This window comes from Taudactylus pleione, unplaced genomic scaffold (genome assembly GCF_031769625.1).
Source record: "Taudactylus pleione unplaced genomic scaffold, aTauple2 ptg000114l, whole genome shotgun sequence".
Classification (NCBI taxonomy): Eukaryota; Metazoa; Chordata; class Amphibia; order Anura; family Myobatrachidae; genus Taudactylus; species Taudactylus pleione.
Window position 1 is genome coordinate 21,975,360 of NW_028284516.1, and position 144,179 is coordinate 22,119,538.

A 144,179-nucleotide genomic window follows, 5' to 3' on the forward strand; every position below is an offset into this window, starting at 1 on the left:
ATATAATCCTGTTTTTTACTCAGAGCAGGCATCTGCCTAAAGCTGGGTACACACTATACAATATAATGACCATCATATTGTATACCCTAAAAAAACACCCAATTTATCGTACAATGAATTGGCCGCATCCTCATATCGGATGTGCTGCACATCAGATGGGACTATGCCACGTACGATGCGGTATAGCTTACATTAGACATACATCTAACGATATATCACACTGTTGTACGGCAGATCGTGCAGTGTGTACGACAAAGTGATATATTGATACATCGTATCGCCAGGTCGTCCAGGTGTGCACCTAGCTTTACAGATTTGTGGAATCTATCCACTAAAAAATGTCAGTAATCCTTTACTGGATACAACTTTTGGAAGTAAGAAAACATTTCCCCAGAGATGATCCTCTGATATTCCTCTCATGCATGTAAGCTCTCACCTCTACCCTCTTGTGCTTCTCCCTACTTTTCATCTACTTCTTACTCACCACTAGGGCACCTAACACTTGGTTGCTTATGCTCTGTAGCTTATCTGGGTGCTATGGTCGCTAATGTAGTTATGTATATTATCCATGTCCTGTATTGTATTGTTCTGTAAGTCGCTTGTCCACAATTTATGTACTTTGTAAGGTGCTGCGGAACACTTGTGGCGCCATATAAATGATAATAATGCACAGTGTATTTCTGGAGATCTATTTTCCAGGCCTCCTTGGGATTCTTAGATTCTGGAGCTGCTGTTGTAAATCTTGTATTTGGAAAGCCATGCTCTATGACACTGTCAAGTGGATTTAAATGAGACAATCTACAGTATTTCCTGGAGTCTGTTTGTTGAAATATAAATTAGTGGTTTATGAGCCACTGGTAGCCTTGGCAGGGGTCACACAGTAGGAGTTCTGCAATCAAGCAGCCATCAATATAACCATCAGGACTTGGCAGACACATTTTTTTTTAAATATAATTGTAGTAATCTAAACATGTATTCTTTCACCTCAGTTGTTGCTCCAGTGGAGCGTCCAGTCTATATTCCCTACACACAGAAACCCACACAGGATAATTTGGTCAGGCCAATTAACTTACCATTGTTGTTTTATTTTTTTGGATTGTGGGGGGAAACTGGAGGACTTAGAGGAAGCCTACGATTGTAAGCTCCACTGGGGCAGGGATTGATGTGAATGGCCAAATACTCTCTGTAAAGCGCGGCGGAATATGTATGCGCTATATAAATAACTGGTAAATAAATAAAACTGGTCAATAAATTACATCCAAACCAAGCACACACTACACTAGAGCATATACACAATGTAAGTTAAAAGCCTAGTTGTGGTGTCTGTGCTTTACCAGCACATCAGAAAGCTACCCTGCAGCATAGAGTATGATGTAGTTAATGAGCTCCCATAAATGTCCACTGTATTTTACGGAACACTTACATTTCTGTATGTTGCAGGCAATAGTAAAATTGATGCAAAGTAAAGGAAATCAAAGTAAACCTTTGTATGTGCGCCCAGGTGAATGCTGAACCAGCAGTGAGAAAGCATGTTAATAAGCTTTAAGAACACGTATTACATGTTTAGTCATTTGTGTGTATGAGGCCAAACTGTGTGATATGGAGCAGTTCTGCTGTGGAAAAGAATCGTGTAATCATAATCTAGATCCGAGGTGCGCAACCTTTAATTCTCACCCCCAGCAAAACTAACTTTTTTAACAAGTAAAGCTAGCTAAAACTATACAATTATTGGGCTGATTTGCCAATAATCATGTAATCGGCCTAATTTATTGCATAGTGTGTGTATGAATGATCGTTTTAGCGTCTCGCCAATAAAAGGGTTAAAAAACATCCACAAACGCATTCTTTCGATTATCCGATCGATCGGCCAAGAAAGGAAACCTCGGCCTCAATTTCCCACTATCGTGCGGTGTGTCTGCATTTTTGATATATCCTGTTCTCCAGTCACTATGTCATCCTCCTTGTGGGCGTATATATGCAAAATGAGTGTGGTATGGTGGAAAATCGGTAGCTTCTAATAAAAAATTGAATAATGTGTAGCACAGATATTAGGGCTGGCAATTTGCTGAAAAATTGCCCCGTTTCTCATCCCCATCAAAAAATTCTGAGTGTGTAGCTAGTTTTACTGTATGAGAAATACAAAGAAATGACAACAATTCTTAAACTACCTCTACCAGGTTATAAAGTAACAACAAAAAAAGTCATACCTGGAAAATACTCTCAATTTCTCCAGTCCACTCCTTGGATTTGCCAGCGTTGTGCTCTTTCATTACACCCATGGTTTCTTTACAAATTAAGCATGTTGATTTATCATTATAAAATATAACTTTAACGCCATTTTCCCTCAAATACGCGTCACTCACCACTCAACTTTTTTTTTTTTTTTTTTTTTTACAGACATAATCATACAATGTTATCACTTCTAACAACTTTTTTTCTTATCCCTCTCCCAGGCCGCAGATAATGAGGTCACGGGTCGCATGTGTCCTGCGGGACGTGCATGATGGATCTAGATGTTCTGCCTGTAAGCAGAAAGATACTTTACAGAGCAGAGCAGTTTTAGTATAAACTGGTGTTGGACATTTCTAAAAAGGTTTTTTTTTTTTTAAGTTGCCTTTACGTATGTGCAATTTTCCTAGTGTAGTTTAGACTATGTAGCTAATGTCTGAGTGATTGCTATGGGTAAAACAATTTCTTGCACCTGAGTCTCATCATCACTACGGTATCTTGATGGTGATGCACTTCATTAAGTCTGAATACACACAGATGTGTCTCCATTCATCTTTGCTGCAGTCGCACCAAACAGCCCCACTTGGCACGCTTAGTCCTGGCAGCAAAGCCGGCTCCAGGGTCTGAGCACCCTGTGCCGGCCCGGTACACTGCGCCCTGCTATCGCCACACGCGACCGAAATTGAGGGCGTGGCCTCATTACCGTAGGCAATGCCCCTACATGGCGTTATTTGGAGGCATGCCCGCATGGCACGCCTCCAAATAACGTCAGGCTGGGGGTAAAGCCCAGTACTCAGTCTCTGGCTGGGCTTCCCCCAGCCCTCTCCCGTGCGCGCCATCCATTCACACTCCGAGGGTCCGGCGCCGCTGCAGCGGTGGGGGTCCCCATCCTCCCGATTTCACCACCCGCGGGCCACAGTACTGTCCCGCTGAAATCGGGATGTTGGGGAGGGGAGCGCCCTCTATGGGTGGCGCTCCTGTTTGACCGCACTGGTCAAACACCCCTAGAGGCGGCCCTGCCTGGCAGACCCTTCTGGTGTCAGGCGTATTTTTTTTGCAGAAAATCCATCAAAGTCGCAAATCGTTGAGACTAGGACGCACCAGGAGATTGAGGCGATTAATTTGATAAGCGACACTTGTATATCTGTGCGCGACTGAGTCTCAGTCTGCAGGCGAAGTACAATACAACGGCCAAAGTTTTTTTCTACATCATGTTCGTTTACAGTCACACAGATATACAAGGGTCACATCAAAGTAATCAGCAGAGTCTGATTTTTTTGGAGAAAAAAAAGAGACGCCCGACACCAGCAGAGTTGCACAGGACCTGGCGGCACACTCACTCCAGGCATATCATGCTGCATGGCGTACTGAGGTTAGATGATCAAAGACAAATCTGTATATCATGTGTGTTTAATTTCATTGTCTGTGTCATGCAATCTGAACCTCTGCTGAATTTTTTGGAATGCCCACTTCATGGAGGATTGGCAGCTGTCTTATAGTCCTGCATTTGTAAATAATCTTTCACGCTGTAGAATAGAGGTCTTCAAATTGATTGGAAATATCCTTATAATCTCTCCCAGAATGACCAGCAGCACCAATTCCTTCTCCGAGATCACTGCAGATGTGTTATCTCCTTGGAAAACATGAATGTTCCAGACTGATCTGCCAAAGGCTGTTTTCATATAAAGGTGGGAGCACTTTAAGGTGATCAGATTGATGTACACTTAATTAGCAGAACACGCGGCTCATGACTTATTGACTCATGACATGTTGACTTATCTTTTTTTATTTTAAAAAATTACAAATGAAAAAATGTATGCATTTATCCGATTTTAGGACTTGGAGAGGACTAGGAGAGTGTTAAATATATCCTAAAAGATAGTACATATATGTACGAGGGTTGATTGAAAAGTAATGAGACTGCCTCTGTTTTACTGTGTCTGAACCTGCGATTGGACTGCTGCAGTCTTCTTTGTTTGGTCACAGCGAGTGGAAGATCTTTGTACGTTTCGTCCTGGCGGATGAGGAAGACGTGTCTGTGAGATTGTGTCAGAGATGTGTGATTGAATTTTGTGTTAAACTTGGAAAAGTGTCTCATTACTTTCCAATCAGCCCTCGTAAAGAATAAAAAGAATGGAATAACCAATATAAAGTCACTTAATAGGCGTTTGTGCCAGGGTGGCATTAAAGTCTGGCAATAGTCCAGGATATATGTATCACCATTCTTTCACTAGAAAGTCATTCTGGTAGACGCGGTCTCAGATGTCATTCTAGTATATCCCATGAATGCTCAGTTGGGTTCAGGACAAATGACTGAGGAGACCATGACATATCGCTAACTTTGTAGCATTCTCGTCAAATCATTGGGTGCTTGCACAAGCGTGGCGGCACTGTTATTCTGGCAGACACTTTTCCCATCATGGCTGCAACATGGCATAAAGATGCTCACTTAGAACCACCAAGTAGTGCCAAAAATTAACCTTGCCTTCTAATGAAATGCCTGCACCCAAACCAGGCTAAAACGCATTACAGAACCACTTATTATTAGAGATGAGCGGTTCGGTTCTGCTCAGTTCTTTTCGCCAAATTAGAGCAAGTGCAGATTTATCCTATTGGCTATCCAAAACACGTGAGAGCCAGTAAGATTTGTTTTTCAGATCTGAACATAACCAAACCAAAAATGAACCGCTCATCTCTTTCTAGAAAGAAAGTTCTGTAGTTTGGCATTACATGTGCACTCCTGTTTGTGACATATGGTTCATGTGTGCGCATCACCAGGTGTATATGGCAGGTGTGATTGGCGTACAGCAACCCCACTATGATATTCTGCACTGTGGAGTTCAAATCAAACAGATTTGCTAAAATTAGCTGGTCATACCGCAGACTTTAAACTCTCACAACCGCTGTCCCTGCGTGATATGCTTAGTACATAGCGGGATACTTTAATTTACAATTAAATATGCAGTTCAGATAGAGTGATAATAATCGTCACACCAATTATTAGTATATAGACCTCTATATATGTACTGCACTTTGTATATCTTTACTTTGATTTATGGTGCTTTACAGAACCTAAACAATGGTGTTTTTCTTAGAGGTTAATGACGTTTGCAGTAAAGTCTCCTCCTGCCTCCGAGAGCACTTACATGACACTTTTTTGCTATATAGATAAGTCCTATTCACTAACACACAACTAGCTGAGAAAATGAAGGATGACCATAAGGATCGTTGAAAGTCGTTAATAGGCACCTCAAAAATATCATGGCATAACTACGGAACTCAATGGTCGAGAAAAGTGAGGAAAAATATTGTGTCTATAAATCTCCGCCGGCATTTATAAAGCAATGAAATAGTAGGGTCTATGAAACGCCGACTACAGATATTTTTACCCTCATTGCACCTGGAAAGAATAAAAAGCTGTTGCTTTCACTGACTATGGATTGTGTACATGCATTCATATATTTTCTGCTCCGTCGCCGGCCGGCCTGCGAGTGGCTTCTGACACACCAGTGGCATACAGACTTTCATCCTTCAAGGCAGGTCTAATATCCCCAATTAAGGCGGCTGACAAGCAATATGACATGTGCCTAGGAGGGAAATCTTTCCTTCGCATATTATCAACATTTCTCATGACTAGCGCGGCCTTTCTATAACTTACAGCTGAGCAGTGCACTTTCCCATGCCGTCAGGGGTGAGGAGGTTAGGACTTAAGCATTGTGCCAGTTGTTTTTCACACAAGAATTCCTGCACACTGCAGTTCAGCTGAAAGAATCCAGCCTGTTGAAAGAGAAGGAGCCCCCCTCCCTGCTCCCACCACCTCTCTAATAAATGCAACGCCCACCACTTGAGTAGGCAGCTCAGTTTAACCCGACATTGATCTGTACAAGTTGCAACACTAATTGGGGAAGGGGACATCCCCCCTTCTATTAACCAAAGCCAGCGAATCGGTAAATGAAACTTCTCCTCTCCTGCCTAAGTGAGTGTTCTGGGTAGCTGCGGCTTAGAGCGGGTTTATCGCTGGCTGCCCCCTTATAGTGCTGGAGGGGACACGAGTAGCTAACTTCAAGCTGCTATTTACGCTTCTCACACCCAAACACAGACGTTCACCTGCTCTCACAATTCATTTAAACTCATCCTAACATCTTCATGTTATACCACTTACGCCATTAAGTGCTAATTATTTCTATATCGCTTTTTGTACTTGTATTACATTATAGCTTAGTTTTCAGATGCTAATATTTAAAGCACTATTATTGCAGTTTTTTACAAATCAGCAGTCATGATAAAGACAAAACTCCATTATAATTAAGTAAAATTCCAGAGGGAACAAATCAATGCAATTATTCATCCTATCTATATAATAAACAGAGCAGGTCCTGCAGCACTTTATCAGGGAGACGAACATAACTTCCTATGTCAGTATAAAATAAAGGCCAGTTCTCCAGCGCTTAATTGGCTGTAACAACTTTTATGAATGAATACATTACAGAACTTCTGTATTTAAGTATATATTAACATAAACAACTCATTAATGTGCTCATTTAATTAGCCATGTATTGCTATTTTTTGCCTAACTGGAAACTGTACAGACAGACACACTGTGCCGGATTATAACAGGAAGACAAGGTGATCTCTCGGGACCCAAAGCAACAGTAGGTGCCACGGCTGTGGCTGACTATACTCAGCCGAGTGCAATCCTCCCCTCCAGCAGCTCTTATGAGGTACACAGAAGCGTTCATGCGGTCATCAGCTGGATCATCAGAGTGCTGCACAGGTCGTTTCCCAAATGGAGCAGCAGCGCTGTGAACGGGTATGAAGAAGACCTACCCCACGTTAGGTTGGCACATACACAGCATAGTTCAATGCCTGGGGTGCAAATCTCGTGTATCCCCAGTTAGAAATAGAGTGCACTCACCAGGGTCTTTATCAGGATGCGTTTATTACAGAAATCACAGTCTAGTCAACACTTCAGTTAAGGACTGACCTTCCTCAGGACATTAGGCACACCCAAAGAGGAGGATAAGAGAAACTTACACCCTAGTGTGACTTACCTCCTAATATACCAGTGTCAATCAATCAAGGAACCCACCTGGGACGCCACCAGAACTGATGTCATCAATGTCATCACATGCTCTATTGTGTAACGCTTAAGTCTAGACTATACAGGGCTGATGGCCCTGTGACGTCACACCCACGTGACTAGGTCTGAAAGGGGGAGGGGCGGGGATGGTAACGGGAGACCAAAACTGTCCCCTCGCGGGCTCGCTACGCTTCGGGCACGGTGGCTCGCTGCGCTCGCCACAAATATATATTCCCCCTCTATGCCCTAGTGGATGGTAACGCAGGAGCGGTCCAGCCTCCTGCAGCGGTCACGTGGTGTCTACGTCACAGAGGTCCTTTCTCCAACTTGGAAATAGCAGCAACCATTGTGTAACTGTAACTTCTATATTGTACACTTTACAAATGTACAATTGGTCCAGATATAATGAAATATAAAGAGGGATTCATTTCTGTGTTAGAATGTTAAATCTCATGGCCACCACGGAGTGGGATCTATGTTGGGTTTGTAGTCCATTGTGTAAAGCAAATCCGGAAGTACCTGCTAATCTGCGACGGGACCCGACAACAGGACAAACTGTTGGCAATATTAAGGGCCAACACCCTTCTATAGTCGCGGCTCACTTATGGTTTGCGTTCCACTGAAACAAAAAACAAGAAGTGCCGCTACTCAACACCAGGGCCTGTCCGCAACATAAACTATTTACAGTATCGAGGGACAACCCCTTTCTTATATTGGGACAACATAATCTGCAGAACAAGCAGCATAAGAGTAAATAACGTGGCCATGAAGAGCACGAATGAAAGTGTATGTTCTGAGGCTCGGAAGCATGAGACCAACAGTTAATTAATCACATCATGCAATCCAAGGGGCGCCAATGGTGTAGGTGATGTCCTGGGGAAGATCTGTCCTTGTCCAAAACATCGACAATACTGTCATGTGATATCGACGTGAGTAATAAGATGAAACCGACCCCCTGGTGAGTGCAGTCTGGAATATTAAACATATAAGAGACATTTTTAGTTAACCCAACTTTCAAAACAGCAGGCAGGGCTTAATGACATCACCATGTCTCCAGCAAATGCATCACCAAACCCTGCTCCCACAGCATTCAATTAGAGGAAGGGTATCATTGAAGGTGTTAAATATTTGTATATTGTAGTTAAAACTTTCCCTTTAGATTCAGAAGAACTACTTAAAGGGCAGATAAGAATTATCTGAATTACTACTAGCTCCCTACACTTATCATCTTCTACAATGAGTTAATAAGAATTGTAATTTCCCAAACTTACTTTGTTTTAACACTATACATATTACATGTTTGACAACTATCTGCCATTTCAGACATGAGAAGGCTTTAAAATAAAACACACAAAAAACGTCATTCCTCCCTTGATTTCTTACCTAATATTTGGTTTTCCGTCACTTTGGTTTGCAATAAGGTTCTTCCTGTGTCATTCAATACTATGCTTGATGTTACATTGATTTTTTTTCCATATTGACAGATACTATACCTTCCCAATGACTGAATTCCCAAGGACATTGGAGCATAGTAATTCCTAGCTTACATTGATCTGGCTATCAGATACCTAGTCATTTTCTTAACAACACAATTAGCTAGAGATGGGTTTATTACACACTGAAAAAACCCAAAGGCGGTCTATGGTTGCAGGCGTCATGAGGTTTACCATAACCTAACTAAGACTGTCCACCTGGAATTTCCTCCTCCAATTGCATTTACACACAATTCCAGACCTTTAATAACGTGTATATAGTATGGTTTGTCTAGATTGGCAATTAGCTACAATATATTAGGTATGAACTAGGCATTTGAGTAAAAAAAGAAATCAGTTTATGATTAAATAACATGGAATGTAAGAAGCTTCACATATCAGATACGTTGGTATTAAATTCTAATAAATTGTTACGCTCACTAAAGGACTGTGCACTAAAGGAGCCTTGCAGACGATGAAGTCAATTTTTATCTACACTGAAAGTCAATGTAGGAAGTAACTATAAAAGACTGGGTACACACTGTATGATGTATCGCACAAAAATTCGGAATGATATATTGTTTACATCATATAGTGTGTACGCCCGATCCTGCACGCTCCCGATGGACGTTCATCGCATCTGCCATCCGGTGTTCTGCACGGCAATAGGCCGATGCAAACAACAACGCAGTGCAGGCATGCAGCATGTAATGATACATCACGCCATCGTAGGCTGGATCGTACAGTTTGCATGAGATGTACCGCTACATTGCATCGCATCGTCGCACAACGTATAGAGGTTGAGTCTCAGATATCCAAAATGCTTGGGACCAGCGGTATTTTGGATATCGGATTATTCCGTATTTTGGAATATTTGCATACCATAATGAGATATCTTGGGAATGGGACCCAAATATACACACAGAATGCATTTATGTGTTATATACACCTTATACACACAGCCTGCAGGTCATTTTATACAATATTTTCAATAATTTTGTGGCTAAAACAAAGTTTGTGTACATACATGAAATTAATTTATGCTTCATATACACCTTATACACACAGCCTGAAAGTAATTGTATACCACATTTGTAATAATTTGTGCCTTAGACAAAGTTTGTGTACAGTGAACCATCAAAAATCAAAGGTTGCATTATCTCAGTCATGCCAAAAATATTCCGTATTTCGGAATATTTGGATATGGGAGACTCAACCTGTACTGTGTACCCACCTTAAGGTGCATACCGCTCTTAATTCCACAACTTTGGAAAAAGCTATAACAAGTAGTGATGTAGTATAATCTGGTTTAATATAGAATACTAATATACTAATATTTTGTTTTGTAATGGAAAGTACAAAACAAAGGTGCATCTGACCACTCTTCCATTTATACAATTACAGCTAGAACTAATGCTACTAAAAAATGAATACAAAATTGTTCTATCATATGTATTTTTTTTTGTTTCTGCCGAAAATGCATCTAAGTGGCAATGCGATGTGACTAGGACGCACCAGGAGACACTGTGGATTAATTCGATATGTGACACTTGTATATCTGTGTGCGATTGAAACTGTAAAAAGAACTTGGCGTGAAAAAAAGCTGCACTTCAGATTGAGATGTACATCTTTGTGACACTAGTACAAGTGTCACATATTAAATTAATTAGCGCAGTCTCCTGGGACGACCTAATCACGTCGCATTGCCGGCAAAAAAAAAAAAAAAAAAAAGACGCAAAAAGGTCGCCCAACGCCGAGCGGGGCTTTTGGCATTAATGCAGCAAAGATGTGTAAGGAAACATCTGTAGATTTAATTTATCTACAACATACTGCTGCTGGAGAGGAAATGTAGTTTTCGTTGAGTCTACAATACACCACAGCTATTTTGCTCATATTTGTAGCTACTCTGGTGGAAAATATATCAAACCTTCTATAGAGTGGACACGTGACCATAGCAACCAATCAGCGCCTAACCTATCATTTCATAGAATGTACTTGATAAATGCTAGCTTGAAGCTGATTGGTTGCTAACTTGCTATGGACAACCTCTTTAGGTTTGATATATTTGCCCCTCAGTCTGAACCAAAGTCTAGTGTCAGATTAGCTTAATGTACCCTCTAGGTTTTCTAGCCAAATAAAGCACACTCTGTAGCTCATTTCATCGCACACCAATGACTAGATAACGCTGTTTCCTGGTTCCATAACTTCGGTGTTCTCACAGCAATCGCTCGTGTGTGACAGAGCAGCAGCATTCCCCAGCTGAGTGCTGCGTGACCCTAAATGCCTGCGACTGCTGCTGAATGCCAAACATACACAGATTTCCAAGAAAAAGATCATTAAAAAAAAAAGACACTGGGTATAAAGAGGAAAATAAATGATAATCCACGTAGTACCAAAATCATACGTCCGGAGTAAAACGCTCCGCAAAACCCACCAAGTGTCCAGGATGTCTGGGACATTAAACTTGAAGTAAAACATATTTAAATAGTTGAAGTCTATCAGGGAAAGAGAAAGGAAGAAATGGACGGCACATGTAGAACAGAACATGGATGGGATATGCTCGGAAACTGGGCTGTTGCGCTTGCCTGACCAAACAACATGCATAGTATCACATAACAAGTGATGCTTGCTAGAGGTTTGTTCTCCACAAAAATTACTTTAATAACCATAAAAGACAAGTACAATGGCAGACATTTTCCATACTTTTATGCATTTTATTCAAATGTGGTACTTTGTGTTACAGCAGTCCTAGGAGAACAGCATCTGCCTCCAGCAAGGTTGTATCTGTGTAAGCTCCTAGGAACCTCGACGTCATCTCCAGATCATTCAGTCGCAAACGTACTTTTGTGCCTTTTTGGTATTTTCTGGAAAGACAGTAAAGGAAATTCATATTTAGGACATGGTGACTCACTAAAGAGAAAAAGCTGCCCTGAAAGTAGATATTAAAAAAAGTGTGAAAAATTAGCCAAAATGAATAAAGTACTTCCCCATTTATACTCATTCCAGGAAACACAGGATATCACAGCACGCCAGCCATTAATATTCATACACGTTAACATTTCTAGTGGAGAACATTATATCCCAACTTGGTAACAAAGCTGTATACAGGTGCATTATTGCAAAGTATTATTATATTAATTATTATTTATACAAATTTTCTTTAGTTACATTTCGCCTGCATTATATTTAAAACCACTAAATCCAGCTGGTGTCCGCACAATTCTTGTCCGGGAGCTACTGGATTACTGTACTTCCCCGACGGCCACTATTTGCCGCGAGAATGCCTGGTGTCAGCCATGCTATGCTGCAGCTCCCGAGCTAAGTGCCGGGCGCGATGCAGCTGTCGGGTGGCGACTAGCCTCAAAGCCCTATTTCACACAGATTTCAGATCTTACCTTAAGTGTTTGTGCACTGAAATCCACGATAAGTGTAGCCTCGGGGCTAGTTGCAGGCAGTAATTGAACAGCACACACCCCTCCAAAGGTGCGAAAAGAAAACCGCATTAAGTAGAGCTTTAAGATTAGTTATGATCTGACAGCTGCATCGTGCCCGGAAGCTGCAGCATAACATGGCTAACACTGGGCATTACCGTTTGAAATTGCGCCCGTTGTGGAGAGGCCGGGAGCTCAATTCCAGAGTGAGAATTAAATTGCCCCATCTGTGTCAAGTAGCTGCTGTGCTTTGAGGATGTCTAACTGTTAAGGCTTTATGCAGCTAGGCCTCAAAACAAATTAAAAGGATAGAGATCATGTTCCAATTCTGGATTTCTAGCATAGAACTGACCACATGGGGAAGTTGACTTGGGCCCGATTCAGGTTGGATCGCAGCTGCGATTATGCACGCAGTCTCACTGCGATGATATGCTAATCCACTGCGATCACTGTGCCGTTGCACCACAACATAAGGACGCTCACCTTACTTTGAAATGTCTCAGACATCATTCATAAAAATATATTATATATACAAAGAAGCATCAACATTGATAATACAACAGTTTGGGTTTGCTATAGTTCATACACATTTTACTTTTACCCTGATGTGGAAGCAAACATGCAGAACTGTAGCAGAACATTAATTTTAAAGTTCTATTGACTTTTTGGAGATGTCACATGCACATAGATGTACCAGTGAACAATTATTATTTATTATCAGCTAAACTTTGCCTAGGGCAGTGTTTTACTATATATATATCCACTCCTATATTTGGGATCTGTTGTAACAGGCTTCTCATTTTTCTACATTGGTTCATTGGCTTGCACCTAATTATACTCCTTGAACACCTCTCCTCCGCTAGACTCCCTTCAACACTTTATTGTGGGAAGAGATCATTTCCCATGCAATTATTTATTTTTAACTCCCTCCTACCATGAGGTTCATTTAAGAGGATCTGTTTTTTCCATATTAGACCCACAATTTTAATACTACACAACTTCATTTTCCATCAGGAGGGAACCAATAGGAACGGTCTGGGCTCATACAAAAAGTACCAAAACTGCAACGGTTACTAAAAAATAAAAACATAATATGTACGCAGTCCAGACTGACCCTGACGCCCAAATGTAATAGCTTGCGAGTTGCAGGCGCCAGCGTGATTTCTGCGATGTAGCCTGTAGATTTGAAGCACTGATCATAAAAAAAGGCAAAACCAGCGGATTTGTGTGATTTGATTTCAAGTGGCAATAATTTCAAAAGGCGAAAACCAATTATTGCAGCATTAAATAATCGAAAATTGTACCGATGCCTGCAACTCGCAGGCTATAATATTTGGACTGAATTGTAATTGACCTAAATTATTTAAAAGTACACCGATATTTCTGCTGGCTCAAGAGTGACAGACAGGCAGGAATGAAACCTTTATGGCAATATATCAAAAAGCACCAAAGTGTACGGAGTAAAATGCAACAGCAATAGGATAACCACAAGTGTATCACCCAACTTAGTACTATAGGGCCGTATTCAATTGCAGGCGAAAAGTTCTCGCCGATTACCTCATTTTGCCTGTCGGAAACTTTCCGCCCAATTCAATTGCATTGACTTTTCATCTCAGCGGAAAGTCAATGCATTCAGATAGGCGGAAAAGATTTGCCTCTGAAAGGAGGCGGAAAAAAGTGCAGTTTTGGGGTTTTGTGGTGCAAAGTGCAGTGTTAGGACAGTCCACCAAAGGTAAACGGTGTCAAAAAAAAGTTTTAAAAAATCCATTAGAACACCCCCAAAAAGTACTTTAGTTTTGGGGGCAAAAAAGTGCAAAGTTGGGGGACAAGCATAAAAACTAGCGAAATAGACTCCAGGGTGGTCCCCAAGTATGCCCCAGGTGTTTTTTTTTCTTTGCAGGTGTTTGCGGCCAGTGGTTTTTCCATGATTTTTAAAACTTCACTTTAGCAACTTTTAAATATGCTAGCCCCCATTTTCAGGTACCCCAAATTTACTGGGACTAGTTACTTTGAGGAAAAAATATTGTTAAATGTTATTCTTCACACCCCTTATGCAAATACACTAAATAGCACCTATAGAGACCAATTAAGTACCCCAAATACCTTCAGCAGGGCCATTCGGGGGTATCCATAGTGATCCCCCATGTCAGTGCATCTTTTGGGGGGTGTCAGGCTGATTTCCCCAAATCTGACAGAACTTTTCGCCGGGATGCACTCTTGCGTCCTTTGCAATTGATTAGGGCGAATGGTGGGGTCAAGTGCGATACTTTTCCGGAGGCAAAAACTGGCGATGATGGCGAAAAGTCCAGGCATGCAAAAAGTTCGGGACTTTTCAGTGGAAATTGAATACGGTGTAAACATCAGAATTTTTAAAGTTGCCTTAATGCTGAGTTTTAAATGAAAATCAGAGACATCAGTTTGACATGTCTAGGTCAGTTTGTAAAAGGTCTATTTGCATAGAGTCTAAGCACCTTATTGCATTCAGTGTATCACTTCTTGCTCCGGGAGTGCTTCTATTTATTAACCAATCAGATCATCAGCATGGTCACAGTAGCAGGAGGGGAGTCGGATCTTGTGGGAGGTAGTGTTCTGTCCATGCATGCCACCTTGTGCATAACTTGCAGTGTGCCCATTCCCCATTTATACATTTGGTTTCCTATTCCTCATCATCAGTGCACCTATACAGATGCAAAGGGTTGGGTACGGGATCCCTGACAGGAATGCAGACACCTGTTGGTAAGTATCCTAACCTTACCCCTAACCTTCCCTCCCCTGCCCCCTAAACCTAACCTGCCCCCCAGTGCCTAACCCTCTCCCTAACCCCAATACTTACCGCCGGGATTCTGACTGGTTTCGGGATTCTGGCACCGGCATTGTGAGCGCCTTCATCCCAGCTGTCGAGATTTCAACTACCTCCTGATGCAAGTTACATCTGGAAATAGGCATAGCTACAATTACATCCATCTGATATACAAGCCCTCACCGAGCTGTGCCTATATGCCAGTTACACCTCATTGGTTGCAATGTGTACGACTCTACTCTATCCATACTTCCGTGCGCACACTTCCGGGGTACACAAAGTGGGCATTCATGAAAGATACCATCCGCAAACAGCCGTATACTCAACTCTGCACCAGGCTAAATGCCAGAATAAGAATACAGCCTGAAACTAGCCATTACAATATAGCGTTTTAAAACTATAACAGCGTCTCTATTCAAGGACAGAACAGTATAAGATCAGGCCCCATAGCAAAATGTGGTGCCCTCCACTCAGCTCTCAACTGATAATCGCAGCACACAGGAAGCTTTCTCTCACTAGCCACCATACTTGCAGCTACTGTAGTTGGCAAAAAAACCCCAAAACCAGTAGCTGTTAAGGGGCCTATCCATTAGCAGATCTTTCTGAAAGACAAACGATTTATCTTTTGAACATTCCTGGGGCTGCTGTGACAGATATCGGTCATGTACATGACAGATTTTTGCAAACGACGACCGATTTTGCATGACATCATTCTGGGAGTGGATTTTTTTGTATGTTTCTGTTCATTTTCATAAAAAAAATCAGATCTATTTCTAATAAACGATAATTGACCAACATGTTGGAGAGACAAAAGACCCAATTTGTCGGCCGCGGTAGTGCGCATTTTTATCGTTCAGAGCCTACCCATTAGCAGATAAATTTGAACGATGAACGATTCAGTCGTTCAATCTATCTACTAATGGATTTGGCCCCTTTAGACCTGGGTTACTTCGTACAAGCAATACTTTTACTTTTGAATTAAGTATTAGGTATACTGTCCCTTTGATAAACTGTTTAGCACTTTGAAGCAATCTGATAATCGTGATTTTCCCTGCCAACTACCCTATGACATGTTGAGGGTTGATAAAACCACACAAATGTGGGCCTAAAACAACTGGGAATGGGAGAAAGGTTTTAGCAGATACATTCAGAAAAGGATTTTGTTTTCTTTCATCTACTTACTCAACTGTAAAATATTTGCCTCCAAAATCCAATGATCAAAACAGGGCTGTTTTGCTGCAAAACGCAATTCAGGAACATGAATGTCAATTATGCTCACATCTCCCATCAGAATGTACATTTCACCGGGAGCTGATCAAAGTGATGCTTAGCGCGCTCCTTTTGATCCACAAACAAGGAATAACATGCAACAGAGTGTACATTAAGGGATTATTCAACACCCTGGAGTCTTACTGCACTTATACGTTGATCTTACAGAAAGCATGCATATTGCTTTGAAAACATAAATATTAACTTTTGATCTCTTTGCCCCTCTTGTCAAAGTGGTGCATGGAGCAGACCACTATGTATTTGCTATCCCACACTGCAATTCCCACCATAGTATGTCTGGCTACAGTATATATCCTGACACCTCACAGTATTTTCTAACATTGTCTGCTAAAATTTCCCGTGCAGAAACACATCCTATTTGTTAAACACCTTTATATATACTTAAATACCCATTTATATCTAGGATATACCATATGAAAACAAAAAATAACCACAGCCAGAGAACAGAGCGAGTGTGAGCATCTAGAACTGCCATTCATTCACCAGACAGCCAGTGACTGAGGGAGAGCATGCGTGCACCAGATAGTCAGCGACAGAGGAACAGCATGCGCGCACCAGACAGCCAGTGACTGAAGAACAGCATGCGCGCACCAGATAGTCAGCGACTGAGGAACAGCATGCGCGCACCAGACAGCCAGTGACTGAAGAACAGCATGCGCACCAGATAGTCAGTGACTGAAGAACAGCATGCGCACCAGATAGTCAGTGACTGAGGGAGAGCATGCGCGCACCAGACAGCCAGTGACTGAGGAACAGCATGCGCGCACCAGACAGCCAGTGACTGAGGAACAGCATGCGCGCACCAGACAGCCAGTGACTGAAGAACAGCATGCGCGCACCAGATAGTCAGCGACTGAGGAACAGCATGCGCGCACCAGACAGCCAGTGACTGAAGAACAGCATGCGCGCACCAGATAGCCAGCAATTGAGGAACAGCATGCGCACAGCAGATAGCCAGTGACTGAGGGAGAGCATGCGCGCCCCAGACAGCCAGCAACAGAGGGAGAGCATGCAAGTACCAGACAGCCAGTGACTGAGGAACAGCATGCATGCACTAGGCAGCCAGCAACTGAGGGAGAGCATGCATGCACCAGATAGTCAGCGACTGAGGAATAGCATGCGTGCGCCAGGCAGCCAGCCAGCGACTGAGGGAGAGCATGTGTGCACCAGGCAGCCAGCATGCACCAGACAGCCAGCGACTGAGGGACAGCATACGCGCACCAGACAGCTAGCGACTGAGGGAGAGCATCTGCGCACCAAACAGCCAGCAAACACCAGGCAGCCAGCGACTGAGGGAGAGCATGCGCGCACCAGACAGCTAGCGACTGAGGGAGAGCATGCGCGCACCAGACAGCCAGCGACTGAGGGAGAGCATGCGCGCACCAGACAGCCAGCAACAGAGGAACAGCATGCGCGCACCAGACAGCTAGCGACTGAGGGAGAGCATGCGCGCACCAGACAGCCAGCGACTGAGGGAGAGCATGCGCGCACCAGACAGCCAGCAACAGAGGAACAGCATGCGCGCACCAGACAGCCAGTGACTGAAGAACAGCATGCGCGCACCAGATACTCAGCAATTGAGGAACAGCATGCGCGCACCAGATAGCCAGTGACTGAGGGAGAGCATGCGCGCACCAGACAGCCAGTGACTGAGGAACAGCATGCGCGCACCAGACAGCCAGTGACTGAGGAACAGCATGCGCGCACCAGACAGCCAGTGACTGAGGAACAGCATGCGCGCACCAGACAGCCAGTGACTGAGGAACAGCATGCGCGCACCAGACAGCCAGTGACTGAGGAACAGCATGCGCGCACCAGACAGCCAGTGACTGAAAAACAGCATGCACGCACCAGATAGTCAGCAATTGAGGAACAGCATGCGCACACCAGATAGCCAGTGACTGAGGGAGAGCATGCGCGCACCAGACAGCCAGTGACTGAGGGAGAGCATGCGCGCACCAGACAGCCAGTGACTGAGGAACAGCATGCGCGCACCAGATAGTCAGCAACAGAGAGCATGCAAGTACCAGACAGCCAGTGACTGAGGAACAGCATGCGTGCACTAGGCAGCCAGCAACTGAGGGAGAGCATGCATGCACCAGATAGTCAGCGACTGAGGAATAGCATGCGTGTGCCAGGCAGCCAGCCAGCGACTGAGGGAGAGCATGTGTGCACCAGGCAGGCAGCCAGCGACTGAGGGAGAGCATGTGTGCACCAAGCAGCCAGCATGCACCAGACAGCCAGCGACTGAGGGACAGCATACGCGCACCAGACAGCTAGCGACTGAGGGAGAGCATCTGCGCACCAAACAGCCAGCAAACACCAGGCAACCAACGACTGAGGGAGAGCATGCGCGCACCAGACAGCCAGCGACTGAGGGAGAGCATGCGCGCACCAGACAGCCAGTGACTGAGGAACAGCATGCGTGCACTAGGCAGCCAGTAACTGAGGGAGAGCATGCGTGCACCAGATAGTCAGCGACTGAGGAACAGCATGCGTGTGCCAGGCAGCCAGCCACTGAGGAATAGCATGCACGCACCAGACAGCCAGCAACTGAGGGAGAGCATGCGTGCACCAGATAGTCAGCGACTGAGGAATAGTATGCGTTCGCCAGGCAGACAGCCAGCGACTGAGAAAAAGCATGCGTGCGCCAGGCAGCCAGCGACTGAGGGAGAGCATGCTTGCACTAGGCAGCCAGCGACTGAGGGAGAGCATGCGTGCACTAGGCAGCCAGCGACTGAGGGAGAGCATGCGTGCACTAGGCAGCCAGCGACTGAGGGAGAGCATGCGTGCACTAGGCAGCCAGCGACTGAGGGAGAGCATGCGTGCACTAGGCAGCCAGCGACTGAGGGAGAGCATGCGTGCACTAGGCAGCCAGCGACTGAGGGAGAGCATGCGTGCACTAGGCAGCCAGCGACTGAGGGAGAGCATGCGTGCACTAGGCAGCCAGCGACTGAGGGAGAGCATGCGTGCGCCAGGCAGCCAGCGACTGAGGGAGAGCATGCGTGCGCCAGGCAGCCAGCGACTGAGGGAGAGCATGTGTGCGCCAGGTAGCCAACGACTGAGGGAGAGCATGCGTGCACTAGGCAGCCAGCGACTGAGGGAGAGCATGCGTGCACTAGGCAGCCAGCGACTGAGGGAGAGCATGCGTGCACTAGGCAGCCAGCGACTGAGGGAGAGCATGCGTGCACTAGGCAGCCAGCGACTGAGGGAGAGCATGCGTGCACTAGGCAGCCAGCGACTGAGGGAGAGCATGCGTGCACTAGGCAGCCAGCGACTGAGGGAGAGCATGCGTGCACTAGGCAGCCAGTCAGCGACTGAGGAATAGCATGAGTGCACTAGGCAGCCAGCGACTGAGGGAGAGCATGCGTGCACTAGGCAGCCAGCGACTGAGGGAGAGCATGCGTGCGCCAGGCAGCCAGCGACTGAGGGAGAGCATGTGTGCGCCAGGTAGCCAACGACTGAGGGAGAGCATGCGTGCACTAGGCAGTCAGCGACTGAGGGAGAGCATGCGTGCACTAGGCAGCCAGCGACTGAGAAACAGCATGCGTGCGCCAGGCAGCCAGCGACTGAGGGAGAGCATGCGTGCGCCAGGTAGCCAACGACTGAGGGAGAGCATGCGTGCGCCAGGTAGCCAACGACTGAGGGAGAGCATGCGTGCGCCAGGCAGCCAACGACTGAGGGAGAGCATGCGTGCGCTAGGCAGCCAACGACTGAGGGAGAGCATGCGTGCCCTAGGCAGCCAGCGACTGAGGGAGAGCATGAGTGCACTAGGCAGCCAGCGACTGAGGAATAGCATGCGTGCGCCAGGTAGCCAGCAACTGAGGGAGAGCATGAGTGCACTAGGCAGCCAGCAATAGAGGGACAGCTCTTGCACCAGGCAGCCAGCAATAGAGGGACAGCTCCCGCACCAGGTAGCCAGCAACAAGTAAAGCGTGCGTGTGCCAGACAGAGAGAGAGTGCACGTGCCAGGCTGACAGCAACAGAGAAAGGGGGCGCGCCAAGTGGTGAGCAACAGAGAGAGCATGTACCAGAGAAAAGCTCATACTAGGACACAGAAAAAAAGTGTGTGCGTTTGTGTGTGCGCAAGCAGTCAGGATGTCTTGCAGCAAGATGGTACAGACGGAGTCACCTGCATATCACATTACAAATGTTTTGATCAGCAATTTAAGTGCGTAAATAATGACCCCTTGCTGGTAAAAGGTGTGAAATGTACACTGTACACTGAGAAAGATGTGCAGGTGTTCTAAGCTCTGTGAGGACAGGTTTTATGGTCTAAACCAACCTTTACAACACAACCGAATCAAGATTTTTCAGTTCATACATCTTAAGGGGCCTATCCATTACCCGACTTTGTGAACAATGCGACCAAAACCAGAAGGTTTTGGTCGCATTGTTCACAAAGTCGGGTAATGGACAGCCGACAAGGACCAGCAATGCGCGTGCACGCTAGGGGAATCGGTATGAAATACCGCCGGCCGCATGGTTCGATTCCCGGCAGCCCGACAGATGAACAGATCCCGACAGCGCTGGAAATCCCGATCGTTCCTAGGAAAGTATAAACTAACCTAACCTACCCCTTGACCCTAACCCTCCCTTAGGGGTGCCTAACCCTAACCTCCCCAAGTGCCTAAACCTAATCCCCTCTCTAAGTGCCTAAACCTAATCCCCTCTCTAAGTGCCTAAGCCTAACCCCCCCTTCCCCACTGCCTAAACCTAAGTCCCCCGAAGGGGGATACCTAACCCTAACCTCCCCCCGGGGTGCCTAACCCTAACCTCCCCCCGGGGTGCCTAACCCTAACCCTCCCCCTAGCCTAACCCTAACCTCCCGGGAGGGTGCCTAATCCTAAGTCCCCCCCCCCGGGAGCCCTAAACCTAACCCTCCCCCTCCCCGCGGCTGACCCCACGCGGCGCCCGGCACCCCTTCGATTGGGATGCCGGGCGACGGTCTCCCGGCGTTGGTGAAATGAGCGGCGTTACATCTAGACGCCGGGCATTTCACCCTCGCCGGGCTATGACAGTCGGGAAGCTGGGTCCTTGCCGTACCTGACTCTCTACTGAACATGCCCGTCAGTGAACGCCGTTGAGTGCGGTGCCCGCACCTTGGCGACCTGAAGGTCTGAACGCTAGACGTTCAGACTTTCAGGTCACCTAATGGATAGGCCCCTTATGTACAAGACAGTTAAAAATAGATCGGTGCTGATTAAAAAAAAAAAGTGGAAGATTAAAGAAAAACATCTCTCTTATTATTTCTGCAAAACTCCGCTCCAAATACCAAGTCACTAACTGCTATTATTCGATAATTAATGTGTGCCCAGTGTTGCAATTCCATTGTTTGGGGCACTCGTTAATCATCTCTCTCTTCGTCCGGGTTTAGTCGTCCTGTCTAAAGTTCTGGATAGGGCGCGCTAACTGTGGTTAGCGCGCCCTAACCAAGGGGTTTCTCACACATTTCTGCTCGCACCCTCCTCGGAGTGCGAGCAGAAATGCCGACGCCAGCGGCTATCGTGCCCTGACGGAGCAACAACTGAATTGCTCCGTCGGGCGTCTTAAAAAAAAAAAAAAAGCCGCCGGTAAAACATTTGAATCAGCCCCCTCATGTCAAATAAATATTTTTGGGTTTATTAGTTCCACTTGCATCACACAGTTTTCTGCAGATTATTGCAGTGAAACACTTTTGCATAACAAATAATCAGCCAGAAATTTCCTAAAACTCAGATTGTAACAAAATAAGAAGGGTGCCCGGCTGCGAAATGGCAGTGACACTTAAATGTTCAACAAGCACTGAAAGTATTTTCCAAATATTGTTGTAACGCCAGCAAAGCGTGACACTCTATGGGTGAAAGTTGCTCTGCCGCCTCCCGGTACCTGCAGGGGAGCTTACGTTCAATGAAAAGAACAGGCAATTACATTGTGATACCAATGCCACAGGCTCTACCTGCTGCTCCTTGTAATTTGAACACAAACTCTCAGATACTTTAATCACCTCTAATCCAATTTATTAAAAGAAATTCTTAAACAGCCCCGTCGCACCTGCATATAAACATATCCTGAAAATCATCATCTTGAAAGGCATTTGACGTCTCTGTCAGGTAATGTGGGATATAAACACTGCCCTGTGTGACAGATGTTCCCTGCAGCTAAAACATTTACGGACAGGAGATCAATCGAGAAAGGTAGCGGGAAGCGGAAATGAGGATACTGCTCACACAGACTCCCATCACACGTTCAGAAGGAAACAGAAATGATAGGTTGCTGTAGGCATGGTAATCATACATAAACCCATCATTATACCCTGGCACCAAAGAACTAATCCTTAGCACAACTCAGCCTGTCCTGCATTTAGAAGGTGGAAGCTTTAAAGCAGGAGATGTTTTGGTTAATAACCCCATGCTGCTTAACAACCAATAAATGTGTTGTGCAGCTTCGGTGATTTATTACACTTGTAGATAACCACTAGGGTGGACTACAGTGATCAGCGGTAAATAACAGAAGACGGAAAGAGCTACAGAGGGACTGAACCTACAGACTAAAGTTCAAACTAGAGCAAGACAAAATTAATTAGGTTTTTTTTTAAGCAACTTTTTTCCTTTTTTTTTGGACATGCTTCTATAGTTAGGGAAAATTGTAGTACAACCTCTTTATAATCTGCGTATACAGGATGTAGTGAGCATCCCGGCAGGCGGGATGCCGCTAGTCTAAATACCGGCTTCGGAATCCCGAAGGTAAGGATCGGGGTTAGGTTTAGGCACTAGGAGTTAGAGTTAGGTAAAAAGGGGGTAGGGTTAGGTTTAGGGTTCGGGTAGGGGGTGGTTAGGTTTAGGGACTAAGCAGGGGGGGGAGTAAGTTCAGGCACCGAGGAGGGTTAGGGTAGGAGTAAGGGTTGGGTGTAGGGAACTTGCCTCCCAGTGCAGGGACTGTGACTGTTGGGATGCTGCTCTCGGTATTCTGACAGCCGGCATCCTAATCTCCAGACCCACTGGATGGATTTTGATGCAGTTTTCACTATTCTATAGAGCATTTGTCGGGGAAGGTTTAGGTGAATGAAACATTAATGTATGACAAAAGGGAGCCAAGTAGTGACGATTTTAGTGACGCAACTCAATGAAAAAAAAAGGACATCTGAGCGCTGTCTTGGCTCACGCTGCCTACACCGTTAAATATATATAACAACGATGGACTTTATTTTATGCTGTGTAGAGATTGATAAGTATGCTAGTCCTTTTTACCGATACAACATTTCAGTTTTTCCCTTTTTTTAATGAAAAAAAATGGTGAGCAACAGAGAGAGGGGGCGCGCCAAGTGGTGAGCAACAGAGAGCGCGTGCCAGAGAACAGCTCCTACCAGGAGACACAGAAAACAAAGTGTGTGTGTTCTTATGCACGGCCAGAGTTTTGCACCTAGCTTTATCAAGCTTGGCATGGTAATGTAGTTTGAGCAGGATTAGGCTTTTGGCTATGTTTGATGCTTGCCATGGAGGTCAACATGGTGCTCACCAAGTAGGCTGATGGGGTCTCTGATTTGAAATTTTTGTTTAAGGAAGTTCACTCAGGTTGTCTTCTATTACCTAAAACTGCACTGATCTGAAGGCACAGGCTAATATCTACCAGTGGGGACAGGCATAGCTCCAATAGAAGAGCAGTGAGTCAGAACAACTGTCACACTGCACCTGCACTAACAAGTTACTAAATTACTCCAAGCACATATGCATATATTCATATGCTATGGTCTCGAATGTTGGTCTGCAATGTAAAATATTAAGGCTGCAGATGTACTTCAAGGTCCATTCTTCAACCCAAGCAATGCAGGTATCCCAGCAAGCATAAAACACATACTAGCCTTAGCAAATTGTACTGAAACAGCAGCGTGGAATAATTCAGCTCAGCCAACTGCGAGCGGTCATCAAGTATGGCGACTGAGAACCCTGCCAGTACTTTGCCACTTTCAGTTTAACTTCGAGCCCAGGCAGTGCTGGGCTCTTCCAGGTAGCTCAGATACTGCCCGGGCCATGACCTACGCCGCCAGCACTTGCTGTTCTGCACTCAGTGATGCCAGAGCCATGCGTGGCTGAGGGACAGGGATGACTGGGAGGTCCCATCTCTGCTACCATATGGTCAGGTAAGTTTTGCGGCGAACTAGGGCAATAATTGAGTTATTTTTGTTTCCTGTGAGGCCAATGTCTTTCATTTTTTTTTTTTTTCGTGGGGGGAGGGGGGTTAATGTCAATGTCTTTTGGTCTAGCCAATCCAATCATCTAAATGTTAACAGTAAAAACAAAATAAAGTTGTGATGAGAAGCTTCTACCAAACGCACTTCTATATCCAACATATCTTTTAAATTGTGATTCTTGGCCTGAAACTTTCTAAAAAAAAAAAAAAAAAGTGATAATAAAATTTATTTAAGGAAACCTTGAGCAAAAATCTCACTAACTAGCCAGTGGAATAAATATGCATTAGAGTTGGGTGCAGATGTGGCCGTCTTTTACTGCAGTCGTGTCTGTGTCTTAAGCAAATACCGCGGCCGAGTTTTACAAAACGGAGATGCCAACTTGCAGCACTTGAATTATAATGCATTGGACGCACCATCAAAACTTGAACCAGCCCTATGGCAGGTGCAGTTCCTCCGTTTGGCCTCCTGTATGAGAGATACAGCATCTTTGCAAGCAGTCGCTTTTAGCACCACACAGTGCCAACTTTACCACCTCCCTGTTATCTCCCAGAGACGCCCACTAACATTCACGGACTTTACCCTACCTCTGAGCGCCGACTATCAGGACGCATGCGCAGTGCGACTCAGAAGTATACGCAGACTTAAAACATCGGCCATTGTCTGCGTATGCTTATTGCGCATTGACTGCGTGCGGTATTGACACTGCGTCCGACACAATGCTTGAGCACAGGTGACTTACTTAGTACCTCAGTCAGTTTGATTTAACCATCTGGCCTAAAGCATGGATATCCTTAAAACCTGGTCTGTAATGCTGGAGCGTGGATTAGATAAATATATTGTGTATTTTTCCAAGAAAAGCCAGATATCCGCAGATTCAGATCTCCAGTGCCAGTTTCCGGTCCACTGATGTCTTAATGAACAACCCAGACAAGAACTTACTAAACCATTGCTATGGGGATCAAATACTACCCCAAGCTTCCTTTTATGCCAAGTCAGAACTGCTATAGGAATCCATTAATTCATATGGGTGCATCAGATGTCTTGTCACCTACACACAGTGGTGGAAGCCATTTTAGGTATTTAACCAAAATGCACCTTGTGGACTCACTAGAAACAATTGCTGTAGATTTAGCTTCAGCTCAAAACATGGCTACCTCCAGCAAATATGATCATCATGGCTCATGTGACTCAAGGTCTATGGGCCATATTCAATTAGGGAGCGAAAAGTCTATGCTGGACTTTTCGCTTCACATCGGAGCTTTTCTGGGGATAAAGTATTGGGCGCGTTCCCGCTTTATCCCCGTATTCAATTTAAAGGGAGCGAAAACGGGACCCAGTGATTTGGATCTACAAAAAAAAAAAAACTGGTATTTTCGTGAAATATGCCTGGGACCCCCCTAAAGATGTCCAGACATGGGGGATCACTATGGGTACCCCCATTTTTGCCTGCTGAAGGAAGTCGGGGTTTGCAATAGCCGCGGCAGGTGCACATTTGCGGCTATAAAGAAGTGGTGAAGAATAGCACTTAGATTTCTTTTGTGGAAAAAAAACTATTCCTATCAAATTTGGGGTACATGAAAATGGGGGTAAGCATATTTTTAAGTGCCTAAAGTGCATTTTGAAAGTTCTTCAAAAATGCACCTGCCGCTAGCACCCACATACTTTTAAACACGTACTGCATACTTGGGAACCCCCCTGAATTAATTTCGTAATTTAAAAATGTGTTTCCCAGATTTTTTTTATTTTTTTTTTAACCCCAAAATTAAAATTATTTTTTTCGGGGTCTCCCTATTTTTTTTGACACAGTCCATTTTTAGGGGCTATTCCCAGGGGTGGAGGCTATTTTTTTTCAAGCCTGCACCCCTAAATCCCAAATCTGCACTTTTTTTCACCATGTTAAACATGGTTAAAAGTTATCCTCGTTTTTTTACAAAGACTTTTTGCACCGGCGAAAAGTCTTTGTAATTGAATACGGGGATAATTAAAACATGCGAAAATGATGTCATCGCTCCCTAATTGAATACGGCCCTAAGTGTAATTAATTGGTTAATGTAAGGGGATGTAGAGAGATTGGTACAGTGTGTTCCTTTCCTAAACAGTTTCTATACAGCAACTTTAAAAATAATTCTCCCATTATTAAAATGTTATGTTACTGTTCATTTATAACAAAATTCCACCTTTTCCTAGCCAATACGCAGCCTGAATAAAGCCAAGACGTTGACCAGATCTATTATTTCTTCCAGTTTAGACTGGAGTGTAATAGTTGAGGCACTACGACCTCATGGGACCGAGCAGTTGCCAAAACAGGCATCTTACTGCATTTATAATGGTCATGATCTAGTGGGCTAAAATAGCCAAGGTGACCCATTAAAAAGCAATCCAAAGAGCATAACCCATTGTATGTATGAGCATGACTCCCTTTCTCACCATCTCCCAAGGTGGCTACAGACTTTCCCACAGTATCGTGTTGCTGGCACAAACACACGCACACAGCCAGCCTAGGTGATAATTCACTCTAAACTTAAACCACTTTTTTTTTTTCAGAACTTCTCCAAACAAGGTATTATCTGCATTTGAAATAGTGGCTGAAATTCTACCGCCTCTCCTGAGAAAAGAACAGGGTGGTTTATTTTATCCCACAAAGGATTCTTGAGATGTATTGACAGTGCAAGCAATCCACAGCCCTCTCGAGGGTGGAAGGGATTGTTAGTGAAGTTTTCTCACAGAAAAATAAAACGGAGGGAAAGTAGTGCATATGAAACTTAGCTTGGCGACATGCATACTTATCCAAACAGACTGACACCCGACAACAACAACGAACTACAGTGCCCAGGACAAAGATGGACTTTCATGGGTAATCAGAACGTAAAACACAAACAAAACATGTTGTATTGTGAGGCGATACATTCTCTACTGCACACTGGGCTCCCATAGGTCCCAGATAGTGGAGCACTGTCTAGACATGAAGCAGCATCCGCACTTGGATTAGAGAGATTGGGGGAGAGAGGGCGGGGGGGGGGGGGGGTTAGTAGTAGTGCACACATCTATTAATCTGCACAACAAAGTAATCAACATTTAAGTGAAGGATATTTAGTTTTCAATCACTATGATAAATCCAAACGGAATGAAGGTTTGACAAAAGGAAAGGGAAGGATGTAGGAGGAAGGAAATGGGGTGGTGAGAGAGTGTTGGGGGTTCAGTATCAAGATATCTTCATGCATACTAAAGTACAAATACAGGGCAATGCCACTTGGTACTGTACAAGATCAATACTCACTTTCTCACTTATCCAGGATAAGAAACAAAAATCAATTTTCCAGTGTTGCAACACAGTGTAGGTACCACCCATGGCCAACACAGCAAGTGCAACTTATATTCATTGCAGGTTACTTTCCTGGGCGACAATTTGGTGTGCAGTATATTAGCTACCTATACGCTGTTGAATACATCAGCAGCACAGATGTTCACGTGGACTAATACTGAAAGCACACCATCTTATTCAATAGGTAGTCAATAGGACTGACAACAAGCACCCAAAAACAAAAAAGACAGGCTACCTACACATTGCATAAACAGCAGTGGCACTTTAACCTGTAACAAGGCCAGAACAGGCATATAATTGGACTAATTTTAGTTTACTTATAATAGTTACAGGATAAAGACGGAAGTAATTAAGAAGAACATAACAAAAACAAGTGTAACCTAGGCCACAAGACATAAAATGGACGGAAAGGGGGAGCAATGACTCCATTCTCCACATTCCCACCCAAGCTGTCCGGTCCACATCAAAGTATTGCAGCCAATGCTAAGAAAAGCTGTGTGTTTTGGGTGCCAAGAAAGCTTAGGACTGTTAGGTCTGAAGTGGGATCATGGAGTAAAACACTTTCATCAACTGCCTTTGATCCTATTTGTTCCACGGATAACTCTCTTCCCATTAGAGAAGTGTGTATCTCACCAGGAGCCGAGTTGTCAGATTTAGGTAAAAAAACCATTATTAAACAGGCGCGAACTTTATTCTTGGCACCAGCATCAAAAGCATAACCATTTGCCACCTACTATATCAAACTCCCTCCCTTTAAAAGAAAAATAATAGAATTATGAAATGTCCAATATTCTACAGAGTACTTCTCCATGTAAAGATGATCTTTACCCACATAACAGAACGGTGATGATCTCCTAGGCTGCTTCACTGCATCTGATGGAGAGCTCAAGATAGAATACAACATGGTACTGGGGGAGAGCAACAAGTGGTTTTGATGGATGTCAGTTTTCTCATTTATGTTCTCCCCCTAAATATCCCTCCATTATAATTCCCTTCACCTGAACTGGTCAACCTTTATACCGTTACTAATTTCTGACTACTGTCCTCTATAATTGATATCTTCCCACACAGCCATTTCTTACAATTCATGCCTCCCTTAATTCATTCTCTCCCCTCTCATGCAGACAGAGGTGGGAATCTCACTATACTGCTCTGGCTCATTAATAAGCTGGGCAAACACAGCACAGAGATACCCCTTGCTCAAAGTCAGTCTTATACCAAAGAGATATATATATATATATATATATATATATATATATATATCTCTCTCTCTCTCTCTCTATACTGTATTATATATATCAAATAACAATTGTGGGCACTCACCATTAGGTGCAGCTATGGGTATACTTTATTCCATGCTTACATTATTAGCAGCAATAGTTAGCAGCCTTCAACAAGCCATACAGCATAACTATGGATTGTTAGTAATGCAGCTCAATCATAAATCCAGCTCACAAATTAATATATATATACATATATATACACACACACACACACACACACACACACACATAATATGAGATATGGTAAGAACTTACCCTTGTTATCTCTATTTCTACGAAGTCCATAGGGTATCCACAGGATACCTTGGGGTATAGGTGTGACGTCAGTCGCAGGACACCAAAGAGTTAAGCTTTCAGCCTCCCAGGATGCACTAGGTCCCCCTCCTATACACCACCCCCGGGCCAAGGCACCTCAGTTAGTTACCAAGCCATAGGCCGGAGGAGGAGAAGGAAGAGAGAGAACAAAGATCTGGAGACATACAAGAATCACATTCTCACCAGAGGGAGACGGAAAACCGATGACCAGAGCAAAGCCCATCTGCAGCACAGGTGCGACAGGGCGGGAGTCCTGTGGAACCCTATGGACTTCGTAGAAATAGAGATAACAAGGGTAAGTTCTTACCATATCTCATATTTTCTACTTCAGGGTCCATAGGGTATCCACAGGATACCTTGGGGATGTCCCAAAGCAGTATCCTTTAAGGGTGGGGACGCTCCTGTGCAGAAAGGAGAATCCGCCGCCCGAAGGAAGCATCCTGAGAGGCGAAGGTGTCAAACCTGTAATACCTCACGAAGGTATGGACAGAAGACCACGTAGCAGCCTTGCAGATCTGAACTGCCGAGGCACCACGTCGAGCTGCCCACGAAGGACCCACAGACCTAGTGGAATGAGCCTTCAGAGAAGGAGGGACCGGTAGGCCTTCATGAAGATAAGCTTCAGAAATAGCCATACGGATCCAGGCTGCCAAAGTTTGCTTTGAAGCAGGCCAACCCTTTTTACAGAAGCCATAGAGGACAACAAAGCGTCCGACTTCCTAAACGAAGAAGTGCGGTCAACATAAGTCCTTAAGGCCCGCACAACATCCAAAGAGGCCTCACCCACGGAAAGACCCGGTGAGTTAAAGGCCGGAACAACTATTTTCTCGTTAACATGAAACTGGGAAACAACTTTGGGAAGAAACTCAGGCCGAGTGCGGAGCACTGCCCTGTTCCCATGAAAAACCAAGAAAGGGGGTCTACAAGAAAGAGCCCCTAACTCAGAAACACGTCTGGCCGAAGCAACGGCCAGAAGGAAAACAGTCTTAGCTGTTAGCCATTTAATATCCACTGAGCCCAGTGGTTCAAACGGCGGTCCTTGGAGAGCCCTCAGGACCACAGCCAAATCCCAAGGCGCCACAGGTGGAACAAAGGGCGGCTGAATACGGAGAACACCTTGCATAAAGGTGCGCACATCCGGGATTGTAGCAATCCTACGGTGAAACCAGACAGATAGGGCCGAAACCTGTACCTTCAAAGAAGCAAGGCGAAGCCCATGATCTAGTCCCGCTTGCAGGAAGGCGAGAATCCGAGACAGACGAAACTCCCGCGGTGCATAACCTCTCGGTCGACACCACTGGAAGAACGTATGCCACACGCGATGGTATATCCTCGCGGAAGACGGTTTCCGAGCTCATAACATGGTACGCACCACAGAGCTGGAAAACCCCCGGGACCTCAGCATGGCCGTCTCAACAGCCACGCCGCCAAAGACAGCCGAGTCAGGTCCGGGTGAAGACAAGGACCCTGAGACAGAAGGTCCGGTCGTAGCGGCAACCGCAGAGGACTGTCCACGGACAGACCCTGAAGGTCTGAGAACCAGTGCCGTCTGGGCCACGCGGGAGCTATCAACAGGAGCGTCCCTCCTTCCTGTTTGAATTTCCGGATTACCCGTGGAAGAAGGGAGACCGGAGGGAACAGGTATGCGAACCTGAACGTCCACCGGACGGACAGAGCATCCACCAGAGACGCCCCTTCGTCTCTTGTGCGAGACCCGTACACCGGCAACTTGTTGTTGTGCCGGGACGCCATGAGGTCGATTTCTGGAAGACCCCACCTGTCCACCAGTAGTTGAAAAACGTCCGGGTGCAGGGACCATTCCCCTGGATGAACGTCCTGGCGACTTAGAAAGTCCGCCTCCCAATTTAGCACTCCCGGGATGAAGACCGCTGATATGGCCGGAAGATTGCGCTCCGCCCAAACCAGGATCCGAGAGACCTCTACGAGAGCCGCCCGACTGCGAGTTCCTCCTTGCCTGTTTATGTAGGCCACGGTGGTAGCATTGTCCGACTGGACCTGCACCGGGTGACCCTGGAGAAACCGCTGTGCCTGCAGGAGAGCATTGAAGACCGCACGGAGTTCCAAGATATTTATTGGAAGCTCTGCTTCTGTTGGCGTCCACCTGCCCTGGAACAAGTGTGGACCCGAAACTGCTCCCCAGCCCCGAAGACTGGCGTCCGTTGTCAACAGGACCCAATTTGGAACCCAGAACGGACGTCCCTTGTTGAGGTGGGTCGTCTTTAACCACCACGCAAGGGACAGGCGAACCTCCGGGGTGAGCACAATCGTCTGGGACTTCAGAGACTGAGGCAGCCCGTTCCACTTGGACAGGATCAGGTGCTGCAGCGGTCTGGAGTGAAACTGGGCGTATTCCACCATGTCGAACACCGACACCATGGAGCCCAGTAACCTCATCGCCGAGTGTAAGGACACCCGGCGGCTGTGCAGACAACTGCGCACCCTTGACTGTAAAGCAGAGATCTTGTCCTCCGTCACGAAGATCCTTTGCTGTCCCGAGTCCAATAAGGCTCCAAGATGCAGAATCCTCCGAGACGGGATTAGAGTGGACTTCTGCCAGTTGATTAGCCAGCCGTGCCGTTGCAGCAGTGCAATGGTCAGGTCCAAGTGGCGTAACAGGAGCTCTGGAGATCCTGCCACCAATAACAGGTCGTCCAAGTACGGCAACATGCGGACTCCTTGCAGCCGCAGAGAAGCCGCCATGACCGCCATCACCTTGGTGAAAACACGTGGTGCTGTCGCCAGGCCAAAAGGTAACGCCCGAAACTGGAAGTGGTCGCTGCGGATTGCAAACCGAAGGAACTCTTGATGGCGCAAAAGAATAGGGACATGCAGGTAAGCGTCCTGTATGTCCAATGACACCATGTAGTCCCCAGGTTCCAGCGCCAGAATGATGGACCGTAGGGTCTCCATCCGAAACTTCGGGACCCGCAAAGACTTGTTGAGTGCTTTGAGGTTGAGAATCGGACGATATGACCCATTGGGTTTCTGTACCAAAAATAGATTTGAATAGAAACCCTGGCCCCTCTGGGAGAATGGAACAGGCACTATAACTCCAGCCTGGAGCATAGTGTGCAATACCTTCCGCAGCTCCGTAGCCTTGTTCCGGTCTGATGGTAGACCCGTGGTGAAGAATCGAGCCGGGGGTCTGTGCCGGAAGGAGAGAGCGTACCCGTGGGAGACCACCTCCAGAACCCAAGTGTCTGTCGTAGTGAACGACCAACACCGGGAGAACTGCAGCAGGCGGCCTCCCACCCTGGGATCCCCCAAGGGGAGACCCGGACCGTCAGGCCGCAGGCTTGTCATCTGGCTTGGGGGCCGGACGTCTGGTACTCCATGCCTGTTTCCGGGGCTTGACCGATTTCTTAGGGCCAGCCTGTCGAGGAAACGACTGTGGTTTGGGCCTGCCCTGGGCCCTAGATGACCGAAAGGACGATGGTCCAGAACCAGAAGGAGCAGCGGCCGACAGGAGACAAGCAGATTTGGCTGCCGCCAGCGTGGCCACAATCTTATCCAGATCCGGACCGAAGAGAACTTCTCCGGTAAACGGCAACGCTTCCAGACCTTTCTTGGAATCTGCGTCCGCCTTCCAGGATCGCAGCCACAAGGTGCGACGAGCAGCTACCGCTGCTGAAGAAATTCTAGACACCAGAGTACTAATGTCTAGAGCCGCCTCGTTGATGTAGGTGGCCGAATCACGGAGATTGCCAATCAACTCCGCCTGTTCGGCCGGACAGTCAGATTCAAAAGAAGCCTCTAATGAATCCGCCCAGCGCTCCATCGCTCTGGCAACCCAGCAAATGGCCATAGCCGGCCGTGCTGCCCCCCCTGCAAGGGAATAAGCGGACTTCAGGCAGATTTCTACCTTGCGGTCCGTAGCATCCTTAAGTGAGGACATGGATGGCATCGGCAATGTGGCACTACGGACAAGACGGGTCACGTGAGAATCCACCTGTGGAGGGGATTCCCACTTAGCAAAATAATTATCCGCGAACGGATAAGCCACCGCCAGGCGTCTCTGCGGCTGGTATCTTTTGCCAGGTTGTTTCCACGCCTCCTCTAAATGGTCCACCAACTGACCCGAAAGAGGAAAGACTGTGGCATCACCCTTCACATCTTTGAAAAAGGCATACTTAGATTTAGCCGCTGGGGGAACTTCGTCCTCAATCACCAAGGCTGTGCGGACCGCCCGAATAAGTCCAGGAATATATACTTTGGACTTAGCATCAGCGTCCTTAGTATGGAGAGGTTCCTGATCGTAAGGATCCAGAATCTCCCCATCATCAGACGTCCCTTCGTCATCCTCATAAGGAGCGGACAGAGACGCCACCGGCCTTTTATGAGGCTGCATCACAGACTCCCCTTGCAACACATCCGACAAGTGCTGTACAGAACTCGTCAGGGAGTTAACCCACGCTGGCTCCTGAGAACCCGGGAGCGGGGAAATAGGGAGACTGTGGGGTACCACTAATTGTCGTGGGAACCCCTGCATGGGTGACGACACCACAGACTGCTGGGACAAACCCATCGGAGTAAACGCGGGCTGCGGAGCTAACTGGCCCACTAAAGCTGTTAACGCCTGAGCGAAACAAGCCCAGGGCGGCTCCTGTACCGGTGCTGTAACCGTAATAGGCCGCGCCATGGACAAACACTGCCGGCAAAGGCCCTCCGCCCTACCCTCCCCCTCCGCTAACGGTACTTTGCACGTTGTACACTGTAGCCGGAGGGGAAAATCACTTTCAGACATGATGGCACCACGTATGTGACCTCTCTCACCAATTAAGTATTAAATAGGCGAGAGACCACCCTGCAGCACCGCACCGCAAGGGCTTTAGCAGAAAGAACAGGGACAGTAATAAAGCTGACAGTTTAGAGAAGAAAAGTTACAGGCAGCGCTAGCACAGTCACATACAATGCAGAGAAATAACAATTCCTGCACTAACAGCGCTGATCACTCAACTACACAGACACAGGGCCTGGTAGGACACAGCGCTGCATACACAGACCTGAGCCACAGCGGAGGAGAGGTATGCGGGGGGACCCAGACCACGATGCTTCCTTCCAGACTTCCAGCAGCGTTCACCATGCGTTGCAGAGAAGATGGCCGCCGAGGAGCAGAGAGAAGCTGGCCTGGGGGAGGAGCGCTGACACAGGACCAGTCAGCACAGTGCAGAGAGGGCTGTGTGCAGCGGGGGAGGCGCCGGCTGTGAGACAGGGAAGGCGCGCTCCCCTGGCATGCATTTAACCCCTGGGACGCCGCAGCGCTACCGCTCTGCTGCGGTCCGCTGTCCCAGGGGGTAGTGGAAGCGCAGGTTGGTCGCCTGGCTCCACGCTGCAGCCAGTCCCCAGGGAGCCCCCTGCCTGGGGACTTAGGACCATGTGATCAGCGGGGACCCACCGCGGGACCCCGCTGCTTACCTCTGTCCCCCTTGAATCCGGCCATGGTCCGGAGCATCTGGGGTCACCGCTAGCAGTGACCCCAGACGCCCACCAGCATCCCCGGATCAGTACCGGCGTTCTGGTACCGGCGGGGTGTAGGGAAGACAGCATGGACGTCAGGACTGACTGTCCATGCTGTTCATCCAGATGTGCAGCCACAGCTGCATGAAGAAAAAGCTTCAGGGGCTCTTCTAGCCCCCACTCCAACAGGTGCACCCGACTCCGGCCGGGCACCAAACTAAACTGAGGTGCCTTGGCCCGGGGGCGGGGTATAGGAGGGGGACCTAGTGCATCCTGGGAGGCTGAAAGCTTAACCCTTTGGTGCCCTGCGACTGACGTCACACCTATACCCCAAGGTATCCTGTGGATACCCTATGGACCCTGAAGTAGAAATATATATATATATATATATACACACACACACACCTCAAAAAAATACAGGGAACACTTAAGCAACACAATGTAACTCCAAGTCATTCACACTTCTGTGAAATCAAACTGTCCACTTAGGAAGCAACATTGATTGACAATCAGTCTCACATGCTGTTGTGCAAATGGAATAGACAATAGGTGGAAATTATAGGCAATTAGCAAGACACCCCCCAATAAAGGAGTGGTTCTGCAGGTGGTCACCATAGACCACTTCTCAGTTCCTATGCTTTTTGGCTGATGGTTTGGTCACTTTTGAATGCTGGCGGTGCTTTCACTCTAGTGGTAGCATGAGACGGAGTCTACAACCCACACAAGTGGCTCAGGTAGTGCAACTCATCCAGGATGGCACACCAATGGGAGCTGTGGCAAGAAGGTTTGCTGTGTCTGTCAGCGTAGTGTCCAGAGCATAGAGGCGCTACCAAGAGATAGGCCAGTACATCAGGAGACGTGGAGGAGGCCGTAGAAGGGCAACAACCCAGCAGCAGGACCGCTACCTCCGCCTTTGCGCAAGGAGGAACAGGAGGAGCACTGCCAGAGCCCTGCCAAATGACCTCCAACAGGCCACAAATGTGCATGTGTCTGCTCAAACAGTCAGAAACAGACTCCATGAGGGTGGTATGAGGGCCCGACATCCACAGGTGGGGGTTGTGCTTACAGCCTAACACCGTGCAGGACGTTTGGCATTTGCCAGAGAACCCCAAGATTGGCAAATTCGCCACTGGCGCCCTGTGCTCTTCACAGCTGAAAGCAGGTTCACACTGAGCACATGTGACAGACGTGACAGAGTCTGGAGACGTCAAGGAGAACGTTCTGCTGCCTGCAACATCCTCCAGCATGACCGGTTTGGCAGTGGGTCAGTAATGGTGTGGGGTGGCATTTCTTTGGGGGGGCCGCACAGCTCTCCATGTGCTCGCTAGAGGTAGCCTGACTGCCATTAGGTACCGAGATGAGATCCTCAGACCCCTTGTGAGACCATATGCTGGTGCGGTTGGCCCTGGGTTCCTCCTAATGCAAGACAATGCTAGACCTCATGTGGCTCGAGTGTGTGAGCAGTTCCTGCAAGACGAAGGCATTGATGCTATGGACTGGCCCGCCCGTTCCCCAGACCTGAATCCAATTGAGCACATCTGGGACGTCATGTCTCGCTCCATCCACCAACGCCACGTTGCACCACAGACTGTCCAGGAGTTGGCAGATGCTTTAGTCCAGGTCTGGGAGGAGATCCCTCAGGAGTCCATCCGCCACCTCATTAGGAGCATGCCCAGGCGTTGTAGGGAGGTCATACAGGCACGTGGAGGCCACACACACTACTGAGCCTCAGTTTGACTTGTTTTAAGGACATTACATCAAAGTTGGAGCAGCCTGTAGTGAGTTTTTCCACTTTAATTTTGAGTGTGGCTCCAAAACCATGGGTTAATAAATTTGATTTCCAATCATAATTTTTGTGTGATTTTGGTGTCAGCACATTCAACTATGTAAAGAACAAAAGTATTTAATAAGAATATTTAATTCTCTCTGATGGGTTTGTTTTGATTTTTCAGCCTAATGATGGCTTGCTTCACTGATAGTGACAGCTCTTTGGATCTCATATTGAGAGTCGACAGCAACTGATTCCAAATGCAAATGTCACACCTAGAATCAACTCCAGACCTTTTACCTGCTTAATTGATAATGAAATAACGAGGGAATAGCCCACACCTGTCCATGAAATAGCTTTTGAGTTGAGAGTCCCATTACTTTTGACCCCTTAAAAAGTGGGAGGCACATATAGAAACCGTTGTAATTCCTACACCGTGCACCTGATTTGGATGTAATTACCCTCCAAATTAAATCTGAAAGTCTGCAGTTAAATCACATCTTGTTTGTTTCATTTCAAAGCCATTGTGGTGGTGAATAGAGGCCAAAATATGAAAATTCTGTCAATGTCCCAATATTTATGCACCTGACTGTATGTGCTTATCAGCACATAATAAGGAAAATACTATCATACAATAGACCCTGCAGTATAAGTACACATTACTAAACAAGGGTTTGTGACTATCCCTTATTCACCAGATACATAATTTCCCACAAAGGTCAAGAAAACATTTACAATGCTTTTTGCCATATGTCCCCCATGTGAGCCCACACAGATCACCATCTTGTCAGGAAGTATGGTGGTACTTAAGGTGCATACACACGGTCAGATTTGTCAGATGAATGATTGAACGATTTGACCAACGATTTGAACTATGAACGATTTTTTACTGCATTAAAATGACTGAAATCGTCCAAAACTTACTGCAAACACATCAGATGTCAGATATCGTTATCTGTCCATCGGGAACGCGCATCGTTCAAACATGTCAGATTTTCCTTCAGATATGAACGATTTTTAAAATAGTTATCGTTCAGATCTGAAGAAAAATCTGACCGTGTGTATGCACCATTACACTTTTCTGCTGGTACACAATGGTCCAAAATAATTTTTTAATCACAAACTAAACTTTCTAATAAACACAGTTTACTTTTGCTTATTTTCTATATTCTTATAAAATATTTTGCCTTATTTGAGAATCCCTAAATCAGGGCTTGAAAAATTTTGGTATAATCTAGGAGCCATCTTACAAGTTTAGGAGCGAGACCATCGTCCATTACCAAAATATATAAAAGCTTGTATAGACCACCATACATGCCCTTTCAGTGCCCCTTAACCTCCCCACATGCCATCAAATCACCACACATGCCTCTTTAATGGTCATCAGATTCTGCAACATGTCCATACCAGGCCCTGTTATACTGCCCCCAAAAGTAATGCTTCCTGTATTAGTGCCCCCAAAAGTAATGCCCCTGTAAAAGTGCCCTCAGTAGAGCCCCCAGTAGTAAGCCCACTGTAAAATTGCCCTTTATAAAAGTGCCCCCAGTAGTAAGCCCCTTGTTAATGTGCTCACAGTAGTAAGCCCCTGTAAAAGTGCCCCCAGTAGTAAGCCCCTGTAAAAGTGCCCCCAGTAGTAAGTCCCCTGTAAAAGTGCCCCCAGTAGTAAGTCCCCTGTAAAAGTGCCCCCAGTAGTAAGTCCCCTGTAAAAGTGCCCCCAGTAGTAAGTCCCCTGTAAAAGTGCCCCCAGTAGTAAGCCGGCTGTAAAAGTGCCCCTTGTAAAAGTGCCCCCAGCAGTAAGCACTTTGTAAATGTGCTCCCAGTAGTAAGCTCCCTGTAAAAGTGCCCCCAGTATTAAGCCCCCTGTAACAGTGCCCCCACTAGTAAGCCCCCTGTAATAGTGCCGTGAGAACACACAAAACCCCCCCCAAAAAAAACAGAATACTTACCTTAAGCCCCGATCCTGCGTCTGCTGCCGTCCGCCGCTCCTCGTAACTATGGGTGAAACGTCATGACATCTGTCCCATAATGCCCGTGGGGGGAGCCAGACGCCGGAGCTCAGTAGTGCGCTGCGGGGAGTTGGGCGCCCGCTGGTAAAATTTCAGCGGGCGCCCGGCAAATGGAGCCTCCCTGCGGTGGGCGGGGAAGGAGTGTGGCGTGGGGAGGGGTGGACCCTTGAAAAACTTGGTCGCCAGGACTAAGCTCTTAGTCGCCATGGCGACCGGAATTTGTCGAGCCCTATCCTAAATACTATTTTTTTTCAATTGAAATGAATAAAGATAAAAAAAATGTTAAGATACAAGCAGACTATAACATTAAAACCACACAGAGTGATTTTGAATGCTCATGCTCTTCGGTTTGTGTATAGATTGCATAACAGAGCTTGTAGCAGCACCCCAATATACGGTTAGTACTATTTGTGAAATATATTATTGGAGAGAATAATTATATATAATACAATACAGGTGTAGGATGACCATAGTCTTTTGTGGTGCACAATGATACCCAGAACTAGGACCGGTACCTTTTGAGGAGAGCTCCGTTCGTGTTCTATAGTAATCTACGGTCATCACTTGACTATTTCAACACAACACTAATAATGGAACTAGAGACAAAAGATCTGGGTAACTTGAAGATATGGAGGCAGGACTGGCTGGGGGCTTTGACTCCCAAAAGACTGTTGAGTTATCAGTGGTGGAGAAGGAGGACTTCCTAAATCTCTGAACTCTGAAGCTTGCCAAAGCTTAGGACACACCAGCAGACTGTGCGGATTCATTTGATATGCAACACCTATATATTTGTGTGCACTTGAGTGTGTATATAAAGCACAACAGAACTTGGAATGAAAAAAGCTGCAGCCGCTACATTGTAGCACTTCGCATACAGATTCAGTTGCACAAATTGTGACTTAGATGCATTTTTAGCAAAAAAGACGCCCCGGCACTAGCAGTGTCTCACTGGATCCGGAGCGTGGAGAGCGGCTTTTTAGTGTGACTGCAACAAAGATGTGTAAGGACACATATTGTTCCTAAAAGTACTTATACACTTTGTTGGTTAACATAGTAATTAGTACTGATGTAACAGTACCAGAAAAAGGAATGGAATAAGCTCGGAGGTCCTCACCTTGCATTTTAGTAGTGATGCTCCCGCTTAAGTGCGGCAGCCATGGGAGGAAGAGCCAGCAGGAAACAAGGTACTGTTACAATATGACATCAAACGCCTGCCATTTATGAAGACTACATATAAGTATGTTGTTCTGAGCAGAAGGGAGCACATAGATACTGCGTACCTGTGTATTACACAGGCAAGGAAAAATGCTAAACTTTAAAAAGTCTCCATTAATAGCGTTACCTAGGTTCACATTTCCACTAAAATGCATAAAAGTACGGTAATGGCAAAGGAATCCTCGTTCTATCACACTCTAAAAACAACAAGCGGCAGCGAGCCGTCTCCGTGCCGTGAATAGGGCAGAATGTCCCAGCCGGCTTTACCCCCCTTTAGATCTAATTTCAGCAGATTATCTTGTTCTTGCACAAGAGACAGCAACTGTAGGCAAGATGTTGTTAAGTGTACACAGAAGTAGCCATGATTGCCGGCACATCATCACTATTGATCAGAGGACGCATGGAATTCAGTCCTTTGAAATCCCAACAAAAGCACTGGGTCACTTAGGAAAAAGCCAAGTGGCAGCAACAGATGAGCGCAGCTTGGCCCGTGCTATTTATGCAAGTGATACCAGGGAAAACCTTAGTGATGGATGCACTACCTGATGTAAATATACAATCATCCCTAATGATGTGCATGACATATCTGCAGCAGATTCTAATAACTTTTTTCTTTGTATTTCACACAGTCATTTGTCATTGAGACATGTGATAGTGATTAGGCAGCAGAACTAGAGATATACACATGACTATCTGTAATAAAACTTACTCCATGGACCACTTTAAATGGCCTTTCCTAAAACAATGGAACCAATATTACTGAGACCACAGCCTATCAATCAAGTAAAGAGCCAGTATCATCACTGCGGCATTAGGATGAAATATAGAAATAGGCACTGTGTGCCTCTGACCTCAGTGAGGTTACTGGTTCTTAGTGAATGGTTAGGCTGCAGGCCCGTGCATACAGGTTCAGCTCACCACAAGGCTGACTACAAACGTTCCACTTTTCTAGGCGACACACTGAGGCAGAAGTACTAAAACAAAAACAAAGTTAAATACGATAAAACCAGACTATGACAAAACGGATTACACATCATACAATCACTTCCCGATTATATGGTCCCCCTCGTGCACTACTAAAAGATAAAATCACAGATGGACAAAATCCAAATACATTCCAGAGCGCCTCAAAATGTACCTATAATCAGATTAATCATTTCTACTGGATATTCTCCACAAGAATTATTTATAATGAGTTTAATTTCCAGCTGAACTTTTAAATTCTCACAATTTAGCTGCAGGCTGCAATGTTGACATTGCAGAGCTTCACAGACAATGCAATTGTAGTGTTTAATGCATTCTTTACATTAAATGATTAACCCTAACCAATAGGATTGAGATACAATTTATACCGTACGTATAGGGTATACAAATCGCATCTCCCCTAGACATTATCTCATTTTGCAGTCCATCTGTTTCTGAACTTCATCTGTCCTGTACATCCAGGTGACTGGTAAATCACAAATATACTTGAGGAGGAGGCAGGATAACCTACACAAAGAGACAGATATTTCTGCAAAAGCGATAAACAAACCTGTCATGTAGACATTTTCCTGCAGACTTTATATATAATCATTGTTTATACTTTGTTTTTCCCAAACAAGGTGTAAACCTCATTCACTCACCACAGGCTCCACTTCTGCCATGCACTGACTGAATTAATGATATTTGTTGACTGGCACTTGAGCTGATACTGATGCTTCTTCACACTTCATTTAGCTTTCAAATGGTTAAAAATTAAAATGTACCTTTCTCACACACAATAAGCTCTCTTTCTTTTATTCTAGCACCCTGCACCTATTAAAACTCGTGCAATTCCTCTTTCCTGCCTGGGGTGTCACTATCTGCTCTGGAGCTTCTAGCACACACACTGCTGAATCTCAGCAGTTTGCTGTATCAACTGAGTGTGCTAGAACCACCAGAGCAGAGAGAAAACACCCCAGGCAAGATAGAGGAACTGCACAAGTTGTGACAGGTGCAGGGTGCTACAATGAAGACTAGATAGGCTCTGCATTAATTCCGCCCACAAAATGGCCGACTTCACTTGATGGTGCACATCAAGGCATGACTAGCATCTTTTTTATAAACTGGCTTTAATGTTCACTATTTTGTATGTTTTTGCAAATATTGAAGAAAAAAAAAAAAAAAAACACATGAGGAATTATTTTGCACGTAGATTTCATCTTCAACCTTTATAGCCAAGATAAAATTATACATACAGGTTGAGTCTCCCATATCCAAAATGCTTGGGACCAAGGGTATTTTGGATATCGGAATATTCCATATTTTGGAATATTTGCATATCATAATGAAATATCTTGGGAATGGGACCCAAATCTAAACACAGAATGATTTTGTGTTTTATATACACCTTATACGCATAGCCTGCAGGTAATTTTACACAATATTTTTGTGAATCAAAAAGTTTGTGTACATACATGAAATTCATTTATGTTTCATATATACCTTATACACACAGCCTGGAGGTTATTCTATACTATACTATTTTTAATAATTTTGTGCCTTAAACAAACTTTGTGTACTTTGAATCATCAGAATGCAAAAGGCTTCACTATCTCAGTCATGCTAAAAATATTCCGTATTTCGGAATATTTGGATATGGGAGACTCAACCTGTATGTCCATATACTCTGCGGGCTTTAAGGATCCATATCCTGGAAAGCCGCCTTTTGGAGGCAAAAATAGGACCTGAAGATTCCACTTCTCATAGGAAGCTATGTCGTATCTCTGGGAAAAGAGGCTAAAACCGTAGCTGTGCCTCATATGGCTCCAGGGGGCAGGAAATAAAAGTGGCTCCGACAGGCTTCCCCTTCTGGAGAGGGCCCGAAGAACAAAGCTCCCGCATGCACTGTGTGCTACACATACACTGAGTGATTTGGAGCAAAATAAATCTGATCCTCGTTTAATCGAAATAATGAACTGTATAATAGGACTGATTTGCCATACTGCTTGCTGTAAAGTAAAATATCCATATTCTCCAATGGAACAGTGCTCCTAGCGGACAACTGATACTGTATGGCAAAGCTAAAATAATTTGCTGTTTACATGATCTTTAAAAAAATATAAACTTGCATCAATGGGAGTAATAGTCCCAGCAATAACAGCTCTTTAAAAATAAAATATATATTCAAACCTGTGAGAAAATAGTTTGCGATACGGTGTGTGTACATATAGGGGAGACACGCAGCTTCCTATAGACCCTGCACTCAAGGGAACTGAGACCATTCTTTCAAACACTTTAATGTACTGGTGGGAAAATACTGTTGGCAGCGAGCGGATATCTCAAGGGGACTGGAGCTATTGGAAGCAAAGATAACATCTTAAAAAGTAACCAGGAAATCAGACAAGAGTTACCACATTGTGTTCATACTACACATCGTACTGCAGGGACAATGAGACACAACAGCCCTGCACTCTATCACCTTGCACTTCTCCTTACTTGTAATCTGTTCAATGCAATATCAAATTGGATGGCTTCCGGGTGTTTGGTGCAGTTCTCTTTGACTAATGTACCCTATTTGTTCTAGTACTCCCTTAAACATACCCTTTCTGCATCTATCAACAGCATAAAATGACATTGCCATGTCAGATAAGGAAGCAGTGCAAAAGAAAATTACATATATAAATTTTATTAAAAAGTTTTATATCACATACATTAAACAGCCGTGTACGGACATATGCACGAAAAGTCGTATCTGCCTAAATCATATACAGTAAGTGGTTAATTTATAAAACAATCCACGTGCCTGAAATACAAAGTAAGCCGTAAACTTCAGCTTTTTATTCCCATTTTTTTGGGGAACAAAGGAAATCAGTGAGGCGGACTATCAGTTACTCATACAGTAGGGTTTGTTTCCTACGGAGCCTTCTCAAGTTACCACAAACAATGGCTTCACTGTTCATTCAACCTCTTACTGTACAGGTGCAGTCCATAGTGAACCCAGAGAACGTGTCAATGTGGTTCCCAAAGAAACGAGGACACCAAAAACACCAAATATGAGGCCCAATCAGTAATATGACTGGCCGGGTGACAGGTGATTACCACAGCAGAACGATAAAGGGGATTTTCAGGCCAATGGTCTCTGTACACTGGGAAGAGACCCTGCCTCCACTTGTCAACAGCTGGGGAAACCAGGGTGCACAAATGAGCTTGGATGCTAATCCCAGACTTAAGAAGTTTCCTTTACTTCATCATCTGCCAGTCACAGTCTCATATGACTTCGCTGCTTGTCTTTTAAATCCAATTTTCATAGCACAACCAGGACTGTGTCATACTAACCAAACAAGTGGTGGGGATCATAGAAAGTCACTAATCTGCGAAACAAGGAACCCAGGCCCAAATGCCCAGTGTTTCCCGTTGATACCAACTTCTGTACTCATCACTTGTCACATTTCAATAAACCAAATAACATTAATGAGAAGAATACAATGGACGCGACCTGTCGTTCCAGTACAGCACATTGCGCCCATCTACACCGTACATTTTCCTTCGCACTCCATACAGGTGCCCAGGAAAGCTGATTTTACTACTAGAGCATATGGCTGATGTTTGGATTTATTAGAATTAAGGAGAGGGGTGCATTAATGGCAGCAATTTAATGTTTTATGCACATTATGACAGGTTCACGCCAAATTATCTGTATGCAAGTCAATATGGCCTAAAGAGGGCATCTAGAGCACTGCTCAAAAGAGATCTGTACTAATTTGGATGTCTTATGGTTGAAAAACAGCACTTCTCAGGTTTTCTGTAGTAGTAAATATAATATATTTGGCAGGATATGGGTACGGGATGCCGGCAGTCAAAATCCTGATGCCAGCATCCCGAACAGGGTTAGGATACAGACACCTGTCGGTAGGCATCCTAACCCCCCTTGTGCCTGAACCTAACCTCCCCCTAAAGTGCCTAAACATAACCTTCTCGTCCCCGCACCCTAAACATAACCCTCCCCCGCTAGGATCTAACCCTACCCCCAACCTCGCTACTTACCTTTAGTATGCCGGTGGTCGGGATGCTGGCATCCCCTGTCCCAGGATACTAAACATATCCCGTTTGCCAGGTATCTGCTATGTGGTTTTAGCAATGTATAAAAGCAGTGAGCAGCCCGTCACTGTAGAGAACAAATTTAGGGAACATGATTTTTATTTTTTTTTAAATCGCACTGACATGCATTAGGTGAAATGCCCAGCAAAAACTACAATTTGTAAATAACATTGCTATATCAATCACAGGTTAAAAATAAGAGAATTAAGGATTTTCATTTAGTAGGTTCAGTTACTAACAGCCATCACATTTTAAATTGTTAAAAGGGACGAACAAAAAAATGGGAACACAGATATACAGATACCAAAATATATGATGAAAGAACAAGACAGTGTACATGGTGTCTGATTCAGAGCTGTACGCTAATACTGCCGCAGCTGTGATTGTGTCCGCAGCTGCTATGCAAAATTAGACAAATGGCGTAGCCGGCAGGAGATGAATTGGGACTCTCACCTGTAGCTTTACAAATCCCAGCATCTGTGTAAAATGTCGCAGCATCGGTCGCAGATCATTTGATTGTTTCAGTCCTGAGTAAGCCTATGGTCCCGCAGACTGGCCGTGGGAACACGCTACGACGCGCCCTCGGAACGGTCATGGTCGTCTGCATTCTTTGCCGCCACTCTCCGTTACCTCTTCCAAACGCTCCAATGGTCAATCACACAGTATGTAGTCTTCCAAGTGACTACAGTGATGTACCTGGACGCATGCGCAGATTATCGCTCAACTGCGAAACTATCGGCATAGCGTACAGCTCTGCATCAGGCCTATCAATGTTGCCCGTACTTATCTTGTGAAAATCATCTCTTCAAAGAACAGTTACTGATACAATTCCTCCTCAAAAGGCGCAAGCACCACGAGAAAGCTGGTTACACGGTCATAACCACAAGCCAAAAGAGGTGACCACAGCATAATGTGTTTAACTTTATTAAAAAGGACTATATTTATATATTCTACTCACAATATAAAAATATAAAGAGGTTTGACTGATGGCTGTAGATCTGCTAGAGCCGGGGTATTCAACAGGTGGCCCTGCTGTGGAACTACACCTCCCAAGCATGCATGCCGGGGTATTCAACACGTGGCTCTGCTATGGAACTACACCTCCCAAGCATGCATGCTAAAACTGTGGCAGGTCATGCTGGGATGTGTAGTTCTACAGCAGCTGGAGGGCACATGTTGAATATCCCTCTGCTAGAGATTTGCCGAAATGACTTCACACAGGATCCAAAATTCATCATGGGTATTATAATATGTATAGAGACTATTAGTGCAATTCCAGAACATTATCTGAAAAAGTGAAAGCTACCCAAAAAAAATAGTTTAGCAGCAAAGGCAGACTCTACAGATGTGTCCTCACTCGTCTTTGCTGCAGTCGCGCCAGCAGCTGTTCCAGTCTCTCAATTGTCCATGGAGCTCCTGCTGCTGTCCAGAAGGTAATTCTAAGGTGAAGCGTGGAGTCCCAGGGACATGACCCTCATCGGATTGATATTTGTTTATAGGTCACCGGTTTAGGTATCTAGTCAGTGGGGGAGTTTCAACTGTTTTATGGGCGGCAATAATTAATGGGAGCCCGAATCAGCCATTTAAATTGTCTTGGGCACCCATTAATTCTCACACTTCTCGCACTCCAAAGCACCGGTTTTAGTCGCGTAAAAAGAATAAACCGGTCTAAAAACCTGGTTCGGGAGTCCAGTACCCGGATTTTTCGCACATTTCTGTTTGCCACTGTATTTTTGATTTAGAAGAAAACCCCTCCTCCCCCAAGAGGGAAGATTTTGTCGTTCTCAGCAGCAAATGACCTGGCACAGTTAGACCCACTACTACGCATGATGTGATCATATTAACCATCATATTAACCTTGTTTGCTCGTTAACCCACTGAAATGAGAATCCAGGCTACTCCACGTAACAGGTGACTTGCTAAAGACAACTGCCTGCTAAACTGACTTGGCGTAATTCTCCTTTTTCCCCAGTAAGGAGATTCCGGACAGCTCTAAATGAGGAATGGGTAGGACATGCAAATTTAACACTGCACACCAGTCGGAACATGTCCCCTTTGATAACATTGCTGAGAGGCTCTGCGGTCGCAGTTCCTGAGTAGTGCAGCTGTCAGTATGGGTAAAGTGGGCTCCCTGTCCTAATCCTCTGCTGACCTAAGAGCTGAGCCTGAGAACTTGTCAGTAAGGTGCTCTCACACTCCTAGACAGCATGCGGCAGCTGTTCGGGCTTAGCAAGCTGCGGCCGCTGATGTTTAAAGGATTCTCCAACATTGTTATTACCCCGATGCCAACTGCGTGTTGCATGCAAACTGGTGTTAAGACAGCAAAAAAGGGCATGCCACAAGTGTAAGGCCCCTTGCCCCGGCGTCTTCCATACTTGACAGGCGGCAGTCTCAGCAATAAACAAAACACTGGGTCAGAGTGGACAGCAGCTCTGTTTACAGTCCATGAAAGTGCAATTCAGTAGTTAACTAGATGTGCACACTGGTCAATACTGAGGGGATAGCGCTGCACTGGCCAGCAGTTTTGTTTTCTTGTAGCACGTAATGGGCGTGATTCTGAGTATGGAGTAAAGCAAGAAAGAGCAAGTAACTGTGCACCTTGGTAAAGCCATGTTGCACTGCAGGTGGGGCAGATTTATAATGTGCAAAGAGATTTAGATGCAAGAGAGTTTTAGATATGAGAGAGATTTAGAAGTGAAAGAGCAGTGTCCAAGCTCTAATCTAAACTGCAGTGTAAAAATAAAGCTGTCCAGCATTTGTGGGCTACATGCAGAAGCAGTCAGTATTTACTCTGCATGCAAAAACAATAAATGTGTGTGTACCCCTTGCATTGCGCATGGTTTGTCCAGGTGCAAAGTTACTTACTTTTATTTCCTGGGAGCCACATGGGAGGTGGCTTATGCTGGGTACACACTATAGACTATGGGCCTGATTCAGAGCCGAACGCTCTGACCAGAGCGCTCGCTCTGAATCAGGGCCCTCCTCCATGAAAATGGAGCGTCCTCCTGGACGCTCGCATAGCTGTGGGTGACCACCCACAGCTATAGCGAGCATCCATGATGATGGTCGTGATGGTCAAGACCATCGCGACCATCGGGCTTGCGACAGAGACCCTGCGGTAGGGTCTCGCTGCCGCAAGCCCAGGAGTGATTTTGGCTCTGTCAGAGCCAAAATCACTCCCACTGACATCACTAGTGATGTCAATGGTGCCGGCTTCAGACGGAAGGAGTTCCAATGGGAACGCCTCCGTCTGGCAGCCACGCCCCCAGCACGCCCACCAAAGGGGGCGTGCTGTCAATCAACATCGACAGCACGCCCCCTTTGGTGCGAGACCCGGAGCGACGGAGAGCCCGTCGCTATCAGGGTCTCGCGCATGCGCACGACGGAGCTCCCTCTGTCGTGCGCATGCGCAGTGGGGCAACATCGACCCGCTTGAGAACGTCCTGCGTTCACGAGCGGGTCTGAATGACTCCCTGTGTGTACCCAGCGATGGCACGATATATCGGGTGGTCCGTAGACACTGCACGATCTGGTGTACGACTGCCCGATATATCGTTTCCCGGCCGTGTCCAGAAGCATGGTGTCGGCTGCCGGATCTTCAGATCTGCCTGCACTTCCGGCAGCTCTGAAGATGTAACTAACGAGGCACGGGATTGTGCATTAGTGTGTACACACTGGACGATGTGGACAACTTGCCGTTCCGATTCGCCCTAAAACGACACATCTGATATATCGTCAAGTGTGTGCCCAGGTTTAGCGCACACATGGAGTAGGTCTGTTTTATGGGCATGTCAACTGGTCACATAGGAGGCCATATTCTGAGAAACTGCACCTTCCATAAGGCTGGTGCAGGTTTCGATGGTGTGTCTACAGAGATCTGTTAAAATGTAAATCTTATTTGAGTATTATCTCCCACGTGCCATTAAGATGGCAGAATCCACATCCCATATGTTTAGGGCACTGCAATAGCTAGAACGTTGAGATTTCAGAAGTATAGCATATCACATACACTGATATAAGATCACTAACTAGATCACTCCCTGTATGAAGCCACCAATCCACAAAGTACATTTCTGAAGAACAGGGCAACAAGCCTGTCACTCACACTTTGCCTGTTCAGTAATGCTGGGCATACACGGCCAGATAAAATGTCTGTCAGGCCGACAGACATTTTATCTGTCAGCCTGCCAGCCGCAGATGTCGCCGGCATACTCTGTGAGATTTCTCTCTCAGTGTATCAGCCCGACATCCGCGCTCCGCCCCCGGGGGAGGAGACATTTCCCTGTCTGTCTGTCGGCCGCAGCTGAGCATACACTGCCCGATGTGGCCGACAGTTTACCGGTAAATATCGCATCGGACGGGCATGCTGGACAACCCAGCATGCCCGACCGAGCAATATTTAACCCTCGGTCGCCCCTCCACACGCTACAATTATCGGGGTGATCCGCCGATATCAGGCGGATCGCCCCGATAATTGTAGCGTGTATGGCCAGCTTTAGAAAAAGAAACTACCTCCTAACAAACCAGCTGTAAAGAGATGTGGACATAGACATATTTATTTATTTCAACTAGAGTATATTACATAGCTCAGTAACGCACAGTCTTTAATATATGGTAATGTGATAAATAGAGGCTTGCCTTGGTTGTTAAAATGTTTCATTCTGCTCTAGGCTGTCATAAGGTAGAAACAATGGCGATACTTAATGAAGATGGAGACTTTCCAGCCATTTGTTAGACTGCACATTCCAGCACGCTGCCAGGAATTGGCAGGGCAAGTTAGTTCACAAAATACTCATCTAAACAGAACTGCACACTTTTATAAAACATACTGATTACAATCCAGCTGCTAGATAAGGTGCACAGAGTTGAATACATTTATACTGGACGTGCTACAAGTGTCTTTGTATATTGGCACTGCAGTATTTATTAATCCAGCAATAAACCTCTCATGGGAAGAAATCATCTCTGCGCTTTAACTGCCTTTAATGAAGGGAGGTACTGATCCAGCCAATCAATGAGATAATAGGGGAGCTAAGGGAGACCCTTACCATCACAGATCACTGCATTGCTGCACTTGTCCTCCTTCGTACGCTGCAGCCGTGGCCAAATGTTTTGAGAATGACACAAGTATTGGTTTTCACCAAGTTTGCTGCTTCAGTGTTTTTAGACCTTTTTGTCAGATGTTACTATGGTATACTGAAGTAAAACTGAAAACATTTCATAAGTGTCAAAGGCTTTTATTAACAATTACATTAAGTTTATGCAAAGAGTAAATATTTGCAGTGTTGATCCTTCTTTTTCAAGACCTCTGCAATTCGCCCTGGCATGCTGTCAATCAACTTCTGGGCCACATACTGACTGATGGCCGCCCATTCTTGCCTAATCAATGCTTGGAGTTTGTCAGAATTTGTGGGTTTTTGTTTGTCCACCCGCCTCTTGAGGATCGACCACAAGTTCTCAATGGGATTAAGGTCCGGGGAGTTTTCTGGCCATGGACCCAAAATGTCAATGTTTTGTTCCCCGAGCCATTTAGTTATCACTTTTGCCTTATGGCAAGGTGCTCCATCATGCTGGGAAAGGCATTGTTCGTCACCAAACTGTTCTTGGATGGTTGGGAGAAGTTGATCTTGGAGGATGTTTTGGTACCATTCTTTATTCATGGCTGTGTTCTTAGGCAAAATTGTGAGTGATCTCACTCCCTTGGCTGAGAAGCAACCCCACACATGAATGGTCTCAGGATGCTTTACTGTTGGCATGACACAAGACGAAGATGATTAGGTAAGAATGGGCGGCCATCAGTCAGTATGTGGCCCAGAAGTTGAGTGACAGCATGCCGGGGCAAATTGCAGAGGTCTTGAAAAGGAAGGTTCAACACTGTAAATATTGACTCTCTGCATAGACTTAATGTAATTGTCAATAAAAGCCTTTGACATTTATGAAATGCTTGTAATTTTACTTCAGTATACCATAGTAACATCTGACAAGGTCTAAAAACACTGAAGCAGCAAACTTTGTGAAACCAATACTTGTGTCATTCTCAAAACTTACGGCCATGGCTGTACACTGAGTTTTTAAAAATGCCAAGATCCCCATTTCATAGTTTAAAGGATTTACCTGACAAAGCACTGAACAGTGGTATACAAGTATGCTGCAATCCAGGGTGTCACGTACAGACTACAAATTCCAGCTCACGGACTAAGAGGGAACACAATGCCAATAAGTAGGATTAACACAGGTATGCTTTCATGTGACTGCTCTTATGTATAATAATTTACACAGTATAAAACATGTTTAGCCTATACTGGAAATATAATACCAATTTTTTTTTTCATTTTAAAAGAGCAAAATTATTTTTATAACTGCTATTTTTAGATCGAATGTGCTCAACGTACCCGCCTCTTCATAAACCAATGCAGTTTTCTGATTAGGCTGTTTTGTTTTGTTATTTATCTTCACACCTGGCTTAATTGTGGTCTTGTAATACGTGGATTTATACGACTGTATGAACCAAGCCACTAGACATGTGGATGACACAGCTTTCTGCAGTCGTTTCTGTTACACAACCATAATTCAGATTACTTACAATTTATTTTTGGGGGGGGGGGGGGGGGGGTGGAGCTGACCGGCTTTAAACATCATGTTACACGTTCCCGGTCATACAAGTTATTGCACACATCGGCTGTCAAATCCACTTTTGTGAAGTGGTTTATAAACCTGTACACAAATCACAGCTGAGTAGAGGTCCTGTAATGGTCTTACGAAAGTACATTGTTTGCAAGCTGTATAATGCAGTCACCTGGGAAGAGAGAAGACCCTACAGATGTCAATGAGAATAAAAGTACTGTGCTGTAGTTTCTGTAAGGAAATGAGAAGCAATAGCTAACTGAGGACTATGGCAACGTCATTGGTCATCTTGTGAGGCAGAAAGACCAGTTGTTCCCAGGAATATAATTTATTTGTCAGTTTATTGCTGACAAGAGCCTATTCGAGACCCTGCTAAAACCAAAGTGCGCCCAACAGCTGTAATCTCACATCTACAAATCTGTTTCCACAGCAGGCAGCTACTGAGGCAGACATCCACCAACTATTAATAACAAAAAATAGACATCTTTTAATATCTCCATGCGGGCAAGGAAGTCATTGTTTAAATTCCATATGTCGTTATTTTCCTTAAAGGACAATTTAAGTTCAGGGCTGAAGAAAATTCTCCAAAACAAACAAGATATTGCTGCAGCTCAGAAAAGCAGCTGAAGGGTCGGCTGAAGCAAACGGGTGCATAAGGCGCTCTACTCACAGAACACTATCAGGGACAACTATGATAACTGCTGCACAAGAAAACGGTTCTGCACTGTATATAAAGCAGATGCCTGCTGCATTCTCTAATCTGTACCAGCGACAGAGCCTAATCAGCTGTGATGAGCACCAAATATTGTTCCTGCACACAAGTGTTTATACATGTATACATAGGGAAATACTGGGAAACATAGAAAGGTACATGATACAATAAAGGCTAAGAGATTAATATAGCCATTATTATATATATTTTTTTATATATATATATATATATATAAATATAATTATGAACTATAACGTGAATTAATTAGGGGACCAAGTTACAATAATTACGCCTAAAAGTGTAGAGGCATGTGAACAAGATGCTTAACTAACGCAAAGAAACATTTGAATAACTTTTAATACTTTAAAAAGAAAAAAAAAAAAAAAGGTTAGCCTTGACATAATTCCTTTACAAGTTCATAATATGAAAGGGTCATTATAGTTTAACACTGATTCAACATCCAATTTATATAGCACTGCCCTCTAGTGTTGGGAGTAGGGTGTTGAACCCTACAAAACACGTTTTTTGATATTGTACAAACACTGGGAAGAGTTGCTGTTCATACAAGTACATGACGGCTAATCTGACATTATTCATTGTGCTTATTTTAAAATTATATTTAATGTTCTATTGCCGCTCAGTCAGATTCCAAAAAGAAGCCGTGACGTAGCAATGGGATCCCCAGTAACAGAGAGGTGAAACCCTTTGGCGTGACCAGGTCTGCCAAGTACAGGCTCATAGAGGATTCCTGTGAACAATATGGCTCAGACACTTTTCCCTCCCTTGTTATACATAATTACAACATGTGAAATGTGTCCTTTGAAATGATAATTAAGAGGGATGTCCTACTAATTTCCCAGGTTGCCTGTTCAGACATCTGCTTCTGCACCAAAGCCTGTCATTTTGTCTAGTGGTTTATTTCAAATGGTGGAATAAGGGAAATATGTGCAGTAACCCATCGCATTCCTAGAAGGGGGGGGGACAAGAATATTTATGTTTATATAAACAGTTCTCAGTTAAAACATCCATATACATTAGACAAGGTAAAGCAATGGCAGGTACAATTATGAATGTCCAGTAAAACATATTATCAAATTACAGATGTTCTTCTTCACAGATGGCAGTGCTGAATGTAGCATGGGTGTAGTATTGTGATTCTGCAAATGTGAATATGCAGCATTGTGACTTATATATTGATGACCCAACAATTGCAGCACCAAAGCTTTCTGCTTAGAATTCCTTTTAGACGTCGGCAGAGAGAAGAGTCACCAAGATGCATTACCAGGTGAGATTGTCGCAGTGACTATATTTCTGCCACATTCACAACCAGTATGCTGAAAAACGTGCGGTTACAACAGAGAAATAAATATTAATTAAAGTAATGGTTTCAATAAAAAATAAATAACAAAAAAGTCTTATTGAAGGCACTTTTTAAGCACATTTGCTCCATAATGGTAAGTAAAGCTGCTTAGGGTTTGTTTGTTTTTTGTTTTTTTACGTCAACTTTGTATAAAATTAATATCATCATCTCTGGCTTTTAACATAAAAGATGTATTTGCAAATTCACAAAATTAGACTGCAGCAATTATAACTCAAGCTGTGTAACAGTAATTGTAATATAATGCTAACAGCACAAGTGAGGTGTAATCAGCCCGATATAGACAGGATCTGTATAGCTATACAAGGGATAAATACTGCCAGTGGCAGAAAGTCATGCTATTGACATCTATGGGCAGCTTAACCACAGTTCAACAAAACTAAATGGTTTGATTTGATTCTATATGAAACCAAGCAGACTAATCAGTTCAGAATTATGTGAATATTTTATGCGGGTACAGTAAGTGCTTGTCCTCAATGCCAGGAGCAGAGTAGGTTCCATATTTGTTGCATGACGCTGTTACAGTAAAGGACTCTGGATGGATCGAGCTCCTCCAGAATAGGAAACTGCTGCTCATTCACCATTCAAGCTTCAGGTAAGGGGGACGGTCTAAAAGTGAGCAGCTCCTTTAAGACAGAGAGGTGCTGACTACAATAGAGCTTTCCAGATGATCTTGGAGTAAATGAGTTATCAACTCTGTTAAATATCGTGCATAGTAAAGTTGATAACACAAAGCTGTTTATCACTTCATAGCCCACACGTAACCACTAACTGTAGCTTTAAGCAATATTAGGGTTACTGCAACGTGCAGCAGCTTGGGAATTTGCACTGTACGACATTTCTCCACAGACACCGTTCCCAGGGACCAGATTCTGTATATACCCATCACTGAAGGTTAAATAAAAGTATGATAGAACAGTTTATCAATAATCCAGGAAGAAAAAGCTGGTTAAATAAATGAATCAAAAAGGTCAGTAAACAAATTGTTTAACATTTAATATTCACAAACATATGACAGCTCCTGGGAGGGCTTCATTAAAGAAAAAAATCCATAAAATATTTAATGCTAAATACTAGTTGGTAAACATATATAATACCATATAATAATTTTCAACAGTAACCGACACTGTGGGTAAATGGTGACAACGCCTCAAACCCGTATCGAATATAACATATCAATATAGATAGCTTTCAGCCCGACATATTTTTCCATATATTTAAGCCGCATACACACTAGACGATTTTTATGAACGATATGGACAATGACGAAATTCTTCAAGGATATATCGTTCAGTGTGTATGAAGTGAACGACCAACGACCCGCGGGAGCGCGCATCAACAATGGCCCTGATTCAGAGCCGGACGCTCTGACCAGAGCGCTCGCTCTGAATCAGGGCCCACCTCCATAATTATGGAGCGTCCTCCTGGACGCTCGTATAGCTGTGGGTCACCACCCACAGCCTATACGAGCGTGCAGGTTGATGGTCGCGATGGTCTTGACCATCGCCACTGCAAGCCGGAGCCTGCGGTTGAGTTTCTCAACCGCAATGCCCAGAGTGATTTTGGCTCTATCAGAGCCAAAATCACTCCCACTGACATCACTAGTGATGTCAGTGGGCCGGCTTCTGACGGTAGGCGTTCCCTTGGGAACGCCCCCGTCTGGGAGGCACGCCCCCGGCACGCCCACCAAAGGGGGCGTGCTGTCAATCAACATCGACAGCACGCCCCCTTTGATCAGACACAACGAGCGAAGGAAAGTCCTTCGCTCGTCACGTCTCGCGCATGCGCACCATCGACCCACTTGCGAGCGGACCGCCGCTCGCGAGTGGGTCTGAATCAGGCCCAATGTCTTTTGTTGTTCGTACATGCAGGCCAATCTGACGATATCGTCAAGAGTTGCTTGCTCAGAGATGTGGCAGGATGACTTCACTGAAAGATATCTGTTAGTGTGTACACCCAATATCGTTTGTCCTGCACTACAGAAAGTTCAAGGGAACTCTTTAGCCAATATCGTTCATACTACACATCGTCTAGTGCAGCGGTCGCCAACCTGTCGCTCGCGAGCCACCGGTAGCTCGCGGAAGTGAGGACGGCGGCTCGAGTCCTCTGTTCTCCCCAGGCTGTTTTCTGTGGGCGCATCCCCGACAGAAACAGACTACCGCCCGGCACTTTCCCCCACCGCATTCCCGGTAACCCTCGCCTCCAACCCCTGCTGTGGAATGCTGGCCTCTGAAGCAACCGGAGGCTAAAGAAGCCTCCGATCGCTTCAGAGGCAAGCATTCCCAGTGATGCACTGCGCAGGTGACGTCATGACGTCACCCGCGACGTGAGGAGCCTGCCCTGCGCACCTGCTGGATCTAGGTAGATCCAGTCAGAGCGAGGCAGCGGGAGTGGGAGCACCAAGCATGTTCAGATAAGTTCTTGGTTCGGACCAGTCTGGGGTCACAGCATAAAGGGCCAGTCTGGGGGTACTGCATAAGGGGCACTATTTAAGCCTGGAGGCACTACATAAGGGCACTATTTCAGCCTGGGGGCACTGAATAAAGGCAAAGCAAAACTACAGGAGGCAATGCATAAAGGAGAAAACTACAGGGGGCGCTGTATAAAGGGCACAAATACAGGGGGCACTGCATATGGGAATAACTACAGGGGGCACTGCATAATGGGCACTTTTGACGGAGAGCCAGTGGGGCAGCAGTCGTGCTGGAATGGTAAGGGAGATACCCCTTTTACCGGCGTGCGCATAATTTCGAAGGCCCTAACTCGGCTGGTATAAATTTCTGGGGAGAACAATGCATAATCCTTGTTGTCACAGGCCCTGGGCCCGCTCCTACCCCCCACGGCTGCACAATAAAAGTGACAGAGCACTCTGAAAGGGGGTGTGGGGCCTGTTAATCCACTGTTCTGCCTGCACAATCCATCCAGCAGCCCCCTGCTCCCCGTTGCCAGCTCTCCACATTTTATTTTTGAATACTAAAAACTGGCTAATAACCAAATTTTTCATAGAAAAACAACAATGCTTTTATTAATACAGTGATATTTATCACTGTATTAATACATGCATTGTTGTTCTATGAAAAATGTGGTTATTAGCCAGCTTTTAGTTTTCAAAAATAAAATGTGGCTCTTCCAGATGTCATTTTTCTGAAGTAGCTCCCACCCCAGTTAAGGTTGGAGACCACTGGTCTAGTGAGTATGAGCCTTTATTTGCTCCACAGCACAATGAGTTTCTCTGATGTGTTGATAGCCCATGTGTAATGCATATGAAAAAGATAATCTATTACGGGAATTTTTCCTTGCGGTGATAGCGAGGTATATATTAAAGCCCGATACAGTCTCACAAAATTAGAGATTGTTTGTGCAAGTATCTTTCCTTCCCATCTTCCCCTTCTGTGTCATGCCTGTCTATCTGCCCCTCCCCTTCTGTGTCACGCCTGTCTGTCTGCCCACCCCTTCTGTGTCACGCCTGTCTGTCTGCCCCTCCCCTTAGAATGTAAGCTCTCACGAGCAGGGACCTCTTCCTTCATGTGCTTCTCTTTACATTTTCTTCTACTCTCTACTCCCCATTAGGGCACCTAACACGGGACCGCCAATTCCCGGCAGCTTATTGTGAGTGCTTTAATCACTATTTCAGCAATGTATATAAGTTGTGTCCTTGTCCTGTACTGTAATGTACTGTATGTTACTTGTTTCTTGTTCACCTATTAGTTCTATGTTCTATGTACTATGTAAGGCGCTGCGGAACGCTTGTGGCGCCATATAAATAAAGGATAATAATAATAATAATAATTCAAGCATACGTGCTCCTTTACATGTTAGTCCAGAGTGTGTCAGCCAGATGTTCGGTTGATGGGTATGTATGCAAGTCCTGTTATTGGAGTTAGGTGTCATATAAGGAAGCAAATTCAGGCCTGATATCCTCCAAAATAAACATCCTCCAATATTAAACACTGTATGGAACCGCTGAACACCAAAAAAAAGAAAGCAAAAAGAACAGCTGGCTGGGCAGAATAAAGGTCTATCAATGGCTATAGACTTCTTAATGTGTTTCTCCAATATACATGTTGTTTTCCTCAGAAGTTAAACACAATATCAATAGTACTGTATATTAATACAAAACAAATGTCATAACATAAAACCACATGTATAATATTGTGTAGGACCCCTCATGCCACCTAAACAGCTCTGACCTGTTGAGGCATGGACTCTACAAGACCTCTGAAGGTGTCCTGTGGTATCTGGCACCAAGACGTTACCAGTGGATCCTTTAAGTCCTGTAAGATGAGAGGTGGGGCCTCTATTGCTCGGACTTGTTTTTCCAGCACATCCCACAGATGCTCGATTGGATTGAGATCTGGGAAATTTGGAGTCAACATCTTCAAGTTTTTGTCACGTTCCTCAACACATTCCTGAACAGTTTTTACAGTGTGGCAGGTTGCATTAACCTGCTGAAAGAGGTCACTGCCATAAGGGAATATCATTGGCATGATGGGGTGTACTTGGTCTGCAATAATGTTTAGGTAGTTGGTACGTGTCACAATAACAGCCACATGAATGCCAGGACCCAAGGTTTCCCAGTAGAACATAGCCCATTGCATCACAATGCCTCCGTCGGCTTGCCTTCTTCCCACATGGCATCCTGGTGGCATCTCTTCCCCAGAAAAAAAATGACACACACACACACACACACACACACACACACACACACACACACAAACAGATTTAAAAGAAAACGTGATTCATCAGACCAGACCACCTTCTTACATTGCTCCATGATCTTGTTCTGAAATTCATGTGCCCAGTTCTGCCACTCACATGCCCACTGTAGGCATTTTTGTTGGTGGACAGGGGTTAGCATGGGCCCTCTGACCGGTCTGCAGCTACAAAGCCAATGCACAGCAAGCTGCAAAGCACTGTGTTTTGACACCTTACTCTTATAGCCAATGTTAATTTTATAGCAACAATTTTATACACACTCAAACAGAGTGCTCAATCCCAAAGCCACAGACAGATACCATTCTTAGGTTTCCAATGTTTCAGAAGTTGTAATACATATTTCGTCAAGGATACAAATATAATCATCAGCTTACCTTATAAAGCATTCACCCCATGTGATACATACATATACACACACACACACATTGCAAAAACAAATTAAGCAAAAGTAAAAGAATTAAACACATAAGGATTCATTAACTGGTTATAGAGACAAACCTGCTCTTTGGCCTAATTGTAAAGAAGCCTAACTGGGAGAATGAGTGGCTGCTTTGGGTCAGGTCCAGACAGCATCCTACAACAGGTAGATATAAGAATGGTGGACTGAACAGAGAATGTGGAACTATAACATGAATTGATCTTGGCAACACGCCAGGGCTCAAGTAGGAGACTGAAACTGGCAGCTAATTACACTTAACCAATTATTTTTCTATCTAAGTTTTCACTGATTAGATCTAGATCCTGAATGGTCACCATACACAATTTATGGTCACTCATTTTTTTATTTATTTTTTTATTGTTCATATACCAGTATGATGTTAGCCATACAATGTATGAGAGTTAATATCTTATCTGGGGCATTTTCTGGTTTATTACTTCAATATTTGTTCTGGCTGTGAACCATGTACATTACTTTCTATATAATGCCAGTAAACTAGTTCCAATATAGAAGTGCTGATGATCACTTCATAATTAAACGGGATCAGTATGAATGACCGCCGGACCCATGTCCACCGGTTCAAATCCCGACGCCGGTAGACCGGCAGCAGGGAAGATCCTGACAGGTAAGTTAACTAACTACAGCTAACCCTCTCGCCCCCCTAACCCTCCCTTAGGGATGGCCTAACCCTAATCTCGCTCACTAGTGCCTAACCCTAACCCCCCCGTAAGTACATAAACCTAACCCCATCATCACAGCCGGAACCTAACCCTCCAGGGTGTGCCTAATCCTCCCGGGGGGATGCCTAACCCCGAAGCCCCCCCCCCGCAAGTGTCTGCGCTCGCCGCCGGGGTTACCTTCGTTCTGTATGCCGGGCGTCATGCTCCCAGCGTAGGGATAATGATAGGCGTCGGGATTTTGACGCCTATCATCAGTCCCCTGTCGGGATTGCACAGTCGGGAAGCCGCCGGTCGGCATTTCGACCATCGGCTTCCTCACTGCATGCCCTAATTAAACAATAATATATGATCATGACTTCCCTAATAAAGTTACTTGTCAAACACTATGCATTAGTATTCTAGGACAGGGTCTTAAATTAAACTTCACCCTGATACAATAGAAGACTGAGGCCCTGATTCAGAGCCAGACGCTCTGACCAGAGCGCTCGCGCTGAATCAGGGCCGTCCTATTTAAATGTGGAGCGGCCTTTTGGACGCTCGCATAGCTGTGGCTTACCACCCACAGCTTATGCGAGCGTCCATGATGATGGTCGCGATGGTCCATCGGGCTTGCGATGAGACCCTGCGGTAGGGTCTCGTGGCCGCAAGCCCTGGAGTGATTTTGGCTCTTATCAGAGCCAAAATCACTCCCACTGACATCACTAGTTATGTCAGTGGGGCCGGACCCAGACGGTAGGCATTCCCATGGGAACGCCTCCGTCTGGCAGCCACGCCCCCGGCACGCCCACCAAAGGGGGCGTGCTGTCAGTCACCATCGACAGCACGCCCCCTTTGGTGCGAGACCCGGAGCGACAGCTTGGCTGTTGCTGTCCGGGTCTCGCACGACGGAGCTCCCTCCGTCGTGCGCATGCGCATTGGGGTAACATCGACCCGCATGCGTGCGTCCTGCGCTCGCGAGCGGGTCTGAATGAGACCCTGAATTTAGTGCAGTACTTTAGTTTTCAGTAAAATGTACAATATAGAGAGATAGTCAGTTTTTAACTCCAAGCATACACAAAACAACAAAAATATTCTCTCAGCCAGTTGCAGAGCACAGAATGTGTTACAATAGGAAGGATGTTTCAGTGCATGAACTTTGATAAAGACAGAAGACTTCATACCCAATAGTGTTTCCCTTTCTCATGTCAGCCGCATATACTCTACTTCTGGATGCACAGTAATCTCCTCGTCTGCCCTGTTGGGTGCACCTTAAATGTTATCCTCATTTTTATAGCGCACACATATTCTGCAGTGCTTTACAGAGCATATTTGTCTATTCACATCAGTCCCTGCCCCAGTGGAAGTTGCAATCTATATTCCCTACCACATGTACACACACTTCCACATTAGGGGTAATTTTTGTCAGGAGCCAATTAGCCTACCAGTATATTTTTGGATTGTGGGAGGAAACCGGAGTGCCCCCACGCAAGCACGTAGAGAATATACAAACTCCACACAGTTAGGGAAGTGGTGGGAATCGGACCAGAGACCTCAGTGCGGTGAGGCAGTAATGCTAACCATTACACGATCATAATCTCCTTCCCCTCCCTCTAGTGCCTAACCCTAATGTCAACATTCTGACAATGTCGACAGATCATAGGTGAATATCGACCCATTGACTGCATCCCGTTACTACTAGACGCTGGCAATATTTTGTGTCTTTCTACAATAGCATCAAATCCTTATTTTCTAATTGTATCTACAGGTGTATAGGAAATAATCCCCACCACCTCCATAGTACAATACAAATAAGTTTATTCAGATGTGCTGTTCAAAGAGTTTGGTTGTTCTGTCACTTTTTAATTTTTTTGCTCACCTTCCTGCACTTTCTGTGTTTTTGTTGACCAGTGTAAGTTACATTCTACCGTATATAAATTTGAGGAAGGAGGGAGTTTCCCCAGCACTCTGTGTAAAAAGAAAGCTTGGCAAGAAGTTTATAAAGTGGATCAAATTATAACATTTTTATTCTGGATTTCACAGTCAGAAGGAACAGTCCTTACTATTATTTTATATTACAGAAAAACATATAGAGAAGTTATGGGAATGTCCACTTCATAACGATTCTAAAGTCACAAGGTGGGCACAGAGCACCGACGCAGATTGTGGTTTGAAAAGTCAATTTAGGTGTTGTCCACAAAAGTGGTTTCTGAAGTTGCGTTCCAAAACAGAACCGCAACTGAAGAAAGCTGCCTGACGAACAGGACAGGAATCCACTAAACCATGCGCACTGGGTCTGCTGTCTACAGAAGTTGAGGTTGCCACGTGAAAAATGGCAGCATTTTCTTGCAGTCTCACGAGCGGTGTGGCCGTATGTCAGAGATAAATTAACCTGTACGTCATGCTATATGTCCAGTAGTTTTCTTGAAATGCAGTTCGAGAATCAAGCAATCCCCTGCTGATTTGGGCTGGGTGCATGCTTTATAGTCTCATGTGATTTGATGTTTGATGCTTTTTTTTGCAAAAGTACTGTACAAACTACTTTAAAGACCAAGAACCACTTATGAGGGGACACACGCAAAACAAAGTCACTTTCTAGGGCTCTTAAAAACCGAATTAAGAGGGACATTTAGGAAGTATTTCTATATTTCATCTGCCACCCAAAGTGTACAGGGTAACTGCTAAGTTTCAACAAGTTTTTGGCTACATATAAATAAAAAAATAAATAAATAAAATAAAGTCACTGTGAAAGATATATTTACACTGCACTACAAGTACTCTACTATATTTACACTACGAGTACATGTGGCAACCCACCAGTAATAATCCATGCTTCTGCACGTAAACACAATGATAAACCTGTACAGGAGTCCCGGAGACCTGGACTGCACTCACAAGGAAAACAAATATCTGTTAATAATACGCACACAGCTTAAACTGTATTCATCCAACTAAACGCACAGGCTCAGAAATAAACCAGCTACACCTCACACTGACAATCCTGCACCATTTTACATTCCACACTGCTCCCAAAGTTACTCCTTCCGACCCCACCTGCTCACCCCATTGGATGTCAGTGATCGCAGCAATTTGCTGCAACGTGGATAAGTTTATATTTAATAGGATGACAATACGTATATAAAGTATTATAATGATTCCAGCAAGCCTTCCATCGTCTCTCCCCCTGCAAACATTCCCTTGCTCCAAACTTCGACCCTGGGAACATTGCAGGCACAGACTTAGGTCAATAAGAAACACTGGCCGGCACAATAGACCTCGCCTCAAACAGTGCTGTTGACAGACACCAGCACAAAGGAAGTGAATAGAGTCCCCCTCAGTTCTCACACAGGGCGAAGAATGAGTCAGTGTACTGCCGCTTTGCTGCCCTGTTTGTACAGTGTATACTGCTTTTGTCCTCCGTCACTGTTTCCAGCTCAATGGGGGCAAGTGAGCCCTGGAAGTGAGGGAGGAAGAATGACTCCTCTTCACTCCTGTCCTCCGTGTCATGCCCACCGGCTGAAAAGAACAGCTCAGCCCAAAGCTTAAAGTCAATGTTAAAAGTTTTTTTTGCCTGTAGTCTAAACAAATAAATCTTGGAAAGAAAGATCAAGGATATAGGGCACATCACTTGCACAAAAGGCTCCGCACAAATCCTTCAGTCGTCCTGTTATATAGATCTAAATTCCTTCATGATTTCCCAGGTAAGGGAAATCTATGTACAAAGACGAAGAAGAAAAACCATTGCCAAGGATCACTGGAACTCAACAGGTTGAAAAGAATTACAAGGAACCTGCTGAATAAAAGCATCTGGCAGCTGAACTGCTCAGTGAATAAAGTAGAACATTTGAGCCTTTAAAAATGTCCGAAATAGATGTGTTTAGATTAGGGATGTCCAAAAGGCCGTCATTATCATCTTTTACTTTGAAAATTTCAACGTCCTCCGCAGCGGGTACAGAGAAAGGGGGCAGAAAAATACACAAAACCCCATAGGTGGTGAATGGATATGTATTCAGAGTGTCAACAGCATAATGTCATCATGGTCTGAATGTCAACATGCAACATGTCAACATTGTCAGAATGTCTACACGTGATCTTAGAGTTAGGCTATAATTAGAGTTAGAAAGATATATACCCAGCGCTAGATGAGCAGGAGGATCAAGTATTAATGCAGCAGTGAAGGGAAGAGGTAATGGTCAATCTCACTTACAAAAACAAAACAGGTGTATACTGCGCTCTAATACTTATGTTGGGACATTAGTATCACACAAATCAATTCATATACATAAAATGTATTCAGTGAAAAATAATGAAACCGAAAATAAACAAATAAATCAAGTAAATAATTAGACTAAAGCAGGATTAAATGGACATCTAATAATGACACAAAATGTATCTACTCAGGTTGGCAATAGATATCCGCTGCATAGGAAAATTACACATTATATCAACAAGATAAAAAGGAGCTGATCAGACTCCTAAAGAAAAACGTTGAATAGAAATAGGAAAAAAGAACTATGGCCCTCATTCAGACCCACTCGCGAGCGGCTGTCCGCTCGCAAGTGGGTCGATGGTCTGCACTGCGCATGCGCACAACGGAGGAAGCTCCGTCGTGTGCATGCGTGAGACGCGACGAGCGAAGGACTTTCCTTCGCTAGGAGTGTCTCATCAAAGGGGGCGTGCTGTCGATGTTGACTGACAGCACGCCCCCTTTGGTGGGCGTGCCGGGTGCGCGCCTACCGTCTGAAGCCGGCCCCACTGACATCACTAGTGATGTCAGTGGGAGTGATTTTGGCTCTGATAGAGCTAAAATCACTCCTGGCCTTGCGGTTGAAAACCTCAACCGCAGGCTCCGGCTCGCAGTTTCGATGGTCGCGATGGTCAAGACCATCGCGGCCATCAAACTGCACGCTCGTATAGGCTGTGGGTGGTGACCCACAGCTATACGAGCGTCCAGGAGGACGCTCCATAGTTATGGAGGCCGGCCCTCATTCAGAGCGTGCGCTCTGCTCAGAGCGTACGGCTCTGAATGAGGGCCAAAGTCAAACGTTACTGTTGCCACTAACTATTCCAGATAGCAGTTAGTTGTATCTAAAAAACTGATACTGTTAAAACATAGTGGGCAGGATGTACTAAAGGGAAAAATGCGGTAAAATCACCAAAAATTCAGTTTTCGGGGGTCTTACCACATTCCCCGTATGTACTAAGCAGCTTCGCGTCCCTAGGTAGCGCCACATTCAGGTGGCGTTGCCCAATAGAAGCCTATAGGCTTCTTAACACGACGCTACTGACTGGGAGGGATCTGATCGGATCCCTCCCATGAGCCCCCGCGGCCTTCTGCGCATGCGCAGAAGGACTTTTGGGTGTACAATTTGGAAGTCCCTCAGCCCGGCAGCATCGCAAAGGACAGCTCTTATCGGGAGAGCTGTCCTTTGCGAATCCTTGGTACATACTGCGGTAATGAACCTCGATTTGTAACCAAAGTCAGGGGGGGATGTACCGCACTGCGGAAGCGATGTTTAGTACATCCTGCCCAGTATCTCAATATTATTTTCCCGGAGATTCTCTCTAACAAGGAAAGTATACCCACAAGAGAGTAGAGGGCCCTGCTTGTAAGAGCTTACATTCTAAAAGTATCCAAATAGTTTGCCAATAACCAGATAAAAAAAAGTAATAAAAGCGCCTCGCCTAACTTCCAAAACGCAAAAAACACACAGCATGCATTTTGTGCAAACGTTTGGTATCTCTGCGAGCATTATATATATGCGTAATATGAGTAAATGTTACATTCAGTGACAGGCACACCAAAGTGGCCCCCAACGTCCTTTTTCAAAGCATATAAATTAAGCACAAATACACTGTACCCACATGCGGACATATCACAAATATCTGACACTTTGAAAACAAACACGTCCTCGTGGTTCCAATGACTATGTCAAACCTTATATAAATGCTGTTATTTGGTACTGAAACAAATATTACAAAGTGCAATAAATGGGGGGAAAGATCATGTTAAGTACATTTTCATTCCACATTTTGTCCTCATTACCTGCAAATATAAATGTGTCCTAGTGAACATGAGAAGCTTTCCAAAAAAATTCAAAAGAACCACCAATCAAAGGCTGGTCAAATGGGAGCACAAGTAGGTGTACTTAGGTACAAGTGGGAGTAGTCAGGTACTAGAATCACTGATATCGGGTATAAAGCAGAAAGTTACATAAAATGTTTTTAGATGCAGGTTAAAGACGTATCAAAGGGACGGAACGAGATCTGGACGCTGAACCAAAGACAGTCTTTCATGCTCTATTTTTTAATGTTGAAAGCATGTGTTTTCCACAAAGCAATTCTGTATGTACAGGTTGTGAATGACTTGCTCGTAAGGGGGAGCAGAGGGGTGCTGCAAGTTACAACAAGCTACATTGCGTAGATGAGCATGCCCTCTGAGAAATGCCATGCTTTGGAAGAAAACATTAGTAACTAGTGTGCATACAGGAGCATCAGTTTGCAAATTAGACATAAAAGCATCTTAAAACCAATTTCAATTTGTAATCCAATGATGTTTTAGATTACACAATTAGCGCTGTGCGCAGTACAAGGATTATAAAAAATGATGTATTCTAATCCTGAAGAACATTTGCAAATGTCCAAGTTGAGAAGACTGATTCTCAACTTTTACCTAAAACAAATACTGTATATCACCGAGTTTGTGTGCGCGAAAAGTGAACAAACATAACATTCCCGCAAGTGCTTAAGTAATCCTATTAACAAAAGAGTTGTGCTGAAATATAGATAAAACATCTAAATTGTTCTGTGAATACAAATCTTTCAATGGCAAGATTGTTCACTTATCATAAAAACCACTGTATGAGTGTCAATGTGTGTAGTCGCGCCAAAAAGCCCTTCTCGGCACCCCAGGTCCCATGCGGCTGTGTTATTGGGACTTTTTCGCTCGAATGTGTGTCTTCGTTGCAATGGGATGCAACAAAATCGTTTAACGAAATAACATGGATTAATTTGATATGCAGAACTTGTACATCTATGTGCAAATACGGCAATCTGTACACGAAGTGCTACGGATGCAGCGGCTTTTTCACGCCAAGTTTTGTTGCGCTTCATCTGTGACTTTGTATGTATTTAAAACTAATTCCTGCGAGGTTAAAGTCGTAGCCCAGTATCTCTGGCACAGATTGGCCCGTGTTTCGGTGCGTCTGTGTTGGGAATGAGATGAAAATTGAAAGAAAAAATAGCTTCACCGCTCGGCCTGTTTCTCTCACGCCGAATATTGTATTGGAGGGTGGGGGGGGGTAAATTTACTAATATGGGAGTTCTATTTAAGAAATGATGTTGCCCACAGCAACCAGATTCCACTTATTTATTTAGCACCTAATACAAGATAATACCTGGAATCTGATTGGTTGCTAGGGGCAACATCACTTCTTAAACAGAACTCCCATCTTAGTAAATTTACCCCTAGGTGTATGAGGACAGATTTATATTACACTAATGCCAGCACAATGCTCAGAACACTTTTGCATATCTAGTATTTGAACCATGTCATCCAGCAAAATGTATTGTCTGTGTTGTCCATCCTCAGGTATGCCTGACAGCATTTCAGTAAAAAAAATAAAATAAAGAGACATTCTAGCGTGATCAGTAACCCAACATGCGGATTAAATAGTAACTCCTTGGGAAGGGACGTTCTTCTGGTTGTAATTTGATTTGCAAAGCCAAAACTCCAAATCCTAGCTTGTCATCATTTTTACATATTATTAGTAACAGTGCTCCCTCTAGAGGCAAGACACTGCTATTAATACATGTCCAGAGTTTATGTACCAATAGGTGTATTTTCCAGGAATTTACTGAAGTGCTCATGTACATTGAGTTTTACATACTTTCCATGAAGTATATTCACATTGCGCTTAACAAACAACCCAATGCCAGACAACTATCCAAAAGATGTTACACAATTATCTTTTTGCCACTAAGGGCCATATTCAATTTGAGGCGAAAAGTCAGAGGTTGGACTTTTCGCCATCATCACAGGTTTTCCTGGGGATAAAGTATCAGTTGCGTGCCCGCGTTTCCCCATATTCAATTAGGAATCGGTGAAAATGGGACCCGGCGAAAAGGTATCGAAAAGTCCTGTCACTTTTGTGGAAATCAGGCTGACACCCCCCAAAAGATGGTCTGACGGGCGTGATGTGTTACCGCCGGGCGCATGGCCGGCGGTTCAATTCCCGAAAGCGGCTACCCAACAGCGCTGGAAATCCCAATCATCCTAAAGGTAAGTATCAACTAACCTAACCCAACCGCCCTAACCCTAACCTCCCCTCCTGTGCCGAACCCTAACCCCCCCTCTAAGTGCCTAACCTTAACCTCCCCCCGGGGGTGCCTAACCCTAACCCTCCCTCCCCCTAGCCTAACCCTAACCTCCCGGGGGGTGCCTAACCCTAAGTCCCCCCCGGGAGCCCTAACCCTCCCCTCCCCCCCCCCCGAAGCTGTCCGCTGCGGCGCCTGCTTGATCGGGATGCCGGGCGCCGGTTTCCCGACGTCGGGCAAATTACAGGCGTCTACATTTAGACGCCTGTCATTCGTCCCTAGTCGGGATAAAGCAGTCTGGAAGCCAGCGGTCGGCATTTAGACCGTCTGGTTCTAGTCTACATCCCGTCTGACATGGGTGATCACTCTATGGGTACCCCAGAATTGGCCTGCAAAAGGTATTTGGGGTTTTTAAACGGCCACGGCAGGTGCTTTTATGCGTTTTTAAAGAAGTGGTGAAGAATAGCATTTAGCTTAATTTTTTTTGGAAAACAACTTGTCCCATTAAATTTGCTGTACATGAAAATGGGTGCAAGCATATTTGAAGTCCCTCAAGTGAAAATTCTTCAAAAATCCACTTGCCGCAATCACCCACATTCTAGAAAACACCTGCCGCATACTTGGGAAGCCGCCCACCGTCCGTCCCCCCCCCCCCCCCCACCGAGTCGATTTTGCTAGTTTAGAAGTGTGTTCCCACAAATTTTTTTTCCGCCCCCAAAAACTAAACCAGTGTTTTTGGGGTGTCCTATCGACTATTGAGCTTTTTAAAAAAATTTGACACGGATTACTTTTAGGGGACATTCCAAGGGGTGCAGGGTACTTTTTTTTTTTTTTAAGTTTGCACTCCAAAACAACAATTCTGCATTTTTTCGCCACCTATTCAGTGATGACAACTTGGTTTTTGACAAAGACTTTTTTGTACCTGTGAAAAGTCTTGGATATTGAATATGGGGATAAGTGAAAATGGCGAAAATGACATCATCAGCGATAAATTATCACCGATAACCTGTTCTCGCAGCCTAACTGAATACGGCCCTAAGCCTTGCACAGATGTATTGTGTCCTCTGATAACTACCATGCTCTGTAAGAATGCCCGGAATACACTGGGAAGGAAGATGGGTTATGGTTAAAAAAAAAAAGTACACACATTGCATCATTACAGGATGGTGAACTGCGCAATCCAACTTGCCATCACTGAGATAATTATCCGATAGTCCATAACAAGTAGATTTTTATCCATTCAACCCTTAAATTTTTTTTTTGTTTAAAAGGAAATTTCTATTATGGATTGTGGAAAACTGAATAAGAAAGCGCAGATACAAAGACTCAACCTTAAGGCCCTACACACTAGATGATTTTTCGAACGATATGTCCAATTCCGATACATTGGAACTTCAAATAGTCAATTTTGTACGCACTATGCACGATTCCGCAGCATCGTTCATCGCATCTTCAGATCTTCCCTACAAGCAGCTCAATCTGTTAATCTCGTTAACGATTCCCCGCAGATCGTGCAGCATGTACGCTCTACCGAACGACTAGGCGATATGTTAACATTATATAGTTAACAATCTAACCACCAAACGATGCACAATACATCGTTTGGTCGTTTCTTTGATTGCACAGTGTGTATGCACTAGATAGTTTGTCCGGGAGTTCAAGGGAAATCGTTGACGACATCGCATTGTGTGCAAGTCATCTTGTGTGCACCTAGCTTTAGCGAGTTGCAGAAATGAGCAAGGCCATTAAGCTATGAGTTACCCTTCCCCTCATTTAGGAGGACACAAGAATCTCATCACTGTGCAGGAATCCATGTGACGCTCATTGGTAATGTAAAAACAGCAAGGCCGGGGTCCATACAAGTGTTAGCAGAGAGGCTGTGAGTGCCTCCCAGCAGGAGGCAGGACAGATCACAAAGAACAGAGAGACTCCCTGCCAGCAAACCCTTGAGAGCAATGCAATTCCATTGTCAACAGCCATTACATGACTGGAATATCTTTATCCTTTCACTGTGTCTCTGAGTCAGGTGTACTAAACCTATTAGAAAACAAAGGCACACATTTAGTTTTTTAGGGTGGGTGACGTGTAAAGACACAGGTGTCTGTGTGCACCTGGGGTGACCCCGTCAACTGCTCCCAATGACATCCACACAAATCCTTTAATCCAGGCACAAACAGTCATATGGAGTTCAGGACAGCTAACACCAGCAATGATTGATTTAGCCCCTAACATACACCTTGCTTAACAGCTGCATCAAATTGACTGATCTTACTGTAAAAGGACATATACATACATATATATATATATATATATATATATATATATATAAAAATTGGGTATATCACTAGTGCGCAAGAACAGCTGCCTGTGTAAGATCTTAACACAAAATGGGGTATCACCTATACCCCACAAAGTAAACAATAATCACAGAAACAAGTATTAGTAAAGATGATGCACGGGCGCTAATAAAGAGAAAAAATATTACTTCCCTTGATGATTGATATTTTCTCTGTCCCTTCCAACAACATGCCAGTGGTGATGTATATATGGAAAGGAAGCACAAAACACGGGAAAATATCCTTGGGTATTATTTGAGAGGTATAAATAAGAGTGTTTTTCTGTTTAGTACAGAATACATTTCCGGGGGTGTCCCCTTAACCAGACACTCACACTTTATGTGAATAATATAGGCTCATCGACAAATATATCAATTCCACCAGATGAAAAATATTTTCGGGGAATAATTCCCCCTAAATGTGTACTCACACACAATATACATAAAACATGCACATCAAATAGTTCTTTTGGCAATCCGTCTCCCTTTCTCAATAGATGTGTCAATTCCACCCGGTGTAAAGAATAATCTCGGGGGGTATCTCCCCCTAAACGTGTACTCACACACAATATAAGTATAACAGGCACATCGAATGGTACTTTTTGGCAGTCCGTCTCTCTCCCTCCTCTTTCCAAGTGGGATCCCCTGCTCTTGGTTTCCCCACCGGAAATATATGTCAGTTGGAGGAGAGATTCAAAACACATTTTTTATTGTATTGCACAGTTTCTTACAAAGAAATTATAAAAGTAATTTGGAGGGATACCTAACCAGGTGTTTTTAAGGAGATTCAATGATGTCAATTGGATAGTGAGAAAAAACGGGGCCCAGTTATTCAAACCTACTCCTAACTCCTCAGGTAAAGTTCCTCTCCTGTTGTCATACACTTGACCGCCCTCATCAACGCGTTTCGATCTTAACGATCTTTTTCAAGGTGTGGGGCTATGTCAAGCGTCTCTCCCTTAAATACTCTCTTAATCATACCAATACACTCCAGATGTGTCCACAATAAGATCCCATAGCCTCCAAGATGTATAATACATACATTCCTCCCTGAACTTCATACAGCGGTATACACAATCCATGTTCCCCATAACCGCGTCATTCACGGTCCGTCCGTGACATCATAAGTCAGTTCTCAGTGTTTATTCCCCCTTCTCCAAAATCCGTCTCTTCATGTTCCGCTTATCTATATACATATATATAATCCTTACCATAAACAAGAAAGAGTGTGTGTCTGTCCTTTATGCATGGCCTGAATTTTGTACCTGGCTCCACCAAATTCAGCATGGTGGTGTAGTTTGACCAGGATTAGTTTTTTACCTAGGTTTGAACTTCGTCAGTGCCACACAAAGTCACACAATCCCATAAAACCGGGACACTCTTAAATTACAGAGGTTCTAGGGCTGAGGAGCTGGCTTCATACACACACTGGGGCAGATGTATTAACCGCCGAAGTGGCATCAGAGCACGTTATGTGCGCTGATACTGCTTCTCCCCCAAGTATGATTTGGGGGCTGGGCGGTAAATGACAGGGGCTCTATGCGAACGATTAGGATTAAACTGCACCGGGATCTTGTCCGTCAGCAGATCTATTTGCCACTTTGGAAATCGTGCCTCCGTCTTGGTCCACTCAGCCGTTTGCCCCAGGACAGCAGTCACTGACGAAACCCTCTTTGGAATCCCATGAGGGCTATCAGTATTATGGGGAATCATAAAAGGATAGAGCCAGCATCTAGGAGTGCCATGTGGCTGTGTATGTGCTGCTCACAAGACATAATATATTGCATACACCAGATTTTGATCTTTGGATTTACAGTTTACATTTCAAAGTGACTGCTTCATTCCGGCGTGTCAATCACTATCACATTAACATCTGAACTTTCACTTGTTGCTTATCTACATAGGAACCGGCTACCGAAGCTAAAACGGATAATTCTTCCATTCCATCACTAGGGTATTTGTTTGCAAACATTATATACATTGTATCAGTGTGTTTATGCTACAATTGAGAGAATACATTGTTGCAATATACCGGACTCAGGGCCTGATTCAGAGATGAACGCAACTGCAATTTGCACGCAGACCAATCAATTATTTGCCATTGCGCATGCATCGCAGTGCGGGTGTGCAAAGGAAGCAGTGCGTCGGCTGTGCATTCACGCACACAATGGAGGCCCACAGATTGATTGACAGGAAGTGATCGTTTGGGGGTGGAGACGGGGTGGTTAGCGAAACGCGGGCATGCCTGGTCGTTTAAACGCCATTACGTGGGCGTGCATAAATTAGCCACTACAATTGCATATGCAGCTCTGCGTGGCAGAAGATCTCCCTGGCCTGGGTCAGGTCAGACCTACCGCAAGGGTAAAATGGCCACCGATGTACTTCGATGGTACCGATGTTTAAGTAGGTATGCGTAGTTGTACACAGGTGAGTAGGCAGCAGTGGGCGTCTTTATGCTCGGGTGATATTTGCAAACATTAGCATATTTTTGCAACTGCATTGTGTACGGAGACGCAGTGGCGGTGGCATTAGTGTACATCTCTGAATCAGGCCCTCAGTGCAATGTTTATCTGAATTCATTTTAATACTCAGACTTTTTTTTACATATAAGGTTTCTCTGTTGTATTGTACAGTGTACACCTATACATGTTTTCTGCACTATATGCGATATTGTGCATTTGATAATAAGCATTATTGAGACCTTAAATAAATATTTTAATTAAACCACTGTTTAACTGATTCATCAACTAAATCTAGGATAAGCGCTTCACATTTTCCTTTTTGCTCCTGATATCCCCCTTCCCAAACGGTATGAGCAGGGGCGTATCTATAATGGGTGCAGGGTGTGCAGGGAACACGGGCCTCTGGGTCCAGGGGGGCCCCGCACCGCACACCCTGCACCCATTTTACTACTGACCTCTCCGGAGTCCCACGTCGGCGCTGTAAAACGACGGGAAAATGGCCGCGGCGGACATTTTACCGTCATTTGTGCATGTGCAGTACAGGGAAAATGGCCGCCGCGGCCATTTTCCCGGTGACCTGTGCATACAGTATAGACTCTGGGCACACTATTGCCCAGAGTCTATAAGTCTGGCGCTGGCCGCACACAGCTCAGTGCGCAGCCGGCCACCGGGCAGAGAGGGCCCCCTCCTCTCTAGAAACGCCCCTGGGTATGAGAATATGCCTGCCTACACTGTCATTTACTCCTAATTGGCATATTACTGCTAATTTGCATAGTTCTTTAGGTTATAGGTGAGGACAACATAAAAAAAAAAAATGAAGGCTGCAGGTGTACTTTAGAGTCCAGTCGGATCACATTATGATGATCACCAGCTAACAGCCAGAGTAACCGCCATGTGCAGCACAGACAGCAGCTAGACAGGCAGCTAGACAGGCTGGGAGTGACTCAATAGGGTGCTGGACAAAAGTCCAGGAATGATGATGTTCGTCCATGTAAGATGACGTTTTGCCTCGTTCGGAGTTTCGTTTTTTTGGAGGGAAAAATCCGAACTCCACGTGCAAACTCGAACCTATCCGAGCCTGCACATCCCTAATATTAATATATATATATATATACATACACACACACAAAACACACACACACATATATATATATATATATATATATATGTACACACACACACACCTCCAGGAGTTGTCCATAAGTGTGGAAACACCCTTCTAAAAAGGAAATGAGTAAGGAAATATTAATCCAGTGCCTACACACGTGATATAGTAGTATGGCGGCCATCTTGAAGTCAGCCTTCCTGGATGCAACTCAAATTTTTTAATTGGAAACAGCACAAAGATGCAGAATTTCATAAGAAAAACACTGCTGTTCTTTCTTTTATTTATCTTAATTCTGCTGTTTTACTATAAAGCTTATAGGATATGTTCAAAGTGATGTTCACCATGTTGCAGTGATAAGGCTATTCTCTTTTCCCATTCCTGATGAACTTTGACCAACCTGTCTGGCTGAATCGGAGCACAAGCATCAACAATTTGTTGTTGCAGAGGATAACAATCTTGTATCTTCACAGCATAAATATGTTCCTTCAGGTAGCCCACAGAAAGAAATCCAATGGAGTTAAATCTGGGGATCTTGGTGGCCACAGGACTGGATTCTCCTGGGGGGATTGACCATCATCGTTGTAGTGATGGCTGGCCAGTGTATGCTGAACAGTGGAGATGTTGGACAAGGCTCCATTGGACTAGTCGACCATTGTTGCCAGCCACCAGATGGGACAAAGGAGGAGGACCGGTTATTCAAAGCAGTGGTTTTCAATCTCCATAGGTAGGGCTGCTGCTTCTTCAATATCCGATCTACAGCAAGGCATTAATTTCCCACTTACCACTGCTCTGAAGTTATAGGTGGAGAGGTCTGTTTGGATAGTCTGGGATAATTTGTATTCATCCACAGAGCATATTTAGTTGCCAAAAGTTTGCTGAGCATGACACAGATGGCACCAGATCTCAACCCAATAAAGCATTTAGGAGCTATTTTTGTAAGCTGCCTAAAGCCATATTTTCCACCACCAAGACACCTGTGTGATTTTCATATGGAAGGACGTGGCTGCATCTCTCCTGACATTGGTAGGCTTAATGCCACCACCCAAACAGTGCGCTATAGCCACATATGGTGGCCCAACAAGCTCTTAAGCGACTTTATAATTTGGTTTAAAAAAAATGTTGCCCACTGCCTGTATATCATGTGTGCACAAATGCTTAGGGAGGGATTACGAGAGGATCAGCCTGGGAGTGACCAGAAACATTTTAGGCGATTGCACTTTTTGGAAGGTATGAGAACACATGTATGTTATATAGCAATTATAAATGTGTGACTCTTGGAAAATAAATCAGTGTAAAAAAGAATTGGGATCGGAAAGGGACCTACTGATCTATTTTTCATTTTCAACGTCATTATTTTATATGGGTTAAAAAGAGCATTTTAGGGTCGGCAGGTCATGGGCCATATCAACAAACATCAACAAAGAGGACTCTTCAGTCACTGTGGCTTCCAGACTTCAGGTTTTTGCCCAGCCCTGCAGCACATTTACTATCCACAAGGTTATTGACAGAAACAGCAAAGAGCCTTTTAGAGTGCTTACAATTACACACAGCTACAAATTTACCCATCACCGGTGTCCAGTGAATATAGACATTGTGTAGGCGGGAGATAATGTCCTGGAAAAAGCAGCAAAGCAATTCCGTAGGAACAAGAGACATCACTGGAGCGTGAACCATATTTCGTAAGTAGCACAAAGGGCTTCCTCATACGACAGGGAAGTAATTTGTCCCTGTGGTCCTTGCATTGGCTGGGTCATCTTACATCTCATTCTCCCCTTGGTGCTATACCTGTCTCTTTAGCAACTGAGCTCGCACTTACTTTGGGTGCATAGTCATTGGGTGTATCTACCGCCTGCAACTTACCACCGCTAAAATAATAACAACAACAACGGAAACATTATATACTCATGAAAACTCTGCACAGACTATGCTTTACGTTCTGTAACGGTATAGACATTTTTAACATATTCATCTATTTGTATATTTTCTGCATTCACTATGTGTGGGGGGAAAAACACCCACACCCCATAGGTTTCACTAAGCATTTAAAGCAAAAAAAAAAGTGAAAATAAGCATAACTGATTAATATCAGGCTCAGCCTTCAACGGAGCGAAACACAAACATCACTGGGTGAATTAGCAGTGTGGACTTTTGCAAAGTAAATTAAACAGGCAGATTTAAAAGTACATACTTTACTGTAGATAAACTATTACTTTCACTTTGTAACCAACGTTATGGGATCCTCCACAGGGAGCATGGATTTCTCTGTCCAAATCCAGCACAGTGTGAGGTTAGAAAGAGCAACGTTAAGCAGTCAACCATCAGTGTGAGTAAGTGTTATCCCAGTCTATGAAGGGGCTGTGACAGAGAGTCTAAGGAAAAGCGGTGTGGCAGACATCGAGGCACCATCCACATTGTTTGGATGAGAGCAGCAGGAAAGTGAATTATAAAGTACTGTAGACTGTGAAAGGCGACAAAGCCACTTTCTATAACCTCTACTCTCTATATAAAGATTCAGCAAACAAACACAAGGCAGACACAGAGATGGACTCATCAAGATCATCGAGTCTAATTTCCTGTAGCACAATGAACCAATAAACTGCAAGCAGTGTTCATTTCATTCAACATGTGCAACCCACAAGTTTAAATATCAGCTAGCATCTTAAAACCCATTTTGCAGGCGCAGTGAAAAAATATTTAATCTCTTGAAGGAGCTAAAACTGAGGCCAACGATTCACATACACGGACATTGTCCCTAACCAGAATCTGAACGGACTGGGCTGGGAGCTGTGGTTTTCCATTACATGAAAGTCATACCTAGACTAGCCAGCGCTGGTGCTAGTATTAGACTTTGCAAGGAAGAGGCCATAGTGTTCTGACCAGTTCATCACGCCAAGGGGCTACAGATTACCTAATCCAGAAATCGGCATTTTAATCCTAATTGTAAATCCTAATTCAGACTAGATGTACACTGAACTACCAGGGACAAAAAAATATATTTATTCCAAACAGGGATGTGGAGTCAGTACGCAAATACTTTTGACTCCTTCATGGATGGCAAATGTATATTATTAATCAGTAATAAGAAATCTGCAGCTATTATTGTTTTAAACAAAACTGTATTGATTTCAGAACAAAGAACAAATAGTGCTGTGCTGGTCTGTTTCTATTTTTTGTCTTGGTCAACAACACTTTATTGGCTTGCTCCTCCTGCCGATTAGTGTTTCCTTTACTGCAAGAGAATGATCACTTTCAAGCATTAAGAGACACAAGACTGATCTAGAGGAGAGCTTGGAAAATGAGGAATGATGGTGCAGATGTCTGTACAGGAGTTAATGAGGTCACTGATTTAGATCCCCCCCCCAGTCTCATACAGTATATATCCCTTTTTTCCTAAATTCTCCTCTTTTGTCCCATTTTCATCCTGTTACTGTAGCCTGTGCATAGCACAATAACCATGCTGAGATGCTACTGTATGTGGTAAATTGGTAGCCGGAAATACTTTTTACATGTTTTAAACATCTTATGGGGCGTACACACGTAGCGATAAAAATGAACGATTTGAACGAGAACGATATCGTTCATATCGCTATAGTTCAAATCGTTCATTTTTTGGTCCCTACCAACGATCAGCGATGCGCGGCCACGTATGGATGATATCGATATAGTCCATCGGCCATGCATGCATGCCAAGTTGCTCAATTACTATATAGGTTACTATAGGGATCGCGGGTCGCTATAGTCGGTGGTGTGCTGGATGATCGATATCGATCATCCAGCACACCAGGGAGGGTGCAGGACGATCAGCCAACGATATTGTTGGCAAATTAAAAAAAATAACGCTCTGAAATAGTCTATTTTATGATTGAATTAGGTCAAGAACATCTATTTACTTTTTCAACATGATTTTATAGAAAAAACTTTTACTAAATTGGTCATAGATATATCGCACACTATCGATGTTTGGAACATTACATCCATCGCAACTTTGATCTGAGCAGCTGCCAGATACACACTAGGGTGGCTGAGGGGTGTTAATTTACATTTCCCTGGCGGCTGCTCCTCTCGGCAGCCGCCCGGTGGTGGGTCCTGCCGAGCAGACAGATCAGCAGTGGGGCCAGGATGTCCTTCTGCTATTGGAGGCTGCTGGAAAATCATCTTCCGGCAGCCGTCAACTGTGCATTTCTGACAAGTCGCATTATTTGCGACCATGTCGGTTAACGAACAACCTGGCGCGGTCGCAAGCGATGTGACCAGGACTGCCAAGTGGTTAAGAATTACAGATGAAAATGAAAATGTTGCCAGGGTTAATACCATCTTATCTAGAATGCTTTTTCCCTCCTTTTCCAAGCAGTCAGTTTCAGTCATCCAGTATAATCTCACACAGTAATCCATGCACAATGTATTAAATGATATGCTCACAGCTCAGTGACACCCCTTAAGTGGCGGCGTATACCTGCACATCATCGTGACCATATACCTCAGGATGGTGGTTACAACTTGTCATTTACCTGTCACTGCAGCTCCCCCTTAATTCTGTCCCCCGCTGTGTGGGAGCCATTGGGGGGGGGCGCACACCTCATTTCTACAGCCTTGACTACACTCAGAATGGTCTCCAACTCCCCTTGCAAGGAGCTGATAATGTGTTTTAAGCAACTAAATACCATTTATTTATACAGCCACCATAAAGAAATTCACATTAGTGTACATGTTCTGGAAATGTATGTATTTGGTGCAAGGCAGCCAGGGTTGACATCTCAGAGCAAAGACTCATCAGGTGACAGAGGATCTAGAATGACCAGAAACATGTTTGTTTTTGTGAATTAAACATAAAGGTGACTTTGGAAAAGTTTGGAATGGGACTCGGCATGTTGTGAAGTGAAATTCATTTTAAGAATCAGTGTCCAATGTTTCACAGTAAACAAACCTCTTGAGGATTACAGTCCTGCTCGTTGCTTAATGACTGCTTCTTTGCTCTGGATTTATGTTGGCAGGCGACACAAAGGGTGAGAAGGAAAAGTGTCAGAGCACTTGTGGAGAACGTGCAGCAGCTGCAGTATAGGTAGTGACTATGGCATACGGACTCCATTGCTGAGCATCTATTGCCAAGCTCTCCTTATCCACTTGTCAATACCTCTTCTGTCCTAAGCTGTACTCAGCCGGCGGTGACAGATCTTGTGTGCCATTGGTTTACCGTATAAAGAGAAACGCTGCGCAGTGTGAAAATATGTCTGTGCCCCATTACTAACGTACCGCACATATTGAACTTTAACAGAGCAAGTTGTTGGTAACAGATGTTGGCTTGGGAATGTATTTGCGTTCTCTTTGGAACCCCGCCATTGGAATTCAGGAGAACTCATCCTACATCTCTGGCCACAATCTGAATTTGACTATAAGTCTCAATACATGTAGCAAATCGGGTGGCAGGCCATACGGGGACTTGTAGATCTACAACAGCTGGAGAGTGATTTGTAGACTACCTGTGCATCAATGAGTAAAACAACTCAGCAAGTCTCATCAATAGAAAAAAGCAGATGAGATTGTCTTTGGTCAATACAGCGTCCATGTGTTCTGACGATTATTTAATGCAAAACAAGTATATGCTAATTAGCAGCAAAGCAAGTTTTTCTTTTTACATTTTAATGATGCCATTTAAGAACAAGACATAACCCTATTAGCACTCGCTAAATGGGTTATGACATCTGTTCTGTATTTAACAAACAGCTGTAAGCTTAGCTTGCCGCTTTCTAATTAACGTACTACTTGCCTTACGCCATTTATAGATGGCATAAGCACTACGGTCCCCATTGCGGACAATGTGTCCCCTTTGCCAACAATGGGGACCCAGCGAAGTCTGCCAGGCTTTGCCGAGAGCCCTGCGCACAATTGGCTTGCGTGCATGTACATTATTCAGCAGCCCATCACTGGCCGCTGTAGTCTGCAGGCTGCTTAGCAGAGGATGTCATAGAGGAAATGGACACCACTGGACCTTGCAGGTCAGGTAAGTTAAGTTGAACACAGGCAGCATATTCATAAGTATTACTGTGATACTAAATGAAATATGGATCCCTATAAATGTTTCCATACCTCCCAACATTTAAACATGTGAAATCAGGTGGCTGACAATTATGTACACACAAATTGAAACTCGGACTAATACCCCTTTTCCACTGGCCAAAATACCCTGGTTATTGCAATGTCAACCAGGGTAACGTCTCAGTGGAAAAGGGTCCTAGGAAAAAAACGATTGATCCGGCCTTTCTTCCCAGGTCTCGAGCAGGGTTTTAAGCAGATAAAACCCAGGTCAGGCTCAGTGGAAACCGACCCAGGACCCGTTTCCCGTAAGGCGATTGGCCGTCATTCGGCAGGCTGTCTGTGTGACAGCTGTCTCAGTATGGTCCGGACTGTTCCGGTTTTTACCACATCCCCACTTCATACGGGGAGGCAGTAATCTCTCCCTGCCCGGTGACAGCTGTCATAGACACCCTCCCAAATGACAGCCCCACCCCCGGGAAGGACCCCCTCCCCGGGAAGGACAACCACCCCTGGTAGCCGGCCCGCTCCGTTACGGCGTTCAAGGGAGAGCTGGATATCCCGGCGCTTGTGTTCCAAATCCCGGGTCAGACCTGGGATTTTAGGTGAAAAAGGAGTATATGATAAAAAAACTATTTTTTATTTTTTTTACAATTAAACAGACACACTGAGCACAGTATCAGGGCATAGGCAATTGTACATCTGTCTGTAGGGTATTAAACCTGTAGTTTTGCAGCATGAAAGTACCTGAGTATTGTGAATAATACATAATAATCAGGTTTCTACTAGTGTCTCTTGCACTAGTGTTTCAGAACCACTGAATAGGCCATAAATACACTAAGCTTCGAACAAGAGTCCGTCCAGTGCTCAAACCCTGTACTGGAACTGCTGACAGCCATCATTCTGAGGTCTGTAAACGCTGCATTTGCCTGACTAGAAAGAACAGCTGGAAAAATTGGACTTGTTGGCTGAAGTTGGATGAATTGCTGGGTCCATCCCTTGCTGCGTTACCCAGATATAACATCTAAGAGTCCAATACATATGGTGCTGTGACTTTCACATATTATCTTACTGAAAAGAAACACAGGGACATCCTTCCTGGCAAACCCAGATTTCGCCCCTCAGGTTGGGATGTGTCACAATTTAGGTTGTGGGCAGAGACCGGATCTTCAGGCTTGGGGAGCTGGTGTTCTCACTGCGGGTCCATCAGCTCTCATATTTGTGAAAAATGGGCTGTTCCTCACTCTGACTATATTTACACATCAGGCATTATCTATCTACCTCTAACAGGCTTTATCATGCAGAGAGGGAACTTACCCCTTCGAGAAACTCTGCATCTCCCCTCAAGCCCCATCTCATATAATTTCCTCTCTTTACTCAGGCCGCATAGATAACAGACATGTCTCTCTCCCATCCTTCACTAAGATTTGGGAGACGGACCTCAACCTAACATTGCCAGAGAGGGATTGACACTGAATTTTTCAGAGGATCTACTCAAGCACAGCCTGTGTTACTATTATATAGACAATACAAAATAATTTCCTACAGGTATAGATCTTCATCCTTACTCCATAATATACACACCTCTACACCTGCCACATGCTGGAGTTGCCATGGCTCTACAGGAACTCTCCTACATATGAGAGGGCAATCCCACCAAATCATACCTTTCTGGAATGAGGTTCTCTCTACCTACAGACAGATACTGGATAATGATGTTCCTGTACACCCAGACTTATGGTTCCTCCCTCATTCAAAGATACTTGTGGTTACGCGTTTAAAACAAAATCCCTCTTATGGCACCTCAGCAATGCGGCCAGAGAACCGTAGGGACTGGTTTGAGTTAGAGGATTGCGTACTTTATATCCATAGACGACATTCGCCTTTCTGCAGCAGATAAATTTACTGAGAATTTTAGAACTTGGTTTCAGTGGTTGGAATACAAGGCTTCAGATAGTTATAAGCATTATATATCTTCCCTACATCTTTATCCGATAAGCATATGTCCTCCTTACATCTTCATCCGATAAGCATATGTCCTCCCTACATCTTCACCCGATAAGCATTCTGTGTCCTCCCTACATCTTCATCCGATAAGCATTCTATGTCCTCCCTACATCTTCATCTGATAAGCATTGTGTCCTCCTTACATCTTCATCCGATAAGCATTATAGGTCTTCCCTACATCTTCATCCACTAAGCATTCTATGTCCTCCCTGCATCTTGATCCAATAGCATTCTACAGCCATGGCCAAAAGTTGAGAATTACCCAAGTATTCGTTATCAAAGTCTGCTGCTTCAGTTTTTAATTTATGATGGCAATTCGCATATACTCCAGAATGTCATGAAGAGTGATCAGATGAATTGCAATTAATTGCAAAGTCCCTCTTTGCCATGACAATGAACTTAATCCGAAAAACATTTCCACTGCATTTCAGCCCTGCCACAAAAGGACCAGCTGACGTCAGTGATTCTCTTGTTAACACAGGTGAGAGTGTTGACGCGGACAAGGCTGGAGATCACTCTGTCATGCTGATTGAGTTAGAACAACAGACTGGAAGCTTTAAAAGGATGGTGGAGCTTGAAACCATTGTTCTTCCTCTGTTAACCATGGTTACCTGCAAGGAAACACGTGCAGTCATCATTGCTTTGCACAAAAAGGGCTTCACTGGCAAGGATATTGCTGCTAGTAAGATTGCACCTAAATAAACCATTTATCGGATTATAAAGAACTTCAAGGAGAGAGGTTCAATGGTTGTGAAGAAGGCTTCAAGGCTCCCAAGAATGTCCAGCAAGCGCCAAGACCATCTCCTAAAATGTATTCAGCTGCGGGATCGGGGCACCACGAGTGCAGAGTTTGCTCAGGAATGGCAGCAAGCAGGTGTGAGTGCATCTTCACGCACAGTGAGGCAGAGACTTTTGGAGGATGGCCTGGTGTCAAGAAGAGCAGCAAAGAAGCCACTTCTCTCCAGGAAAAACATCAGGGACAGACTGATATTCTGCAAAAGGTGCAGGGATTGGACTGCTGAGGACTGGGGTAAAGTTATTTTCTCTGATGAATCCCCTTTCAGATTGTTTGGGGCATCGGGAAAAATGCTTGTCTGGAGAAGGAAAGGTGAGCGTTACCATCAGTCCTGTGTCAAGCCAACAGTAAAACATCCTGAGACCATTCATGTGTGGGGTTGCTTCTCAGCCAAGGGAGTGGGCTCACTCATAATTTTGCCTAAGAACACAGCCTTGAATAAAGAATGGTACCAAAACATTCTCCAAGAGCAACTTCTCCAAACCATCCAAGCAGTTTGGTGACGGACAATGCCTTTTCCAGCATGATGGAGCACCTTGCCATAAGGCAAAAGGCATAACTAAGTGGCTTGGGGAACAAAATATCGAAATTTTGGGTCCATGGCCAGGAAACTTCCCAGACCTTAATCCCATTGAGAACTTGTGGTCAATCCTCAAGAGGAGGGTGGACAAACAAAAACCCACAAATTCTGACAAACTCCAAGCATTGATAAGGCAAGAATGGGCGGCCATCAGTCAGTATGTGGCCTAGAAGTTGATTGACAGCATGCCAGGGCAAACTGCAGGGGTCTTGAAAAAGAAGGGTCAACACTGCAAATATTGACTCTTTGCATAAACTTAATGTAATTGTCAATAAAAGCCTTTGACACTTATGAAATGCTTGTAATTTTACTTCAGTATACCATAGTAACATCTGACAAAAAGGTCTAAAAACACTGAAGCAGCAAACTTTGTGAAAGCTGTATGTCCTCCCTACATCTTCATCCAATTTCTTCTCCCACTGCTCAGGGTTCCTTTACTCCCGATTTCTGTAGCTTTTAGTCATTTTCCGGTCTCCCTCACCGTTCCTATCTTTACATTATCAGAATCTGTCTCCCATTCATTTTCCTTCCTTTCGCTTTACTTTTTGCTATGGCCTCCTATTACTCCACTGCCTTTCTTCATATATTTTTCTTTCCCTCTTTATATTATGTTCTGACACTGTAATTCATTAGTTATATGGCCTTTGTTTTGATCTTTGCCTTATTTCTTAATGTTGTTGATCTCCCTGACACTTTTTTATATTACTCCAACATTTAAGGGACCCATGTGTGCTTCTTCTAAGTGTTTATTGTGTGCACTCACCAGTATTCGCCAATAAAAATAGTTTGTACAGAATAAAACCACAAGAATAACAAGGCGAGGGCAAGCCACACAGCAGACTGTTGCAGTTAGATCAGTAAATTGGAACCTCAATTGTGGACTGGACACACAATGAATGCAAGGGCTCCTCCAGAAAATGTCCTTGAAAAGGGATGGTCAATTACAATTGAAGTGAAGGCACAGACAGTGACAGACAAAAAATGTGACCATGTACACAGTAAATCACATCTATGTTACACAGTGTTTGACAACTCTTATGATACGCGTGTTCCATGTGCAATAGAGGCATCATACAGGTAATTCCAAACTGGACGGGATCAGATGGGTAAAATGGACATCTAAGGGATTGTTCAACATCAGCCCATCATGTTCCAACAACTCCAGGGTGTCAGAGGCGAGCTTCAGTCAGTTTTGTCAGAACAAACCGAAAAACAAAACCGCTCAGATGGGCGAATCAAAGATTTTGCAAAAACAGCAATAAATCTGATGCTCTGTTGATATCACAATTAAAAGTTAAAAGGGCATCTGAAACCATTGCAGCCCTTAGAGATGGTCAAAGAATCCTTAACTATGACCAGGTAGCTATCAATCGCTCCTTTTACAATTACTATAAATCCTTGTATAATTTACCTGAACCTCAACTTGTTCCGCTCCCCCCTTCAATGCTGGCTCAGAAATATTTGCAAACATGTAAACTTCCCAAATTATCTAGTTCTGCCATTACCAAATTGAAATCTCCCATCACTGACGAGGAGTTGGAGGACGCTTTGAAATCACAAAAACCATCTAAAGCCCCGGGCCCAGATGGTTTACCTGCTGCTTAAAACAAAACATTTTCTGCTTCACTTTCCCCGCACTTGGTTACGGTATTCAACAAGATATTGGAAAATGAACTACGGTCTGCACTTATCCCTCCCTGCCCCCAGCTCTGCTCGCCCTAACTCCGTATCTAGCCCCAGCTCTACCACAACTGCTGATTGCCCTTAACCCCCTCTATCCCAACTGCTAACTGCCCCCAGCTCTGTCCAAACTGCTGCCTGACCTCACCCCTCATATGTAATGGAATCAAAAACAGTGGAGTAGGACCCCAATTTTTTTAAAGTGAGGGGTCCCTGAGATCCACAATTTTTTTTCGCTTACCGCGATCAGTGAACATACACAAATTACTGGCTGTGCGGTTATCACTTGTCTCAGAATAGGCCTTTGACCGTTTTTCGTGATCTTTTATGTTCTCATCCATGCGATCATATGGTTTTTGCATCAGCTTTCTGTCAGCTACTAAAGCCCTCTATTGCAACCGGTTTTCAACTTTCAACTGGCAATGGTACATGTCAGGGCTGCCCACTGTCGCATTTGCTTTATGCCTTGAGCATTGGCAGCCAGAATCCGCGATAACCCTGACATCACCTTCCCTTCCTAACCGTATAGCCGAATTGAAAGCTTTTCGTGATTGTTCAGGGCATAAAGTGAATGGCTCTAAATCTGAAGCCTCAGCCTTTCATATCTCTCCTACTACGCAAAAACTACTAGAACACAATTTCGAATTCATTTGGCACCCTAAATCTTTTAAATATTTGGGAATACACATTACAAAGACATACGAACAACTATATCAGGATAACTATATTCCCCTTCTTCATACACTTAAAGATTGGAGGTGGGCCCCTCTATACAGTTCTTGAACAGGTCGAGTAAATTCTATTAAGATGAGTATCTTACCTAAATTACTATACTTATTTCAGAGGATTCCAATAGTAGTTCCAATCTCCTTCCTCAATGAAATCCAGTCACTGTGTCCTCATTCATTTGGTCTAATAAGAAGGCCAGACACGGTAGGGCTTGTTTGTCCAAAGACGCAATTAATGGCAGTCTAGGCCTTCCTATTTTTCGATAAATATTTTTTGGTAACGCAATTGAGCCATATAATGTCTTGGCATATGGAGGCAGGGTGTAAGAAATGGGTTGAAAATAATCTAGTGGGTGATAGTCCAGTGAGCTTCCTTACGTGTCACTCTGCTCAGAAGAGATCGGCCTCGGTCGGATGTTCCCTGCGTCAAAGCTATCCTTCAAGTGTGGGACAAACTAAATAAACGTTTGAACCTGGCACCTTAACCCACCCCCTCTCACGCCATTATGGCGCCACCTGATTTTCCGTTGGGTTGCATGTCCCCCTACATGGGCCCATGGTTTTCAGTCGGGATCTCTAGAATCTTCCACATTCAGGGAGAATTTATGCCTCATACTTTTGCAGGCTTGGTTGAGAAATATGGTATGTCCTCCAATTATCAGTTTGCCTATTTACATCTCTAACCAAAACTCTTAAGGTGGGGTTTGGTGGGGTGGGGGAGTCCTACCCCATTTGAACGTCGCTGCATATATGACCCAGCATGTCAAGGTTCCATTTCGATTTTATATTCACTTCTTGCTCCTTCTCCTTCCGTGTTCAAGGAACCCTTTGAGGAGGCCTGGGAATGAGACCTGGGGTTGTGCTTAGAAGATACTGAGTGGGCCAACATTTGGCAATGGGTGGCTAAAACCTCAAGCAATGCCAACTGTAAAGAAAATTCGATTAAAGTATAATCACGTTGTTATCTGGTGCCAGGAAGGCTAAGCCGCATTTTCCCAGGGTCTTCGGACCTTAGTTGACGACAATGGGGCCAAGTGTGGACTTGCCTTCATATTTGGTGGGACTGCCCCTTGAGTTCTAAATGCTGGGACGATGGGATACATTTGGTGTAAAATCAGTCAGTATATTCTCCCCTAAAGAACCAATGCATATGCTTCTGTGTAAACCCCTCAGGTCACTCTCCAAACCGCAGCACAAGCTATGTGGCCATATCTATAATGTAGCAAACTTATTGATTGCTCTGAATTGGAAACAGTCTCATGCCCCACCAATATCAGACCTGCTTAATAAAGTGTGGTATTTCTCATCCATGGAATACATCACTGCTTTGCTACACGATACTGTGTTGAAGTTTCACACCACATGGGACCCCTGGTATTCTGCTCATCAGACAATTACCTGGGCTAGAGTGAAGAACGTGGTCTTCTTTCTTCGTCCCTCCTTCCATCCCCCTTTTTCCCATCATTTTACACTTATTTTGTATGTTGATAGGCCATATTCAATATGGTGCGAAAAGTCCATTATCGGCGATAATTTATCGCTGATGACGTCATTTTCGCCAGTTTCACTTATCCCCCCATATTCAATTACAAAGACTTTTCACAGGTGCGAAAAATCTTTGTAACAAAACGGGGATTAGTTTCACCACTGTTTAGGTGGGGAAAAACTTGCAGAATTGGGGATTGGGGTGCAGAATAAAAAAACAAAAACAAATAGCCTGCAGCCTTGGGAATGCCCCCTCTTAATGTAATCTGTGTCAAAAAAAAAAAAAAAATTCCTCAGGACACCCTCAAAAAAAGGTACTTTCATTTTGGGGGTGAAAAAAAAAAATGTTGGGAAGCAAACTTAAAAACTAGCAAAATATCCTCAGGAGGGGTCCCCATGTATGCGGCAGGTGTTTTCTAGAATGCGGGTCGTTGCGGCAGGTGCATTTTTTAAGAATTTTTAAAAATCATTTTAGGGACTTACAAATATGCTTGCACCCATTTTCATGTACTCCAAATTTGATTGGACTAGTTATTTTTTGCAAAAAAAAAAACTAAGTGCTATTCTTCATCACTTCTTCACAGGCGCATTTATGCACCTGCCGTGGCTATTTAAAAACACCAATTACCTTCAGCAGGCCAAATATGGGGGATCACTATGGATACCCCCAATCAGACCATCTTTAGGGGGGTGCCAGGATGATTTCCCGAAAACTGACAGGACTTTGATACTTTCCTTTCCACCGGGTCCCGTTTTCGCCGGTTTTTTAATTGAATACTGTGATAAGCGGGCACGCGCCGATACTTTATCCCAGTAAAAACCTCCGATAATGGCGAAAAGTCCGACCTCTGACTTTCCGCCTCAAATTGAATATGCCCCTTAGTGTTTTTCTCTTTTATATTATGGATAAAAATAGTTGAATAATTACATTGTTGTACAAATATGTTAGTTTGGGAACCACCGGTTTAGACCATATTGGCTTGACACTGTACACCTTACGTAATAATATTTTTTTGCATTGTGCGCTTTCAACTATTTTGATAAAGAGAATACAACATCAGCCCATCATGGAAAATTGTTGTACTTTATATCTAATGTAGGATTTGAATTTAACACACTAATTTAAGACACCATCATAAAAGATGTGATTGTTCTATATTTCCTTGTGTACATAAAGAAAACCACAGGAACCATGGCGATATGAAAGGCAAATAGCAGTGTCTCACATTGCCTGGCGAGCTGACCGTTTCTGTGTCAAACACTTGACAAATGTAATCCCTTGGCACGGTGTGCGGAGGTCAGGGGTCAGGTGGAAGAGGTGACGCAGCTCTCTCAGCACCCAGCAGATGGCCAGTAGATTGCACAACCCGCTTCAGTAAATGCTGCTCCCATAACTGAGCCAGGTACTTGTCAAGTGAGGCTGTTATACAAAGCAAAATAAACCAAGACAACAAATGTGTGACACCACCACCAAGAAACAAGTTACAATTGTTCTGCATTTCCCATTTTGCTTCCCCACCTTTTCAATGGATTACAGCAGAGGTTGAAGAAATGGTCCACTGACTTTATCTACTGGGAATTACTAAGCCACCTCCAACCTCATTCACAGAGTGAAGCCTTCCCCTGTTCTATGCTTTGTAAAAAGATGACAATAGCTTTTTTTTTTAAGTTTACAAATCGTGTTGCATGTAATGAGAATTTTCCACCAAGCGTGCATTCCATTGACAGTAGTATTTTTAACCATAATAATAAAAGGAACATAGAACCAGGTAATTTTTATGAAGGCATTTCCATAAGCACCTAGCAAACCTTTACCTCGGGGCGGCCAAACCACAAGCAGTAGGTCAAACGCAGACCGCCACCTGCTGAAATCCGGGTCTCGTCCAGGTCCAGATTCCGCCAAACAGCTGAATGGTGGTGTATGCCACTTGACGCAGCCCGGCAACTTGTGGTTGGCCCTCTCTGCAGCCTCTCCTCCTGCTCCGAGTACTCTGCAGGTGTCTGGTAATAAACATGTGCTAACTGTGTAATAACATTACACCACAGCCTGCCCCATCATCATTTAACAGGATACCAGGCACTGCCAGGGTGCTGTGGAAATGGGGCCCCTCCCCTCCCCTCCCCCCTCCCCTCCTCCCCTCCTCCCCCTCCGGCAGCAGTGGCTGTTCTTGTCTCTCCCCGAGACTCTTCAGGCACCAGCACAAGTCATTGCACTCCACCATCTCGTCCGCCGGATACCCAGAAAAAGAGCGGACCAGATCAGCCAGCCCAAACCAATCCAGCGCCGAGCGCTTCCTCATGCAGGGCAGAACGCTCCTCCAGCAGGCAGCATTTCCCCAAGCAATCGATTGTGGCACGCACGCAGCGTGTCCTTTGGGACGTCGTCATTTTTAAAAACCGGGTTCCTCACCTCCTGTATAGCACGTATTTTGTGAACACTGCTGTATATTATGAATTGGAGACACTATTATGAATTATATTACCAATAGAGGGCAAACTTTGGGCATGATTCAGAGACGTATGCTATAGCATAGCCGCTGCGTACAGCTGTTGCCACTGTCTTCGGCACTCCCAGAAAGCTGCCCGATGCTGACTCCAAATGCCAGCACCATGTCAAAAATGCTGCGGCTTATGGGGCACTATGAGGCATATCTCAGAAACAGATCTGCACATGCTCAGTGCGGCTCCTGCACAGACTTACCTAAATCGGAGATGTGCGTAAATATTGAATATACGTACATCTCTGAATTAGGCGTTCTGTCATTATTAATTGGGGAGACACTGCTGTGTGGCATATTAAGCATCTTATCGCAGTTAGCAAAACGAAATTCTAAAATTATTCAAAATAGATTTCAATATATATTCGTTATTAGCTTTAGTGGCAGATTCAATTAGCTGCGCTAAGCTCTGCCCTGAGATGTTGAATTAGTGTCGCTACCCTGAGCCGTAAGCCACAGAGGGTACACTTAACGTGGATTATTCCTTACAGCCTCAGAGGCTACGAGGAAAGATCTGCACCCTTTGGGACTTACCACGTGGGGTAACCTATAGATTCCAGGCACTTAAACCGGAACCTATGGGTTAACACGTGTTAGACACGTGCTTAACGTGTGGCAAATTGCCTACAAATTGAATAGCCCCAGGCGTGAAACCTGGAGCTTTAGTCGCATGATAAACAGAGCGGCTAATTGAATTTACCCCTTAAGCTGCCCACACACATAGCGATATTTTACCCGATCTGGCAGATTCCGTCACATTGGAACAACAGATCGTGTAAAATATGGCCAAATACTGAGTAAATCGTGAGTCCCCACTCACGATCACGATGCGATGCGCGTCCCCACTGGTCGCACATCGCATCGTCAGATCTGCCATGCAGTAGGGCAGATCTGACAATCTAGGAAAGTGATGCACTGTAAAAGTCTGGATGCAGGAGAGATCGGGTGAAGATTGGACACCAAATTGTGTGCAGATCGTGTGGAGATCGTGTGCAGAGCTGCAGGGGAGAGTTTCAAGGGAAATCGGCTGATCATGTGCAGATCGCTGTGTGTGTGGCACCTTAAGAGGGTTATCCAATTAGCCGCGGTAAATTACCTCGCCCAGGGCTATCCAATTAGCCCCGAAGCCAGCACTTTTCAGGGATTTAATTTCCCCTGCCCTTAAAGGTGGTGTTTTTCCCGATCGCGCGAGAGAAAATACATAGGTCTGCGACTTTTTGCGGATCCTATGTATTTTCGTGAGAAAAACAAAAAATTTTCGGCCGTGATAAACGGGGTTTAATTGGATAGCACGATAAAAAAAATTGGCGAGAAATACCCCAACACCGGCGAAAAAAAAAAAACACGTTTACGGCCGTACATTTTTCGGAGCCAATTGGATACCCCCCTTAGTGTTTCTTAGAATAAGACTTACTCAGCAAATAACACTTAATTGTGAGAATAAAAATGTTGTGGCCCTCCATCTAAAGTCATTCCCTTAATAAGGCACTCCAAGAAAAAAGTTTGGACGTCCTGCTTTACATGTCGATGTGAGTTTTGCAATTAGATCAACTCCTAATTTTTATACTTCTACCTGAAGGTGGCGCTGTTTTTATAAGCTATTCAATCCTTTGACCTTCTGGGACGTATTCAATTATCGGCTAAAACAGGCATTTGCCCAAAAAACAGCGAAACCGAGAAGAAAAAAAAAAAAAAAAAAAAGAAGAAGAACTGGAGAAAAAGTTCTCTCCATCACGGACCAGGAGAAAAAAAAAATTCAAACTCCCTATTCCCAAAGGGTTCTGGGAAAAAAATAATTTTAGCCAAAAAATAGGGATTTTGCATTTTTTTTCTTCTCGTCTGGTATGGACAAAACTTCTCTAGTTTTTTTTCTCCATTTATGCCTTTTTTGGGTGAAAAACGAACGTTTTTCTGCCGATGGTGAAAAAAATGGCTGTTTTTACAGCCAATTGAATACGGCCCTATGTTTGAAATAAAAACAGGAAAGAAAATATGCCCGCGTTCGGCTCTACCCATATTATACATGCTACCACCGGCATGACAATAATAATGCCATACATAAACACACAGCAAAAAGACAATATGATGCTGGAGCTTTAACTACTATTGTCAGACACAGGGCCGGCTCCAGGGGTCGGAGCACCCTGTGCCAGCTCTCTTTAGTGCGTCAGATACAGCATCCATTCAGACTGCGGGGTCCGGCACCGCCGCGGCGGTGGGGGTCCCCAACCTACTGATTTGACCACCTGCGGTCCACTTCGGGAAATTGGGATGTTGGGGAGGGGTGTGCCCTCTATGGGTGGCACCCCTGTGCGACCGCACTGGTCGAACACCCCTAGAGCCGGCCCTGGTCAGATACACACAGAATTACAGCTATTGGTTAAAGCGCCGGCAACATATTGTCTTTCTGATTTGATCTTATGGATCTGCTGGGTACAGCAACATAGATCAGTCCAAGATGTCTGCTTATATTATGCTACATGCATTATAAATACACAAAGAATGGGGGTATCAAAACAATTTAGAAAATTTACTGCATACTTGCCAACTTTCCCCGATTGTCACGAAGACTCCCTGAAATAGTAGCTATCTCCCTGACTCCCTGAAGAGTCCAGCAATCTCCCTGATTGCATCTTTTATGTGGCTGTGTGCACCCCATTTATGTGGCTGTTATATATAATTAAAAACAGAGATATATACATTTAAATGGGAATATTAGTATCATTTACCTGCATTGGTTATAAGGCACAATGATCCCTATGGGTTACATGCATTTTCTGAGAAGTATCAGTGTGTTTTCATCAACAAGTAGATCGTACTAAATGCTTCAGGGCTCATTTACATTTGGATGTAAATCAGTGTTATGACACGCCCACTTTACCGCCGCGCTCATAGGTGTTACTTTCACAATCTCCCTGAAATGCTTTTTCAAAATTAGGCAAGTATGTCTTACTGTAGAAGTAAAATAAATGACTAGTATATTTCAATAGTGACGCTACCAGTTCTCCGGAAGACCTTCAGTACGGGCATAGTTTGGTGTTCAGAATTCCAACATTCAAATGGTATGTACTACGTAGTTATGAGACCGGCAGCCGGTCTCAATACCGACAGTGTAATCACTGCAAGGAATCTAACATAGGCGTCGAAATACCGACACCTATATTGATCCAGACAACGGAACTGCGACAGGACACCGGACCAATCATCCAACGCCGGGATTAAGTATCCACGTAGCCGGGGTTGGGGGGGGGGGGGTAGGCTAGGGGAAGTGTGAGTTAGGTTTAGGCACTAAGGGGGGGGGGGTTGGGGGTTTGGCTCAGGTACCCCCCGGGAGGGTTAGGGCCAGGGTGTGGGGAGGGGGGGGGGGTGGGTTTCGGCACTAACGGGAGGAGGTTAGGGTTAGGCACTAAGGGGGAAGGTTAGGAATAGTAAGCTTACCTGCGCTATCGGGATCTCCTCCATTAGGCTGCAGGCATCGGGATTTGAACTGCCGGGTTCACGCCCAGTGATCAAACATACTGATTTCGTTCAAATGTAGGGAAAAGTCTGTGCCTTCAAGGGCCAAAACTTTTCCCTTCAGCAAAAATTATATTTGTCACCATTATTCAACATCCAATGCTAATATTTATTAGAACACAGAGAGAGACACAAGACAAGTCTGAACTTGCCAGTAGCATGGTTAGTGCAAGAAGGGTTCAACTGCTGTACTTAATATTTTTTTTTTTACTCCTTTTCCCAAAAGTTTCCCAAAATAAGGCGCGTAACAGGTTGATGAACGATTAGACGATTACAATGTTGTAATCGTACAGTCGTTCCACTCTCGTGTAGTGGATATGCACCTTTATACCAAAGAAAGATTGTATTTAAGTGTATAACATACTTTATGTACAACAACATTTAACATACTTTTTTAGATATTCAAGGTCAAAAGTCACCGGCACTTACCCCATGCAAGGTGCAGGAGATCTGCCTGAATTTGGCGTCCTGAATGCATACGCATGGTTCAGAATAGTGAGTAAGTCATCCACTAGATGGGATCCCCTGCATGCGTTTGCATTGTAGTCACCCATTTAGCCGTGGCGGAGAAACAGCTGTGAGGCGTACAGCTCGGAATTGTGCGTACGTTGGCAAAGAAGTGCATGCAGCACGCAACACTTGTGGCTGCATAAAAAGCAGAATCAGGCACCAGGGGCCAAATGTAATAGGGTGAGAGTTTAGAAAATGTGAGAGTTTAGCAGTAAACTCTCACATTGGTTGAGTTTCATCTTCAAAATTGGAAAACATCTGAATGAGATTTTAAATCGTGAGTTTTTTTAAGTCTAAAAAAACATGCAAGTTCGTTCTGTTACTTTATTAAATTGGCAAAGTTTAAAACGTGTCAGAAACTCTCACTTTTCTAAACTCTCACCCTATTACATTTGGCCCCAAGTGTGTTATTGCACCCTGCACTCAGCATGAAAATACCCAACCATACCACTCACAGAGGGGAGGAGGTCCCTACCACTAATGATGGCTGTTACTGTAGAACAGATAAGATGGAGTCTTCTGTGGTCATCAGCAGGTTAGTGGCTGTTGGCTAATGAACAATACAGCTGTAGCATTGCCAGTGTAACCTTCTATTCTCTGTACTTACTGTTCGTCCTGCTCAGGTCTCTTGCACACACAGTGAAACTTGCCCCCAAAGTCGATGTACAGGTCATTCTCAATGACTTGGAAGATTGTTCCAGCAACTACCTTATCCTTGGCTGGCCCCAGCTGAACGAGATGCGAATGACGGAGCAAAAAGGAAAAAGAGTCTCTGTCCGTGGCAGCTTCCTGCAAACGCATGTAACAAAACAATAATAAATGTATAGTCTCCGTTGAGTTGTATTTTGTCCTAGTTATGACAGTCTTATCACAGATATTTTATGCTTCGAGCAAGCTATGTACCAAAACCAGGAAACACAATATAAGGGGAATCATAGCTCTAAAGGTGGATAATACATTTTGGCCATGTTCTGTAATGTGTAACACCATGAAAAAGACATTCCCCTACCTCCTCTACTTCCAGGTATTGAACCACAGAGGTTACATGTGCTGTACAGGAGACAGAGAGGGGCTCATCTCCCTCTCCATAGGGGCTCATCTCCTTCTCCAAACATACTACATCTGCCTGCCCACTTTCTAGACCTACATTAGCTCACCTTCCCCTTCAGATCCCAATTCAAACTTCTCATACTCACTTACAAATTCCTCACCCAATCCTCTCCTATTTACATCTCTAACCTTATTCTCTATCACACTCCTCCCCTCCAGCCCACTTCGCTCGACAAATGAATGCCTCCTCTCCTCCCACAGTATACTTCCTCCCAATCCCGCCTCCAAGATTTTTCCCGTTCTGCTCCCCACCACTGGAACTCTCTCCCTCCCCTATCAGACTCTCCACCTCTCTACAAAAATATCAAATGGCTTCTCAAGACCCACTTCCTAATCAAAGCTTTACAGCGCTCATCCTAACTCACTGCCCCATGCTCCTTGCTCACTGTCTCTCCCCTCTGTGTCACCCCTGTCTGTCTCCCACTCCCCTTTAGATTGTAAGCTATCACGAGCAGGGTCTTCTTCCCTCATGTGCTTTTCCTTCCCTCACTTAAAACATCATCTCCCCACTGCCTACAGTGGCTCCATATTGCTGTCTCGAAAGAAAAATGCTTTCCTGTAATGATTTCCTCTGCCAGTAAAAAGTAGTTGTGGTTTAAGAATCTGATCATATGGACATTGCACCCATCCACAGCAGCAATAATCTGTATAGTAAGCCTTCTTAACTTATGTGAGACATAAAATCACAAAAGTTTTAAATATTTTAGTACATTAACATACTGTGTTATTGTACATAATAAACACCAAAGGGATTGTTTAAGGAGATAAATTAAAAGTAATGAACAGGCCTAGATTGTTAAAATAATGAAAGTGAGAACTAACAATCCAAAGTGAAACCTCTTCAGATGATCCCACCATGAGCCCAAAATAAAAGTTTAGGGATTTATTAACAACAGTATGTAAAAATGTTTAAAATTTTAATTTTTGTCTTAAAAACTTGTATTTTTGAGAAAATCTAAATTTTGAGAAAATCTAAATTTTGATTTTGAAAATATTTCATTTTTATTGAAACACACTGCTGTGTTATATATCAAATTAAAGTCCATAAAAAAATTGCAGCTTTAAAGGTATACGACTTAAAAAACCAGTGTACATATCAGCCTAAGATTTTAAGTTATCTTCACACCAAAGGCATCAATTAATATTCCAAAATTTCATTACAATCTGTTTAAAACCCTGTGTTGATTTGGTGTGAAATAACTCACAACCATTTTTGCCAGTCTGATGCTACAAATAGCTTTTTTATGGAAATGAAAGGAAGGTAACAGATAAATTAGAAAAAATTCTATGGGATCATTATAGCACCAACAAACAACCTGCAGATTGCTAGTCCTTAAACAATAGTGCTCAGCATTGTGGCTTAACTAGAGGGCCATCAAGTTAACACCTCTTCACAATCAGTTGGAAAACATCAAGATGGAAGGACCACTCCCCAGGGGGCCGGACATACAGTCGGCTGAGAAAATTGACCTCCCTGCATTTCACACCACTGGCAAGATGGAAGCCTATATATCCGTATTATTTTGCCCTGCAAAGCACATGACCTTGCTGGTTTCCTTCACTGAATGGGAGCTGTTGGGGCTCCCTGAACACTGATGTACAACAGCATATTGTCTGTGTGAATAGAGATGGGATTCCCCTGCAAGCAACTCTGAGCTAAAGCATATAGGACCCCTCCTAAATAAAAAAAAACAGTTATCAGAAGCTTGGCATTAACCAGAAATAAGAGATCGTCCAGATAGGGGATAATCATGACCCTTTCTGGACCAAGAATGATGATGCCATAATGTTTTTATTGTTTTTTTTAAGAACACTCATTGTGCTGCTGTCAAATCAAGAGAGTTTAAAAATGGAAAAGGTGGGAAGGAAACCAAAATCTGAGAAGACAATAGGGACCTTCCCAGATTGTAACATCAATAAGCATCCTAGACATCTATGTTGATGATGGACCTCAATTATTCCATTTTGAATAAATCCCCAAATAGAAGTGTTGAGAGTTTTGAGATTTAAAATGAACTGATAACTATCCATTTGTTCTAATGACACAGGAATAATCACACCCATTGTGAGTAGTGTGAGAATATTTAGTCGCATGGCTGGCAGCTCCACTGGAAGTCTTTTAGTGAAAAACAAGTAATTCTCTCCTTGGCTTAGTACACAGACTCTCCAAGTCAGTTTACCTCCAATGCTGTCCTCCACGTGGACTCGGGAACGGTTATCTCAACTCCTGACCTGTTCCTTTACTAGCAGAGTGAAAGGACACAAGCGGAGAGCTCTGCACACTTGGCAAATTTACCATCTTGAAAGCGTAGTACTAAACCATCCACCCCATACCATGTTGCAGAGTCCTCAACGTCCGATTTCTCCACTACCAAACCTTGTTCATGGGAGGAGAATTCAGAATCAGACACTGTCCAGTAATGAACCAAGACAGCATTTAGCTAATCTCCTTTTTACAGGAGGAGAAAACTTTTACTAGACCTTTAGCAGATCGCCAGTCCTGGTCTTCTAGTGGCATCACAATGCACCCTGCTAAACAAATGCCCACATGGGACTTTATTTACCAATTTACCCAGAAGTTTATTTATGAATTTAAAGAGGCAGCTGCAGTATGTGTAAAGTAGGTGAAGAGATGGGTCCCTTTACCCACCACTAGGGGATGAGAATTTTAGAAATGGCTGTTGCTAGAATTTTAGAATAGACCTAAAATACCAGATCAGAGGTCACCACTCCAAGCCTGTGCGTCAGCAAGATATCCATGCTTGAATGTTCACTTGTCAACATGACATGTTAAATAAGTATAAGTAACAGATGAAGCCATACCTGCCCTAGTTTTTACTTTACCATAAAATCATCAGTAAGAAAAAATATGAGATATGGTAAGAACTTACCTTTGTTATCTCTATTTCTACGAAGTCCATAGGGTTCCACAGGATACCTTGGGGTATAGGTGATGACGTCAGGCATCGGGCACCATAGAGTTAAGTTTTCAGCCTCCCAGGATGCACTAGGGTCCCCCTCCTATACCCCGCCCCCGAGCCAAGGCTTCTCAGTTACGTACCAAGCCATAGGAGGAGAAGGAAGAGAGAGAAAAAAGATCTGGACACACACAAGAATCACATTCTCACCAGAGGGAGATGGAAAAACCGGTGACCAGAGCAAAGGTGCAACAGGGCGGGAGTCCTGGGGAACCCTATGGACTTCGTAGAAATAGAGATAACAAGGGTAAGTTCATACCATATCCCATATTTTCTACATCAGGGTCCATAGGGTATCCACAGGATACCTTGGGGATGTCCCAAAGCAGTATCCTTCAAGGGTGGGGACGCTCCTGTGCTGAAAAGAGAATCCGCCGCCCGAAGGAAGCATCCTGAGAGGCAAAGGTATCAAACGCATAATACCTCACAAAGGTATGGACAGAGGGCCACGTGGCAGCCTTGCAGATCTGGACTGCAGAGGCACCACTTCGAGCTGCCCACGAAGGACCCACAGACCTAGTGGAATGAGCCCTCACAGAGGATGGAACCGGAAGGCCTTCATGAAGATAAGCTTCTGAAATTGCCATTCGAATCCAACCTGCCAAAGTTTGCTTTGAAGCAGGCCAACCCTTTTTACGGGAGCCAGAGAGGACAAACAAGGCATCCGACTTACTACACGAAGGAGTGCGGTCAACATAAATCCTTAAGGCCCGCACAACGTCCAAAGTGGCCTTACCCACTGACAGGTCAGGTGAGCTAAAAGCCGGCACAACGATTTCCTCGTTGATATGAAAACGGGAAACAACTTTGGGAAGAAAATCAGGACGAGTGCGCAGCACCGCCCTGTTCCCATGAAATATCAAGAAAGGGGGTCTACAAGAGAGAGCCCCTAAATCAGAAACACGTCTGGCCGAAGTGATGGCCAGAAGGAAAATAGTTTTAGCTGTCAGCCACTGAGCCCAGTGGTTCAAACGGCGGTCCCTGGAGAGCCCTCAGGACCACAGCTAAATCCCAAGGCGCCACCAGTGGAACAAATGGCGGTTGAATTCGAAGAACACCTTGCATAAAGGTGCGCACACCAGGGATTGTAGCAATCCTACGATGGAACCAGACAGACAGGGCAGATACCTGCACCTTCAAAGAAGCAAGGCGAAGCCCATGGTCTAGTCCCGCCTGTAGGAAGGCTAACACTCTAGACAGACGGAGCTCCCGAGGTGCATAACCTCTCGGTCGACACCATTGGAAGAATGTATGCCACACACGATGGTATATTCTTGCAGAAGACGGTTTCCGAGCTCTCAGCATAGTGCGTACTACAGAGCTGGAAAACCCCCTGGACCTTAACATGGCCGTCTCAACAGCCACGCCGTCAAAGACAGCCGAGTCAGGTCTGGGTGAAGACAAGGACCCTGTGACAGTAGGTCCGGTCATAGCGGCAACCGCAGAGGAATGTCCACGGACAGACTGAAGGTCTGAGAACCAGTGCCGTCTGGGCCACGCGGGAGCTATCAACATCAAAATTCCTGTTTGAATTTCCGGATTACCCGTGGAAGGGAAAACAGAGGAAAGAGATAAGCAAACCGGAACGTCCACTGGACGGACAGAGCATCCACCAGAGACGCCTTTTCGTCTCTTGTGCAAGACCCATACACCGGCAACTTGTTGTTTTGCCGTGATGCCATGAGGTCGATCTCTGGAAGACCCCACTTGTCCACCAGAAGTTGAAAGACGTCCTGGTGCAGAGACCATTCCCCCAGATGAATGTCCTGGCGACTGAGAAAGTCGGCCTCCCAGTTGAGGACTCCTGGGATGAATACCACTGATATGGCCGGGAGATTGCGCTCCGCCCAGATCAGGATGCGGGAGACCTCTACGAGTGCCGCCCGACTTCGGGTTCCTCCTTGCCGATTTATGTAGGCCACGGTGGTGGCGTTGTCCGACTGGACCTGCACGGGATGACCCTGGAGACCACGATGGGCCTGCTGGAGAGCATTGAAAACGGCGCGGAGTTCCAAGATGTTTATCGAAAGCTCCTTTTCCGCCTGAGTCCATCTGCCTTGGAACAAGTGTGGACCCGTGACCGCTCCCCAGCCCCGAAGACTGGCGTCCGTTGTCAATAGGACCCAGTTCGCCACCCAAAACAGACGACCCTTTTGAGATGGGTCGTCTGCAACCACCAGGCAAGGGACAGGCGAACCTCCGGAGTGAGCACCATCGTCTGGGATTTGAGACTCTGAGGCAGTCCATTCCATTTGGACAGGATCAATTGCTGCAGAGGTCTGGAGTGAAACTGGGCATATTCCACCATGTCGAATACGGACACCATGGAGCCCAGTAACCTCATTGCCGAGTGAAGAGACACACGGCGACTCTGCAGACAACTGCGCACCCTCAACTGCAAGGCAGAGATCTTTTCCCCCGTCACAAAGATCCTCTGCTGACTGGAGTCCAACAAGGCTCCGAGGTGCAGAATCCTCTGAGACGGGATCAGGGTGGACTTTTGCCAGTTTATCAACCAGCCGTGCCGTTGCAGTACTGCAATCGTCAGATCCAAATGGTGTAGAAGGAGCTCCGGAGATCCTGCTACCAACAGAAGGTCGTCTAGGTACGGCAACATGCGGACTCCCTGCAGCCGCAGGGAAGCTGCCATGACCGCCATAACCTTGGTGAACACACGTGGTGCTGTCGCCAGGCCAAAAGGTAACGCCCGGAACTGGAAGTAATCGTTGCGGATTGCAATCCTGAGGAACTGTGATGGTGTGAAAGAATAGGGACATGCAGGTAAGCGTCCTGTATGTCCAACAACACCATGTAATCCCCAGGTTCCAGCGCCAGAATGATGGACCGTAGGGTCTCCATCCGAAACCACGGAACCCGCAAGGACTTGTTGAGTGCTTTGAGGTTGAGGATCGGACGGTATGACCCATTGGGTTTCTGCACCAAAAACAGATTGGTATAGAAACCCAGGCCCCTCTGGGAGAAAGGAACAGGCACTATAACTCCAGCCTGGAGCATAGTGTACAAAACCTTCCGCAGTTCCGTGGCTTTGTTCCGGTCTGATGGAAGACCCGTGGTGAAGAATCGGGATGGGGGTCTGTGCCGAAAGGAGAGGGCATACCCGTGAGAAACCACCTCATGAACCCAACTGTCTGTCGTGGTTACCGACCAACACTGGGCGAACTGTAGCAGGCGGCCTCCCACTTTGGGATCCCCCAAAGGGAGGCCCGGACCGTCAGGCCGCAGGTTTGTCATCGGACTTAGGGGCCGGACGCCTAGTACTCAAGGCCTGCTTCCGGGGCTTGGCCGATTTCTGTGCTTTAGGCCTACCCTGGGCCCTGTAAGGCCAAAAGGACGACGTACCTGAACTGGAAGGAACTGCAGCAGATGGGAGACATGTCGATTTGGCTGCCGCCAGCGTGGCTACAATTTTGTCCAGATCCGGACCAAATAGGACTTCTCCATTAAAAGGCAAAGCTTCCAAGCCCTTTTTGGAATCAGCGTCCGCCTTCCAAGATCGCAACCATAAGGTGCGACGAGCCGCCACAGCTGCCGAAGAAATCCGAGAAGTCAGGGTACTGATATCTAAAGCCGCTTCATTAATGTAAGTGGCCGAATCCCGGAGATTGCCTATCAACTCGGTCTGTTCAGCCGAACAGTCGGAATCGAAAGACGCCTCTAAACTATCTGCCCAGCACTCCATAGCTCTGGCTACCCAACAAATGGCCATAGCCGGTCTGACTGCCCCCCCCCGCGAGGGAATAAACGGACTTTAGACAGATCTCCACCTTACGGTCCGTGGCATCCTTTAAGGAGGACATGGAGGGCATGGGCAACGTGGCATTTCGGACCAGGCGTGTCACATGGGAATCCACCTGTGGCGGGGATTCCCACTTAGAAAAATAATTGTCCGCAAACGGATAAGCCACTGCTAAACGTCTTTGAGGCTGATACCGTTTGCCAGGATGTTTCCACGCCTCCTCTAAGTGGTCCACCAATTGACCCGAAAGAGGAAACACTGTGGCGTCACCCTTAACATCCTTGAAAGAGGCATATTTGGATTTTGATACCGGAGGTTCATCATCCTCAATAACTAAAGCTGTGCGGACTGCACGAATAAGGCCAGGTATATAAACCTTAGACTTAGCGTCAGACTCTTTAGTACGGAGAGGTTCTTGGTCCGAAAGATCCAGAATCTCCCCATCATCGGTCGTCCCCTCGTCATCATAAGGAGTGGACAGAGACGCCACCAGCCGCTTGTGAGGCCGCAACACAGTCTCCCCTTGTAACACGTCTGACAAATGCTGCACAGAACTTGTCAGAGAATTAACCCACACAGGCTCCTGAGAGACCTGAGGAGGGGAAATCGGGAGACTGTGGGGTACCATCAGTTGTCTCGGGAACCTCTGCATGGGTGACGACACCACTGACTGCTGGGACAATCTCATCTGAGGGAACGCAGTTTGCGGAGCTAACTGGCCCACTAGGGTTGTAAGCGCCTTAGCGAAACAAGCCCAGGGCGGTTCCTGAACCGGAGCCGTGACAGTAATTGGCGTGACAATAAAAAACACTGTCGACATAGGCCCCTCCGCGCTACCCTTCCCCTCCGCTATAGGTAACTTACATGTAGTACACAGAAGCTGGAGAGGAAAATCACTCTCAGACATGATGACATGATGGCAAGTATGTGACCCCTCTCACTGATACACATTAGTATAGTGGGAGAACCACCCTGCAATCACCGCACCGCAAGGGCTTTAGCAGAAGAAGAGCAGGGACAGTGAAAAGGCTGACAGTAGAAAATGAAAGTACAGGCAGCAGCGCTAGCAGCAGTCACATACAATGCAAAGAAATCAATCCCTGCACTATCAGCGCTGATCCTCAACTACGCAGACCCAGGGCCTGGGTAGGACACAGCGCTGCATACACAGACCTGTTCCAACGGAGGAGAGGTATGCCGGGGGACCCAGACCATGATGCCACCGATCAGCAGCGTTCACCATGCTTTCTTGTAAAGAGAGGAGGCCGGCCTGGGGGAGGAACGCTGCCACAGGGCCAATCGGCAAGTACAGAGAAGCTGTGTGCAGCGGGGGAGGCGCCGGCTGTGAACAGGGAAGGCGCGCTCCCCTGGCATGCATTTAACCCCTGGGACGCCGCAGCGCTACCGCTCAGCTGTGGTCCGCTGTCCCAGGGGGGTAGTGGAAGCGCAGGTCTGTAACCTGGCTCCACGCTGCAGCCAGTCCCCAGGGAGCCCCCTGCCAGGGGACTCCGGACCATGTTCCAGCGGGGACCCACCGCGGGACCCCGCTGCTTACCTGCTGTCCCTCTTAAATCCGGCCATGGTCCGAAACATCTGGGGTCACCGCTAGCTGTGACCCCAGATGCCTACCAGCATCCCAGGATCAGTACCGGCGGGGGTGTAGGGAAGACAGCATGGACGTCAAGAATGACTGTCCATGCTGTACTTCCAGATGGGCAGCCACAGCTGCCTTGAAGAAAACTTCAGGGGCTATCCTTAGCCCCCCTCTCAACAGGTGCATCCGACTCCGAACCGGGCACCAACGAAACTGGGATGCCTTGGCTCGGGGGCAGGGTATAGGAGGGGACCCTAGTGCATCCTGGGAGGCTGAAAACTTAACTCTATGGTGCCCGATGCCTGACGTCATCACCTATACCCCAAGGTATCCTGTGGATACCCTATGGACCCTGATGTAGAAATTATAAACATGTCAGTAAAAAAATATATATTTTTACAAACGTTTATAGCAGCAATATTCTTAGGGGGACAATTCAATTGAGCATGATGTGAATAGCGCCAGAAAGGAGGTCCCAGAGCTACTCAATTGACCGCGCTGTTAGTCCAACTAAAGGATTTCTTCTAGCACCCTCCTGAGGGTGCGAGCAGAAATCCGTCTAAAGTGCTGGCCGCAGTGCTGTTTTTTCAGCTTAGCAAGAGCACGAAAACAACATTGTGGCTGGCAGAAGATGCCACCTTGCTTAAGGCGTGCTAACCAGCATCTCCCAACTAAGTGCCAGGCACGGGGGAAACAATATAATAGCTCCAGAAAGTCCTTCCCTGTGCTATTCACATTGCGTTCAATTGAATTGCCCCCTTAAAAGCGAAACCATGGAAAGTAACTATAGTTTGCAGTCTGGGACTTTGTAGAAGTCTTTGCGATATGAGAAGGAGTTAACCATAACAGACATGCGGCCTGATTCAGAGACTCATGCAAAGCCAGTATTTTTGGAGATCAAGCGATTGTTTGCTAATGCCCATATGCAAAAGGCGCACCGTGCACATGCAGCAATTGCATTGCTGTACTCTTGTACATCGGAACCACTCGCAAAGTGAGTGATAGGTAGTCAGTGTATGGGGGTGGTAACAGGGGTGGTGGTTAGAAATATGCAGGCGTGTGACCGCTTAAATGCGGTTTGCCTGTATATGCCTAAATTAGCCATTGCGACCGCCTTGACAGCATGGGAGCTCTATGTGAGTCAGGAGAGCTACAGTGTTTGCAGCTGGTCAGATTCAACATACATGCTGCGTGACTGCCCGATGTGGGTCGATGGTACCAGTAATTACGCTGTTACATGTCATCGGAAGGATATGAGAAGGCAGCAGTGGGCGTCCCTATGCTCGGCTAGGCTTTAGAAGGCATTAGCATATTTTAGCTACTGTGACCCATGTTAGAATGCAGCTACATGGCATTAGCGTTAAGTCTGTGAAACATGCCCACAGTTCACTACTAAGAGCTAAGACTATATTGCAGAGCTGAAGTATCATTTAACTCAACTGATTATATATGATCCCTTTACCAGTATGTGAGTTTTGAAGTATTACATGTTGCTGGTTTGAACATATGTTGATAGCTTATTACTTTCCCCCCATATTATAATCTAAACCATTTTGAAATATATGTTAATTAGGGATCGGTATGCGTCCGGCGGTTCTAATCCCGACAGGTAAGTATTTTCCTATTCACTAACCTAACCCCCTCCCCCCTTAACCCTCCCTTAGGGGTGCCTAACCTTAACCCGACGGTCGGCATGTAGACCGTCAGCATCCCGGCTGCATACCGTTAAGTAACCCTGCTCCCTGTGTGTGTTATTAAAAGGTTTAAGACTAATGTAACAGTAGGAGAGATATCTATATAATGTGTGTAAAATAATATACAGTGCTGGCACCAGTAACATAATTTTCACTGCACAGCAAAGTGACAACACCCCTGTAACTGTATATAGCCCCAATAGCAGCGCTGTGTGCCATCTGTAGACCAAGACTGCATGTCTACAGTATGATTAAACCTTCACTCAGTGGTTTCCTAGTATAATGCTGGACGCCAGCAACTAGCTACAAGCAACAAAGCTTGTATCTATCTATACTTCTTTAAAAGAATTAGGCACAACAGAAAATAATCCTTGGTTTCCATAACCATAGGAAATATGCAACAGATTCCAGAACAGCAAAATGCAAAACGAATTTCCGTTTCACAATCAAACTGTTGGCTCCCTCTTGTGGCTGGATAAAGTATAGTAGCTCTTACAGCAAACAGAAAAAAATAACATTTGTTACTTAAAAATAAATTTTAGTGATGAGAGAATGTATACAAATAGTATTATTGGTATATGATTTTGGACAAGATGGCTCAGAAATGGGAGTCATTTGCCAGTGTCCTTTCCAACTCATATCAGATTATGCTGAGGTTTTTCAGTCACCCCTGAATCATTTATTTGGCATATTGGACCCAGAAACTCAAGTATAAGAGGTAATGACAGAGTTTTCACAGGAAACTGACATGGCAAAAATATCTCATCTGGGAACCAATTTATACTTTTCCTGAATGTTGCTAAGGAAGCAGGAACCATCACTTACAGCCTACTTATAGTGTCTAGCATCACAAATGATATTATAGCATCCAGATGTGCTGACTGGTTTAATCATTTAAGTTTATTTACATAGCAGTCAGTTGTGAAGCTTTTCCTTAAATACAATAACTCTCTTTCATCCCTACAGATCATCACTTCTTTCATATTTTAGGGGCTTCAATTTAATTCAAATTTGCTATGCAAAGCCCATCACTCTGTTCGCAGGAATGTAATGTCAATGCAGCCTAGTAAGTACTTACCATATTTTTCTTGAAACATGCAATGGACCCGGAACACCGTGTATTTTGTTTTTGGTCACTAGGGTCATGATTTCAAATCCGACCAGATCCCTATCTGTGTGGAGTTTGCATAAGTTCCATCTGACTGCTGATAAAATTAAACTCAGTAGAGTAGATGTACTAAGCTCTGGAAAGTTATACATTTCTGAATGATAAACTACCATCCAATCAGCTCTTAACTGTCATGAAATATCAGAGAGACAAAAATGGTCACTGAGACAGCACAGTGATCTTCAGCTCCACGGGGACCCTAGCCAGAGTAGTCTTCCCACGTTAGGTGTCAAGGAGCGCATGCAAGGGCCAGCTCGGCATTCCAGTTCCAGATTCTATATAAAAAAATTAAAGTGTACTTAAAAAGGAAAAATAGCTGCTGTGCATGATAAATTGGCTTCCCCATGGGGATGACACCCCAACACACACACATTTGCCTCCCACTGCGAGGGACAGAGAAGGGACTGCAAGAAAGTGCCCCTGCAATAACAGATCCAATATGATAGTGTATAGATCCCCTTCAGTATATGCACCTGATAGTGACGTGGAGTGAGGGCGGAAGTGTGGTTCCATGCCTATAAAGGCCACTAAAAGAAGAAATTTGTCCACTCGCTACAGGTTTATATTCCCCCTCTATGTCCACGTGGATAGTAACTAATGACATTGCACAATACATGATGACGTCAGGGAACATCTACTGATGGGGGTCTAATCCACGGCAGCATCTAGATGCCCTTCACCGGGCAGACCCTGACATCATCAGTTACTGTCCAAAGTCATTCCCTACTATACACGTGAACATAGAGGGGGAATATAAACCTGAGGCGAGACCAAAGCGTGGAGAGCACAGCGAGCCCGCGAGGGGACAAATTTTCTTTCTGGTTCGGTTGCATTTATGGGCATGGAACCGCACTTCCACCCTCACTGCGCGTCACTTCCACGTCATTAGCACGAAGGGGAAATATAACCTACCATCTATCCACTACCGATCCGATATGCTAATCAACAATAAGATGAGCAATGTGTGGAAACTCTTGTTACCCCTCATTAAACTCACACACCCACAGCATTTCTGAGTCTTGTATCTCCTCAATGAGGAACAAACAGCAATTGTAAGGAGTGACTGTGGAACGACAAGTCTCAGCATGCCAGTGCCTGACAGAGCCGGCCACCTGCCACTCGGGTCCCTCCATTTGCCCCTCTCACCGTTGGGGTCGTGGAATATTTCTCCGTCTTCTGGCCAGACTTAGATGGCGCTGATGTACTAAACGGAGTAGCAGCGGTCCGGAGAGCCACCCCTAACAACCGCAGACAGCTACCGGCATGTCTCCTGCAGGGCGCCGCCATTACACAGGACACAACAGAGCCCGTGACCTCCGAGGATCATAGAGCGCAGACGGCTTTGAGACTGGCGTTACAGCGCCCTCTGCTGCTCGGACAAGCTCTCTGCACTCACAGAGGACTTGCCTGGTTGCTCCATACCACTCTATAAATGACTCATTGCAATCTGCTGTTTTTCATTCTAATTTTGCTAAGTAATACCCCTTTTCCATTAGATTGCGTCACGTGATAAGCTAGCGCTTGGAGATGATCTCATGGCGCTTGGAGAAGATCTCATCACCAAGCACTGGCTCTTCCTATGCACTGAACGGAACATCGCCCCAGGTTACCCGTTCACACTGCATCACGAGCAGTGTTGAAAAAGCGTTCCACCCTTCTCGTGACCAGGGTTAAAATGCCGGGTTACTCGACCTGGTTTATTTCAACCCTGCCATTTCACCATACTTGCCTACTTTTTATATCTCCTCCCTGGGAGAAGCCCGGGGAGGAGAAGTAGGTGGGCTGCGACGGGGGCGGGGCCTGATTGTTTGCGTCATCAAGCCCCGCCCCTTCACTGTAAATGCCACGATTGGTGTCAATTTAAATAGGGGGTGTGGCTAAATGACACGATTCTTGAAGAATCATGTCATTAAGTCCCGCCCCCTACACGGGGACCCACGATCGCCGCAGAAATTATCCCCATTCTGCCAATTTCACTAAGAAGTGGGATGAATGTGGGAGAAATGCCTACTCTACCAGGGGTGCGGGGGGTTACCCGAAAAATCCGGGACAGTAGGCATGTATGCCTTTCATACTGCACAGCAACACGTGCAAAAACCCGGGTTATTGGAGCTAGTGGAAAAGGGGTATAATTATAATCTCTCTGATCCTTTACTGCAATGCTGAGCAACCTAAAACTTCTACAGTCCTCCAATCTTCCTAAGGGCCAAAATATTATTAATTTCAAAAAACAATCTCAGTAGTCCCCCTCCATTTATATTTAGAAAGAAAGTGAGGATGGCAAACATTGTCAGTGAATCTCTATGGCATTCATGGAAATGAACAGTAATAAATGGTAAAATAATCCCAAATAGTTTGAATGAAATACATCAATTACACCAAGCAAATAGATATCCAATTACCTTGTGTACATATTAAAGGCACTTATAGAGTCTGTAAAAGTGCCTTTATTGTGTAGAGTAATGTGTCTCTGACTAGAAAGAGGCAATTATAGAGTGGGTCCAGTACATATGAGGATATTGCAAGTGTGTGTGCAGGTGAGCCAGGGTTAGCGGTGGGGGCAGGTTGGGGGGGCATTGGAGTGGGTGCGGCCACACCCTGCATTGTTGTACATTATTATGGTGCACATGTGATGCATGGTGCCCAGTTGTGGTATCACGGTGGGTTTGTCAGTGCCGGAGAAGGACTGCACCTCTCCCTGTGCCGCCCCCTGAACACCTGACATTGTGACCTCACATCAGCATGGGGAAGAACAGCACTGCCTGGAGCATCCTCAGAATGCTGCAGACGGCTGTACAGACTGCAGGGTGCGGGTTCGGAACGATACTGTCTGTTGCACCCTGGAAGAGAAATGCAGAGGCCATCCGTCCTGGCGACAGCATTGTTTGTACACTCCTACTCACGGCCCTGGGGTTTGGTTACATCACTTGTGCCATACTTGCCAACTATCTGGCTGCTCCTTCCGGGAGGGAGCAGCCAGATCGGCAGAACAGAGGGCGTGGCCGGGCGGGCTGAAGGCAGTTTCCGGGTGTGATGCGTAATTTTGGCCCCGCCCCCGCTACACAATGTCGAAATACAGGCATTGTGAAGCAGGGGGCGGGGCCAAAATGACGCGAATCGCGTCAGCGACCCCCCGCTGAAGGGGGTTTATCAGGTACTGACGGGGGGAGACAGGGGATCGGCAGCATGCGGGAGGCTTGCCTGCCTTTCCGGGGGGGCGGGAGCTGCACCCGTTTATCGGGAGGCTCCCGCCCGAATCGGGAGGGTAGGCAACCCTGACTTGTGCACCCCAGGGCCCCTAAGAGGTCCAGGTAATTTGTACCAGCTCCCCCTTCACTCTGCACCCCTGAGTTTGTGTGAGACAACCTAACTGCAGATACTGGAAGGTGGCAGATTTCTTTGATGTACCAGTGCGTAAAAAAAAAAAAATTGTTGGCCCATCCAACGAGCTCCCCCTATCTCAGCACCCCTGCCTGGACCATGTCTGGACTAACTGCCACCAGCACCACACAACTGCACTAATGAGCAGCGACTCCTGCCCTATTACCTGAGGGGGGCTGCCGTTGCTGCTAGTCTGGCCATGGCCGGCCAGGTCCCGGTGCCTGTGCAATGAATCTGGCGCCAGGACCAGCGCATAGGCTGCGGAGGCAACGTGCATGCGCATGACACCGGCTTCTGGGGACTGCATTGTTTGCAGATCCAAAAAGCCCTGTAGGGCTGCCCAAAAGGCGTACCGTCATGCTGTGTCACCATTAAGTCTGAGTTACAGGGTGTAAGGGAACCTTTATTTGCTGTGAGGAATCCAGTATTTGTGGAGCTTATGTCTGGATACACCCCTGTTTATGTGTCTTCTAGCGGGTAGAAGACTAGACCCTGAATTACACCTGCAGTCTTAATTTTTTTACATTGTCCTTGCCCCTTTCTACAAGTAAGATAATTTATCTCTTTCTGCAGCACAAAGTCTCAGTGGTGCCCATACTGGTGGATGGTGCAGGCTGATCCCAGCAGAGTGCAAGGCAAGGCAGAGCAGTGCAGGCTATGCAGAGAGCCGGAGGCTGACAAGGAGCTAGGACAAGCACCGGAGCACAAGTCTAGGGTTCAGGAGAGCAAAGAACTCTCTCACAGCTGACACTGTGAACACGTTACACTGGCAACTACAGGGTGCTCCAATCACACTTAAGTACCCAGTAACAGAGCGTGATAGGCCAGAGAGAGCAAGTGACCCACAGACGATTGGCCTGCTATGACACATTGCCAAAGACAACATGGTAGCGCCCAGACAGCCGTGACGCGGAGACGCCACTAGACTTACCCTTGCTTAGGATGGTCCAATGCTGACAGACCTCTGCATACATGCAATGCCAGTCTCCACATGCCAGCTCCCCCGCCAGAACTTAGTGACATTGTCATATAGATATGAGCAGCTGGTTGTCAGAGGGGACTACCATAAATACAGAATGGGAAACCAATATGACCTGAAGGTCATAAACAAAGCATTTATCTTGTATGGTAGTCATGAAGCTGGGTGGGGTGGGTCACTGGTCATCTCCAGATTGGACAACTGTAACCTCCTCCTACCTGGCCTCTCTGTATCCCACCTCTCTCCATTCCAATATGTCCTCAATGCTTCTGCCTGGCTCATCTTACTCTACAAATGCACTATATCTGCCGGTATGCGTTTATGATGCTGGCGGTCGCTATGCCGACCGCCGGCATCTCCACTACAGTATCCCGGCGAGTGTTAATTAACCTATGCTGGGAGACCGGCGCCCGGCATCCCGATCGAAGGGATGCCGGGCGCCGAGCACGGACAGCCGTGGGGGGGAGGGTTAGGTTTAGGATTCCGGGGGGGGACTTAGGGTTAGGAACCCCCGGAGGTTAGGTTTAGGCTAGGGGGAGGGAGGGTTAGGATTAGGAATCCCAGGGGGGAACTTAGGGTCAGGCACCCCCCCGGGGGATTTAGGTTTAGACGGCGGGGAAATGGGGGCTTAGGTTTAGGCACTTAGAGGGGGGATTTGGTTTAGGCACAGGGGTAGGAAGTTTGGGTTAGGCACCCTAAAGGAGGGTTAGATTAGGAAATACTTACCTTTCGGACAATCGGGATTTCTTCCATGTCGGGCTGGTGCTGGCGGGATTTGAACCGGCCAGCGGTGTAACATACCGATTCCTATCTGCCTCCCCTCTCCTACAAGCCCTACACTGGCTCCACTACCCCTTCAGAACCCAAATTAAAACTCCTTACACTCATTTACAAAGCCATCACCTAATCTTCTCCTATTTACATCACTGACCTCATCCCCCATCACACTCCCGTCCACTTTGCTTTGCAAATTAGCGCCACGCCCTATCAGACTCTCCTCAGCTCTACAAAATTTCAAACGAGCCTTGAAGAGCCACTTCTTTATCAAAGCTCCAGCTCTCATCCTAACCCACTGCTCCATGCTCCTTGCTCACTGTCTGTCCCCTCTGTGTCACCCCTGTCTGTTTCCCTCTCCTCTTCAGAATGAGGGGCCAATTCATCATCAGAGGCTGTATGGTCTCCGATGATTTAGTATTGATCTCACTGCGAGGGATACTTAAGTATCCAATTCGCAGCGGGGGATAGATTACACCGCAGCAATTCATAATTGCTCCAGTGAAGGGACACCTGTTGCGAAAATCAGCTGTCCCCTCGGTTACTTACCTCCTCCACGTTATCCTGGCTAGGCATGTGTGACCCTAGGTCACAATGTGCACAGCTGCCAGAGAGTCCATGAGAAGGTGGCGGAGGTATCTGCTAGGATCCCTCTTCACATCCCTGGAAGGAGGAAGGAGCGGGGCTATGAGAGTAAGCGCCGTCTGAAGATGACGCTTGTTCTCGGAAGCAAACTGAAAACTTTCAGTTTTCGGAGTTTGCTGAATGTTGATGAATGGCCGATGATGAATGGCCCGGTAACTAAAACATGCTGAAACTAGTCATTCTGCAAGGTTACCGGACATTTATTGTTTGATAAATAGGCCCCTGTAAGCTCTCACGAGAAAGGACCTCTTCCCCCTTGTTCTTTTCCTTCCCTCACTTATGCCATCATCTGCTTCCCACTGCCATTAACAGCACCTAACCTCTGATTTGCCTGCCCTACTGCTCATTTATGTACTATATGACTGCTGCTGCAGCAATGTTATTAACCCTTGTCCATGTTCTGTAATGTAGGTCACTTTTTTATTTTTTTGTTCATACTGTCTGTTTACATATTCTGTAAGCTGCTGTCTACCCCTTGTGGTGCCATAAAAATAAAGCATAATAATAATATATAAATATATACATGGATATACAGTATATACTGTGTATATATATATATATATACACACACATATGTATATCACAAAACAGCGCCGTAACTAGTGGTCCCAGCACCCGGTGCAGGACATGGCCCCTCTGTGTGACGTCTTGTGGAGGGGCCAGGTCACAAACAGATGATTACAGCAAAGGCAGCGATGTGCACGTCTGAAGTGTCCTAAGGACGCTCCAGGCAGCACTGCTGCAGAGACTCTGGCTGCAGGGTGCCATTCTACCAGGGGCTGGCTGGCAACTTTTAGCCTGGGGGGCAAATGCATGCAGGCGGCCCTGGCAGAGGAGTAGCGTGTAGCCAGGGTGCCCGAAGAACGTGCGTGCTACGGCACCGCCCCCCCTCAAGTGTTTCAGGGAGGAGGCGGGTCCATATGGGATTAATGTAAGGTAAAAATAAAGATTAGGGGCAGACCCCTGTCGTAGTGCCCATATGCAGTGCCCCCGTGTGCCACAGGAGAGAACATCCTTATGCAGGCCTCCAGTAGTGCCCCCAGGAGTGATCCCCCCCTATGCAGTGCCCCTTGTGCCCCCAGTAGTGGTCCCCCCTGTTCAGTGCCCCCAGTAGTAAGCCCCTTATATAGTGCCCCCTATGCAGTGCCCCCAGTAGCAGTCCACCCCCCCATGCAGTGCCCCCAATAGTGGTAACCCTTATGCAATGTCCCTTAAATAGTGGCCCCAGTTGTAGTCTCCCCCCTATGCAGTACCCCCAGTATTGCCCTTTATATAGAGCCCCCAGCAGTGGTCCCTCGCAGTGCCCCCAGTGGTAGTCCCCTCCCCCTATGTAGTGCCCCTAGTAGTAGTCCCCTCCCCCCTATGCAGTGCCCCTAGTAGTAGTCCCCCCCTTGTAGTGCCCCCAGTAGTAATCCACCCCCCTGGTAGTGCCCCCAGTAGTAATCCCCCCCTGGTAGTGCCACCATAGAAATCCCCCCTGGTAGTGCCCCCATAGTAATCCCCCACTGGTAGTGCCCCCAGTAGTAGTAGTCCCCCTTTGTAGTTCCCCCAGTAGCAGTAGTTCCCCCCTTGTAGTGCCCCCAGTAGTAGTAGTCTCCCCCTTGTAGTGCCCCCAGTAGTAATCCACCCCCCTGGTAGTGCCCCCAGTAGTAATTCCCCCCTGGTAGTGCCACCATAGAAATCCCCCCCCCCCCCCCCAGTAGAGAGAGACTTTATAAAAAAAAAAAAAAAAAAACACTTACCTGAAACTCCCGCTCCTGGTCCCGACGCTTCCTCCGGCTCCTCTGGCCGCTTTGCATTATGGGAGAGACGTCGTCATGACGACGTCTCTCCCATTACCCACTGCGGGAGCCGGAAGATGGCTCCCGCAGTGGGAGAAGCAGCAGCTGCTGAGAGTGACAGACTCTCAGCGGCTGCTGATTACAGCAAACACACAGCTGCCGGCTCCGGCGGCTGTGTGTTTGAGTTGTGTAGCGCTGACCGGACTCCGTCCGGTCAGCGCTACACACGCGGTGCAGTCTGTGTCACAGTGACACAGACTGCACCGGCCCGCGGCCCGCATGACGCTGCGCATTCCATGGCATCCGGCCCCCCGGCCCAGCCCGCCACTGCATTCTAGGCACCCTGCTAGCCAGATGCATGGAACATGGGTGAGCAGCGGTGCCGCCCACAGAGTTCTGCGTTCTGTGCAGCCGCACCGCTCGCACATGCCTAGTTACGGCCCTGCCACAAAATAGGTCAGAGAGTGTTCACCAGGCTTGTTCAATACAAATGAAAAATGAGTTTAGACTTTACCATGTGATGAGCTGTTGTTGTGAGTAATAAACTCTTTCATTGAACAAGCCTGGTTAGTGCTCTCTGAGCTATTTTGTGGAACATAAGGTATCCCTAAAATATAGGGGAACGGTATGGTATACCGGCGGACGCATTCTAATCTCGACGCCGGAAGACCGGCACCATTGAAGATCCCGACAGCTAAAGGTAGTACTAACTAACCTAACATTCACTGGTAAATGTCTGGAACTAATGAACTGCATGTCATTGTCAGTAAGCAGCTTGCGTGGCGTGGCATGTACAGAAAAGTGTCTTTTCATTTTGATAATGACTGTGGCATTTGTCATTTTGGGAACATAATCTATCTCAAACCAACCAGAATATGAATCTACTAACAGAAGGTGCTCTTTCCCCTTCATTCAAAGAGATCTGCAGCAATGATGGACCAAGGGAGGTCAGGAATCTCATGGAGAGTGAGCAGTTCCTTGGCATGATGTGCCTGTAAAGCATTGCAGAGGGCACAGACAAAGACAACCCATTCAATGTCAGCAGCCATAGAGAGCCAACACAGGGCATGCTTAACCCACCTTATGGTTGCCTCACTGAACATAGAAGCCTTGAAGGGCTAAAAAGAATCATAAAACACTGATCACACGGGAGGATGCCATCTGAGAGGGACAAGTCATTGCAGAAGGCAAATGAAGACTTGAGGTCAAGAGAAAGTTCCTTGGAAGAAGAAGGCCAGCCATGAAGGACAACATGAGAAAACCATTGTCAGAGGTCATCCCTGAGTGTGGCATCATGGAACTCCTTCATCCACCTAGAGGAGAGGACATCAAACTCTATAACATACAGGTCATCATCAGCATCAGGGACACCCAAGTCCTGGAGGTAAGCATGTGATAAAGCATCAGTGACATGAAAGTCCTCGCCATGTTTCTATACTACAGCCAGGTGGAACCTTTGTAGCTTGAGCATGAAATGTTGGATTCGTATGGAGGCAGTAGGCACCAGGCAGGGGTTTGCAGAGTATGGTGATCAGGGGTTGGTGGTCTGTCTCAACCAGCACTGGATGCCCATAGATGAACTTGTAAAGCTTTTGACAAGCAAAGGTCAGAGCCAACAGTTCCTTTTCAATTTGAGCGTGACTCAGTAATTGGCCCTGGAAGCAAAACTAATGGGTTTGTTACGCTGCAAGCAGACAGCACCAAGACTATGCCCTGAGACATTGGTATAGATCACATCAGAAACACATGGATAAAAAAATTGGACACCAGGCCTGAAGTGAACATAGGCTTGAGGAGAGAAATTGCAGCAACATGTCAGTCCAACCAACACCATTAATTGTTTTTGTGCAAAAGCTGGCGGAGTGGGGCTGTGACCTCACTGTAGTGCGCCAGACATTTTGAAAGGTAGTTAGTCATACCCAAAAAGCGCTGAAGACTCAATTTATGTGTAGGAGTAAGCATGTGTTTGAAAGCCTTGTTTTGGCAGGATCCAGTTTAACACCCTCTGAAGTTAGGTATTTGGCCCTGGGCTCCAAACACCCTAGTTACGCCACTGGGCGGGATGCATGATGCATCGCATTCAGGATGCGTTACATCCCGCCACCCTTCACATGCATGCCGGCATTAGTAACGCAGATATGCATGAAGAACACCACAAAGGACATCTCTCTCTCTGTAAGAGCCATAGACTTCCAGGTCTATGGCTCAGGTCTCTGGCATCCTTCTGTGCATGCCGCGGGGTGTGCTGGGAGGGATCCTTCTCACAGCACTCTCCCGATAGATGCCCATAGGCTTCTATAGGGTAACTCCATCCAAGCCCCGGAGTGCATCGCATTACGAGACTTAATGCATATGAGAAATATGGTGAAACCCGCATTTTTGGGGTTTGACCGCCTTTCTCTCTTTGCCACATCCCACCCAATGACATGCCCTACCAGTACTTCTGCTCCCATGACAGCTCGAAGCCACACATTGCCTACCTCTGAAATCACTAATTCAGAGGCTTGTAATCCATGGCATGCTGGGACTTGCAGTTTCAGGACAGACAATAACCCCAACTTGGCAACCTGAGAAATATATTTCTAAAGTGGCAGAAGACAGAAGGCATTTAATATGCCTGGTGGAATTTAAACCTTCAGGATAGGTCAGCATACATTTAGCAACAGGAGTTAAGTCACTAGTAGTCTGTGGCTTGAGCCATGACATATTCTTTCCTCTGGCCTATCAGGGTATGTAAGGTATGTTAGAGGTGTGGCTTTGTGTTTTATACTATTGGTTACTGGGCTGGGAGGTCTCTTGCTTCTTTTTATGTTTTTTTTGTTGGCTTTCTTGTTGCTGAAAGAAATGGTAGCAGCGACTGTCTTGTTATAGGCCTTGTGTATTGGCAGGTTAGAATCAGTCTAACCAGCCAATACACGGGTTAGGCTGATTCCATCCTACTAGGGTCAGAGGCACCACCAGTTCAGGTGAGTTTCTTGTGTGTTATTGGGAAGGGAATTTGTATACCTTGAGTGGTTGCTGATGGGCTTGCATTTGGCCCCCATTTAAGCCTGTCTTACTTGAGCAGACGGTACACTATGCCACCATACCTTTTCCCTTTATAAATATATAAAGCAGTCCCTCTTTTTCCCGCCAATAAGGCTCCTATTTTTATTTTAGATAAGTGTTAGTGCTAACCTGTGTGTAAATGTAAGCTGACATCAGCCAACAGAGAGTTTATATTATACAGGTGAGGTAGAATAATGAGTAATAAGCAGGTTGGGATGTACAGTACCCTGGGGAATTTCCCAGTCTATGAGCAGTCTTGCTTTCTTGCCCCAGGCATCTACACCAAGTGACCAATACAATCCTCTTACATTCTAAAACTTTGTGGGCCATGCTATCAAATATCAAAAGTAAGTCTCTTACAGTCTGTAAACCCCTTACCGTCACCAATTCCCATTCCTATGTGATGATACAACATGAACATGTGACCAGTTTTCTTAATAATGCTGCGACACAGTTATATACACAAGAAACCCACTGTGTCACCAATGCTCTTTCATAGTTTTCCAACACTGAATAAACACCCTTTGTTTTGTCTTCTTCAGGAAGTCGTATGGCTTCAAGAACACACTCCCAATGCTCTTACTGTGCATTCAGTGGATTTGCTGAGCAACTTACCAAAACGTATATGTTTCTGAAGAAGTCACTGGTGGCAGTGAAACGCGTTAGCCAGCAGTGATTCATTCCACACAAGATCCCAAATTTATGGTGGCAGTATGTTTAACCACAGACCGGAAATGTATTTACCACTTGACTTACTCAATTTGAAGGCACTCTTGGGTTGGTAAAGAGCCGTTCTTTCCACTGTGCACACTGATTCTAAGTCGCACTCATAGTACTATAGCTGTGGACAGCCGAGGAAGCCTGATTTACTACATTATGCTAATGCATTATTCTGTTCAGGTAATGCGGAGGCCTGTGCGTCTGCAAGCCGTATGCTGTGCTGCCCATTGATTTTACGCTAACCGCTCACAACCATCATCATTACTATTGGCACTTGCACCAGCCCCATGCTAGGAGCAAGAGTTCTGTCAGACACAGGTTTCCTTTCCCCGTACGCATGACTCAGACTCCCACGGAGCGCTTAGTATACGCCCACAACACTCCTGTGACACTCCCACAAGTCAAGGTGGTTACGCGCAATCACAATGTCACCATTTGCGTCCCTGCATAGCGATGCGCTCTTTGATCGTTGGCTTCTTTTGGGTCGTGCTCATATCTTACAGCTTTTTAGGAGAATAAACCTGGAAATATCTTTCGTTAGGACTTTTTTTTTCGTTTCTAATTAATTAACGGTCACCATCAATAAGCTTCTTTATGCAGAGATTTGTGCACCATGAATGATACATAGCTGCCCTATAAACACCATTTGCTCTCTACCAACTGGATAAAAGGCATTTAAGCTTTGTTTTTACTACATCATCTTCATACAGGATTTGTGCAGTTTTAGCTTCTAATTGTTATGAATACTTGGTGACATTTTACTTCAGTGTTATATCTGGACTTATTTAGTATTATTCTACGTTTATAAGATTTTTATATCACAGGCATAGGTTCATCTGCTTAGCATTAATATTGTGGCCTTATTTACCTATCAAACACAACAAAATACTAATTAGACAGTTCCACAATTGTTTTACTATAATTTGTATTACTTTATTCCACTCCTTTGGGTCTCTTCCACATCCGCTACTTTATTCCACTCCTTTGGGTCTCTTCCACATCCGCTATAACAACATATTTGGTGACTGTTGATGCTTCTCATTACCCCCTTTGCTATACATTACCAGTTTTCTATATTCTGTCTGTGATCATTTAATTAAAGAAACAGAGTCGACATAAGCCAGATAATCCTTATAAATGTATATTTATTTTAGTAAATTGTAGATGCCGGCCTTCTTCTCTCTGATTATCAGGGAATCTTATGACCAAAAAGGCCGATGGCTGCTCAGGGACTATGCCTGTAAAGGACCCTTGTCAGCCGATGCCTCTGACTCACTAAGAGTCATCCTTCAGCTCTCAGGAGAGGAAAAACCCCCTGTGGGGGAAACCTCTGGGGAACCATGGCTGGGAGGACGGCCCTTCCCTCTGGGCATTAAGAGGCTGTACAGAGAGGCCAGCGGAACAGGAAACCTGTGAAGGGAAGAAAAACAGCCAGGGCGAAACCTTAGTATAATCCTCCTGGCATGCACACTCATCCAGGTGAGCAGCTGTTCTAGGTCATGGGCACTTTCTGATCAACCGACTGTGAAAATAAGAGAAGACAATTGTCAAATCCTGTGAGATATCCCGGTCACCTCTCTATCTGGCCTTATGTGTCAGAGCTTTTGTTTAGTTCTCACGCTGCAATTTCAAAATCTGTTACCGCATAATTACCTCTAGATTAAGGCTAATTTTAGGTCTCTAATGCAGGAGATATCACGGCTATCTCCTGACTTACTGTAGGTATCAGGACACTCTGCAGTGCCCATACAATATATGAGTATGTTGCAGTTGCGCTATTTATCAAGCTCCAAAAACTAAAAGTTTTCAGAGTCTGAATGCAGGAACATAAGGTCCATCTGGAGCTCACCCGCTGTTTAATATAGAAAGAGCTCCCAGGGTGTATAGAGGTAGATCCCTCCGTCTCTTCCAGCTTTCAGAGCGTAAGGCATGGAGGTACCACTGCTGGTATAGAACCCGACGGTGTAAATGTTTGCCGCTTCTATGCTGTGCGCCTCAGGAGCAATTATAAATCACTCCAGTATCTAAGGGGAATCAGGATGAAATACCGGCAGCGATTCCCGGCAGCGCCTGGCCGACAGCAGCAGAGTTCCCGGCAGCGGAAGCCTGACAGCGCTGGAAATCCTGATCGTGGATAGGTAAGTACTAACTAACCTAACCCCCTAACCCTCCTTAGGGGTGCCTAACCCTAACCTCCCCCCCTGTGCCTAACCCTAATCCCCCCTCTAAGTGCCTAACCCTAACCCCCCCCTTTCCCGCTGCCTAAACCTAAGTCCCCCGGGGGGTGTCTAACCCTAAGTCCCACCCGGGGGTGCCTAACCCTAACCCTCCCTCCCCCTAGCCTAACCCTAACCCTCCCGGGGGGGTGCCTAAACCTAAGTTCCCCCGGGTGCCCTAAACCTAACCCTCCCCCCCTGTGGCTGTCCGCCCGCGGCGCCCAGCACCCCTTCGATCGGGATGCCAGGCGCCGGTCTCCCGGCATCGGGGAAATGTCAGGCGTCTACATCTAGACGCCTGGCATTTCATCCCTCGCCGGGATATGACAGTCGGGAAGCCGGCTGCCGCTATTAAGGCAGCCGGCTTCCCGATTGTATACCATCTAAGGTCTCCTTATAGTAAAATGCAACAATTTTAAATGTGGTGTAGCGTAACCTATTTGCAGAACTTCAGAAACAAGCTCCTGAGTTCCCTAACTGTGCAGTATCCTGCATTCCGATCTGCATTATATCCAAAGGCTGAGAAAATGGCAGTAGATGCTCCTACCAATGGACGCAGGTCATATCGTCACCAAAGTGGCCTGAATCTCTGTTTTTACTATGTAATTGTGAAGAGGTGTGGAGGATGTGGTGCACATACAGTCAGTTACCTTCCTCCACTCACCCTCACTTCAGGCCTCTGAGGTATTACCGATACTCCTGGAAAGCCAGGAGAATGACTCTCTAGGAAGAAATATATGTGAGGACCGGGCAAACACAAGATGTTAGACATGTACAACACAGAGGGGTACCTCCTTCATTGCCAGATCAGGGAGGGTCATCACTGGCACAAATGCCTCAGACAACCCATTGTCGCCTATGGTTGTGTACTGAGGGGGCAGCTGTCAGTCGGTCCCGCCTGACAACCTAACCGGCTGATGGGTATTGACCCGAGTTTGCACTTGCACCCACATGCATCAGACAGGCTTGGCATAATTGGGAAGACACATACAGAGGTATACACAGATGGTCTGTTCTTGCACCACCATGCTTTGGACAGACCAGGCCTACAAAAAGAGAAAAAATGTAATACAAACTCTACTCATCAGAACCACACTGGTCACCTTGATGGCCGCATCTTTCACCTCAGTTCCTGCACGAAATACATACACTGCGCACCCACACAGCTGCACTATGCAATCTAACAGGATAGCGTGGTCCACCCACTCTCACCTAACTAACAATATATGGGCCCTACAACTGACCCCTAATGTGGAACACAAACTACAAAACTATGTGTTTGCACTAACCCTAGTTAAGCAAACTATGCTATTTAACAAATAAAATGTACCTAATGCCCACTGGTGCCACAGGCCTAGCACTTGCTTAACAAAGGGCAAATACCTTGGAGGATTATAGGGTGTTATGGTGACAAGTTCCCCACTGAGGCCTTACCTGCTCTGACGAACCTTGGTGGGCACAGAGGGGTACCTCTTGTGCCCGTACTTCCCCGCAGGGGTCAGCGGAGCTCCAATACCAGGCCTTGTCAGCTTGTCAGGCGCAGTCTTCACTTGGCCAGTGGAGGGCAACCATAGCCCTTTTACAAGATCCTTCCACTGACCGCAGGGATTTCATGCCAACTATTCCTACTAGGCCTTCTGTTGCTAAACAGTTCTGGCTGGGATACATACATCTTGCTCACAACCAGAATGTTGACAAGCAGTATGTGGAAATGCAGGCACCATAAGGTCTTAAAGCATTTCTTGTGCGCTTGTAGTATAACTTTATACTGATGGTAAATCATCTTGTTTATAATTGTACTGCTGTCATGCATGTAACGCTTCACACTGTCTGCATCTGGGGTCCATATCCCGCTTGTCGATGTTCTGATAGTCAACAAGACAACCACACAACCACATAGCTTCCTGGTCAGCACGGGCACTTCTTCCTTCCTGTGGAGTGCGATGTCTCTCTTTTCCACTTCTGTACAACGTCTGTGTTCTTCTGTCCATCGTCTTTTCTTCTCTCCCCAACAGGTCTTCTGTCTTCTGATCTTAAGGTGCACTTTCCATCTCCACATCCACCGTCAGACTCGCTCTGACTCTTCCCCACTCATAAAAGCATATATAAATCACCATGAAAAGAGGGAGGCCGCAGAGGAAATCAGAGATCTCTCTGCAGTAACCCGGTATATGAACATCTGAAAGCAGTGAAAAGCCCTTTTATAAGCCAGTCACAAGTGATAAAGGGCTTTTCACACACCTAGAGTCCTTTATGAGGGATGTTCAACACCACTGACAAGGCGTTCCAGTACATGCGCTTGTCTGTAAAAGAATGAGGGTGGGATGTACTAAGCCTGAAATGTGGTCAAAACTCTGAAATCCCATGTTTTGACTGCATTCCCCATGTACCAAGCTCTGGAATACAATATATTACGGAGCTTGGACCCATTGGGCAATGCCATCTGCAGATGGCGTCTCCCAATAGAAGCCTATGCATTCTTTTCGCATTGTGCTGTGAGAGGGATCCAATCAGATCCCTCCCAGCACCCCCGCAGTGAGCGCATCACCAACGCATGCGCAGAGGGACTTCTGGGTCATAAATCCGGAAATCCCTCTTTGCAAAGGACAGATCTTTTCCAAAGAGCTATACTTTGCGGTTGTAATTGCATTTCTAGGTACATACCAGCATTATGTATGTACCCGATAAACTGCGGAATGTATTCCCCGTATCCACAGTGCGATGCTTAGTACATCCCACCCTGACTATGTATTGATGATTTAAAAACATTTCAATTATAAACTAAATATTGATATAATATAAATAAACATTATATATGTTATATCAAAATTATAGTAATAAATGACAGTAAAGAGGGAACATTATAAAATGGTCTCTGATTACAGTACTATAGATTAAATTGGTTATTATATTTAGCAAATATTTATAATGTGTTTCTTGGATAAAGAGATGTGATGTCAGACTGGGATGGGCAGGGAACACCAGAAACCCAGTTACAAGTGTCCACTTATTAATAATATATATGAAACCCATAATAATCAACACAAAAGTTACTTGGTTACCAGACCTGCAGGCTTGCCTACCCTTTCGATTTGGTCGGGAGTCTCCTGAATATCGGGTGCTGCTCCCGACCCCCTGGAAAGGCAGGCAAGCCTTCCGGCTGCCCCTGTCCCCACCCCACTACTCATAGAAACCCCTGCAGCGGGAGGAGGGCCAGTGACGCAATTCGCACTGAATCATGTTGGCATGAGGACCGCGTCACAGTGGGCGTGAAATAACACGATTACTGCTGCAGGTGGTGGAGACACTTACCTCCATTGCATGCCTCAGGGTACATACCTCTCCTCCTTCTGTATATAGGGCCGAACAGAACCAGATGATTGTCCTACTAAAAGATGACATATACTCACACTCCAGCTGCTAGGTGTGTACTGAGTGTGTGCTGCTGTGTCAGTCTCCTCTATGTGTGTGTGAGTAGTGGGTACAGTACAGCTGCTAGGTGTATACTAAGTGTGTACTGCTGTGTCAGTCTCCTCTATGTGTGTGTGAGTAGTGGGCACAGTACAGCTGCTAGGTGTGTACTGAGTGTGTGTTGCTGTGTCAGTCTCCTCTATGTGTGTGTGAGTAGTGGGCACAGTCCAGCTGCTAGGTGTGTACTAATGTGTGCTGCTGTGTCAGTTTCCTCTATGTGTGTGTGAGTAGTGGGCACAGTACAGCTGCTAGGTGTGTACTGAGTGTGTGCTGCTGTGTCAGTTTCCTCTATGTGTGTGTGAGCAGTGGGCACAGTACAGCTGCTAGGTGTGTACTAATGTGTGCTGCTGTGTCAGTTTCCTCTATGTGTGTGTGAGTAGTTGGTACAGTACAGCTGCTAGGTGTATACTAAGTGTGTGCTGCTGTGTCAGTCTCCCCTATGTGTGTGAGTAGTGGGCACAGTACAGCTGCTAGGTGTGTACTGAGTGTGTGTTGCTGTGTCAGTCTCCTCTATATGTGTGTGAGTAGTGGGCAAAGTACAGCTGCTAGGTGTGTTACTGAGTGTGTGCTGCTGTGTCAGTCTCCTCTATGTGTGTGTGAGTAGTGGGCACAGTACAGCTGCTAGGTGTGTACTGAGTGTGTGTTGCTGTGTCAGTCTCCTCTATGTGTGTGTGAGTAGTGGGCACAGTACAGCTGCTAGGTGTGTACTGAGTGTGTGTTGCTGTGTCAGTCTCCTCTATGTGTGTGTGAGTAGTGGGCACAGCACAGCTGCTAGGTGTGTACTGAGTGTGTGCTGCTGTGTCAGTCTCCTCTATGTGTGTATGAGCAGTGGGCACAGTACAGCTGCTAGGTGTGTTACTGAGTGTGTGCTGCTGTGTCAGTCTCCTCTATGTGTGTGAGTAGTGGGCACAGTACAGCTGCTAGGTGTGTACTGAGTGTGTGCTGCTGTGTCAGTCTCCTCTATGTGTGTGTGAGCAGTGGGCACAGTACAGCTGCTAGGTGTGTACTAATGTGTGCTGCTGTGTCAGTTTCCTCTATGTGTGTGTGAGTAGTGGGTACAGTACAGCTGCTAGGTGTATACTAAGTGTGTGCTGCTGTGTCAGTCTCCCCTATGTGTGTGTGAGTAGTGGGCACAGTACAGCTGCTAGGTGTGTACTGAGTGTGTGTTGCTGTGTCAGTCTCCTCTATGTGTGTGTGAGTAGTGGGTACAGTACAGCTGCTAGGTGTATACTGAGTGTGTGCTGCTGTGTCAGTTTCCTCTATGTGTGTGTGAGTAGTGGGCACAGTACAGCTGCTAGGTGTGTTACTGAGTGTGTGCTGCTGTGTCAGTCTCCTCTATGTGTGTGTGAGTAGTGGGCACAGTACAGCTGCTAGGTGTGTACTGAGTGTGTGTTGCTGTGTCAGTCTCCTCTATGTGTGTGTGAGCAGTGGGCACAGTACAGCTGCTAGGTGTATACTAAGTGTGTGCTGCTGTGTCAGTCTCCTCTATGTGTGTGTGAGTAGTGGGCACAGTACAGCTGCTAGGTGTGTACTAATGTGTGCTGATGTGTCAGTCTCCTCTATGTGTGTGTGAGTTGTGGGCACAGTACAGCTGCTAGGTGTGTACTGAGTGTGTGTTGCTGTTTCAGTCTCCTCTATGTGTGTGTGAGTAGTGGGCACAGTACAGCTGCTAGGTGTGTACTAATGTGTGCTGCTGTGTCAGTCTCCTCTATGTGTGTGTGAGCAGTGGGCACAGTACAGCTGCTAGGTGTGTACTGAGTGTGTGCTGCTGTGTCAGTTTCCTCTATGTGTGTGTGAGTAGTGGGCACAGTACAGCTGCTAGGTGTGTACTGAGTGTGTGTTGCTGTGTCAGTCTCCTCTATGTGTGTGTGAGTAGTGGGTACAGTACAGCGGCTAGGTGTGTTACTGAGTGTGTGCTGCTGTGTCAGTTTCCTCTATGTGTGTGTGAGTAGTGGGCACAGTACAGCTGCTAGGTGTGTTACTGAGTGTGTGCTGCTGTGTCAGTCTCCTCTATGTGTGTGTGAGTAGTGGGCACAGTACAGCTGCTAGGTGTGTACTGAGTGTGTGTTGCTGTGTCAGTCTCCTCTATGTGTGTGTGAGTAGTGGGTACAGTACAGCTGCTAGGTGTGTACTGAGTGTGTGTTGCTGTGTCAGTCTCCTCTATGTGTGTGTGAGTAGTGGGCACAGTACACCTGCTAGGTGTGTACTGAGTGTGTGTTGCTGTGTCAGTCTCCTCTATGTGTGTGTGAGTAGTGGGCACAGTACAGCATTGTTAGCAGAAGTGATTGTGATGTCATCACTCAGTATCACAAAGCCTGGAGATCGGCAGAGATATTATATATCTGTGTACACCCAACAGATTCTGGCTGAGATTATTACCCCTATCCTTCCCTGTTCACTTTCAGCTACAACTTTATCTCTGCAGTCATATTTCTCTATCCCTACACTATGTGTATGTGTTATTTTTTTATAAAATTAAGAATAATCGTTATACTATTAATAGTATAGAGTGAAAATTATAAAAATGGTGTCTGATTACAGCTCTATAGATTAAATTGGTTATAGATTTAGCAAATATTTATAGATAATTTGTAAATGGACATTAGTTAACATTAGTAACATATGTTACAAAGATAAATCACTCAGAATGAATTAATAATAGTTATCTGCTATCACAGAACAATAGAATGTGTTTCCTGGATAAAGAAACTAGGATGGGCAGGGAACACCAGAAACCCAGTTACAAATATCTACTGTATTAATAATATATATTAATTAAACCCAAAATAAACAGCACAAAAGTTATTTGGTACCTGTCCTTGCTGGCAGATTCGGAATCATGGTGGGATGAAGATCGCGTCACAGTGGGCGTGGAATAACACGATTACTGATGCAGGCTGTGGAGACACTTACCTCCATTGCATGCCTCAGGGTACATACCTCTCCTCCTCCCGTATATATAGGGCCGAACAGAACCAGATGATGGTCCGGGCTACTAAAAAGATAACGAAGTTAGAACAGTTTGTATACTCACGCTCCAGCTGCTAGGTGTATACTAAGTGTGTACTGCTGTGTCAGTCTCCTCTGTGTGTGTGTGAGCAGTGGGCACAGTACAGCTGCTAGGTGTATACTAAGTGTGTACTGCTGTGTCAGTCTCCTCTGTGTGTGTGTGAGCAGTGGGCACAGTACAGCTGCTAGGTGTATACTAAGTGTGTACTGCTGTGTCAGTCTCCTCTGTGTGTGTGTGAGTAGTGGGCACAGTACAGCAATGTTAGCAGCAGTGATTGTGATGTCATCACTCAGCATCACAAAGCCTGGAGATCAGCAGGGATATTATATATCTGCAGGGCTGCCAATACAAATCCTGGGCCCCGGTACTGCTACTTTCCGGGGCCCCCCTGTAGGGGGTGTGGCCACAGCAGGTTGATAGATTTTCGTGACAGCTTCAATCAAATAAATAGACAGACCCGCTGGGTTATGTAGTTTCACAACTTTAGCTGATGTTCTTTCGTCAGGACGAAACGTTGACATAACCCAGCGGGTCTGTCTATTTGATTGAAGCCGTCACGAGTGCCACCTGCTTATCTCGCTAAATTTAGCCCTCACTAAGTGAGAGGTAATCAGGACGGCACCGGATGCAAGTATCTGATTGACAGCAAGGGAGTGCCAGCCATGTTACATATATATATATATATATATTACACACACAGTTATATATACATATACATATGTATATATGTAGGATGACACCATCCTTCTATGCTATTTGTCAAACTGGGTGAGCACCACGGCAAACGTCATATTGGAGTGGGAGTGCCTACACTACAGAACTGTATATGTGTGTATAGTATATATATATATATATATATATATATATATATATATGTATATATCCAAACATGCCCGGCACTCCAATTGTAATAGGACGCTCAGGTGCCCTCCAAGGTCGAAAACAACCCACTCAATACACATCCATAGGCACTCATGAGACTGAGTAATTGTAGTAAAAAGTCCTTTAATCCTACGTTTCGGGATCAAACTCCCGTCGTCAGGGACATACAGCAACATTAAAAACACCCATCACACACATACATATACCCACAGAGCTAACCCAATCACCTTAAAGCAATTGAAACAAATGAAGACACCTGTTACAGCGCAGGTCCAGAGAGAACACCATCGGCGCGGCCTGACAGTCCAACGCTGAGTGATGACGTCACCTACCCGTGCCTGCCCCACGTGGACGCCGTCTGACGTTGCTAAGCAACCAGACAACACACCACACGGGAGCAGAAGTAAATAAAGCTATACAGTGAGTGGCATAACGCCCATCTGCATAACAAAAGTATTGTCACATTAATATTAAAAAGATGAACAAACATATATGCACCTTAGTATGCTGCCAACCAATCTTGCATATATATCTCACAGGATTGTCACAAATTAGATAAAGCACTTCAAACCCTGGACCCGCGCTGCAACAGGTGTGTGTGTTGTCTGGTTGCTTAGCAACGTCAGACAGCGACGTTTTGGGGCAGCGGCATTGTGTTTTTAAAGGTTCATATAGTGGTCAATACTGTGTGGCAATGTTTTTGGGGCATTACTGTCTGTGATTACTTTTTACTGGGAGGAGGGCGTTTACTTTTTGGCATGATGTCTTCTGGGAGGCATTGTATGGCATGATGTCTTCTGGGGGCATCACAGTGTGGCACGGTGTCTTCTGGGAGGCATTCCCTCATTTCATAACGTGAATTAAGGGCATTACTACTGTGTGGTGTAATTTGCATTCGGGGTACTATTGTGTGGTCATGCCCCTTCCCAGCGAGACCACGTTTTTTCTCAGTGCGCGCTTACCCTGCTTTGGGTCTGGGGGGCAGTACTGCGTGGTATGATGTCTTCTCAGGGGCATTGCTGCGTTGCACAACGTGAATTAGGGACATTACTACTGTGTGGCATAATATGCATTCGGGGTACTATTGTGTGGTCGTGCCCCTTCCCAGCGTGACCACATGCTTTTGGTATGATGTCTTCTCAGGGGCATTACTGCGTTGCATAACATGAATTAGGGGCATTACTACTGTGTGGCATAATTTGTATTCGGGGTAGTATTGTGTGGTCATACCCCTTCCCAGCAAGACCACATGCTTTTTGGTATGATGTCTTCTCAGGGCCATTACTGCATTGCATAACGTGAATTAGGGGCATTACTACTGTGTGGCATAATTTGCATTCGGGGTACTATTGTGTGGTCGTGCCCCTTCCCAGCAGGACCTCCGGCACGCGCTCACCCTTCTTTAGTTGTGGATGGGAGTGTGATACCCTGTAAAGAGCCCCATATATGTGGACATTTGTATGTTGCCCTGAGCTGGAGAATGTTCTGGAACTGAAGTGAGGAGGTGCACTAGGACCCAGGAAATCTGGAAGAGTGTGCTCCCGAGCTAATCAATCCTGTTACCACACAGACTAATTGGGTTCGTGAACATCAGCACCGGATAGTGACTGCCCGAGAGATAGTTGAGAAGAGGATGGAGACTGTGCATCAACGTCAGTAGAGGAATTACAATTCAGATGCCAGAGCGCTGCCCTTACAAATGGGAGACAAAGTCTGGAAGAAGAAAAACCACAGATCAAGTTGGATGCCATGTGGGAGGATGTCCCTTATACCATTGTTGGTGTCCCCGTTGATGGCCTAATCCAGAGGAAGAAAGATGGACAACTCAGCACAGTACCACGTGACCAGTTAAAGTTATGCACTGCTGAAGCTTCCTTGATACAGCAGGAGGACTCCCCTATGGCAGAGAGATGGGGATCTTCTGGGGACGTCCCTCTTAATGACCTGGCAAGAGTGGAGCAGGGAAGGTACCAGTCCGCGTATTGAATCCACATAACTACCCAATCAGACTTTTCAGACATTGCCCGGTGGCGAAGATTATTCAAATTGACTTCCAAGATGTGTTCGGAGAAAGTGTGCCGGCAGTTCAACAAAGAACAGTAACTGGACAGCTGACGGTTACGAACGGCAAGGCTCTGTGGTGGAATGAGATAGAGATTGGAGACTCAGACACCCCTGAGGAGAAACGCCAAGGAGCGCTCCAGGTAGTGTGGAAGAATGCTGAGGCATTCAGTCAACATCCATCCGACTTCGGGAAAGCTGAAGGTGTCCATCACCACATCCCCACTGGGAGTAACCCCCCCAATTAAGGAAAGACACAGACCTCTACCACCGGCCATGTACCAACCTGTGAGGAATATGATCAGTGAGATGAAGGAAGCTGGTGTAATTCGTGAGAGCCACAGCCCATGGGCGGCACCGCTGGTAATTGGCAGGAAAAAGGACGGCAGCCTTCGGTTTTGCGTTGATTACAGGAAGCTGAATGCAGTGACACATAAAGATGCCTACCCGCTACCTAGGATTGAGGAGTCGTTAACGGCGCTGAAGACAGCTACCTACTTTTCCACTCTGGATCTAACAAGTGGGTACTGGCAAATCCCGATAGCCCTGGAGGATCGGGAGAAGACGGCCTTCACTACCCCGATGGGACTCTTTGAATTTGACCGGATGCCGTTTGGACTCTGCAATGCACCAGCCACCTTCCAAAGGGTCATGGAGCACTGCCTTGGCCAACACAACTTTGAAATGGTTCTCCTGTACTTGGACGATGTCATCATTTATTCCAGAAGCTATGAAGAGCACTTGAAACACCTAGATGAGGTATTTGTACAACTGACCAAGTGCAGCTTGAAGTTAAAACCATCAAAATGTCATCTGTTAAAGCCCAGGGTACAGTACCTAGGACACATCGTCAGTGCTGAAGGGGTAAAGCCGGAACCAGAAAAAATTCAGGTAGTGCGAGACTGGCCCGTACCTAGAACAGTAAAAGAGGTCCGAAGCTTCCTAGGTTTCGTTGGCTACTACAGATGATTCATTGAGAACTTTGCAAGAGTGGCCGCACCACTGCATGAGCTCCTGCGAGGCAAGTCAGGTCAAGAGAGACGGAGCACTTCCTTGGTTGCATGGGCTGAGGAACAACAAATCTCCTTCAAGCAACTGAAGTCATCGCTGATAGAGGCTCCCCTTCTGGCTTACCCAGATTATGAGAAGCCTTTCCAAGTCTACACAGATGCCAGTCACCATGGTCTGGGAGCTGTATTGTCACAAGTACAAGATGGACACGAGAGAGTGATAGCTTATGCCAGCCGGGGCCTGCGAAAGACCGAGAGAAATAATGAGAATTACAGCACCTTTAAACTTGAACTCCTTGCTCTCGTCTGGGCCATCACAGAGAAATTTAAGAATTATCTGGCTGTCACACCATTTGTAATGGTCACTGACAACAATCCCCTGGCACATCTCTCTACCGCTCGCCTGGGAGCAAACAAAGTGTCGTCACCTCTGACCCTGTGTCTGCCACCGCCAACCCAAAATCTAATAGTCCTCAGCCTGACACATCTGAATCTGATTGGGAACAAGTGCAGAGGGAGAGCCCGGTGCTGCAGGAGTTGATGGATTTCATCCAACATGAACGCCGGCTGACTAAGCTGCAGAGGGTGGATGCCGATCCAGAGTTTGTCAAACTGTTAAGACACAGAGACCGTATTAAACTCAAACAGGGACTCATGGTCCGAATAAGCCTTGATCCAGCAACTCACCAAAATGTAACCCAAATAGTTGTACCGAGACAACAGGCCAGCTTCCTTCTTACTGCTTATCACAATAAATCTGGACACTTCGGAACCCAAAAGACGGAAGCCGTATTACGGAAAAGATTCTTCTGGATAGGGATGAGGACTGACATTGAGGAATGGTGTCGAGACTGTATAGCCTGCAGCCTTAAAAGGAATCCTGAAACCAGCCAAAGAGACCCACTACAGCCAATAAAGAGTCATTGTCCATTGGAGATTGTTGCCTTGGATCATGTCAAACTTGAGCCCAGCCCAAGTGGATTCCAATACGCACTGACCATCACTGACCACTACAGCAAATTCCTAGTAGTTGTCCCAGTACGTGATCTGATAGCCAGGACTACAGCGGAGGTCTTTCTAAGGAACTTTGTCCGCCCCTATGGGTACCCTGATCGGATCTTGACAGATCAAGGACCCGCATTCGAGTCACAGCTGTTTCATGAACTTTGCTCTTTGTATGGATGCAAGAAGATGAGGACGACCGCCTATCATCCTCAATGCAATGGCTTGTGTGAGAGAGCAAACCAGACTATGATTGGAATGCTAAGATGTCTTTCAGCCGAGAAGCGCTCTCAGTGGCCTACCATCCTGCCTGACCTTGTGTATCTGTATAATAACACAGAACACTGTTCCACAGGATTCACGCCCTTCTACCTCATGTTGGGACGGCATGGCAAGCTGCCCAAGGATCTGGAGTTGGCTCCCGAGCTAATCAATCCTGTTACCACACAGACTAATTGGGTTCGTGAACATCAGCACCGGATAGTGACTGCCCGAGAGATAGTTGAGAAGAGGATGGAGACTGTGCATCAACGTCAGGAGAGGAATTATAATTCAGATGCCAGAGCGCTGCCCTTACAAATGGGAGACAAAGTCTGGAAGAAGAAAAACAACAGATCAAGCAAGTTGGATGCCATGTGGGAGGATGTCCCTTATACCATTGTTGGTGTCCCCGTTGATGGCCGGTACACCTACCTAATCCAGAGGAAGAAAGATGGACAACTCAGCACAGTACCACGTGACCAGTTAAAGTTATGCACTGCTGAAGTTTCCTTGATACAGCAGGAGGACTCCCCTATGGCAGAGAGATGGGGATCTTCTGGGGACGTCCCTCTTAATGACCCCATAGAGTTGCTCACATTCATGTGCAGCCCGGTTCCATTGAATACAGTAGGGGGTACAGCCCCAGAACCTTTAACAGTAAGGTCTATGGAAGGCGAAGCTGACCCCCTTCCTGCCCTTGATCAGTTAGAGAGTCATGTACCTGACCTAGAAGTCAGAACGAAGCACCAAAGGTATAATGCCTGTAAGATACCGAATGTGAACTATTGTAACCTGTACGTATAATTGCCTTATGACAAAGTTAGATTGTTCAGGACTTTTGAGTAGATACAAAGTTGCGTGAGGACACGCATAGTTCTAGCGGGGGAGTGTGTGATACCCTGTAAAGACCCCCATATATGTGGACATTTGTATGTTGCCCTGAGCTGGAGAATGTTCTGGAACTGAAGTGAGGATGTGCACTAGGACCCAGGAAATCTGGAAGAGTGTGCTTCACTAGTGAGCTCAGACTAAAAACTGTAACAAAAAGGGGAGGAGAGAGAAGGACCCTGAAACTGGCTGAGAAAGCACATGTCTGGTGTGTGAGGGGACTGAGAAGTAGGCTGTGAGGAGTGCAGCACCTGGGATTGTTTGCAGGGCTGTGACCAGAAGCCAAGCCAGGAAAGTGAAGAAGCTGCACTGCCAGGTCAGAGGACGCAGTGGGCAGCAAGTAGCCGGCAATATGAAGTAAGAGACTCCCAGTGAGACAGACAAAGAAGGAGCAGGTGCAGTGATCGCAGGCACAGTGATATTCTAAAGTGTACTGTGGCTCCCATTATCTATTCTGAAAGACTCAGTAAGGCACAGTGAGTAACAACCCTTACAGCACTATAAACTGAACTTTATCCAAGATTTATTTTCCCTCCCTTTGCTACCAAGGGATATTTACCTTAAGAAAGCAAAGCAACCAGCTACCAGTCTATAGTAACCAGTGGTGTGCATTGTATGTGACTTGGGATTCATGCTGTTTAATGAACTGGTCAGAATAACAGCCTGCATAGTACACAGTTAACCTAATTCAAATACTTTACCTCTGTTAACTCAATCCAAGAACAGAACTGTGATACATACATTCTGTTAGCAGACAATCAAGAGAACAGGGTGTTACTCCCTTTGCATACAGTTATGAAGGACAGAACAGTTATACATATATATATTCTACCATCTGGAAGTCATTGAAAGCAACGTGACCATTAGTCTGGATACATTTTTAAGATATTATCTCAGTGCCACCACCTTGTGGATAATAGTAACTCATTGACATTCCCAGTCCAAAGTGTGGAGAGAACTCTTTTGCTTTCTGCCTGTAGCCATTAAGACTTTAGTGCAATAGGTGTTATTTGAGCGAGACTACATTAAGGGAAAACAACTATCTGTTGCAGAACTTCCTGTTATTTCCTGATGGTAATGCCAGATTGTTAGATTATTTGTGAGATATTAGAGCGTTTATCATCATTGTATTGTTCTTTGTAAAATTACTATAACTTATTATGAAAGGTTAAACTATACTGTGCGTGAAACTGAGTTTACTGTTAACAAAGTCATATTGCTAAACTGTGTATATTGAATTAACATTACAGTGATCTACCATTCAGGCAAAATAAAACATTTTGTCACTGTCCACACGTGTAGTGACTTGTCAGGGGTTTTTGGGGGGTTCCCATCTCTCTGCCTAACCACTACAGAATCCAAGAGCAGCAGCAGGTCAAAGACTATTTGAAAGGCCGGGATTGACGACTTCTGCAGGGAAACAGGTACGACTCACCTACCAACACCCCACCACTAGTGACTTATTACAGGAGCTTCAATGCTCTTTATGTACACATGGCACAACAATGTGGTGACAGCTCTCATTTGGTGTGCACAGATGTGTCCTCCTCTGCGTTCAGCACCCATGCCCTAAAAAAATCCTACAGTGAACACTATCTAATCCTCAACAATTTCTAAGCTAGGGCTTGGTCAGTTGGTGCCTTTTCTTTGTGTGTGTGACCTTGACCATGGTAGTGCCAGGTTTACCTAACAGACCCAACCAAATACCAAATGTCTGAGTATGGCACATGTATCAATCCCCTACAGGATGAGCTCTGTAGTGTGAGTATTTTAATACAGAGAATGATGTACACTTTTTTGTTGTTCTAAGAGTATATTTGTATAGACTAAAGTGGGAGGAGTCAGAAATAGTAAGGGGAGGAGTCTGTGCCTGGAGCCAGGTGTTGATGCGAGGTGGGCCTGTGTGCTGTAAATGCCAGGGCCTATTTTTAGTCCCAGTCCGGCCCTGTATGTAGCTGTATGTAGGCACTTCACAAAAGACGCAAACGCTCGTAGTAGTAAATCAAATATATATATAAATAATACAGTAATGGTGATGGATGCATTGTATTTAATTTAACAATAATTGTATAGAATATATAAATGTACAGCTTTCCATCTCAGCAGCAGGACAATGTTAAAGACAAGTCCAAGTCATGTCACTCACACAGGCAGGCTCAGCTCTTCCCTGAGTTGCTGTGTCACACTCCCTTATACCACTATGGTACAGCCCCTCCCAGTCCCCACCTGCCGCCCGGAGGCTGGAGCCTGCTGCAGTGGTGCCGCGTACAGAGAACCTCGCGAGATGATTACATCATCTCGCGAGACCATGATTAGCTCCGCAGCGGCGCAGCTCCTGCAAGTGAGTTATACTGTGTGAGACAGTGAGTGAATGTCGAGACCCCCAACCCCTGCCGTGCCTCCCTCCCTTATCTTCATCTGCCGCCAGCAGCTCACGGAGGATTATCATAGTGTCTGAATAAAGAAAAAAAAGTTTTAATTTAAAAACCGGATACTATCATGCCCGGGCCCCCTGCCATGCCCGGGCTCAGGTAATCAGTACCCGCTCCCCCCCCCCCCTCGGCGCCCCTGTATATCTGTGCACACCCAACAGATTCTGGCTGGGATTATTACCCCTATCTTTCCCTGTTCACTTTTAGCTACAACTGTATCTCTGCAGCCATATTTCTCTATAACCAGAGGTGTAGGGAGGGCGGCTCCATGTAGCGCAAGCTGCAGGCGCAGAAAGGTTAGAGGGCGCGCTGCAGCCTGACTCCGTCACCTGGCAGAGGGGGCCGTGAATAACCACGTTTCCGGCACGGCAACAGACACTGGAGTGAAGAGATAACTCTCCAGCTCCGCCTCCAAGTGTCTCCAGATCAAATGGGGCAGATTCAATTAGGAGTGAGGTTTAGCGAGGAAAAAACCTTGCTCCCCTTGCACCCAATTTTGGAATACCGTAAGTATGCGCACTCCTGATACCCTCGGTATCCAATTTGAAAAATTGTGGTCGCGGGATTTTCAGTTCTGAAAACCCAGCGCCGTGTAAAATAAAAACAAAACACTTACCTGCTCTGTGGTCTCTGCGGGTCCCGGTGGCCTCCCCTCTAACTTCTTACTGGAGAGGGGACTGCTGGGAGTCCTGGGGACTGCTGGGAGGCGCAAGGGGCTGGTGGGAGGGGCAAGGGCTGCTGGGAGACGTAGTTCTCCCAGCGCCCATGCCGGGGGGCCAAACTGTCACTGGGGGGGAGCACATATACAAGGGGGTCACACACACACACCCATGCACACACACACTCACTCATACACACTTACATACACCACACACACTGACATACTCACCCTGCTGCAGAAGAGCAGTCTCCCGACTCTGGATGCAGAAGATAGCGCTGAAGAATGTGAGTTATTCAGGACAATTAAGCTAATTGGAAACTTCCAATTGTTTAATTAGTCCTAAGGGGGGTGACACCGGGGTTCCAGAGTAAGTCCCACTGATTTTTCCAAAAATTAATGATTTTAGGAAAAATCACACTTACTCTGGAGGTGTGAGAATAAAAAACTCCCGACATGGGGGAAAGAAAAACCCTGCACCTAAATGAATATAAAAAATCCCACATCTGCAGGAAAAACCATGCCCTTATGTGTGCCGGCATGCAACATGGTGTGATGACATGACGCCACACATGCACCCGCCAACCCGTGCTTCACCACTGTTGCCTATGCCAGTATTGAGCTATGCACAACCGCTCCTCCTGGGATGCCTACATTTGTTGACCTTGGAAATAACAAGAAAGCAGTGATCACCCACCTGTCAGGCTGCCTGTCACTGCCTTGGAGCCTGGAGGGGGGAGGGAGAGGGGGAAGGGGAGGGGGGAGAGAGAGAGAGAACACATAGAATCCGGCTCTCCTAGATAAACCACATACTATACCGGGTGCCCGCACAAGCTGTCAGCATGCATACAAGTCCTGTGTTGGTGCAGCACGCCTGGTCCCATGAAATAATCACGTAATACACATCATGGTAACGATTAACGTTTCAGTGCCTTTTAATGTGTGCGGCACTTTCATCAGAATAAATATACAATGAAAACCACATTACCTTATATAAGAGGACCTCACCATGTGCAAGCCAATCTCCGGAGACGGAACACCCGCCCGGCCGGTGGCGCTATTGAATGACATCACTTCATACAGTGAGTCATTTACCTGTGCCCGTCACCATAACAACATAGCAACATCAAACCGCAGCAAACCATGCTACATTAATAAACGTGGGCATACACAGTTATAACTACAGATACAGTAATGTTAACACCCACTGCACATATACAAAGACAATTATCAAGATAGACAGTAAAGCATGGATGATATAAATCGAATATAGGGCCTGATTTAGAGCCGGACGCTCTGAAAGAGCGCTCGCTCTGAATCAGGGTGTCTATTGGTTTTTTTTGTGCGGCCTCCTGGCCGCTCGCTTAGCTGTGGGTGACCACCCACAGCTATTGCGAGCGGCCAGGTGATGGTCGCGATGGTCTCGACCATCGCGACCATCGGGGCTTGCGACGAGACCTTTGTGGTAGGGTCTCGTTCCCGCAAGCCCCAGTGAGCTTTCGGTTCTATTAGAGCCGGAAGCTCACCCACTGACATCACTCGTGATGTCAGTGGGGCCACCCCCAAATGGCAGGCGTTCCTTTGGGACTGCCTGCCTCCAAAACGGGGCAAGCTGGCAATCAAAATCGACAACTGCCCCGCTTTGGTGCGAGACCCGTAGCGACGGAGCGCCCATCGCTAGCCGGGTCTCGCACATGCGCACGTCGGAGCCGGCTCCGGCGTGCGCATGCGCAGTGGCCAAACATCAACTTGCGAGCGGGTCTGAATCAGGCCCTAAGAACAATGATAGTCAAAATAATCCTGATAAACTCTACAATTAAAAGTATAAGTGAGGTTCTTAGCACAAGTTTGGCCAAATTTGTTTGCCCATCCACCACGTCAAGGTGAACCCCGTAAGATGGGTCCCTAACACTAATACTGTGAAAACGTGTAAAGTGGTCTCGTAAATGGCTCCCAGGAAGGGGTTATCAATCAAAATGCAATCTGCCATAGTGGCTTTCAGAAAAGCAGGGCATAGTTTGTGTGAATTTGCCCACCCGGAGGAGGTTTCTCTTGGTGGCGTGTAGTGTACCCTCAATAGATACGCCATAAACAACAGTGTACGTGATCGACAACCTCAAGTAACCACAAAACAGGAGGAAAAATGTCTCAGAGTGTTACCAAATGGTACAGATCCCAAACAGCTCGTCAGATCCGTGCTGCTCTGATGGAAAAGAGGAAGAAAAGCGTGTCAATCGAGACCGTCAAATGCCGCTTTGTAGCAGGTGGTTTGAAGGGATGTGTTGCAGCCAGAAAACCATTGCTTAAGAACATAAATAAAATGAAGAGGGTATTGTTGGCAAAAAAGCACAGAAGCTGGACCCCTAGTCAGTAGGTTCTTTTCACAGACGAATCGAAGTTTGAGGTGTTTGGGTCCAAGAGGCACAAGTTCGTTCGTTGTGCGACAAGTGAGCACATGCTTCCTGTTTGCATTCAGCGTACAGTCAAGCATGAAGGAGGTTCCATTATGTTATATGTTTTGGAGGTGGTGCAATTGGTGACTTCGTAAAAAATGAAGGAATCATGGACTCCAAACATTACCACAACATCCTGGTGTGCCATGCCATCATTTTCGGCACCGGCCTTATTGGTCGTGGTTTCACACTACATCTAAATAACGACCCAAAACATACCTCCAGTCTTTGCAAAAAGTCAAAACAACAACAACAGGTGTCGAAGAACATGGTTTGGCCACCCCAGAGTCCTGATTGGAATCCATTTTAACTCCTTTGGGATTATCTAGACAGGTGTGTTTGAGATGGGAAAATAACGAGCCAAAATCACCTTTGGGAGTTGCTACAAGACAAGTGGGCTGCAATGAGTACTGAAACTTTAGACAAATTAACCGACAGAATGCCCCGCATTGCACTGCTGTGATCGCCCCTAAGGGTGGATACTTTGATGAGAGAATTATTTAAGTAAATTAAAAATTAATTTATTTGTAAACAATGTGTATGCTTATAAAACATGTTTATTTGCCAAAATAAAAATATATTCAACAAAAACTAGCTTATTTTGTTCATTTGGATGGTGTATTGAAATTGATGAGCTGCAGTGTATTATAAAACATATTATATATTATATTATTCTAATAGATGTCACTTAACTGATGAATATTTTGTAAAAACGTCTCAGAATTTTTTACATTTTTTTTGTAGATCATAACTTCAATTTAACAATTATCCAGCAGATATTACATTAAATTTATTTATTTATTTTTAAATTATCACTATTTTTATTATTATTGGCATTTGCTAACGTGGGACTGTAATCACACAATGGGCTGTCACTGATGGCAAAATAGAATATACTAAAAAAAATTATCACAATTCTCTTAACTGCAGCTGTGTAGCAAAATGTATCTCTCTCCACTCTCTCTCTCATATGGGGCCCATACATCTGCAATGAATCCACCCCAATTCACTGTTCTGGCAAAACTGGGGAATCAGGGAAAACCAACATGTTGGAATTCTGCAATTCACCGCTCCAAACCAAACAAATGTTTGGGATTGTCAAATTTGGGATTTTTAAAACGCAGTTTTTCCCTGATATACACATGGATCATCGATGGCTGCCAATCTGCGAATCGAATCGTGGTTTGGCGGATCGGATGGGCAGAACTGGGAATCGGGGCCGTAGATGTGTGGCCAGCAAAACATTTCTCACAGTACTGTAAAGACAGCAACAGGTAGAGATGGGGTGTCATTCCTATTAGGCTCACTGTTGCTGGTGAGAACCTGAAAGCAGAGAGACTGGGGGGCAAAGCAGTGACATTGGTAAGCTATAGGTGGGCAATGTTATGGCCATCTGTACATGGCTGGTAGAGGGTGAGTGACTGGAGGGGGGAGGAGTAGAACCAGCAGGTGACCAACTCAGCAGGAATTTCGAAAGCTCAGTTCATGTGTCCTCCTTGCCTCTGCCGCTGCTGTAAGCAGGGCACAGGCAGAGAGAGGGCGGGCGGCAGCCCACCGCAGCATGCGTGACGTCATGCTGTGGATCAGAAAGGAGCCGGGCCTGAGCCGTGAGGGAAGGGGAACAGCAGGCAGCAGGTAAGTGTTAACTGGGCTGGGCTAAGCTAGAGAGACATGGGTGGGTCAGTAGGGGATTGAAGAGGAAGTGTGGGGGGCATGTAGCTGAAGACACAGGTCTAGGGAATGAAGCTGAGAGACATGGGGCTGGGGAATTAAACTAAGAGATACAGGGGCTGGGAAATGAAGCTGGAAGACACGGGCTGGGGAATGAAGCTGAGAGACATGGGGCTGGGGAATGAAGCTGATAGATACAGGGGCTGGGGAATGAAGCTGAGGGACATGGGGCTGGGGAATGAAGCTGAGAGACATGGGGCTGGGGAATTAAGCTGAGAGACATGGGGCTGGGGAATTAAACTGAGAGATACAGGGGCTGGGAAATGAAGCTGGAAGACACGGGCTGGGGAATGAAGCTGAGAGACACAGGGGCTGGGGAATGAAGCTGAGAGATACAAGGGTAGGGAAATGAAGCTGAAAGACACAGGGGTTGGGGAATGAAGCTGAGAGACATGGGGCTGGGAAATGAAGCTGAAAGAGACATACTTGCCGACTATTTAATATTCCTCCCCGAGAGAAGACCAGGGGGGTGAAAAGGTAGGTGGTGTTGGGGGTGGCTGGATCGCGCCGTTAAGCTCCCGCCCCCTCAAACAATTCACCGCGATTGTGCATATTTAAAAGAGGCCAGGGCTAAATGATGCGATTCTCGTAGAATCACGTCATTAGGCCCCGTCCTCAAAGCTTAGACCCACCGATCCCCTCTAATATTCTCCCCATTCTGCCCACTTTACTAGGAAGTGGGCAGAATGCGGGAGAAGTGCCTGCCCTTCCAGAGGTGCGGGGGGTTACTCAAAAAATCGTGAGCCTCTCGCGAAAACCGGGAGGGTAGGCATGTATATGCTAAGAGACACTGGAGAGATGAATGGATGGCTGGCGATGGAGAGACACAGGGATGACCCTGTGATTGTGCTGGAGCGACACAGATGAGGATGAGGCTGGAGAGATACAGTTGGGGATGAGGCTGGATGATTGGTTTCCGCCAGCCGCTGGTGCGCATTTCTGACTGGTCGCATCAGATGCGACATTGTCAGGGAAAGCCCGGCTTTGTTGCATCTGATGTGACCACGCCAGTCAAATGGTTCAGAATAAAAAGTAATTAATTAAATGTTGTTCTATTGACTTCTTAGTAATGAATGTATTATCAAATATATATTTTATTTTCTAGAGAATTGTTAAAAACTAAAATAATCAAACAAATAAAAAACAATTCCTTATTTTCTTATTTTGTCGTGCAACAATAGGAAATTAAGTATTTTATTGCTGTATAAGTGTTACTTGCACAATCTCCATGAAATAATTTGTAAAATATAAATAAGACATTGTGTTATTGCAGTTCTGCTATAATCTGCAAGTGCTCTATTACAATGCAGCTCATATGATACCTAGGGGAAAACGTAATAGCATGCAAGATGCAGGCACTAGCGTGTATCCGGTGAGTATTCATGAGTCGGTGGAATCGTGCAGATGCATTGCCACATAAGGCCCTATTCAGTTTGAGGCGAAAAGACAGAGGTTGGACGTTTCACTATCATCGCTGTTTCTCATAGGCAAACGCAGGGGGGGTTTCCATCTGCCTGGAAACCCCCCTCCCCAGAAAATACCATGACCACAATAGAAATATAATAAAATTTTACTAGTGCTGCATGTTGTTCTCAGTATCACAAATGAAATAATTAGCACAACCTGTGGATTGTTTAACATGTACCAGCCAGTAATAAATAACCTGTGCACCAACTAGGAGATCTGGAAAACATGCACAGTTAGGGATTTACTGCTATAGAGCCCAATATGTACATATATGCCCAGGGCAGTGCTAGGTTCTTCTGTTGCTCCTCCAGGCTCCCGGACATGCTCCAATAGTCTGGAATGGTGCCCACATCTAAAATAAATACATTCAACTCAGACAGGATGGACCTACTGCCGCATCTAATGGCTTACTGTGATCCTGTATATGCTGGAATTATAACACACAATACAATATGTATGACGCATATTAAAGCTGGTTAAATACTAATTATGCCCTCTTCATGGACTGGCCAGACTCGCTCTAAAATTAAGCATTTGGAAACCCCCTTCTAGAAATCCTGCGTTTGCCACTGTTTCTGGAGGGGATAAAGTATCGGGCACTTATCCCCATATTCAATTTGGATCCGGCGGAAAGGTAATTTTCGGGAAATCATCCTGGCACCCCCCTAAAGATGTCCTGACTTGGAGAATCACTATGAGTACCCCCGATTTTGCCTGCTGAATAAAGTCAGGGTTTTTAATCTGCATGTGCATAAATGTGGCTTTAGAAGAAGGGGTGAAGAATAGCATTTAGATTTAATTTTTTTTTAAATAACCACTTCCATCAAATTTGGGGTACATGAAAATGGGTGCAAGCATATTTTTAAGTCCCTAAAGTTATTTAAAAAAATTATTAAAAAATGCACTTGCCGCTACCACCCGCAATGAAGAAAACACCTGCCACATACTTGGGAACCCCTCTGGAATCTATTTCGCTACCTTAGAAGCTTGACCCCCATTCCCCCCCCCAAAATAAAAAATGAAAAGTAATTTTTGGGGTGTCCTGATTTTTTCTTATACTTTTTTTGACACACATTACTTTTAGGGGACATTCCCAGGGGTGCAGGCTATTTTTTTTTAAGCCTGCACTCCTAAACCCCAATTCTGCACTTTTTTTCGCCATCTATTCAGTGGAGGAAACTTATCCTCGATTTTTAACAAAGACTTTTCGCACCGGCGAAAAAGTCTTTGAAATTGAATACAAGGATAATTAAAACAGGCGAAAATGCTAATTAAAATAGGTCAAATCATAAATTGTTGCTGATAACGGGTTTTCGCTCCAAATTTAATATATCTGCTAATTCTTAAGATTCATTGAAAGTGCAATCTTACATACTTTCATCTGTTGTACAACCTTAAACATAAACGCTCTTATATAAACGATATCTTTACTGTTACTCTCTTTTATTTTCTATCTCTGCCTTTCAGAGTTGGATATCCTAATCTTTCAGAAATTCCAAAGCATAAGTAAAATTGTTGAAAAAGATCATCAATCACAGCTTATGACCACCATCATAAGCATGTTGCACTTGCATTCTTCAAAATTACATAGAACAAAAATAGTACATGATAACCAAAAAGCGTTCCCCACTCAACATGGGTAACAGATGGGACACCACTGTGTTTTCACACAAAAAAAAAGGGACAATAGTCACCAATAATAATGTTAAATAGAGATTCCAAGTCCTGGATATTCACTAATTGGACTTCTCTATTGAAGTGCTGGTCAGTTTTCCCTTAGAGTAAATCCATATGCATGGAGAAAAAGAGAAAGGGTAATAGTGCAGTATGTCTCAATTAAAAAAAGCTTTTAATGACAAATTTGCACTTACAATCACGAAGTAAATAAAAGGCATGTAACAAATATAAGACCGCATCCAGCCCCCGTCCACGTGTCGACATCCCCACCCAGATGTACAAAGGAAAAAGTGGTACCGCTACTCCGGATATAGGGATCCACTAGGATGAACTCCACAAGAGGAGGCTGCAGATATTGCGGTTAGTTCACAGGGTGAGGCCCGCTTAACGCGTTTCGGACATCAATTCGTCCTTCGTCAGAAGCGTGGCATGATCACCCAAAGTCTTACTTAAATACCCTGCAAAAAATACACTCACATGATTTCAATTTAGACGATCACCGGCAGCTGTGTATAGGTCCGGGAGTTGTCCACCCGAGTGCGTTCCACCGCACCCGGAAGTACTGCGTTCCACAGGTATACAGCACGTGATTCAGCTTGACGCTTACACGTGGGGTGGCGATCACAATGCCTGGTGCGTTCCACCAAACCCGGAAGTACTGTGTTCCAAAGGTATACAGTACGTGATTCAGCTTGACTCTTACATGTGGGGCGGCGATCACAATGCCTGGTGCATTCCACCAATCCCGGAAGTCCTGCGTTCCAAAACTGTTCGGCTACAATCTTTCACAGTGGATAAATATTAAAATCTTTGTTGTTCTTAAACAGTCGCTGTATTGTCCTCATTAATAGGTCCATTTAAACATGAAAAAATACAAATGGAAAAATCAAACATAGACTCTATCCAAATTAATATGAATAGCATCATAATAAATATGTGCAAATATATAAAATATAGCAGCAAATAGTATTTAAAAGTCTAGAAAGAAGGGGGTATTAGAAAAAATAGTGCAAGGAAAATATTATATAGCAGCAAATATGTAAACTCAAACACATAATTAAAAATATACATATTTAGGTTTTAAAGCAGCCAATAGGTCGATTCGAACACATAATTTAATTAAAAACAGGTGAATAAATTAAGTTAAGAAGCATTTGAGTTCAAAATCTCCGTTCAGCCCCTTGGGTACAAGGGTCCCTAATTGGTAAATCCATCTCATTTCGGCTTATGAAAGCCTCTTTTCAATGTCTCTTGTTTTCCACCTAGGTAGCAAACGTTTCAGATGACACTCTTTACTAATGTGATAATTTTTAAAATGTGCAGAGACTGTATGTGTAGTAAGACCTTTGCGTATATTATAAATATGTTCAGATAGTCTTATTTTGAGGTTTCGAGTGGTTTTACCTATATACAATAGGCCACAATCACACTCCAGAAGATATATTACATTTCTGGAGTTGCACGTAATAAATTCCCTAATGGGGTATTTAGTACCGTGCACCTCAAATTCCGAAACTTTGTGTTCATGCGATCTAACTGTTTTACGCATTAAACAATTACCACATCTATAAAAACCCTTAGATCTTACACTTTGTCTAGTATCAATATCTAGAGTGCTTTTAACAAGTTTGTCTTTAAGGGTAGGTGCCTTCCTATATATAAAATGTGGTTTTTCTGATATTACTGGACCTATGATTGCATCTTGCTTTAATAATTTCCAATTTTGCCTAAAAACTTTTTCTATTTCTTTAAAAGATCTATTATATTGAGTAATAAAAGCCCACTTAAATTTCTCATCAGTATTATTTTTTGTGGATTTTATTTTTAATAGTTCA

The 144,179-nt window shown here is 45.4% G+C and overlaps 1 protein-coding gene across 1 annotated transcript; it reads right to left on the reverse strand.

Annotated features, from left to right (window-relative positions):
- Window positions 1–11,470: 11,470 nt before the first annotated feature.
- MRPS28 (mitochondrial ribosomal protein S28) lies at window positions 11,471–107,194 on the reverse strand. Its single transcript, XM_088471569.1, has 3 exons — window positions 106,944–107,194; window positions 94,104–94,285; window positions 11,471–11,645 (listed from the first exon to the last, which is right to left on the reverse strand). Exons 1-3 carry the CDS (start codon window positions 107,082–107,084, stop codon window positions 11,519–11,521), a joined length of 450 nt encoding a protein of 149 aa, XP_088327695.1. The 5' UTR covers window positions 107,085–107,194; the 3' UTR covers window positions 11,471–11,518.
- Between the last annotated feature and the right edge of the window lie 36,985 nt (window positions 107,195–144,179).

Excerpts from the sequence above, each read along its gene's own strand:
- MRPS28 (XM_088471569.1), bottom strand. The coding sequence starts at position 107,084 with ATGGCGGCGCCCTGCAGGAGACATGCCGGTAGCTGTCTGCGGTTGTTA. Across the intron at positions 94,286-106,943 it reads AATATTCCACGACCCCAACG|GAAGCTGCCACGGACAGAGA; the intron begins GTGAGAGGGGCA and ends ATGCGTTTGCAG. Across the intron at positions 11,646-94,103 it reads AGACCTGAGCAGGACGAACA|AAAATACCAAAAAGGCACAA; the intron begins GTAAGTACAGAG and ends CTGTCTTTCCAG.